Raw genomic sequence first — 144,179 nt, forward strand, 5'->3', positions numbered from 1 at the left:
AGCATCTATGTGGAGTTTGCGTGTTTTCCACAGGTCTCAAGTTGTTCCAGTTTTCCTCCCACACCTCCAAAGATGTGCATGTTCAGTTAGTTGGCATCTCTACCATGGCCCTTTAGGAGTGAGTGCGGATATGTGCCTGAGTGGGCCTTACAATGGGACTGCAGTTCTCTACTGAGTTGATTCCTGGTACTGATAGGATATGATCCAGCTTATGGAAACCTAAATTTCAGGAAGAAGATACAGAAAATGGATGGATTGGTAAAGTGGCATCGCTACTGTTGTACAGATGTTTCTGTAAACCACTTGTGTCAACTTTGCATACAGTGGACAAAAAGATGGAAAGGCAACAGTATTAAATAATATGATTAGTCTTTACCATTGATTGAAAATCAAATTTATATGAATCCATCACATAAAGCACAGACAACAAATTTACAATATGAAAACCCACAATATCAACTAACTATACTATGCTTAGGGTCATCCTTTCAACAGGGCAGGGAAATTTTAAATTGACATAAAATACAAAAAATAAATACATAAAAAGTACTGGAGGTCATTTAGCAAAGTTCTAGCAGTTGTAGATTCTCCTCAGTAAAGAGTTCTTTTCTATGTCCTGTGAGGAGTCAACACAAAAAATGAATATCAGTTTCAAGATGCTGTTGTCTACTCACCAGACAACAACGCAAAACCAAGTCATCTCTCCATTTTCTATTTATTCTCTTTTCTTCATAAAGGGAGGAATACCCGTCTTTCAGAGTGGAAACAGGGATAACACCTAGAAGAAGTCACTATAAAAGAAATGAGTAAAGAATGAAATTAGTTTGCCTCTTCTGTCTGCTTGCAATGTTTACATAAGCCAGTTTTGGCAAAAGGAAATCACAATCTAATCCAAGCTTACAATGTGAGATCCAGAACAGAGCAGCATATTTACCATGGCTGGCTGTAAAAAATGTTGTTTTTCACACAAACATATTTCTTCCCAAAGTGTTTTATAGTCTATTATCCCATATGTAACTATACACTCGGGTATTAATTTTGTTAGTGTGCAGACTGAATATATGAAGGGGGAACTCAAGAAGAAACCAGTTCAGACAGCTGTGCTGAGCGCAACTTAATATGGTTAAGGACTGAGGAAGGGAGTAGGTTAGTGGCAGTAAATAGCAGGCTCTTTTACCTTAGGAGGCTGAATTACTTTAAGGTGGATATTGACATCCTCCACATCTTTTATAACTCTTTGATGGCCTGTGTGATTTTTTTTATGCTGTGGTGTGTTGGGCTGGTAACATCACTTCAAGAGAGGCACACTGAATCAACAAGCTAATTGAAAGTTGTGATACACACTCGGGACCCACCTGGAGGTAGTAGCAGAGGAGAGAATTAAAACAAAATAAGTGCCAATATGAACAATGCTGCACATCCTCTCTCCGACACACCAACATTGAGGACTTTCAGCCAACAAACTACTGAGCAGAAGTGCGTCAAGAAATGCTACTGGGGCTCCTTTATACCAACAGCAATATTGAATTATGGACACACAGAAACAGTTTAGTCCAAGACAGAAATCTTCTGAAGACCATTGTTGATCAAAATGAGGAAGAAGTCTTGTTATAAAAGTACTCAAGGTCAAAGATAAACTGAGAACAACAAAGAATGGGATAGTAAAATGATATAAACAATAACACTTGGATCCATCTATGGCACCTATTTTATCAATATTTTTTGTTGTTTTTCCTCATCAAAATTAAAATTAAGGGGGGACTTTCTAGGTCTTCTGACCGTTCTGTTCTGACAGTTAAAAGTCTACTTTATATAAAAAAATTCCTAAGCCTAAAAGTGCAATTTTATGTCACTTTTTTGTCACGCTTTAAATTGGGCTTATTTTAAAACCTACATATACTGTATATGTTTGGTATCATTCTTTTCAGAATTTATCAAACTTTAATCTGATAGATGTTTAGTTTTTCAGATTCTTATTCCGTTTTTAAACTATAAACTAAAAAATATCAAGAACTAACCCACAAGATGAGACTTTGTGCCAAGAGATTTAACCATGCCGGAAATAAAAGACAAAGAGTAGGGCAGCTGCTGTTCAGGCTGTTTAAATGTTTGAAGTGCCCCGCAAGATGCAGATCACACGGCACGGCAGCAGAGGAAGCCAGCAGCTGATCGAGCAAAGAGGAGAAAAAAAAAAACGGTATTTGTTCCACATTGTATCACCGTTTAATACAATACAATACAATTTATTTTTTTGTATAGCCCAAAATCACACAAGAAGTGCCGCAATGGGCTTAAACTGGCGATGCCTCTTGACAGCCCCCCAGCCTTGACTTTCTAAGAAGACAAGAATTAACTCCCCAAAAAAACCCCAGTAGGGAAAAAATAGAAGAAACCTTGAGAAAGGCAGTACAAAGAGAGACTCCCTTCCAGGTAGGTTGGGTGTGCAGTGGGTGCCAAAAAGAAGGGGGTCAATACAATACAGTACAATACACAGAACAGAACAAATCCTTAATACAGTATAAAAATAAAAATTTAGTACGGAGTATAGAGAAAAGCCAAGCAAAATGACACCTTTTATTGGCTAACTTAAAAGATTACAATATGCAAGCTTTCGAGGCAACTTAGGCCCCTACGACACCCTAGTACTACAAGTACGGAGTAGAATTTAACAGTAGATGATATCACATAATATGATTTGGATTTGTTTAGAGTGCTGGATACCTCATTCATCAAGCTGCCTCCCCCATTTGGCCATTCCACAGCTGAAATAGCGCTAATCCGAGGAAAGGACCCCACTTTCCCACAATTCCTGCGATCCTCCATCAGGAATGACTTTACTTTAGGCAGGCAAAACACCTTGGCAGGTGGGCCGTTGCACCAAGTGCCACATTTGAGTACCAAGAAGAGAAACAGAATAGGTGAGGATTAGTAACAAATTCTAACTATCATGTTACTTATGTTTTAGTGCTAATGACTAACAACAGAGATGCAGTCTGTACAGTTAATCAGCAGCTCTAATCAGGATATGCTAAACTGAAGTAGTGAGTCTTCAGCCAGGATTTAAAAGCTGAGACTGAAGGGGCATCTCTTATAGTAGCAGGAAGAGCAAGGGGGTTTCGGAGGAGCTTCCGCATCTCCTTTGGGTGCGTTCAGCCCCCCTCTTCACAACACATCTTGATGTGTAAAATAAATAATATCACATTTAAAAAACATACTAAGTACTACCACAGGGTTGTTATACTACAAGGCAAGAGAAAATGAGAGTGACTGGAAGAAAAGATGTAGAGTAAAATAATGTAAATGAAGCAAAGGTCAGAACCAGGAAAACAAAAACCACAAGAACAGAACCAGAACAAAAAGAATGGCTCAGTTCAGAACCAGCAAGTAATCAAACACTAATTAATGAAATCTAAGCACAGAAGGTTTTTGGAATCCGAGAAGTTGGATAAGGTAGTGAACCTTGAATGATCTTTTTATCCTGATGAGTAATAACTGACAAGATCACAACCTCTGAAGCCACACCCCTTGCTGGGTAAAGCCTGGCAATCTAGCGCAGCTGAAGAAAAAGACAAAATGGCAGCAGAAAAAGGCCCAAATCAAAAATGAACTTTAAAATGAAGGATTGAATCGGCAAACTAACGATACCTCAGTATTGAACAATATGCAGCTCTATACTAGAGCCAGAAAATAACCTGTCAAAAATTTACAAACAGTCCCAGAACCCTAATAGTTGTGAATGAGAAACATAGAATATAACTGATCTTACTGACATAGTTTAGATTACATGCAGCTAACAAGGCTTTAAGGCAGGGGTCCCCAACTCCCAACCCCCGTCTGAAAACTGGGCCGCGAGAGAACTGCTGGCAAAGGAGATTCACTCAGTGAAGGGCTACAGCAAAAAGGCTGTCCCCTTCACTGAGGACACTTTTCAGAATGCTAGGTGGGTGAGGCTTTGCAGCGGTGCAGAGAGAGGAGAGAGACCGAGGTGAGAGAGTATTACAATTAAGTATTTTTATGGTCCTGACAGTTTCCCCATATGACAAGAGTCTATAGAGATCTCATTACTATGAAATACATTAAGCAGATGCTTTCATTACAACGAAGTGACTTTGAAGTGATTGAATGAATCATACACAGAGTAGTTAGTTTGAATCATCCACACAGCAGTTAGTTCTGTGGTCGCCACTCAGTTGTGCACATTTGCACAACGATCCCCAAACAGAAACATTGTTAAAAAAACATTCTTTCTTCAAACTTTCCTTGTACTGTTTTTTTGCTGTTTTTGTTTTCTGTGGTTTTCAGTGATACCTTTTGCTTATTGCTCGTCAACATTTGAAAAACATCCATTGGAATTTAACTCATTGTCGCCCTCCTATAGAAATGGCAGACACGAAAAAACTATAACAACGTTAATGTTTGTGATGTGCAATCTGTTGGAATGACAAATGCAATGTTTCTTTGTTATATGCAAAAAAAGAAGGTTGCAAACGTATGTGAACTGCTGCATTTGAAGATGCCGAAAAAGCAGTTTTTATGTGGTTCAGTGATGCTCGTTCAAGAAACATTCTTATTAATGCGGCACTTATTCGAGAAAATGTGAGGTTTTTAAACTCTCTTGGGACCTCTGTCAACACGCTGTGTGCCTGCTGTTTCCCTGCCCTGGCAATGGACAAACAATCTTACACAGATGCGGCAATCGCGCTTCGGGACGCACTTCAGAGTGACGTTCCCGTTGGATTTGGTGGATCCCAAAAGTGGTTAGAAACCTCACAATATGAAGAAGAAGAAAAGGAAGATTCAGCTTCTGATTGAAAACTGTGCTGCCCAGAACATGCTTCCGCATTTAGATAATGTTCACGTTGAATTCCTCCCACCCAATTGCACAGCAGTGCTTCAGCCATTGGGTTTGGGCATCATTTGGGCATCAAAGTGTATTATCGCAAGCAAATACTGAGAAAAATTCACATCAGCATAACTTGTAGACAGGAGAAGATTAAAATAACGCAAAAGAAGCTATTGAAGCTGCTTCCATTTCCAACATCCTATCTTTGTGATGCATGTTTTCTGCAGTGACAGCAAACAAAACGAGATTACGGAGTAGACTGAACATAAGCAACACACTTCGCGTGTCGCTGTCTTCCATCGTCCCCAGATGGGATCGTTTGGTTGCAGGAAAACAAGCTCAGGGCTCCCACTGATTCTGCATTATGGTAAGCTGTATAATTTCTATTACGATATTATAACTTAATAATAATTGAAATGTAAATTGTGTGTAAAACTGCCCTACGAACCCGCCCCTAATCCTCCACCACCACCCTGGTCCCTGGAAAGATTTGCTTCTAGTAAAGCAGTCCTTTGGTGTCAAAACGTTTGGGGACCACTGCCTTAAGGAACAATATTTCTTGCTTTCTACCCCAATAGCACTCTTTTTAGTAAGTTTTACATTTTGCAATTACAAAACTGCATGTGAAACAAATTATAGAACCAATGTTGTGAAATTGTATTGTATGTGATACAAAACTGTAAAAGTCTTTGGTTCCTTAATGTTAAAGAAACATAATGGACTGAATGGGCTCCACTCATTTCAAAAAATGTCTTATGACAAAAGAAAGCTTTCTGAATGACTTATGGCGCTTTTCCACTGCATAGTACGGCACAGCACGGTTCAGTAAGAGCTCACCTTGGTTCGGCTCAGTTCGGCTCGGTTTGCGTTTCGACTGAAGTTTAGTACCGCTTTAGAGTGGGCGGAATTATTCATGTGTCATTATAGTTGCGCCGCCTCTACTGCCGTGACATCATCGTAAACGCGCCACAAGCGACCTCCTGAAAAACTTTTTCATTCCGCGTCGCCCCATCCAGCTATCGCTGGATCCGCTCCTCGGCTACCAATGAGAGGAACATCTGTACTTCCTCAATAGACCACGAAACAGCCATTTTTGGTTAAAACAAAATGGTGCGTCCGAACCTTCGCTGGCTGTGCTAAAAATCTAGCGGGTCTGTTGTGTCTCGTGTTGCAAGTTCAGTGACGCAGTAATGACGATTTTCTCCGGCCAAACAGTGACCAGCAGAGTTTACACGTCACGTTTTAGTAACGGTTCGGCGCACTTGGAACCTCGGCTGAGGTGGTACTAAAAAAAGGACCAGGTACCAGGTACTGTTCCCAGTGGAAAACCCCCCAAAAGTGAGCTGAACTGAACCGTGTCGTGCCATACTATGCAGTGGAAAAGCACCATTATTTATATAACTTCCAGGTATCCATCCATTTCTTCAGCCTGCCTAATCCAGTTTTACATTGTGGAGCAACTTGCCTACCCTGCCAACAGTAAAAAGTCCATTACAGTGAATCCACCAATACACCGACAGTCATTCAATCACAATTTAAAATGACCAATCAATGCAGCCTGATTGCTTGTTGTTATTGTGGGAAACATGACTGCAAGATAACCTTAAGGCTCATTTGCCTTGACTAGAATTATGTTGTGTTTACTCTGATTCAATATTTATTTATTTATTTCAAAAGGGTGATGATATTAAAAATGGCACTGTAATAAAAGTGTATAATTACTTGATTTAAATAACATTTTATTTTTTAAGTAAAGTGCATTTTATTTAAAGAATAAAACACAACAACAAAACACAATCTAATAAAACAAAGCAAATATAACAATATATTCCAGGGAAAATCCATCAAACTCAACACACACACTTCCATCTGATTTAGAGAGCCACATGGTAATACAGCTGCATCTAGGATAGTTCTTCATATAAAATAAAACAACAGATAAATTAAAATTCTGAACAGATTCTCACATACAAAATTGGATTTTTTTCCAATTTGAGATATAGAACATCATTTTCGCACTGAGTTATGGAAGATGGATTAGGATTCTTCCAGTTGAACAAAATAAGTCTTCATGCAAGCAGGGTAATATAGGATCCCAGAATAGTTTTTTTCACAGCACAAGGTCATCCCTTCTGGTTTTATTCTAATCCCAGTCCTGGCAACGAAGAGCAGAGTAGACAACAGTGACATTGAATGTTGAAAGGCAGTGGGGCCGCATCAGTGGCTCAATAGCATGGTCACTGGAAAACAGTGCTGAAAATCATAATATGATGATGAAAAACAAAGAAAAAAAATCACTAAATTATCCCTCCATGAGACATACATACTGTACATGTTTGCTACATTCTAGTATACTTGAGCAAACCAAGTTTTGAAATTCCTGGTGTCAAGCCTTTCATTATTTTGTGTTATTGGCCATGGTGTCTACTTCATTCATTGTTAACTGTCATTATTAATATATAAGTAAAAGAGCAAGTATCTTGCAAAAAGTTGACTGAAAAATGAAAGTTACTTAAAACTTTACTTAAAACTTTCTTATGTAACTGTAGCGCTGCTCTTTTCTAAGTGCAGAATAAGTAAAGACAAAAAGGCCAGCTAATTAAAAAAAGTCAGGTTGAGTTTACATAACTCACTAATTATGAAACTGGTGGGAACAAAAACTTACAGCCACAAGGGTCACCAGGATTGGGTTTAGTATTGGAAACCACTTTGTGTAATCATTAGTAGTGATAATAAATCTAATGCTATCTAAGAGATGTTGGTCTAAAAATGGTTTGAGCATAGAGGACTCACAAAGTATGACCTAATGACACGGGTGCTTGATGGCATCTCCCATAGGTTGAATCTTACTCGTACATTTTAGACAATTTTAGACAAGGCATGTGTAAATGATGAACAATTTCTAGTTGAAGCATGACATGCTATAGAAGGATATAGCTCAATGTTCTTTACTGGATGTCATACAATACTTACAAGCAAAGAAAAAACAAATTAAAAATTAATAAGAATAAAGAAAAGTAGAGCCCTTAAATATAGAAAAGAAATATGGTGCAGTTTTTAGTCTCTAAATGTGAGTTTATTGATAAGGTCAGGTTGTCAAGATGGACAAAACAAAACTCAAGATTGAGAAAAAAACAAAATCTGCAGGGGTTCCAAGGCCAAAAGACCACCCAGCTTCCACTTGGCATTCTACCTAATATGAATGTTCGTAATTAGTTTTTTATTGCTTTATTTTTAGGCTTCATCTTAGAGGATTCGATGCAGTGGGGCTCATGGGATATTGGGGTATCCGCTTTCATTCAAACATCACAGGCAGCTGCACGGGACTTTGATCAGGTGAAACAGAGAAAATATTAATCATAATTACAGATTCATTGAAGAGATGATAATTCTATGCATATCTAATTTACTAAGGGTAGAACTAAAATGTAGCTACGAAAAATCTAAATTAAAAAAGTGGGTTTTTCAGAGTTTTTTAAAATGATCCACAGTATTAGCCTGGCATATTTTTTATTGGTAACCTATTTCAGATTTTTAATACATAACAGCAGAAGTCTACCTCACAACTTCTTTTATGCTTGGCTCTTGAAATAATAAGCAGACCACTATTAGAAAATCTAAGGTTGCATCCTCGGAATGTAGGGGTGCAGGCACTCCAAAATATATGAAGGCATGAGATTATTTAAGGCTTTATATGCTTATTTAAAGTTAATTCTAAAGGACACAGGTAACCAATGTAGTTACATTAAACCTGGTGAGATGCTCAGAATTTCTTTTTCTGGCTAGGATTCTTGCTGCTGCACTCTGCACTAAACGCAAGTAATTGAAATAATGTTCAATTTTATGACCAGTCCAACCTTATTTTTAATAGCATTTGGTTTTCAGGTCAATGTGTTGGTGTATCGATCAGAACAGCTAACCTTAATGCTTGAGGTTTGATTCCTGGTTGTGGCTTTGACTTCTCAAGTGCAATACAAAACAAATGACTACAACAAAATCAAAAAGAGTTGGGGAATTACCCCGTATAATGTCCGGTGGACTTGATGAAAAGTAATCGAGAATTTGATCAAAAAACCAAAGCATTTGATAATATACAACACTGAGATGGAGATATTTATACAAAATGGTGACAAGATGTGATATGGCAGGAAATTACATCGAAACTGTAGGATGGAAGTGACATCATCATGGCGGAACCAGAAGTGATACCATATTGAAGGAGCTGGAAGGGACATCATCAGTGTGGGACCAGAAGTGGTGGAACTGAGGTTGAACGGCCATTTTGAGAACCCGGAAATGGTGGAGGTAAGTGAATGATATTTTTATTTTTCTTCTTTGGGTCTGGTGAAAGAGAGAGAGAGAGGCATTAGTAGCCTAAAAATATCTTGCGATAGATCAGTCACCTTTGGGCTTGTTGACTTTCTTCTAAGTGCACGTGTGTGACACAAGTTAGTGCAGGTTGTATTCAAATTCTCCAGTTTCCATCTACATGTGAAACATGTGTAAGTTAGGGTAGGCTGACTTCTCACTCTAAATTGTTCCAGTAGAAGCCATGGGTGGGTGAGTGAGTGGGGATTTCAGAGATTTCTTTCTCTTCTGCATCCAGTGCTCTGATGATCAACTCTCCGTTACCCTCTATGACAGGTAACATGGAGTCAGAGAACAGATGGACATTTGCTTTACTATTATAGCAATTTTTAACTGGCATATTCTTCAAATATACTGTAGGTATCTACTGTAGCAGGAAGGCATTCATGTTACCTGAACATTTATAAGCACTGTTTTTGTGAGCTACACAATCTATTTGTTTACATGCAATAAATAAAATTTAGTGAGAAACACTGCCTTGTTAAATTGAAATCTACAGTGTCTTCCATGGTGTTTGGGATAAAGACACAATTCTCCTTGATTTACCCATCTGTCAGAGGGAGAACATTTTTGTACACTGGATGGTTTTCTTTTTGATAAAGAATGTAAATATTAAATTTAAAAGCTAGTAGATGAAGGGGCAATAGGCATAAGTGAAAAGGCAAATTTCCTGAGTAATTGTGTTACAGGTTATTGTTAATGGCTGTCTACAGGATGTACACGTAGATATTTAACTGCTTTAATTCTGTTGTTTAAACAATGAAAATATGTTGTCACAAACTCGACAAAAACCATGGAAAGGTTTGGGGCAGCCACCTGCATATTATTTCCTGGCTGCAAAATTAAATGCATAATTGTACAGAAGTGTACAGGTTGGAGTCCAGAAGAGAACTGATTTACTTTCAAAAAGATGGCGGTTTTAAGGGAGAGTTGAGGAAGTGAAGTCATCAGTAGGGCCGGAACCAGAAGAAGTGTCATGGGGGCTGCGTCTGAAAGTGATGGCATCAGTAGGCCTGGAACAGGAAGTTATGTCATTGGGCAATGGACCGGAAGTGACGTAATCCATGGAGCCGGAACTGGAAGTGGTGTCATTTGGGCCAGGCAGGATTTCCTGTAACTGGTCTGCAGAAAAGTGAGAGAAAGGGTTGATGCACTCTGCCATCCCCTGGTCTATCATGGAATTACTTTCATTCAGGCCCTTTAGCTGCCTCCCATGCACACGTGTGTGACAATGTTTACACTACTGCTGATCTAAGCCAATTGGCATATACCTTTGTTTTATAAATTGTCATGGTAATGTAGACAGGGACTGAAGAAGATATATACTCTTTGGAAGTGGGTGGTGTAGTGAGGGAGAGTCCACTGAGAACAATGTCACTACCACTCACACAGAGCACAAGGGCTTGCAAGCAGACAGAGGTACATGGCTGGCAAGGCACATGGCACATGACACCACCAGAGAGACAGCGTTTGTGGATCCAGCAAGACAGGAAAGACTCAAGAAAGGATCGCGTGAAGCTGGCGGATGAGAAGCGAGGCGTGCCTAGGTTGATGCAGCAACAAAGAACTCTCACTCCATGTGGAAGAAATGCTGACAGGGATTCAACAATTTAACAAAACGTCTGTTGGGAAACAAGCATCCAGTGAACAGAGTGTTTCCTTGGACAGTTGGTATACAGGGTGCAAACTCAATAAAACTAGGTGGACTAGTCGGATATTTTACCTGGGTCTGGGTCAGATTATCTATAAGTGTGAGCAGACACCTGACACACCATCTAGAAAGAGAGTGTTGTCATTTCTATATGGTGTGACCAAAATGCATGCAAATACCTTCAAATGTAAGTGTGCAATGCACACTTTAATCACTTCTGAATTGTTTGATCTGTAATTTTAAACTGTGGAGCAGAGGTGTAAATGAAGGAAAAATATGTCTTCATCCCACACATCAAGGAGGGCACTGTATATGTTAAATATATTAAGGCAGACTGTAACATTTTTAATTTGATTTTGACAATACTGCATATGAAATAAACTGTCTGTGAAGATGAAAGAAATGTAGTGGTTTAAATCACTGTTAAATATACAGTATCTGAAGAACAACATCATAAATTCTTGGCAAACAAATGTACATTTTCCTATCATTTATTCAGATTCAATGATCCTTGATGGAAGGAACTGTTAAATATTTTACTGTACAGAATGCAATATGATTCTGTGTTTTTCAAAGAATAGATAAATTTTTATGGAACACATTGGCCATAACATTTTAAAGACGAACCCTAATCATTTTAAATAACGTTTTACTGAAGACTTGATATCTTGGTGTAATATGTATTGAGCACAAGGCTTATTAGAGTACCACTACCATTTATTACACAGTAAAACAAATGAACCTGCATTAGATTAAAAATTCAAATATTATTCATTGATAGTTCCTTTATAATTTATGAATATCGTCTTGCTTTTCCCCATAGATTTCTAGACTCATCACACTATGTTCATTTGTAGGCTGAACATATCCGATAATATTTTTCTAAGGGTTAGACACAGTGACTGTACATGAGGACCGAGCATGGAGGTACAGTGTTAGATTTTGCTCATCAAACCACACCCAGTATTTTCAGGTTCAATGAAGAGAAGCATTATCTTCTTAGGAGAATCCATTCCCTGCTGAGCAGTAGTGCCATAGACAGGAAATTATTCTCTATATAGCACAATCGGCAGAAATGTTCCGGGTAAAATTTATGTTTTTCAATTCACCTTCAGTAGATTAAACAGACTCACCAGTTAAAAGGAGGTTATAAATTCTCCATAAATACCAAGCACAGCAGTATTTTTACACCAGTTTTGTCCTCCTTTTTTGTTAGATTAAGATTCCCATTAAAAGGTGGCTTCACCTAACCATCACATCTCTTTACATTTTTACAGCATGATGTTCTTAACTGTTTACAAGGCTATCCATGAGAACAGATCATGTGAATTTTTAGATGTCATACATTTTCGTATCTTGGAAAATATTTTATTGATAAGCATACTATGAATTTTTATTGTGCTTGGCAATTTTTTTCTGTGATATTTACCCTGAAAACCTTCTTATTATACTGTTTGCTGAACAAATCTGTCTGTATGGTATTGTTTTATAATTTTGTAAAGTGTACTTTAGCTTTATTGACCATATATTTAGTTTAAAATGGATCTAACATTGTAAATGATTGCATGGGGAATTCATCCATTTTAAGTGCTTCTAATGCAAAATAAAATTATTCAGGCTAAATTAATTTTAGCGACAAGAGTAGCCTGAACAGCACTAATAATTGCTTAGACAAATTTGTTAATATTGCTCTTTTTTAAAAGTGTTTTTCATCTTTAGTGTGATTAAAAAGGCCATTATAATTTTGATCTTTAGTAATCTTTAATAAATGAATACTTTAAGCACCCTAATGCATTGGGAAATAGCAATTGTTTCAAAACTGCTGCCACAATCCAAAGTTATGTGAACATAAGCACCACTTAAACACTTTCCAGTTTTGTACACACAGCTTGGTAATATCCAGATTTGCCTGCTGTGAGGGTATTTAGTTTGTGAAAAGGGACTATATAGGATGATGATAGGTAACAAAGATGCATCAATTGCTCATTTACTATTAAGTAACAAGACCTTAACAAACAGTTCTTTGGACTGTCATAACACTTACAAAGTATCAGTGAAGTGTTTTGTCATCTCGACCTACTAACAAAACTTCACACTGGAAGTGTGAGGTGGCTTAACTGAGACACATTTCTCTTGATATTGCAAATTTAGTATAAGACTTGTGAATTCTTCACATTAACAAGTAACTTTACCATCACGTCAACATGCCACACTTCACAGAGCTGAATAACCTATCAACCGATGCTTTATAAGTGTTATGAAGACAAACAGAAGCCTTTGTTAAGATCTCATTACATAAGATTCCATGAGTAATGGATGCATTACCTAAATAAAAGTGTTACTGGACGATTCTTTGCGTATATTGCCAAGCTACTAAGCCAGTTCCCAACTACAATGTGACTATCCATCCATCCTTTATCACATTTCACTTAAACCAATATAAGGAATGAAGGAAGCTGCAGTCGGTACTGTCAGGAGCTATAGCAGGAGTTATCCAACACACGGAAGATCACACTCACTCATTTGAGTGCTTTTTAGGTGTGTTGGACAGAAAATTAGAATATTACAAGAAAAAGAAAAATGTCATATATGGAGACACTGACAATGATGGGACCTGGGTTTGGACATTTAATTAGTAGTTCAAAAGGAATCTGTTCTCATATTTATAAACACTACAAACACATTTTACAAAAAATTATTGTCATAAAAAAGACCAACAAATCTGTTTTGATTAGATTACAATGTTTGAATTGTATTCTGTAATTATTTTTTTATGACAATAATTTTTCACTTTCTAATGTAATATGGAAATGGCTACATGAAATCCCAAGATTAAATCATTCGGTGACTTTGCTGTAATTTTTAAAGATTAGATACTAATTTGGACCCTGGGACTGGATTAAGCTACTTAGATAAGGGATGGGTGACTATGTCTATGATGGTGGAGAGTTATTTTTAAATAATAATCTATACTAGTTTGTGATACTTGTGAAAGGAAGAGTAAAAACAAAGAAAATGGTTTGGAACTCCAGAGGATACCTCATTTAATGTTCAGCTTGTAGAAATAATAAGTATGTAAAATTACAGCTCCTCAAGCTGTCTGAAATGCATATTTAGTAAAGAGCTGTGTCTCTGTTAGAAGCTACCTCCTAATGAACAGGGACTTCCTGTTTATTCAGAGCATTTATAGTTGACAAAGTGGAAGGAGCGGAGCTGATCTCGCAAGTGGATATGACATCACAAGTCTTGCTGGGTGTTCTCCTCCACTCTAAAGGAAACAGAAATAGTGTTAGTGATGGTGTCACACTCAAAACCTTCCCTGTATTTTTAGACACTGACACGCCCCAGTTGGATATGTGACACCTTTGACATTCTGCTTCCTAATAATTAACAAGCACATTTGTTAAAAATAAACAAAAACATTTTTAGAAAATATATTTTAAAAATACTCTTAAATATAATCAATGCACTGTAGTGTACAAATGGAACAAGTGTACTGAGCGCAGTGTTCAACTCTTAAAAAGACCCACACTTTTTTCACTGTGCAAACTCCAAGAGCCTTTAATAAAATTGGTATCGTGCATTCTGTTTGATTGAGAAGAATTTTATTTTTTAAATAAGAAATAATTTAAACTTCTTACATACTGTGACAATTCTTTGTCATTATATCGTATAGTCCAATGAAAATTATTTGTTGCAAATACTGCTGTTTTAGAAACATTGTAACTGTAACTATATATGTTGTAACCTTTAATGTATGCCTTGTATGTTAATGTCTTATATGTTACAACAACATGATGCAGCAAACACACATCATAACAATACATATGCAACAATGTCAAGTTAAAAGTATAAATATCAGGTGCACATGTGAAGAGACAACCCGACAATGTAAACTACTAAGCTATGGAATGGACGATAACTTTAAATTAAGAGTGCAAACTATTAGCTAATATACCGTACATGCTTACATAATGGAGTTTCAGATACTGGTTGAGTAGACAATTGTGCGCAACCATTTATTGAACCGAGATTTAAGTTGGCTGGTGTCTTGTAGGATATAATTCCAAATATTGCAGAGGAGAAACTGCTTACAACTACACACCATTTTACTACTGTGCCATTTCTATTGCATTTTGATTTTTAAATTGTTAACTTTTAACATCACATTGTACACCATTACCAAATGACCAAGTAGTGTGATTGAGAGTGGAGTGGAATTTCAAGTACCTTCAAAACAGAGCTTAAAGTTATTTTGAAGAAATCGGGCGAATAGAATTAGTGGGCTTGTTGGGCTGAATGGTCTGTCCTCAAAGCACTGACCTAATGTTTTATAATTTCACACTCTGTCCATCACAAAAAGTCTTGAAAAATATGGGAGTTCTTAATACTCTGAAGTAATAAATCATTGTCCTTGGTATACTTTGACTCTGGCAACTTCTGAACTCCACTCACAAAGCTGAAGAGCTGATGATTCATATTTCCTGATGCATATTGCGGAATTCCTAACTTCCTTAATATGGTGCAAGTCAACAACAACAACAACAACAACATTTATTTATATAGCACATTTTCATACAAACAGTAGCTCAAAGTGCTTTACATATTAAAGAATAGAAAAATGAAAGACACAATTATAAAACAAAAATAAAATCAACATTAATTAACATCGAATAAGAGTAAGGTTCAATGGCCAGGGGGGACAGAAAAACAAAAACTCCAGATGGCTGGAGAAAAAATAAAATCTGTAGGGATTCCAGACCATGAGACCGCCCAGTCCCCTCTGGGCATTCTACCTAACATAAATGAAACAGTCCTCTTTGGATTTAGGATTCTCACGGAAGGGCTTGATGATGATGATGGTCACGTAGACTTCTGCCTTTTAATCCGTCCATCATTGTTGGAGCATCATGAAGCTTTGAGTAGGTGGTGGTGGCACAGGCCACCACCACAAAAAACGGAAAAAGAAACAGAAAGAGAGTAGGGGTCAGTACGGATTTTAGAGCCACTATGAATAGTTATTTTGAGGAAATTGAACATATAGAGTATCAGGATTAAGTTAAATTAAGATTAAAATGAAGTTATAAAAAGGCCATGTTAAAGTAATGTGTTTTCAGCAGTGTTTTAAAGTGCTCTACTGTATCAGCCTGGCGAATTCCTATTGGCAGGCTATTCCAGATTTTAGGTGCATAGCAGCAGAAGGCCGCCTCACCACTTCTTTTAAGTTTTGTTCTTGGAATTCTAAGGAGACACTCATTTGAGGATCTGAGGTTACGATTTGGAATATAAGGTGTCAGACATTCCGATATATAAGATGGGGCGAGATTATTTAAGGCTTTATAAACCATAAGCAGAATTTTAAAGTCAATTCTGAATGACACAGGTAACCAGTGTAGTGACATTAAAACTGGAGAAATGTGTCGATTTTCTTTTCCTAGTTAGGATTCTAGCAGCTGCATTCTGCACTAGTTGCAAACGATTTATATCTTTTTTGGGTAGTCCTGAGAGGAGTGCGTTACAGTAATCTAGTCGACTGAAAACAAACGCGTGAACTAATTTCTCAGCATCTTTCAGTGATATAAGAGGTCTAACTTTACTTATGTTTCTTAAGTGAAAAAATGCTGTCCTAATGATTACAGTCAACAATCACCCCTAAGCTTTTTACCTCCGTCTTGACTTTTAATCCTAATGTATCCAGTTTATTTCTAATAGCCTCATTGTATCCATTATTGCTGATCACTAAGATTTCAGTTTTCTCTTTATTTAACTTGAGAAAATTACTATTCATCCATTCTGAGATACAAGTCAGACATTGTGTTAGTGAATCAATAGAATCAGGGTCATCAGGTGCTATTGATAAGTACAGCTGTGTGTCATCAGCATAGCTGTGGTAGCTCACGTTGTGCCCTGAGATAATCTGACCTAACGGAAGCATGTAGATTGAGAATAACAGCGGACCCAGGATAGAGCCTTGTGGAACACCATATGGATATCATGTGTCTTGAGTTGTAATTCCCACAACTAACAAAAATTTTCTCCCTGTCAGGTAGGATTCAAACCAATTTAAGACACTGCCAGAGAGGCCCACCCATTGACTAAGGCGATTTCTAAGAATGTTGTGATCAATGGTGTCAAATGCAGCACTCAGATCTAAGAGGATGAGAACAGATAAATGGCCTCTGTCTGCATTTACCCAAAGTCATTTACTACTTTAGAGTGCAGTTTCTGTGCTGTGATTTGTTCTAAAACCGACTGAAATTTATCAAGAATAGCATGTTTATTTAGGTGGTCATTTAACTGCATAATGACTGCCTTCTCCAGAACTTTACTTAAGAAAGGCAGGTTAGAGATGGGTCTAAAATTTTCAAGAGCTGAGGGGTCAAGATTATGTTTCTTAAGTAGGGGTTTAACTACAGCAGTCTTAAGACAGTCTGGGAAGACCCCGTATCTAGTGACAATTTACTATGTCAGAACATTATCAATTAGCACGCCTGATACTTCTTTGAAAAACCTTGTTGGTATCGGGTCAAGGGCGCAGGTGGAGGTTTTAATTGAGAGATTATTTTCTTTAAATCAGGTAAATCTATCCTAGTGAAAGAGTTTAATTTGTTTATAACAGGATGCTGGGGTTTAGGAGGATCCTTAGTGTTGGAGGGATATACTATGTTATTTCTAATATCATTAATTTTTTGATTGAAAATACAGCGACAGCCTCACAGGTTTCACTGGAAGCACTTAGGAGGCATTCCTTTGAGCTACCTGGGTTTAGTAGGCGATCAATTGTAGAAAATAAGACTCTGGGATTACTAGCATTGTTATTTATAATCTTGGAGAAATAGCAGCGTCTCTCAAGACGGACAGTGTTATTGTATTCTGTTATTTTGACTTTTAATATTTCGTGGTGGATAGTAAGTTTAGTCTTCCTCCATTGACGCTCAGCTCTCTTTAAATCCGACACTCTTTGGGTCTTCCATGGTATAACAATGCTAGAAGATTTTTTCACTGTCTTTTCAGGTGCAACTATGTCAACAGCAGCTCTCACTTTAGTATTAAATCTTTCCACCTTACTATTTACATTATCCTCGCTATTATAGCTGGCACTATAAACGGACTGATTGCTTAAAATGTTTGTAAGTTTTAAAGCTGCTGCAGAGTCAAAGAAGCGTTTTTAACAATATGCTTCTCATGAGTGTTTTTATCATTATTTCTATATTAAAAGTAGAAGAAAATGGTCTGATAGACCAATATCAATGATCTGTTTTATATCAACTTTCAGTCCTTTAGTAATCACTAAGTCTAACGTATGACCTGCTTTATGTGTAGGCTGATTTATGAGTTGTCTCAAATCAAAAGAATCCAGGAGGTTCATAAATTCTTTTACTTTTAGATCACACTGATTATCTATATGAAAATTAAAGTCGCCAACTATTAGGAGTGTGTCATAGTTAGTAATTAAAATTGACATTAAGTCAGAGAATTCCTCAAAAAGCGCGTTATATTTAGGAGGTCTATACACGGATAGTACTAGAACTTGAGAATCTCCATGATAACAACGGAGATACTCAAAGGACTTGAACTTACCAAAACTGACATCTTTACATTTTAATCGGCTCGAGTAAATGTTAGCCAATCCGCCCCCCCTTTTTCCCTGGCGGTCTGCACGAGTAAAACTGTAATCCGGAGGTGCAGATTCGATTAAAACTGCCGCGCTGTCTGAACTAAGCCATGTTTCATTTAGTGCAATAAGATCTATTTTTTTATCACTAATAAGATCGTTGATAAAAAACGTTTTGTTAGTTAAAGCTCTAACATTCAATAGTGCCATATTTAATGTTTCGGAGGTGCAGAGATGAGTACTATGTGCATTATTAATATATAATAATATAATATAATATAATATTATAATAATATAATAAGTCCTTTATTTAATGTACTTAAAATGAACTTAAGTCTAAAATAAAATATCCTGGGTAAGTGTGAAATCATTTGAAGAGCAGTGGAGCAGGTTTAAAAGCATTTTATGTTCAATGAAGGACAAGGTCATCTCGATATTTAGAAACATGAAAAAGAACTTCACTGTGGATGAATATAGAACCTAGAGAATCTGAAAAAAAATAAAATAAAACAGTTACAGCACAGATAATGTAGAGATGCTATATTGACTGTACTTGCCATCCCATTTGATCTCTTTAACGGTGTAAAGTATCAATTACCAGATGTACTCAGAGCTTGGTTCACACAGCACGTAGAACCTGACACCAAATCGTATCCACAACAGCCTTCCCATGTAACCCATGAGAACTTCATCCTGGGTGTACTGGGTGATTGGCTTCATCATAGTCATTGTTATTAGTGACGTGCAGATATTTCAAGTGAGGAAAAAATAACATTCATTCATAACTTCTCTGAAAATAGGTGTCTGCAACAACTTGTTTGTGGACCAGAACCATCTCTGAACTGGTTTACCCACTATGTCAATATCAGGAGACTGAAAAACACCCATGTTGTTTAAAGTGGCAGGCTGCCAGTGATTACAACAGCAAATGGTTTAATTCGTTTTTCTGACACTTCTCAGTATATTTTTTCATTTCAAAAACTACTTTCTTCACAAAATGATATAGTCCAGATAATTACGATCAAAAGACATCTTTAGACTGGGGTTACCCATAAATGGGCGACAAGGAGGTGCAGGATTGTCAGCTGAGGTATGAAGCCAACACCAAACACGTACATTTGTCAGTTGTCAGTTTCACTGCCTGTGTCAACCTGGGATGACCAATTCACATCATCATCATCAGTATTGTTTGAATTTAGCAATAGTTCAGTTTCAGTTTGTTATGAAACAGGCTTACAGCTTTCTTCGTTTCCAGTTTTTCCAGTGTTTTTGGTTAAAGGCTCTGCCCAGTACCGATGAGTTACTATGAAATTGACATAAAGTTGCAGAATGCATAGAAAAGTTTATCATTTTTGCAGCATGTTTTTTCATCCACTAGATAGCAGTAAAATACGGTCTTAAGAATTATTCAAGCTCAACACGGTAAAGCAGATTGTTACATGTCACTCCAAGTCTGACACAAGCTTAACCATATTTACATTGAATTCCAAGCCCGAGTCAAACTTTGGGTTGACGCCAAGGAGGTCAATCAATGATCTGCCATTGGCCGAATGCTTATTATGAAGCAGTCTCTTTTGCTATACCATGCATGAACACCTCCTCAGGGTAACCAGTGTGTCTTGGGCCTAAAACCGTGCAGTGTCCAGAGCCACTAAAACCTAATATCCTGACAATTCTTCCTCTGAATTGCACTCTTTAGTACCTGCCTACTGACTTATAACAGCTTTGACTTAACAAATAATATGATGTTGTCTCTGATTGACTATTGATCATTTAATGTGAGTATTGTAGGTTTCTGTGTGAGACAGCACGTTGTTTTTCCTCTCATGTAAGATTTAAAAGAAATACATTTAAAACAAATCTTCTGTGACTCAAATACTTTCTTTAGAAACACAACAAAACTCACAAGAGCCACTTTACTCTAAGGCACCCCCCCCCCACATGACCTATTTACTCTGCAGCAAACTCCCACTTCCCTTACTGAGATCTCTAGCCAAGTCCAGAAACAGAAAGGTCATTTTTAGAAAGAAAAATTCTCTTATCTTTTTCAGACATAACAGAATGAACAGAGATTACAGAGAACTCTGTCTTCAAAGTTTATTTGCTGGGTTTAACTAAGGAAAATCACATATGGTAATTAATGATTTTCTTACATCAGTGTTACAGTTGCTGTAAATCTTTAAAGTAATATAACATTCCGAAACTTTTTACTCCAGCAGCACTGAGCACAAGGTAGGTAAGGCAGGAAACAGCTCACTCATGCCAGTTTAGACTTGCCATTTATCCTAAATGCATATCTTTGGAGCTGTTGGGGAACACCAGAATATTCAGAGGGAAAAAAAAAATAAGACACAAGCAAATTGTGTAAAGTCCACATTGACAATGACAGGTCAGAGTGGACCTATGAGGCGACAGCACTAACCACTGCACCCGCACAATCCTTAACGTGTAAACATACATTTATTTTAGCACATGCTACAATACATAAAAAGTACCAGCAATGATTTCTTAGGATAATTAGCTTGTTAATTGAAAGTAACATTACAGCTACAAGGTTATCCCCATGACCCAGAATTGGACATGCATTTAGGAAAATGATAAGTTTAATCAATATACTGTTAACTATTAACTACCTTTATGCAAACACAAAAAGTATGTTTATGCATTGTTGAAGCAGAATTACAACAATTACAAATAAGGGGCATTACATTCCAAACAATCACAGATTGTATGTTTTTCTTGAGTACAGTTTAGTTTAGTTTAAGTTATTGATAAAGCACATTTAAAACAACCAACATTGACCAAAGTGCTGTACAATAGAATAAATAAGGTGAGAAGAGCTACATTCTACGACAGGATAAAGTTAAGCAAAAAACATGAAACAGTAAAAATATTAATAAGCAACCAATTCTAATTTAAAGCCCCAGAGAAAAAGAGGCATTTTCAACCTGGATTAGTCACAATTATACCATACCTGACATAAACACGAATTTTGCTCCAAAGCCTACAGCGGTTGCTGCCTAAGCACGTTCACCTTTTAAGTTCTAGATGTGCCCTTGGCACTACTAAGAGCATCTGATCAGACAACCTAAGTTGAAGAGATGGAATATACAGGTGTAAAAGGGCAGAGAGATAGGAAAGCGCTAATCTATTTAGGCCCTTAAAAACAAACAATAGCACCTTAAAATCAACCCTGTAATGGACTGGAAGCCAATGAAGGGAGGCTAAAACAAGAGACTTATGGTCATGCTTACACGTGCCTGCCTAAAGTCTATCTGTAGTGTTTTGGACCAGATGTATCCGAGAAAGGGATTACTGGGTAACTTTAATATATAATGAGTTACAGTAGATCAAGCAGGAAGAAATAAAAGCATGAGTCGCCTTTTTAAGAACAACAACAGACAAAAAGGGCTTGATCTTAGCTTATTCCTGTAATTTGAAAATAAAAAAACAGGCTTTAACCACATAATGTAAATGTGTATCCAACTTGAGGTTACAATCAAATATCACACCTAGGTTCCTAGAACAGGGTTTAATGTATTGTGTTAGTGGACCAAGATTACAATCGTAGGCACTATGGAGGTCAGAAGGTCCAAACATCACAATCTCAGTTTTCTTTACATTAAAATCAAGAAAATTTAACAACATCCAAGAGCTGATGTCTTCTACACAATTCAATAAGGATTCCAGGGAGTGATCTCATTTCAGAGATACAGTAAATAGATTTGTGTGTCATCAGCATAACAGTGGAAAGAGATACCATATTTTTAAAAGCTAGACAATAACGGGAGCCTGTACGTTGATAATAACATGGGTCTCAGAATGGACCCTCGGGGGATTCCACAAGTGAGAGAGGCAGAAGAGGAGAAGCAATGTCCTAGGCATACAGAAAAACTTCTGCCTGTCAGATATTACCTTAACCAAGGAAGAGCAGTAACTCGAATACCAACACCTTGCCCAATAGGGGTAAAAAGGATGTCATGGGCTACAGAGGCGTAGCTAGGGTTTTCAGCACCTGGGGACAACTGAAGATTTCACGCCTGTTTGCTAAAATGCAATGGGGAAGGGAAAGAAAATTTTTAAAAATGTACTTAAAATAATAGTATTTTAAGAAAAAAATGTCATATAAGTCTCCGAAAATGATAACGCCGTCTCATGTTCTTTAAAATTTAAATCCGTCGTTAGATTTTGTAAGAAAAAAATTGGTTTACGCATTTAAAAATGATTTTAAAGAAAGTACAGTAATCCCTCCTCGATCGCGGGGGTTGCGTTCCAGAACCCCCCACGATAGATGAAAACCGGCGAAGTGGAAACCATATGTTTGTATGGTTATTTTTATATATTTTAAGCCCTTATAAACTCTCCCACACTGTTAACATTATTAGAGCCCTCTAGACATGAAATAACACCCTTTAGTCAAAAGTTTAAACTGTGCTCCATGACAAGACAGAGATGACAGTTCTTTCTCACAATTAAAAGAATGCAAACATATCTTCTCTTCAAAGGAATGCGTGTCAGGAGCAGAGAATGTCAGAGAGAGAGAGAGAGAGAGAGAGAGAAAAGCAAACAATCAAAAAATCAATATGCGCTTTTGGGCTTTTAAGTATGCCGAAGCACCGCGATAAAGCAGCATTTTTTAGAGGAGAGTCCCTATCCTCTAGGCAAACAGCCTCTGTGCAAACAGCCCCTCTGCTCACACCCCCACCGTCAGACGCAGAGAATGTCAGAGAGAGTAAGAGAGACAGAGAAAAGCAAACAATCAAGCACCGCGCGGGAAGCATATCGTATATCATTGAGGAGTTTTAGTTAATCGTAATACATGCTCTGATTGGGTAGCTTCTAAGCCACCCGCCAATAGCGTCCCTTGTATGAAATCAACTGGACGAACAAACTGAGGAAACATGTACCATAAATTAAAAGACCCATTGTGCGCAGAAATTCGTGAACCAGCGAAAAATCCGTGATATATATTTAGATATGCTTACATTTAAAATCCGTGATGGAGTGAAGCCGCGAAAGTCGAAGCGCGATATAGCGAGGGATCACTTTATATGGCAAATTATAAAGCAAAATAATTATATATTTATAAAAACTGCATTACTTACAATTTATTCATATGAAAATATGATGGGGAAACGTCTAGACTTTTGCAGCCATCTACTAGAATATTTCACCACAGCCCAATCAATTTTCTATCAAACACATAAACACAAATCACTTGTCACACAGAAATGGCGTTTGCAACAACTTAGACAATGATACACTAATGCCTCATGTCAGTCGCGCGACCTGTTTAATAACGTCAAAAATGTTTCTGGGTGGGAGTCAAGCATGTTAGAGTAGTGGAGGGGATAAATTATTGTCTGTTGGGTATATAGAACTAATACGTGCTTCGAAATCAGAAAGAGACAAAAAACATAGGAAAAAGATATCCTCATACTGTTGGATTGATGGACTGAGTATGCAAATGTTTTTTATTTACTTTTTAGTGCATTTAAGAATAGAAAACATTTCATTCTAAAATTTTGTAACATCAATTTGGAGCCCCCTGGATGCTGTGCCTGGGGACAGATGTCCCCCCTTGCCCTCCCCTAGCTACGCCACTGATGGGCTACTGTTCAAAAGCTGTAGTAAGGTCTAAGAGCATGAGGAGTGCAGAATCTCCCGAATCAAATATTACTGAGAGATCATTAAAGACCATTAAGAAAGCAGATTCAGTGCTATGGTGAACTTTAGAGCCAGACTGGACTATTTCACAAATACCAATGAGTACAGGAACAGGAATATCCTACCATTCCCACAACACAAAAGGGGAGAACTCCGTGGAGGCTTGTGTGACTTCCCGATAGGCAAAAGGACGAGGGGAGGATCTGATCCCAGTTCCTTCCATCCTCGCTGACCACCTTATGCAGCATTTGTTTGAGAGTTTAATTGAACCTCTCTACCAAACCGTTTGTTTGAGGATGATATACCGCGGTCTTTAAATGCTTTATTTTAAGTAACTTGGCAGTCTCCTTGAACGTCTCCGAGGTTAAAGGCATCCCCTGGTCTGTCAAGACTTCCTTGGGGATGCCAACGCACGCAAAGACCCCTAGTAATTCCCGTGTGATGGCTTTGGAAGTGGCTGAATACAACGAAACAGCTTTGGCGTATTTGGTAGCATAATCCATGAGGACTAAAATGTACTTGTGTCCTCAGGCTGAGGGCTCTAGAGGTCCGACTAAATCGACCCCAATTCTGTGGAAGGGAACATCAATCAGGTTAATAGGAGCAAGAGGAGCACGGTCCTTTCTAGGAATTTGTCGCAATTGACACTCTGGGCAGGAAGTGCAAAAGCGACGAACCTCCTCATTGACTCCCGGCCAGTAACAGCGGAGCTTGATCCGCTCCAGGGTTTTCTTGGTGCCCAAATGGCTACCTATGAAGTGGGCATGTGCTAACTCATAGACCTGCCACCGGAAGGTCCACGGGATTAGAAGTAGTCGTCTCTCCTGCCCGTCATGCTCAGCTACGTGACACAGAAGGTCATTTTCTAACACAAAGTGAGGACCCTGTGGCATCAACTAGTTAGTGCGCTGGCCGTTGACTAGGACCACTGCATTTTTGGCAGACTTCAGGAAATCGTCATTCCACTGCTCCATTTTAAAAGAAGCCGCCGTCTCTCTAAATTGAAACCACAAAAGGGAGAGAGAGTCTGGGCTGACCTCAAGGGGCGTGGTTTCTTCCCATTCCGTCTCAGCTGGAGGATGATGTATCGGCACGCAGCGGTCCAGGAATTGCCACATCACTCAGGGGGGCCACTTCGTCTCTCTCTGCTGGCTGGTTACACGGCATGGAGGCAGCTTTAGACGGCTCGTCCCCATCTATAACTAGGCCCAATTTATCCCAGGAGGGGTATGTGTCTCACCGCTTTTAATTTTAGACCAGTAACGCCCTAGTATCACTGGGTGTGGAGGATCTGGGAGGACCGCCACTGTTAATTTCTGAAGCAATCCTCCATAACTGATTACACAACAGGCAGACCTGTACCAGCGGATTTAAGACCAGTTTATACTGGTCTTAAATTTTAACCACTGTCACGGTAGCACAAATTGGCGGGCAACAATGGAAATGTTGCTGCCGGAATCGAAAAAAGCAGTAGTTTTGTACCCGTTTATAATCACCACGCCTATGTGTGGGACTGCCAATGGGTTAGTCAGAACACACCAACCCCTCCTTCCCCTCCACCTGCATTCCTCCTCGCTCCCAAGTGGTTTGTGTGCCCGCGATTTCGGGGACGTCGGCACAAGCTCTGGGTTGTACGGGAGGTGGGGGGGTGGGGTTTGTGTGGGGGACAATGTTTTGGGATGTACTCCGGTTTGACTAAGGGACAGTTCAGCTACCCCAGATTGTGAGGTTGTCCTTTGTGTCTCTAAGAGCTCTATGAGCTCTGCCATATTTTGGAATTGTTTACCCCAGACTGGCTGGGTGAAGCCATGGGGTAGTGTTTTCAGGAACAGGTAGCAGGCCACCTGCTCTATTACGTGGGAGGGCTTGTTCTCCTGTGGCCGTAGCCACTGCCCTACCTTTGCCCATAAGGACCAGGCTTGTTAAATGGTTGGCCACTCTGCGTTGAACCTCCAGTTTCTCACTCTAGTCACCTGCCAGTCTGGGGCATCCCTAGGTGGTAATCGGGGCTCTGGCTTCAAAGGGAGGTGGGTACTCTCCTCCAAGAGAGCATAATAAGCCCCTTTTGCCTCCCCCCTCTGAAGCAGCCCAATTATGTGAGGCCCTCCCACACATTCCCTGGCTTGCCTAGGTTGCCTAGTGAAGCGTGCCGGGCGCAGAGCTCATACCAGGTCACTCTGAACCATGGGACACCCTACTCGCCTGAAAACTCAGTACTCTCCCACTTGGGTGTATTGCAGGTCCTGTCCCCTTCTCTTCCAGGACTTCTCTATCCTGCCGACTATGCCAATGTCACAAACTTGACTCCAACTCATAGAAAGGTTTGGGGCAGCCACCTGTATAATTGATTTCCTGACTGCAAAGTTGCTCAAATGAATACAGCACTGATGTGCATAAAACCGAGTCCAAAAAAGAACTGAGGGAATAGGGAAAAAGTGGAGGCTTTTAAATAGGGAGACAGGAAGTGAGATCAAAGGGGCTGGGCTCAGGAAGGTCTTCAGCCATAGGTTCGAGCCTGGACGTGACATCACAGGGGCTGGAGCCAGCAAGGTCTCCTTTCATAGTGACGTCAAGAGGGTCAGTTGGGATCGGCCGTGAATGGTCTACAGAAAAGGGAGAAAAAGAGTCAGTGCACTCTGCCACATCCCAGTATGACTCGGAATTGCCCTTACTTGAGCTGTTTAGCTGCCTCCCATTCGCATGTTTGTGACAAGATTTATATATATAAACTGCTCAAAAAAATTAAAGGAACACTTTGAAAACACATCAGATCTCAATGGGAAAAAGAAATCCTCCTGGATATCTATACTGATATAGACTGGGTAATGTGTTAGGAACGAAAGGATGCCACATCGTTTGATGGAAATGAAAATGATCAACCTACAGAGCCCTGAATTCAAAGATGCCCCAAAAATCAGAGTGAAAAATGATGTGGCAGGCTAGTCCATTTTGCCAAAATTTAATTGCAGCAACTCAAAATTGTACGCAGCACTTTGTATGGCCTCTGTGTTCTTGTATACATGCCTGACAACATCGGTGCATGCTTCTAATGAGATGACAGATGGTGTTGTGGGGGATCTCCTCCCAGATCTGGACCAGGGCATCACTGAGCTCCTGGACAGTCTGAGGTGCAACCTGGTGGCATTGGATAGACCAAAACATAACGTCCCAGAGATGTTCTATTGGATTTAGGTCAGGAAAGTGTGGTGGCCAGTCAATGGTATCAATTCCTTCATCCTCCAGGAACTGCCTACATACTCTCACCACATGAGGCCAGGAATTGTCGTGCACCAGGAGCCACTGTACCAGCATAGGGTCTGACAATGGGTCCAAGGATTTCATCCTGATACCTAATGGCAGCCAAGGTGCCTTTGTCAAGCCTGTAGCGGCCTGTGTGACCCTCCATGGATATGCCTACCCAGACAATCATTAACCCACCACCAAACTGCTCATGCTGAATGATGTTACAGGCAGCATAATGTTCTCCATGGCTTCTCCAGACCCTTTCACTTCTGTCACGTGCTCAGGGTGAACCTGCTCTCATCTGTAAAAAGCACAGGGCACCAGTGGTGCATCTGCCAATTCTGGTATTCTATGGCGAATGCCAATCGAGCTGCATGCTGCTGGGCAGTGAGCTCAGGGCCCATTAGAGGACACGGGGCCCTTGGGTCACCCTCATGAAGTCTTTCTGGTTGTTTGGTCAGAGACGTTCACACCAGTGGCCTGCTGGAGGTCATTTTGTAGGGCTCTGGCAGTGATCATCCTGTTCCTCCTTGCCCAAAGGAGCAGATACCAGTCCTGCTGATGGGTTATGGACCTTCTATGGCCCTCTCCAGCTCTCCTAGAGTAACTGCTTGTCTCCTAGAATCTCCTCCATGCCCTTGAGACTGTGCAGGAGACACAGCAAACCTTCTGGCAATGACACGTATTGATGTGCCATCCTGGAGAAGTTGGACTACCTGTGCAACCTCTGTAGGGTCCAGGTATCGCCTCATGCTACCAGTAGTGACACTGACTGTAGCCAAATGCAAAACTAGTGAAGAAACAGTCAGAAAAGATGAGGAGGGAAAAATGTCAGTGGCCTCCACCTGTTAAACCATTCCTGTTTTGGGGGTCATCTCATTGTTGCCCCTCTAGTGCATCTGTTGTTAATTTCATTAACACCACAGCAGCTGAAACTGATTAACAACCCTCTCTGCTACTTAAATGACCAGATTAATATCCCATAAGTTTCATTGACTTTATGCTATACTCTGATTAAAAAGTGTTCCTTTAATTCTTTTGAGCAGTATATATATATATATATATATATATATACACAGTAGTGTATATTGTAGCAGACGGGAACAGAAGGGGGCGCTAGTGCCTTCTTGAACCCTCAGGTACCACGCCAAACACCTGGTAAAAGTGCCACAATTATTCTTTTTATTATAATAATAACGTGCACCAAGCACCCTCCACTCCACACTACTCATAAATTAATCACAATACCACAATAATAAATCAATAATCACAATCCTCCACTCCCAGACGCGTTGCCCTCCTACCACCCAGCTCAGCTCAGTGTCTGGACTGGCCCATAGTCCTTTTATAGCTCCTGACCCGGAAGTGTTCCTGTCCAATCTCCACAGTTCCTTATTCCTTCCGGGTTAGGGTAAACAGTCCTTTTCTTCAACCTGGGAGCACGTCGTTTCTTCCTGTCACGTGACCGTGACGCACTCCCGGGTCATAGGGCACATATGAGCTTACGAGCCCCCCTACAGCGACGCCTGGTGGCCCCAAGGTATCCAGCAGGGCTGTGTATAAACACTACATAGTCCACGATGCCCTGCTGGGGGCATGATCATGCTGTCGGGAGAGCTCCTCCTGGTGGCCTGGGGGTGAGGGCTGGAGTAAAATGCCTGCAATCTACCACAATATATATATATATATATATAGTAGTGTATATATACAGTATATATATATATATGTATAACATTCTTTATTCAATCTGATTATTTAGGTGGTTACCTACCTGGTAACACTTATGGTTGGTCAGCCAGTCCGCAAACATCCACCACGTCCTCTCAGTTACGAAAAGTAGCTCATAGATATGTGCAAAATAATACACAAAGTATACAACAAGGCGGCACAGTGGCTGTTTAAAGAACGACATCACCAGAAGTTGGCATTCATTTTTGGACTACAGACTGAAGAGAACAGAGCACTACAGCACAGATTGAGACTTTAGTCTGAGAAAGAAGCACTGACAGATGACCCAGCATTCACACTAATCATTCATTCAATGTTGTTTTGCAAATCATTTCTCTCTTCGTTGTCTTTCTATTATCTGTTGTCATTTTTGTTTACAAAGGAAACCAGTAAAAAGATTATTAGACTTAATGGAATAGGTTTTTTGCTTATTTGCACAGAGATTCTATATTGCCATTTTAAGTGAATTTTATTAAAAATCTTGTTTAATGAAATGATTTTATTTCAAATGGTATATTGTAACATAATCTAAAAATGGCTATTAACATTATTTTCCAAAATGTTTGCTATAGAATTGAAAGAACCCATATATTTTCCTGATTGCATGTAAACAAAATTTTGTAAATGATATATTTTTCACTCACACACTGCGTTATGAATGTCACAGTTTATTAAAAATAAAGCTGTGGAATGGGTTTCTGTCTTTATTGCAATATGTTTCTCTGAGCAGTAGAGCATAACTTTTTGAATTTCCCAGTTATCCAGCATTTTCCATTTAGATGAATCATAAATCATTAATACAGACCTAATGGCAAGAAATATCAACTTACTCCAAATACATAATGACATGCAAATATATATGGGTACCTGAAATTAATGCAAGATCAATTCTGATGCTGATGCTGTGCCTATTTTGAATCATATAAGTCTCTGTATGAAGTACATCTTTGGCAGAATTGAATTGGTTTAGACATAAGTGATGTGTATTTGTTTATATTAAACAAAACACACAAAAAAATTCATTTTCTTAGTAAAACTTTTATTTTAATTTTCTTCATATTTTTTAACTATACTTTTTATTTGTATTCATTTATAAGTTTTTTTTCTGGTGAACATTCATCTTCTCTCTTATGGTCAAAGGGAATGTGGATAACTGGTTAACAATATCAGTCCTCATCTACAGGGTGGTCCAGATCCAATTATACAGATCCAGATCGTCTGGATGACTTTGATTTGTGCGGGGACGATTCCAGTTCGGTGCGAAGGCGATTCTTCATGTTGTCAGTTCGCACACTTCTCAATGGTCCAGGATTTTTTGGGTGATTGTCTATGTAATAAACTTAATAAGTTATAGCGTAATGAAAATTGCATAATTAGATCTGGACCACCCTATACTCTATCCAGAAGCTTGAGTAATAATAGTAGGTTGCTGAAGGTTTATGGTTAATTGTAGTTCATACTTCTTAACCACAGAATTTCTGATTGAAATACCCAATGGAAAGTTAAAATCTATGCTGAAATCACTGCTGCGTCACATGGCTAATTGCATGCACAATTAGCCAAGCGGTGTAGCAAACTTCAAGGGAACCCTCAGACTTCCAGAGTCAGAAAACACATTAGACCCTCTATTTATTGATTTATTGCTTTTTACAAAACATTTCTATCTTCTTGATGGAAGAAAAAAGCATGAAGCATCTCCATAGCTGGATTGGAAACAAAAAAGTCATGCTAGCTACGGAACTACAAAAAATGGGACAAGCCAGTCCCATACTTCATTGAATGCATTTCACTGAGCACAAATAGGAGTATTTCTATAATATCACCGAAGTAATGGCAAAGCAAACTCGGTGGGGTTCGCTCATTCCTAAACAAGTGTAAGAAAGGGAAGGAAATTCATTAAAAAGAAAGAGCTGTTGTGGGGGCTGTTGAGGGGAGAAAAGAGATCTGAACACCAAAGGATATGAAGAAGACACACAAGAACGTTTTCCCTTTTTTTTCAAAGGTATGCTTTCCTCGAAATAAGTATTTGCCTAGATTAATTTGTATCCCTTCTTCATTTATTTAACTCCTGATGTTTAAAAATTGCACTTAAATTAGATCATAATTTTTTTTACTGTTTTTGAAAAATCTAATATTATATCATTATATTAGTCAATTATTTACTTAGTTATCACACATTTCAAGTACACAGATTTTCGGTAAGCTCAAGATTAAACTAGAAGCTCTTTTATAAGTTACTACTCTCTTTTATTTTCCTGCACTGGTCATTAACTGTTCAACCTCTGACTGTTTTCTGAATTCAGACATAATCCAACTGCAGACATTTCAGATGTGCACAGCTCTTCATTGATTTTTTTTTGTCAAGTTATCTAAAAATTAAATGCTTCTATGATGTACAGAAACATTTACAGAAATCCAGTAAGCAAGTTTATGATTTTACTGTCAAAATGACTTGAATGATGTTTATTGAAATTCTTTCAGGACTTTGAACTTTAAAAAGGTGTTTTATTCAAAACAAAATAAAAGTATTCACGAGCTGTTTGATCTGCTGGTACCTTCTCATCATTGCCTCTTGGCTATTCTTATTTTATTGGATTCCAAATGGGAAAAAAAAAAAAAAATTTCACAGCATTAAATAAATAAGGACACACTCATTTGTATTCTGCAGTCTCATTTGGGAGTTGCGAAGAAATGATGGTAGTAAAAGGCACAATTCCTCAACATGAAATATAAATGTATATCTTCCTGCTCAATGATTTTATGAACAAGCTTCTTATTGAGATGTGAACAACAATTATTAAAGTAATAAACTTTAGAGGAAATATGGAGAAAGAGAAAATGAGAGAGCAAGGAAATAATCCCATTTGAATTGCCAGTAATTGGCAAACTGAGTAAATCGCCTGCAGCCTCTTAATGTTTGCTTAAAAATGTGCTGGGAGAAAAGAATTTGACAGATGGACCAGCCATTCACCCATCTTTAAACCAACTAATCCAGTCAAATTTTACAGTGACTAGATTCATGTCTGCCTTTGTAGTGACACTTTAGTTCATGTTTGTTTTGGTGTGTTTACATGCATAGCTTTATGTCTGTAATTTGTGTTACATGTAGACATTTTGCGGTGCTGTGTGAGGTGTTTTGCTACTACAATGTCTAATTTTGATGGCATCCTTGGCAATTACTATTCTGAAGATACACTAGAGACAGAGAAGATGTTGAGAACATACGTTAACTAAGAATGTGCACATAAATTTGATGAAATGTTCACATAAATTAATTTTACATTATTGTTTTAAGAGTGCTGCCTACTTTGTTGGCTTGTACAAAAGAGAGGACAGTTCTAATATCAGAAAACAACACGGATTCACAGCCCTGGACTAAATACTCCTAACCTCAATGGAGCTCAGGAGTGTGCATGTGCTCAGCCTGATCTGTAGGAAGCAAGAAGAAGGAAAGGGGAGTTACTAGCGAACATGGTGTGGTTTGTAGCTGAAAAGTATGTGAAATGTGCATATCTACAATCTTTTTAAAAATGCACTAAACTCAACAGTGAGTATGAATGGTGGACAATATATTTATTTATAGCAAGCTGCACCTCCTGCCATTCTCTTGTCTCTGTGTGTTCCTTGTGTGATGCTCCTGCCATCATAGGATTCTCCTGAAGTCCCCAAAAATCTGTAAACTTTGTGTTTCCCTGTGTAACAGAATATTTAACAGGGTGTCTTGAGTCAGTACATACCAATGGTGGCTTATAGCTAAACTGACATTAAAAAGGGAGAATTTATCTGACGATGTTTGAGGTGATAAAGTATCTTTCTAGTGATTCTGAAAAGAGTTAACTTTATAATAATGACCGCAATAGCCATATACTTAAAAATAGTAAACGTTTTTTTGTTTCCATGCAAGCTTATTTCACACATGAAACATTACATAAAGAGAAAAGCAAAAAGGCAAACATATTGTCAATAAAGCAATAATTATCATTCAAAACAGTAAATAGACTTCTGAGGTATATCACTGCCAGTGTAAACACTGTGTACGGTTTAGGTAAGCTAAGACAAATCAATTTTCCTTTACAATGAGTGCACCACTCCCAGTTCAATAATCAAATTCTTCACTTACGCATCCATCTCTTGTACTCCAACAATATTGAGTACTTACTGTACAGCACACTACATAATTGCCAAATAGTTTCTGTTCAGAAAACAAAATGTGCAGAGCCTACACCACTGGCTGGGCTGCTAGAACAATTAGCTCCAGGTGTAAGACCGGCTAGTCGGATCGCTTCTGCTCCTCTAGGAACCTATGTAGCAGGTATTCGCAGCATATCCACAGGCGTTTGCACTCACAATTTTTTTCTGTGCTTGTAAAAGGCCATAAACTATCATTTGGTTTTACTATATTTGGCTTTGACTGCTCCATTGTGTTATGATTTTTGATGTTTCATTTTTATTTCACCCTTGTGGTCTTTATTAATCTTTTGCATCTAATGTATGTAAGGGGTTTTCATCATTGAGGCAGTATAATTATTGGATGCACTTCCAGGCTGTCAAAGATTTATCGTTAAACACATACCTCATTATGTTTGTTTTTGTGTTTACTTCTCTAGTTATCAAATTTCTTGCAGCTTCTTTTTGACTATGAAAATTGTCTGTCATTTAGGTTCTGCTGCTTTATGTATTTTTGATGACTGGGTACAACTTTTTGTCTTGTTTTTTTTGAGAAATATTTAATCTCCTAGTGTTTTTGGGAACTATAAATTGTTCTATACTGTAGGGAACCTCTCTGAAAGTATTAAAAAGCAGAATATCCTAAAAAACAGAGAAAATGAATTTAATATGCACCCATGCCTGACAAATGGATGTGACCAGTCCTTAAATGTATATCACATCAGCTAGTTATACACAATGGTACAGGACCCCAATGCAGGTCTGTCACTTCTAATTAACAAAATACTGTAGAAGTGTTGTTGCCAATCAGTAAAATGACAGTCAGACTTAAAGCCAAACAACATGTGAAGACAGGAGCCATGGATGGGGACCTGGCCATGCGTGACAGATACAGTGCTAAATGCAAAGTCCAAAAAGGTCATTAAGTTGAAATTACAGAACACAGCAAAGGGTTCAACTTGGAGAAAAATGTTATGTTAAATTCTGTGAGAGATCCATCAGAGCTGGAGTACGTGTCATTGTGTACATTGACTGAATTGCCTTTTAAATGTCAGTGAATGAAATGAACTGATTTAGATTCAGAATGTAACTTATCAAAAATGTATTCAACAAATGGAAATAAGTTAATGCAAATTACATAAGGTGGAAAAAAGGGCTAAAAATGTTCTTGCACTTCCTGCTGGTCTACTGCAGAACATCTAGAGCGCATATAAATAGCAGTAATTAAATTGGGAGCAGCTGACTGATGTTGATGAAACACAAGTTTCCGTGCTCTTTATTTTAACATTTCTAGATTAGATTTTCTGCTTGTACAGTTGATAGAGGATTATATTCTCATTAGAGTGTTAAGTATTTTATGTAATTTGGAGGAGCAGTATGCTAGTGTCTGCCCATCTCTAAAATGAAATCTGATATATCACACTATATAACTTCAGCTTATTAGTTTGAGCTGAATATGAATTTGCCTTTTGAAATACACATGCTCAGACTTCTGGAACAGACATTTGCTTAAGAACAGCTTTGCTTCTTTTTTAAAAATAATTTAAAATTCACTCTCTGACAAAGCAGTAAACAGCTAGCCGAATATGATAACCATTAAGGAAAAGGTCAGCGCAACTGAGACATGTTAAGACATAATATTGCTATCATATGAGTGATATGTAAATGAGAGAAATTAGCTTGTCTATTTAAAAAGTAAGTGTATGTGTGTGTGTATATATATATATATATATATATATATATATATATATATATATATATATATATATATATATACTGTATATATATGTATGTATGTATGTGTGTGTGTATGTGTTGTGGTGGACACCCGGCTGGGACGCCTCTATAATAGAAGGACTGGAAGAGAGAGCATATTAGGGGCAATAGATTGTATGCCCCCTGGGTTGCTATGATGCTTTAGACTTCCACAGGACTCCTTGGGATTTGGATTTTGGAGCAGCCCTGTTGGGTTCCGTGGCCATTGCAGGAATGGTTGAGCTATTTGGTGCAGCACCTCTGCCACACCCGGAAATACTGCCGAAAGAAGATCAACGGATGTGTGGATCACTTCTGGGTGCCCTATAAAAGGATCCAGCTGCCACTACTCCTGAAGCCAGAGTTGGGAGGAGGCAGACAAAGCTTGCTGGAGGAGGCAACGAGAGAGAGAGAGCTGAAAGGAAGAAGAAAAATAGAAAATAAAGGACTGGGTATTTTTATGCTTGTGCACTGTATTGTGCTGCTGTGGGGAAAAAAATAAAATGTCTCCCCATGTGTAATAAACATAAAGAACTTGTGTCTATGTCTGTCTGTGTCAGGTTTAGGCAGCTGGATTGCCCTCTGCAGGCCACAGTGTACTATATATGCCATAGTAGAAATAGGAAAAATGGAAAAACACTTTGTGAGAGTTCAGGATTAAACAATATGAGTAAATTTAGGAGAATGAGTACACATTTGAGGCTGACTGATCCTAATTTAACACAGTTGGCATCTTCAGAAATAAAGCTGTTATAATGTTAGGTAACATTGGCACATGTACAGTTATCATACTGTATAAAATTAGAGTATCAAGAATATATATTATTATGTTGGAATTGGCCATGTGAAGATGGATAAATTGTGGCCAGAACTAATAATAATGTACATTGTCAGCATCAATACTGAGATAGGCTGAGACATTCAAATAAGGACTGATTTGTTATAATGGGCCCAAAATGTACCAGGAAGACATTCCCCATGCCATTCCACCTCCACCATCAGGCTGGAGTGTTGACACAAGGCAAATTGAGTGCATAGACTACGAAATTGATGTTGGCATTAAATTCTGACCCTACTGTGTAGCTCAAAAGAAATTAATCAAACCAAGCTAGGTTTGTTTCCAGTCTGGAAGTGTCCAGCTTTGGTGTACCTGTGCTTTCTGTTCTTGGCTGACATTAGTGGAACCTGTCAAAAATGTAGAACTGTCTAGCTCACCATATTCTCTCAAGTAATACTCATTAGTATTTGACTCCCTCCAGAGCCTGCCATGAGATAATACAGTATATAAGTTGCCCCACACTACAATTTTGGAATCAAAATTTAAAACTCATCTTGAGGTTAGAAAAGAGAAAATAACCTTTCTATGGCAGAAGTCACTTGGTTTATATTGTTTGATTCATCATATGGTTAAAATCTAGAACCCCTGCCAAATTTCTCCCTGGGAACTAATAAAGTTCTATCTATCTATCTATCTATCTATCTATCTATCTATCTATCTATCTATCTATCTATCTATTAACATAATTTTCCCTAGATTGCATTTTGTATTACAGTCATCTTAATATTAATCATTCATTATTTATTCTATATATATAAATTATGTGCTTTGAGGTGCAGATGAAAGGGTTATATAGTTTTTTTTTAAATATTATAAAGTGAAAAATGTTACTTTATAATATTCAGCACATGTTGACTACTTGCTTTTTAAATAGTGTTAAAACAAATTTAGTAAAGAAACTAAGTACCTACAATCATAGTAAGTAAAGCAGTCAGATACAAAGATACCCAAATAAGCAACAAAACTAATGCATACACTTTGCTAAAGGCAGATGTTTTAGGAGTGAAACATTTGGAGAAACAATACAATACTAAGACAAATAATCTGTTATTAATATTGTCGATGCTGACATTTCAAGGATTTTTCCTTTAAGCAAATACATTTATTCTGAAAACAACAAAATTATCCATATAGAGAAAATAAGCCAATTATGAACGACATAAAGAGTAAGAGTAAATATTTATCAGGAAGCTAAAGTGATCACTGAAATGTGTTCAAACAGTCCTCCAGGGAAAAGGGCAAAAGATAATGTAAAATGTATTACACACACATCATTTAAGGAAAAATCAGTGACAGTCACCAGGAAACAGCTAATGAAGTAGATTTACAGTAGTCTAACAGAACGCCTGAGGCGTAATTAAGAATAACCCTCTTGGTAAAATAATTTTAAAATAGAACATGGTGCTGGCACTAGGTACCTTAAAGACAAACAAACCCCCTGGGCCTAATAGAACTGTGTTAGTACTACTGAAGGAAATGAAGAATATTATTAAAAACTAGTTAGCCAAGCTGTTACATCTGTAACTGAAGATTGAAGGAGCTGCTTTTTGGAAAGGTGCCAAATCAAATTCCAATCCATAAAATAAGAAAATGAAAAGGATCTTTGTAATTACAGATTTTTAAAACCTATGACTTGTAAAAGGCTATAGTGAAATAAAATATAAGGCTTTTTAGAACATAAACACGCATTGAATAGGTCAGAAAAGCTGTGGGTTAAACCTGGCCATATTTTCAAGATTATGTGTAGCCCCTTGTAATACACATAAGACTGACAGTGGGCTAAAAAGCAAGATCAAGAAGTACAGAAACTGTAACAAAGCTGGAGCTGGAGTGTTTTATCTTGATAGAGTAATATATATATATTGCTGTACTTTCCCCTATTGTATTATTAATATGTAGCCTTAGAATGCCTAATCTCACAGATTTACCACTGTTTATAAGGTATTATTGTATATAACTTATCCCCACCTTCCCTTCTACGTATATCTATAACCTCAGGCAATTAGATGTAGTAAAAAGACAAGTAGGAGTTAAGTTAAACATAAAATAATGTATTACTGATAATATTCATAAATAATAACAAAATGCAAAGTACATTTGAATATTGGCAACCATACAACCTGATAAAATGCTGATGTGTAACTCAGGTGGCACACGGACTTGTAGTTACTTAAAATGTCTCTAGTTAAGGCATCATTGGTGCTCAGCTTTCTTCAGAACAGCCCTCAAGCCTGTCTCAATATGGCTGAAGCTGTGCTCTTCATTGTGCTGTTCTTGTCAGTTCATGATGTGATGGTCTTCATCAGTTGTTAACAAGAGAAAGATACTTCTACATCATCACAGGTTAGCAAGAGAGAGTGGTTGAGCAAGCAAATTTATACATTTTCTGTCCAGCCCCTACAGCCAATAGGACATCATAGTACTTAAAGGCCTCTGAGACAAGCCAATTCCAAACAGCCATACCTCAGACCAATGGGGGAAATAGAACATCTTAACACCTGCCTCCAAACCATATGTTAAATTACACCTTAGCCTACTTGCAGGGATAAAAAGACTTTAGCAAAGAAATACTCGCCAAACTGGTTTAAGACACATCCCCCAAATCCTGTCGTAAAATTACAAATAGACTCAGTCGTAAAAAGGGGGTTGGTAAACACTAAATTACATTCCTTTGCCTAAATTACAAATAAAGATGTACAAAATATTTATCAAGTTAAATGCAAAATCTCACATCACAACATGAACACTATTACAGAAGTCTGCTCATTTAATACAATTAATTTATGAACTGTCCATACATCCACATGATTTTAAGGAAAATGAATAAACATTTTTAATAATTTTATATTGACACAGACTAGAGCTGTTTATTCTGGATGCATTCAATGTGAAATAGTCCTAATTAGTGTTTATCGGCAAAATTTGCCAAAGCAATTTTCACAGCACATATGCTGTGTTCGCTGGAGACCTTGTTTACTGAATATTCTCCTGGAAATTCATCATGTGGCTCACTTATGCAAACATTATTTTCCAAGCACCCCATGATGGTCTGTGAAGCCAACGTGACATCAGTGATCTGTAGCAGCCAACTTTCACGAATACCCTACTGTAAGAACATTGTGACCATCACTTGAGAGACTTGCAGTCTCTAACTGCACTCGTTTCTTGAACTCACAGTCACTTCAACCCCCAGGCTCTTCAATTAGCTGCATGTTGGTCATCAGTGAACCTAAAAAGGTAAACATTGGTCTTGAAGCAAGTGTTAATAAAAACAAACCGCAAACTTGCAGTATTATAAGCACTACCATGGGCTATATAATAGTGATCCTTGTGCACTGGCAGCACCGCATGGCTAAATATGCATGCAGATTAGCCATGTGTCGAGCAACGATTTTAAAATAAGCATTAAAGGAGCCCATTCCTTTATGCTTTCTTCATCAGAAAACACTGAGTACATTGTGAAATAGTAAAAACAAATGATTTTTTACAATTACCAGGCATTTCTTGAAAACGAAAGTGTGAAGCATCTGCACAGATACTGTGAAACAAAAAGGCATTCCTACTGTGCTTGGAGCAACAACTTCAAACATAGGAACAAGCCAGTCCCATGCTCAACAGCCAATGTGGGCCCAAGATTGGAACTTTGTGAGCACTATGATCTATATTTTATTTACTTTGTCAAGTTTGGGTCACACGAGAGACAGGAAGGTGAGGACGGGTTACCAAGGAAAAACAGCTTTATTGTTTGTCAGGCAGGAACAGTTTCAAGGCTTTATTCAAAATAGGAGCTTTTACTTCAGCACATGAGATACAAGCAGCGGTGACGGCAATCATAGTATTTTAGCTCCCTTCTTAAGATTAAAAGAACGCAAAGTCTTCTTCCACAAGCAGATTTAACAGCTGATAAATACTGGCTGGGGCAAACGCAATCTAGAGAAGAGGGGAAAGAAGAAAGAAAAAGGGAAGGTAAGAGCTCAGTTTTAAATGTTCTAAAAATTGTGCGTGAAGCACGTTACACAGTAAGCATGCAGTTAATCTTGTTGAGGGCAAATTAGGAGTGTGCTTGTTTCCTATGAAATACTGTCTACAAGGGGAGTTTTCAAAGAGCACTTGTGTTAGTTTGCTGTTGGGTTGTTGTTTAGCAGAGTGTCAGCATGGGAGGAATACGCAGCAGACCAGCTACCGAGCTGTCTTCACACAGCTGCCCCTGTTAGAGTCAGCGTCAGCGGTCACAATTTATTAACTATAGCTTGTCGTTGTCTGCTGCATTTTCTTTGTACTATTCATTCCATCTTCATCCATCTATTCTGTCTTTATTGTTTGAGATGCAGTGGTTAGAACTGCTGCCTAACAGCTCATATCACTTATTTAGCCACGATAATCAGTCCAGTATAGTTGGCAGACTTTTCCCTAGCCCTGAGGGATGATTAAAAAAAGTACACTATTATAATACAGCCAAAACTAGTTCTGTTCCTCCTTCCCCATTGACTTTAGTGCATGTCATGGAGTTCAGTGAAGTTCGAAGGCAAGCAAATTTAACCGGGTTTGCGTTTTACTGACAAAACTAAAGGAATATTCACAACCAATTTCTTTTAGTAATCTAATAATTAAAAATAATTTTACAGTAGTTTTAAACAATAAATGGTACACTGAAGGGTTTATGCTTGGAATCACATCCCACAAAATGAATGCCTCTAACAAAAAAGGTTTTAGCCTGATTAAGAACCTCATAAGCGGACATCAATGGTGTCACTGAGTGCAATGGTAAATTATTTTGTAATAATGAAACACAGAATGAAAATCGTAATGATCAGCAAGTATTCTTAGTTAAAACTGAACTTTACCTTGAAATCTCTGGAATCTTCTATTCCCAAATGGCACTTTACAAAGTGAACTAATGGTCAAAACTTAACACATTTCAGTTACAAAAAGTTCTTATGTACTGAACTTCAAATCAAGGTTACAGCAAAACGGACTTGAATTTATACCACTAAACATACCATCAAACCATGATGCCCTTTTTCTGATTTCACTGGTTCTGTTGTTGATTATGCAGAACTTGAGTTTGTGCCTCCTAGATGCCAATTTTTCTTAATCCAAACTATTATAAGCACTAAAGGAAATATGTGGATCTAATCTAACAGCCATATTTATAATTATTAGTTGCAAATGTAATATCCTACAACTCCTTAGGTCAGATGGTAAAAAAATCCTCAGGACTTTAAAGTTTAAATTATGATTACAGGTTTTTGATGTCTGTAGATTTTTGCAGCATGCTCCACTGAGAACACGTGCATCATTAAACTCACTTTAAACTCAAATGGGTAATCAAAGCTGTAAGAGAGATATTACATAATATACAATTTTTTGTGAACATTATCACAATGGCAATTACTTCCTTCAGCGACTCTTGAAGGCAAGCCTACCTCCCCCTATTCTCACCAAATTCCACAGGGACACCATTGAGAGCGTTCTGACTGGCTGCATCACCATCTGGTTTGGGAACTGCAGTTTCTCTGAGCACAAAGTCCTTCAGCAGATAGTGCACACAGCAGAAAAGATCCATGGGACCCTCCATTAAAGACAACTTCATTAACCCTACAGCATTGTGGAGGACCATTCTCACCCTCCCGACGCTCTCTTTGTCCCACTTTCATCTGGCAGAAAGTCCTATTGCATATGAATCAGTTCTGCCAGGTTCTGTAATCACTTCTGCCCTTTGACTGCCCTAACCCTGAATTGTGTGTTGCCCCATCTTCCCGCTCATCTACTCCTAGTAGTTTAGTTATATGCTGTACATTTGACACTACTGTTGTTTCATTATTATTTATTTCCTATTATTTGTATTACTATTATTTATTTATTCATCTATTATAGTATAGCAGAGTATGATATAGTTCTTTATTTGGCTTACACTTGTCCTATGTTTATTTATATGTTGCACATGCAGAATGTTATTTCATGATAATGTATGCTTCAATACTCTGCATGAATAGTAATGATAATAAAGCAACTTGACTTGACTTGGGGGGAAAAAAAAACTATAGGTGTTGCAGGGCAGGTGTGGTGTGACACAGTTTAGTAATAAAATTGCCAGGTAAACCCACCCTAATGGAAACTCACTGTATGTGCTGATTTACTCACTGTATGTTCCAGTTATGTAAAAGGCAACATTCACCCTGGAGACAAATATCTATCTATCTATCTATCTATCTATCTATCTATCTATTTGGAGGAAGTATATACAGTGTGAAGATACAGAAATAGAGGTTTAGTTTTAATGTTCTGTTATTAAGTCGACTGACTTTATGGGATCAATGCACCATATTAAAATGTCTTTAATATGCTTTTGATGAACAGCCTAATACTGAGGTAGTCTCTTTATGGCAAAAGAAACACCAGTGAGTACAAGGCGCTATTTCAGAATGTTTTTACAGTCCACATTCCAGCAAATGACACATCTTTGTGCCTTCAAAGCACAAACTAGCTGCTGTTTTGTGCAAAATTCTATGAATTTTAAATGAAAGAATGTACATCACATGTATAAAATGTCTGGTAAACCAAATACTGTGCCTGATAAATTATATTTCTGAAAATATTCTATTCCTACTGAACACTGCCTCCAGCCATTTCAGATAATAAACCCTTTGTCTAACATACTGCATTTAAATGATTCTTGATGAAACATGTTTTCTGTTCCTTTTTTCTAAATTTTAATGTAAAATGTAAAATGCTACATATTTGATGTTATATAACAGATCTGTTGATTACATCTATATTAATCGGTCAATTACAAGTATTTAACTATGCTCAAGAGGTACTAGAGTGAAACATCACTCCGAAGACTGCACTATTGCTGCTTTGTTGGGAACTAAGAAGTAGCTACCTAAAACAATAAATTAATTTCAAGTACAATCATAGCTGCCATGTGGAGGTGTGTGCAGGACTCATTTTTCACATAAGCTCTAAATACTGTAAATTGAATCCCATGCAACAGATGTACAAGTTGTCAAACATAAACTTTTAAATCTTAAAACAAATTGTAAAAAGCATTTTGTTTGGTCCCATAATTTTCTTTAACCTGAACAATACTGACAATGCTGATCTATCTTCTGAACATCAGATACATGTTTGATTCTTTCAGGATCTATTAGATTTTAGTTGCATACAATCCCACCCACCATAGTGACACCACCATTGCCACTGTACAGTCCTCTTATAGCACATATTTTACCATTTTCACACATGTTAATGTTACCTAGACATCTTTGAAGTGTTAAGTGTGTCAGTCTCCAAATGTTTTGCATTATTTGGCAAATTTTTGGTGCCTGTCAAGCTTCTATTTCTCTTGGGTATCTAAGAAAATTCAGAATTTGTGGCATGGTTGCATGGCCACAGGAGATTCCATGTAATGACATGGAAGCCAAACAAACTTTAAAATCAACCTCCTTTCTAAAATGTACTCAATTTTTCAAATCACTTTATCTCTACTCCTCTGTGCTGTTTTTATCTTTGTGAGTTTTGCTTGCTCATGAGGAGCTAGTTTATTTGGGGAAAGCACATAGCAACAAGAAAACAAAGCAAATTCTTACATATTAGATTCAAATTCCATTCGATTTGCGTCTTTTTTAGGTTAGTATTGGGGCTTTCTTGATTTTCTTGCACTAATGCTATTTGCTTTACTTTGGTCTCATTGGCACGTCTGAGCCATAAGAACATTTATTGCCTACCTCAGAAAAAAAAAAAAAAAAAAAAAAAAGACATTAAATAATCTGGGTGTAAAAGCTAATATTCTTTCCAGAATATGTTTGACTAATTGCTGTGCCATAGTGTTTAGATTGCTTTATTTTCTCTTGTGTTACTGATTTTTTATCATTTTTTCAAATACCGTCAGTAAAATGATGTTATTGTTTCCTACATGCCCATTTTTTGTGGCTGTTGGCATGAGCAGTGCAGTTTTCTGTATCTGGTTGCCATGATGCTGTATAGTGGCCAGGCAGTTGACCTGTCAAATCATGTAACCAAAATATAAAAAATATACATGACTCTCTGTGCAACAGGCATATGTAGGAAATGTGGTGAAGGCTCTGGACTTTAGGTTGTGGATTCAAATCCTGTTACCGACACTGTGTGACTATCAGCAAGTCACTTGACCTGAATGTGGTCCAAATGAATGACCAAAAGAAATGTAACTAATTGTATCATAAATGTTGTAAACTGCATGGATGAAGACATTAGCCAAATAAGTAAATGTAAATGCAAAGACTATTGCAGCAGTCTGAAAATCCTCCTTTTTTTAAACTCTTAAATGTTTCATTCTGACATCTGTGATTGTCATATATTAAAATTCTTTTTCAGTTGGACTTCCAATCTACCCATATGAACAGGAGATATTAGATATAATTACTCATATACTGTAGTTTTCTCAGTTTTTCATTGCATTGTTTTATTTTTGGTGTAGATAAAATGTCGCATAACTTTAATAAATTGGTTCATTTATACCAAAATGTGTAGATCAATAAATAAATAAAGTAGGGGATATTTCTTCTTAAAATAGTATTACTTTATTTCTTATTTATTCTATGATTTAAAGAGTCATTTATATATTTTTATTTAAAACTTCTGTTTCAAAAATAACTCAATATTTACATTTATGTTACAATATTTAAATGTTTAAGAAAATAACAATGCATGTTTCCTTTGTTATTATTTTTGAGAAAAACATGAATTTATTAATCGTATGCTACTTGTTAGGACCAGGTTTAATTCCTTGTTCTGCAACCATCACTATTTGGGAAATATTAGCCCCCTTAGTATTATGTTCCGCCCGATGAACAATGAGCCAATAATGAGCAATTTTTTTCAACAAGAAAAAGTGTTATTAGGTGTTACAGAAACATGTAAATACCAAAATGTCGACATACATACAGTAGAAAAGATATGTCTTCTGTCTACTGCTATAGTGATGCAGATTTAGTACACGTGCTTCGTGTGAATGTTTCCAAACCGTCACCAATGCAAAACCCAACATCGCAACTGGGACAGTACAAGTGTTTTTCTTTATGCACCTTTCTTGTAATGTTTATTCTGCTGCTTAAGTAGAATAGGGTAAAATTCCACTGCCTGATGGACATGACCGTTGTGTTATTATAGACTACCACAACACGGGGCTTAGTGACTTCCATATTTCCTCTAACCCTATCATTGACAGTTGATGCATTATGAGCAGTGCTTATGGGGATAACTTCTCTTTTTGTCCTACTATTTGATGACAATTATTTTGTTTTTTGGCGCCTAGATAATGCACCCCACCACAGTTTTATGTGACTGAAGTCAATAGTCATACCATAGTAATTTGGTATTACAGTGCCGTATCGAGAGGAGTCAGATGAGGTAGCTCGGGCATCTGATCAGGATGCCTCCTGTACGCCTCCCTGGTGAGGTGTTCCGGGCACGTCCAACCGGGAGGAGGCCCTGGGGAAGACCCAGGACACGCTGGAGGGACTATGTCTCCCGGCTTGCCTGGGAATGCCTTGGGATTCTCCTGGAAGAGCTAGAAGAAGTGGCTGGGGAGAGGGAAGTCTGGGCCTCTCTGCTTAAGCTGCTGCCCCCGCGACCCGACCCCAGATAAGCGGAAGAGGATGGATGGATGGATGAGTGCCGTATGCATCAGTTCCACTACCCATATCAATTTCTGATGATCAGTTCACAATGCCATCAATATCGCTTAATTTGCTCATTCTGTATCAGGCAAATTTGTGTTTTGGTTGAACGCCCCCTTAATAAATCTAATGAATAATTGTCATCACAACTTGGCAAAACACATAGAAAAATTCATAACTTTTTTCCGCATTTTGTCCACTAGATGGCAACATAATACTGTCCCAAGTGTTAAATTGAATCATAACATCTTAACCCAAGAGACACTCGGGCTTGACCATTTTACATAGAATTCCGAGCCCGCGAAATGCTTGGGGTTAATGCCAAGGAGATTAATTAATGTGCTGGTTTGTTTTATTTATGTTTTTATGTTATATTTATGGTTATTTGTTTTCTTCATGAACTTTATCAGTTTATTTGCCATGTTTTCTATGGGTGCCACCACTTTTATGATGTTTTGTATGGTTGCTGCAATATAGTTTCTGAGAAAGATGTCCATTTCTGATTAGTTAACATTTTTTGGTGCCAATAAAAAAAAAATGTAACTCAGTAATTTTCCTAAACTGTTGGTCTTTTAAAGGAAAGACTTCACAGATGACTAATTGTGGCACTTCTTAATAGTCAAAGTAATATTAGAGTTTTGTAGGTAATGATTACATTTAGGTTGTAACTGTGAAGTTTGGTGATTCTCTTAGGTAATAGTGTCATCAGTTTCAAATGGTACGAAAACCTCACTTGCCTTCGGGCTATTCTTTTTTCAATTTAGAAAATGCAACCTAATCATTGCCCCCTAACTAGCCTCAGTCCAAGACATTTTTATCCAGTGATAACTCTCAAGTAAACTCATCTCAGACAGGTTAGAAGAGTGGCAGATATCTTTTGTTAGTTGTTCTTTTAGGGGTTTCTCAGGAGTATCATCATCATCTCTCAACTGCAAATATGGTGTGCTTGTAGATCTCCACAATCTTTTTACACTTTTCTCAACGGGTAGACACTTCCCTTTTCTCACTGACAGCTGGTGGCATATTGCATTTTACTAGTTTGCCAATGTTAGTTGTTGTTTGACAGATGTGTTCTGCCTCTGCTTCTCTTTCTGTAGTTCGCAGGTGGCTCCTAAAGAACATATTTGTGAAAAATCTCGGTTGTTGGTTTCCTGAGGTAGTGTCTAATGAATTTGAGTTGCCTTTGTTGTATAATTTAAACCAATGGTTCAACTTGAATTTTTACTCGAGTGAAGTGTTTGATGTTAAGCACAATCCTGCAACAGTTAGTGATGATACTGTTCAAGCTTTTTGGTGATGATCCAACTCTTGCTTCCATAAAGAATTATGGATAGGCATGCTGCTCTAAATATACATTTCTTGATGTTGATTGAGATGACTCGAGAGCAGAATATGTTTTTCATTTGCCAGAAGGCAATCTAGGCTTGAAGAGAAAGAGGAAAGACACCACTTTACCACCTTGAGGAACACCAGGAGCAATGGTGAATTCTTTTCAGAGTTTACCCTCCACCATAACAGGGCCTTTGGAGTCTTTGTAGATGATCTGAATAGTCCTGATGGTTTTGGCTGGTATCCCATAGTGTTTGAGGATTTTAAACATAATAGGTCTCTTGACTGAGTTGAACACTTTCTTGAAGTGAACAGCAAAAATGTAGAATGGTATATTCTTTTCATTGGTAATTTCAGTTAATCAGAAGTATCAAGATATTGCAGAGTTAAGTACACTAAGAATTTAGATCGATTAAAGAATTTAATGAAATGCATAGGGCTACACTAAACTCAAAATAGAAAACAAAGCTTGTTGCTTGGCAACAACTTAAAAATGCAAATACTTTATTTTCACAAAATTAAGGCATTTTGTTAATGTGGAGTCATAGGTGATGTGTTACATCACATAACAAACAACCACTTGGCATTATAGCAATCAGACACACAAAATGGCAGCGCCCATACTGACAAATGTACCCAATGGAGACAACTTCTGAAAAAGTTAATATTGTCTGCACTGTTTTTTAAGATTACTGTGTTCCTGATGACATCACTTGTTTCACCCAAGTTACACTGCATTGTCATGATTAGGCTTTTGTTTTTGTGACAAAATCAACAGGAAATTTGAGGCCTGTAATGTATCCAGATCAAGATTGCATTGTGCACTTCTTAATTTTCCTTGACTGAATTCAACACAAACCTAAAAAACTAGTATTCTTTTGTTGTTTTGAAATATATCTGGTTAATTAAGGTAAACATTTTTTATTTTTATTACTGACACTCAAAACTCACCTACAAGGTAATTAATTTTTTATTACTTTTTCTACCAATCAATCAATTCAATTTAAAAGCAAAATAAATTTAAACTTATTAGTAAACTTTATCCTAGCTTCTGATGAAATAAGAAATGCATCATAATTCAAGATAAATACTAACTAATTTAAGAACTGATCAGTTTAATTAAACATTTTGAGAAATAGTGAAAAAAAAGTTATAGCATTGTCCGTGACCGATGACCTGTCACTTACTCTCAGCTGCAGTTACAGCCTCATCTGCTTTACCGAGTCTCACATGGCAGCCTGCTGATGTGCTCTGTTCATTTAAACCACTGTCGTGTTTTGTTGAGTGGACATCAGTGAAGTTGCCTGCAGCTTTATTTGCTACTCACACCTCCATGGTAGCTCTACACAGAGTACTTTTTTCTTTCCATTTGTTGTGTTAAGAATGAGCTCACAGTATTTATTTTTCAATTTGTCTTTACATTAATGCTTTTGCTGGTACATGTTTTGTCCTTTGGTTATGGTGTTCATTCATAAAGCCACTTTGCCATACTAGAAAATCATGCAGCCAGTAAGGGTGTATTTTATTGTACACCTGCAGAAGCTGGTAGACATAGACAAAACTGTCCACAGACATCTGAGAATGCATAGTCATTGATCAGTTATCAGTGATAGGTGCTCCAAAAAATGTAAATCTGCTGACCCGCTCTGTAGAGTACAGATGAAGAGTGTGGTCTGCCTCCTGCTTGCTGAAGTCTATTTCTGCTATAATCTATTGGGTTCTCATAACTGCAATGTTGCTTCCATCATCTAAGCCTCAAGGCTCCTGTGACGCCTAGACACAAAACTTGTCTGACCCTAATATCAAAAGGCAAGTTTTTGGCCTGCACAGATCTAATAGATAATGGGGAAGGCTTTCCAGATACAAAAAGTCATAAAGAGGGAGGGTAAGTGTAAAACCCCTGATCCAAATAACAAAATGGTCCTTGTTATAATAATAATGTTTCTTCTTCTTCTTCTTGGAGCTGAGTTAAACTCCCCTGCATGTTTTTCTCTGAACAAACCTCATAGCATTTTCTAGCAATGTGTGCATCAAGTAATCTGTGTCTAAGTTCAAAACATCTACTAGCATTGCATACAATTATTTTTTTTGTAATAATTATTTCCAGTCTGTGTAACGAGTAATACAAAATTGCAGACAATCTTAAGAAATGTATAAATCCTGGCTGGACTGATATTTTAGGCATCTAAGTGAAGGACATTTGGTCTCACTAGGTTAATGAATTGCAGCTCAATGTTTTGTGTTTATTGATTTTGGAATTTTTGCCATCTCTACCAGACTATGACTTTTGTTACACTTATTGCACCTTAGTTATTTTTTTCTCAATTTCCTGGTTGCGACTCCCTGCTTATTAATTTGGATACAATTCATCTTTTAAACTAAATTCTAGTAATGTTCCATGCAGTCAGCACACACACAATATAAAGTATAAAAGTGCTCTTCACTGATGAGTCACGGTTTTGTCTCACCAGGGGTGATGGACGGATTCGTGTTTATCGTCGAAGGAATGAGCGTTACACCGAGGCCTGTACCCTGGAGCGGGATCGATTTGGATCGATGGCTAGGGCCATTCCCCCCAGAAATGTCCAGAAATTTGCAGGTGCCTTGGTGGAAGAGTGGGGTAACATCTCACAGCAAGAACTGACAAATCTGGTCCAGTCCATGAGGAGGAGATGCACTGCAGTACTTCAAGCAGCTGGTGGCCACACCAGATACTGACTGGTACTTTTGATTTTGAGCCTCCCTTCATTCAGGGACACATTGTGAAACATTTTTAGTTTATTTCTTAGAGTGTTGACTCTTTTAGTGTTCATACAAATATTTACACATTAAGTTTACTGAAAGTAAAAACAGTTGAAAGTCAGAGGACGTTTCTTTTTTTGCTGAGTATGAATGTATGATTGAAAATGAAACAGGGGCACAGCAGATTCTATGTAAACAATAGCTTTATACTGTACTTGAACAGCACCTTTGTTCTGTGTTTATTAGAGAATGATTATATGAAATATGTTTAAGAGGTTGGCTCTTGCAGCTGAGAGGAATCTTACACTTATAAACAGTATACAGTATTTGAAATTGAGGGTCACATCAAAAAAATTGCATTTACTGTATGTGGTACATCAAACCAATGCACAGTAAACCTTTATTTGCAATGAAACACTGTGCCCATTTATCCTAGTTATAATTACATAATGGTAAGACTTTCCAAATAATATTCCCCCCTCTATTCTAGTATATGGTGTAAAATGGAAAACAATTAGGGTAATTAATGTATTAGCCAAACACAGTTACTGTCATCAATGTCAAATATTCAGAATAGAGGTTGAAGACATAAATCACTATTGTTCAGTCTGAGTTAGCGTTTTTGTAAAGAATATCCTTGCAGTCCTTGTGTAATTTAGCCATTATTGTCTATCTCTGGCATGATGCCGCATCACTGAATATAAAGATGAGGCAGTTGTCTGACAGTGTGTCTACAACATGCGATGCCAAACAAGAGGCCTGTTGTTTTTTTTGCCTCCTCTGGGATACAAAAATTGCAAAGTGTCAACTAACAGCACAACATACTTGATATTTTTAAAATTATGAACAGTACACAGGTAAAAGTAAAGCACACAAAATTAAATGTTAGATGTTAACAGATAATAATGCATTAGGGAATAATTATACTGTATATTGTAATTTGTTGCTTCATTTTTAAGGTAAAAAGCCTTTATTTTTTCTTTAGCTGTAAGCTTTGGAGGAATCTTTAAGTGTACCTTGGGACGGTTATCTATGGTTGAATGAAAACCCATCTTATACAAGTAGTCCAGTACTTTAAATTTTAATATGTTGTTTCAGTCTTAGTCTTTTGACTTTGAAAGCTGTTTGTGGAATCTGCTCGTCTTTGATGGAAGGGACACAATGTAATGCTTATTAGGAAATAGCTGCTGTGGAATATACAATAGTCTTTTTTATTTTTGCAGAAAAAGGTTTTACCTAAAGGTCAGGTAACCATTTACAGAAAGAAAATGAAAAAGCCGTACCCAGTACTTACCTTTAAATACTGTTGCACAAGTATACTTTGCCTGGGTTGGAGGATTTAATTAAAAAGCTGAAAAGTAAAGGAAATGAAGTAGAAATGTATCTCCCAGTGAGGCACAGATTACTGGAAGTAGTTTATTAAAGTGAAACACTTTATAGAAAAATAAAAATAACAGTAATGTATGGGCTAAGAAAATTAAGAGGAAATGATGCACATTCACAAATTCCACATTAATGTAATATATCTGAAATTTACAGTAATTTTAATAAAAGAGAAGTGCTTGTTATTATTTTTTTACAAGATACAATAAATTCCATATATAATAATTGTCATTTATCATTCAGTTTGGTTGTTGGTTGTAAACAGTACAATGTGGTACATGTTTCTTAAAGCCTGGGACCAGTAATGTAATACAATGGACTTTTAATACAACACTGTACAATTAACACTAAATCAGAATGAGGTATGCTCATTCAGTAGACGGTACATGTGGCAGTTGAGTAGCCTTATGAGTGGAGGACTAAATCTGTCCCTAAATTTATTTGTACTAGTATTAATGTTCATGCACCATTTGTCAGAAAGGAAGAGGGAGAAGAGTGACAATGCCAGTGGACATGGATCTTTACTAATGCTGCAGTGTGTGTTGTATTTGTCCTGAATTGAAAAGAGTTGTATGCCAGTAATACTCTGAGGTGACTATACCACCCTCTGCAGTGCTCTGTTGGCCTGAGATTAAGGGGTGCCACACTAGGAAATCATGCAGCCAGTATGGGTGCATTTTATTGGACACCTTCAGAAGCTGGTAGACATAGATAAAACTCTCCACAGACATCTGTCGTTGATCAGTTATCAGTGATAGATTCTCCAAAAAATGTAAGTCTGCTGACCCTCTCTGCAGAGTACAGATGAAGAGTGTGGTCTGCCTCCTGCTTGCTAAAGTCTATGGCTGCTATAATCTATTGGGTTCTCATAACTGCAGTGTTGTTTCCATCATCTAAGCCTCAAGGCTCCAGTGACGCCTAGACACAAAACTTGTCTGACCCTAATATCAAAAGGCACGTTTTTGGCTGGCACAGATCTAATAGATAATGGGGAAGGCTTTCCAGATACAAAAAGTCATAAAGAGGGAGGGTAAGTGTAAAACCCCCGATCCAAATAACAAAATGGTCCTTTTTATAATAATAATAATAATGTTTCTTCTTCTTCTTCCATATTTTTATGGGGTTGCTATTTTTTTGACTAGACCGTTCTGATAGAGGTTTTGGCTTGATTTCTATAGCCACATACTTTTCCATGCCATATTCCAAGCTTCCTTAATAATGAACAGGGTTGCGGAGGGCCAGAGCTTATCCTAGCAAGTACAGCATGCAAGGAGGGAACAATCCCAGACCAGGATGACACTCCATCGCAGGATGAACACTCTCACTCACCACAAACTGAAGCCAGTTTAACAATGTCAGATCCACATATCCCGTATGTCTATGGACTGTGGGAGGAAACCAGAGAACCCGGAAGAAACCCATGCAGACTTGGAGAAAACATGAAAACTCCACTCCACTGGAGGTCCCAGGATGCAGCAGTGCTACCACTGTGCCACCATGCCACCCAATAATAATATTAATGATTTAATTAAAAGCAAGTATGTTAAACCCAGTCAAAAGACATTTCAAAAAGAGCAAATACAAAATACTGTTTGAGAAATAATTGAAAATCTAAATTCTAAACCAGAGCAAATAGTCCACAGAAATCAGAAACAAGAATTTACAGTAATCTAGAGCATAACCAAAATCCAAAAATGGGAACTGAAGAAAAAAAGTTGAAAATGTCTGCCTCAGCGGCCATGTTAAAGACAGATCTTTAAACAGGGGGGCAGACATCCCTTTGGGGGTTCCCTCCTCCTTAATATCAACATAGAACTTAAATTAAAACACATAAACATAATTGACTTAATAATAATGGCATAATATTTCTTACAATAAAGTAAACTAATTAATAAACAAAATAATATCCAAAATAACATAAAATGTAGTCCATAACAAATTAATATTTAAAAAACAAGAAAAAGACTAAATGAAAAGAAAAGTCACCTGAGCCAGGGAGGAAATCTTGGGTACTCCATGTAGTTTTACTGACATTAAGGGAGAGATTATAGTCCTGGCATCATTACTAGTGACCAGGCCTGCCATGGTGGTGCCATTAACAAGTATATTGGTGGAGTTGGTGCTGAGTTTGGCCATTTAGTTTGATGAACTAGGCATAAAAACTACAACTGGGAGCTCAGCACACTAACATGTTGGTTACCTGTGCTGATGGGGTTCATAATGGCAGAAGTACCAATAATGGTATCTTGCAGTTAGGAGGCCCAAAATCCAATTAGGTGGCACAAAGCCCATACTGAAGGAGCCTGGCAATCAATGTAATGGAACAATAGTGTAAATAGTGTGATCTGCAGCCTATAAAGAGTACCCTGTTGCAGCTGTTTTTTACTATACCAGTATGTCGAGATACAGTTCTTACACTAGTGTTACTCTTTAACAATTGCTTTCATTCAATATTTTTTCAGTGTTAATTTGCCATCTTGATTTTGTATGATCTTCAGCACAATACCACTACAGAGGTGTGACACAGCCCCAAGTAAGAGATGCATGTCAGATATGACATCTGGTAGAGCTGTGCAGGTATGCAATGGTCCATAGAATGACTCTGAGATGAAAAGAGAAAAAACAAAAACTGTTGTGTTCTTTGGATGACAGTAACCACCTTACAGTAACCCTTGATTTTGTGCATTTTTATTTTAACATATTAATGTCATAGCCATAAATTTCTTCTTTAAGGTGCATAGTACTAGGGTCTTGTACCATGTTAGCCATTATGAATGTAGAGAAAAGCCAAGCAAAATGACACCTTCTATTGGTAGAAGGTGTCATTTTGCTTGGCTTTTCTCTACATTCTTTACGGTGCAAAAGAGATCCATTTTGGTTGATTTAATATAGTCAAAGAGCTCAGTGTTATAGAACTGTAATCGAAGAGTCTGCTCAAGTGATTGTCCAGTCACTATAGACCCTACCAGTGCCTTTAGTACGGAAATCATCTTTCAAGAGCTTTACTTGTGAATATCATATACAGTATAAGTAAGACATATGTAACTGGAGAGCTGCTTACGTTCCCATGGAATCACTAGACCACTTTCTAAAACTGAAGGGCTCTTTATTTTCACTGACTTGGAGGTGGTACAGGAACAAACACACAAATTAAAGATTTTAGCAGGTTTCTGTAGACCTAATAGATGTTAGGATCCTAACTACAGTAAATGCAGAATATTTGGCCTAGTTTCAATGCCTCAATATTAAACTTATATTACCCAGTTCCATTTATTCTGGCAATGATTGTCAAATTCAAACACATTACATACCATTCAGGAATGTGAAGTTAATACAAGAGCATACATTGCAAATTAATAAATGTTGAAGGCAGGAGACTATGGGGTCGTGGTTAATGCAGCTACTTTTGTGAACTTTATAGTTTGCATATTTTTATCATTTTAAAATATATTCCCCAGGTCATAAACTCTGGATGACAAAAATTTGAGAGGAAATAAAAAGAAAGATAAAATAAAGAAAATAATAATAAAACATTTGGGGAAATATGAATGATTTGTGTTGTACGGTCTTTAGCATTTTATTAAATGTGATTTTGGCATCTTTTCACAATGTCACAATGGCTAATGCTGCGCTATGATACACTTAGTGCACCAAAGGGCATTTGATGCCATGTAAGCCATTAAGGATTAAAGCTCTGTGGCAGGTATCATACTCTCGCTGGTGTTTTGTTTCAGAAAGCCATGAAATATTTCTGCAAAAAACGAATTTATAAAATAAATAAATAAATCCAGATTTTTTTTTTTGATTAAGAAAACTTTAAAATCACAATAAAAAGAAAAAAATACCTAACAAATAAACAGGAAAAATATTCTGCACTTAGAATTGCTGATATTTAGGCCCTCCTTATCTTCTATACTAATACTGACTGACCTCACTGACTTACTGACTCACTAACTCACTTACTCACTCACTAACTCACTCACTACACTCACTCACTCACTCACTCACTCACTCACTCACTCACTCACTCAGCACTAATTCTCCAACTTCCCGTGTAGGTAGAAGGCTGAAATTTGGCAGGCTTATTCCTTACAGTTTACTTACAAAAGTTAAGCAGGTTTCATTTCAAAATTCTACACCTAACAGTCATAACGGTCGATAACGGTCGACAACGTCCGCCATGTTGAACTTTCTTATTTATGACCCAATCTTCACGAAATTTGGTGAGCGGCTTCCCTGCGCTATCCGAAACCGACGTACATACTTATTTCGATGGTATGATGCCACTGTCGGCCGCCATATTGAACTTTCCAACGTCACTAATTCTCCAACTTCCCGTGTAGGTAGAAGGCTGACCCCATCTTCACGAAATTTGGTAGGTGGCTTCCCTGCGCTAACCAAAACTGATGTGCGTACTTATTTCGGTTCTATGACACCGCTGTCGGCCGCCATATTGAACTTTCCAACGTCACTAATTCTCCAATTTCCCATGTAGGTAGAAGGCTGAAATTTTGCAGGCTCATTCCTTACAGCTTACTTACAAAAGTTAAGCAGGTTTCATTTCGAAATTATACACATAATGGTCATAACGGTCGACAACATCCGCCATGTTGAATTTTCTTATTTATGGCCCCATCTTCACAAAATTTGATAGACGGCTTCCCTGCGCTAACCGAAACCAATGTACGTACTTATTTCGGTGGTATGACGTCACTGTCAGCCGCTATATTGAACTTTCCAACGTCACTAATTCTCCAACTTCCCGTGTAGGTAGAAGGCTGAAATTTGGCAGGCTCATTCCTTACAGCTTACTTACAGAAGTTAAGCAGGTTTCATTTCGAAATTCTACGCGTAATGGTCATAACGGTTGACAACGTCCGCCATGTTGAACTTTCTTATTTATGGCCCCATCTTCACGAAATTTGGTAGGCGGCTTCCCTGTGCTATTATTTCAGTGGTATGATGCCACTGTCGGCCGCCATATTGAACTTTTCAACGGTCTTTGTTACTTATGGGCCCATCTTCAAGAAATTTGGTACGTGGGTTCCCAACGCTAACTGATTCCTACTTACGTACATATATACGTCCATAGCCTGCAGCTCGGTCGCCGTGTGAGGCGGCGTTGGGTCCTCATCCCAATGCCTCCCACGTTGTTGGCTGCCTGCCTATATAAGGCTATCCATCGCTCCAGTTTCCACATTCCCTTCCTTGCTTCGCCATGGGATTCACGTCTCCCTGCTGATAACTACAGCCTTTTTATTTAATCCATGGCTTCTCCGCTGTTTTATTGTTTGTTTATTACGATTATAGTTATTGTGTAGGTATTTTTGACTTACTTTACATTGTTCATGTACCCATTTCCTTTATCATTCCAACCATACCCCCATTAACATGTCTATCGAGGTGATCACCATCGATCAAAGAACTGTCACTTACCGAGTGGTTTCCATGCCCAGAGATGGCACCTACCTTTTCCATTCTCTTTGTTACATATTGCACGGCCATATCAGGCTCACTATTGATATCCGGAGGAACATTGTGTCTTATTTATTGAATGACTGGGACAGATTCAAGGTGTGGATTGATGACGGTACAGGAGATAATTATACTACACAGGAGCACTATAAGAGTGAAATGCTTAAGCCCTTCACATATGGTTCTGCATGTGAGTTGATGGCTGCTGCTGAATTATTCGGTTGTCGCTTTCAAGTGTACCGAAATGGCCAAATATTTTACACCTTTCGACAACCGCCAATGCCTCTTAAACATCTTAGATTGACAGGTGACGATTTCAGTAGTGGACACTTTGATGTTTATGAATGTTTAAACTCTCAAAAGCTGGATGTGAAGTTATCGATGAAACCGGTTGTATACTTAAAACACTTGACAGATGCCGAATGTCTCTTCAACACAAGTCCTACAAATACTGCCGTAATTGAAACAAACCATGAAACTCAAACCGATTATGACAGCAGCAATCCAAGCTGTGAGATTTGAAACAAGATTACTTTTCACATGGCCAACTGTACATTGCATGCTCAAGAGTAAGCTCAGTGCACAACTTGGTCATATTACAACCGGAGGGCCGAACTCGCAATGTGGTATACAAAGAGATCCATAACAAATAATTATTGGTATATTTTCCCTCAGTTTAAAAAGGTTTAATTTTCTTCTTAATAAAAATTTTAAGGCAGTACTTCGCCGCTGCGAAGCGCGGGTATTTTGCTAGTCTATTCATAAAGTGCAAACTGACTTTTTATAATAATTTTAGTTGGAAGAAAGGAGTGCTAAATGAGCAGGTAAAGTCAAAAGCAAGAAGATGAAAACATTTTCTAAATTAATTCCTAAATTGATCCTCATTTTGATTTGGTCTGACTTGTAGGCCTTTCCTTTGTGGAAAAAAAAGCAAAAAAAAACTTCCGTTGATAAGATGTCTTACTCCCAGCTTGATTTAACACAGTCGCTCGCCAAATACCACTGATGGCATTATCATGTGTGAAACCTCAGTAGACAAACAAGATAAAAGGAAGAAGTCAAAAAGTCATAAAAGGATAAAATAATAGAAACAAAAACTACAACGTTTAAGCCATTACTAATTAAATTTTGATATTGGTTGTGCCCTTGATACTTCATAGCTATCGTAGTTTCCTGCAATTAAAAATAAATAATAAGAAAAACACAGAAACATCTTAAAACCACAAAAACCATGTAAAGGCATCTTTAACTGGCTACAGAACCTAACAGTACTGTGTGTTGTCTGATGCCTGTCATTTATTCTGTGAATGTACAAATTTAGGTAGTGAAAGTAGCAGTGGAATCAAGAAGAGAAAGTGGAGGGAAATGCAATATTAACAGCTCTTTTGTCCAGAGAACCACAATAAATAAGTTTAAATGTAAGACACCAGAAAATTGACAATCCAGGGGCCTCATGTATAAACGGTGTGTACGCACAGAAATGTTGCGTAAGAACTTTTCCACGTTCAAATCGCGATGTATAAAACCTACACTTGGCATAAAGCCACACACTTTTCCACGGTACCTCATACCTTGTCGTACGCAAGTTCTCCGCTCGGTTTTGCAGACTGGCGGCACCCAGCGTCAAAACAGTGCTACTGTTCCTGTGTGGTTACACCTTATTTTCCTGACGCGGCTTTATAAATACACTGAAACTAACCGCATATTGTTTATTAGTGTAACGCATCTGATTGTAATTAACTTGTAGCAATATAATGGTCCAGGGAATAGCCATAGTATTCCAAATACCATAACTGCTTTAGCGTTGTTACTCTCACTTCTTCTTCTTCTTCTTCTTCTTCTTCTTCTTCTTCTTCTTCTTTCAGCTCCTCCCGTTAGGAGTTGCCACAGCGGATCATCTTTTTCCATATTACTCTCACTGAACGACTCGGAGTATTTATATCACTGTATCTGAGTGGGAATCACAGCAGCAGCTGATCGGAAAGAGAATTATCAGTATACAGCTTCAAGGACACGCTGTCTGAGCCACTGCAAAATGTTTTAAAGCCTCACCTGTACGGACCTCGCGGTTCAGAAACAGTTTCATCCCAAGAACTTTAAACGCACTCAATCAATTGCTCCTTGTAGAACTGTTAGTACTTATAAGTACAATCACCCCACTATAAACTTGCACTACAGTTATAATATTGCATAACTTGCACCACTTTATTAAGAGCATATTTACATATGATGATGATATCATTTTTAAGATGAAATGCAGCAAAATATGTTTATTAAATTATACAGATAAAACTTTAACTTCATTTAAATAATCTATATTTTTCACTGGGAGTGTCATGAAGGATAGAGTAATTAAACATGTACTACGAAGATATTTTAATGTTCCTTAAACGTTTTGAAGAATTGGCGCTAAGCTTACAGATGGCTTAACTTCTATTACAGAGCTGATTGTGTGGCGATCGGTTACTTGGGGAAAGAAAAGCAAGAACTGCAGTGGCGGCTATGCCAATATATATTGAATATAAAACAGAAAGAGAAAATAACAACACAGCTAAAAATGCAGCGACAAATTTCGGCAAAAGTTAAATGCTTGTGTCATGAGCACGAGGCGGCTATGCAGTGTCTGCAATGGACGTGGCCATGCACCGTGCATAAGCTACCTTACTGACATTGGCGGGCGAAGGAGCCACTGATTCTTCCTCTGCCCAGTGCCACCACAAGCCTAGAGCCGCCCCTGAGTACTGCTGCAATAAATTATTTCATCGAAGTGAAACCCATGTTTAATAACGTGCTTTAATATTTTAGTTATTCAGAGAGCTGTAATATCACGAATGTAATGGATTCTGTGTCCAGTTGGAGGAAGAGAGCCGGTTTAAGAAGCAAGTAGTGATTCACACACATAGAGCACCTAGAAGATCAAATACAAAACAAAGCATTTAACTTTAATTACGATGTGATTTGAGAAACTGGTTAATTAAACGATTTTAAGATGAAGTTTATGATGTTCTACTTTAATGACAAAATAAACTACGTGATTAAAGTGGAAATTTCGAGATTGAAGTTGACATTTCGTGCTTTTTCCCCACCGTGTGCCTTTTTTCTCTGTACCCTAATAAACTTTCATATGTCACTCAGACACTGGGCTACAACTCGCCTTTTCACGGCGACTTTGATATGTGACTTCTTTTTTATTTCCGGTACTGTGCAATTTTGTGAACGTGAGCTTTCAAGTTTCTCCAACACGCTATGTCACTCGATCAACTTCCTTTTGTTGATTATACCACGGTTTATTTGAACAAATAGTATGTTTTTCCTTTGCCGCTACTTGGTATTCGCTGAAATTCTTATATTTTCCCCCGTGCTTTTCTCATTGTCTTTTCACAGAAGGCTGAGTTTAAGGGCGATTTATATTCATTTGCATATTCAAAGAGGTGTAATTCTGGGAGGAGTTGGGGCGTTACATAACATAGCGTTACATAAAGCGTTACTTTTCACGCTGATCGGGATTTATGTAGCGGAAGAACGTGGAAGTTGGAGTACGCACAGATTCCTGCATCTGGATTTTTCTGTGCGTAAGCACATTTCGGCTTTTGTGCTTATGCCATGTTATAGTGCGAGTACATGAGTCCCCAGAAGAATTAATAATTACTACTATGATTAAAAGAAAAAAAAAATCACCCTTTTTTCAATGGTGTATCCTTTTCCTCAATGGGCAGTCTGTGTTTGAGTTTGAAGGGTTACACCTTGTGATTTCTGCTTATGCTTTGGTATTTAAAGATGAACTATGCTCTGAATGTTACAGGGAAACAAGCATACCACAATATCGTGTCAGAGGTTTGGGTTGAGGAACTATTAAGTTAATTTCAGTATTGAGAGCTGGTGTGGTGGGCTGGCGCCCTGCCCAGGGTTTGTTTCCTGCCTTGCGCCCGGTGTTGGCTGGGATAGGCTCCAGCAGACCCCGTGACCCTGTAGATCGGATATAGCAGGTTGGATAATGGATGGATGGATGGATGGATGGATGGATTTAGTGCTGGAGCTATCTGTTCATTTACACAAGAGTTTTATTGGTTGGTAAGTAGGTATGTCTAGTACCTACATATCAGTCAGATTCTACAGAACATACAGAGTGCTAGCTCATTACCACTTGGTGTGCATTATTCATTTTACATCTTACATCATGCCACAATGTATGTTTTTATGTGCATGCATTGAAGTGAACACCAGTGTGTAAAAATGTATTTGCATTAAGTCTACTTGGGTGCCCCCACAGGCCGTAAGCACAGCTCTTAACATTTATCGTATATGCTCACATATAAGTCGGGTCTTGAAACCCAAAAAATTGATCATAAAGTCAGACCCCAACTTATACAACCGTTCAAAAATGTGAGACTCAATTTTTTTTTTTTTACCTCTTCTTACCTCCTCCAATCTCGCATCAGTTTCTCTGACACATCGAATTTTGTTGCAGCAGCACAGTTACCAATTTCATGCGCTACTTCAACAACGTTTAATTTAAAACCAGCTTCATATTTTCTTTCTTCATAGATAAGGGATGCTCTTACAATAAAGGTGTATGAGGGTGTGAGATACAAAAAACACAAATCAGTGCAAACGTTGCTTTGGAATAGTTTGGGTATTACCGTGTGGTCATGTAGGCACAATAGAGAGAGAGAGAGGGAGGTTAGGAGCACCCGCTGAAAAAATGCATTGCCACACCCACGTAGATAAAAAGGCAGTGTTCTCCCTGGTTACTCTCTCAGGTAAGCGTTAGCATATCATAATCCCTTGTACCAATAGCTTCAGTTTTTCACATTCGACTTATATGACTGTCATTATAAAATACCAGAAATTATACTGTAAAATCAAGTCCTGACTTATCCATGGGAGAACATATCTGCGAGTATATACAGTAGTTGCTAATTAGTGCTAATCACATCACAACAATAACTTCTCAAAGATGCAACAGGCTTTCCAAAATAAAACCTCCAATGCTTTTCAAACTGAAAAAAGTATTTCATTGTGAATGATTGATTATTCCTCTGCAATTGCATTTCATTTTCTACTTTCATTTATTTAATGTACTGTATAGTAGCATACAGTATGGTACATTCAGTTGCTTGCTCGCACACCAGTCATCGTTTATTTTAGTATTATCATTTTCACAGTTTCATTTACTGTATTTAGGCAATAGTGCAAAGTAGAAAATAGATGTTTTTACTCAGAACGTAGTTTACTGGCACATATTTGGTTATTCCCAAAACTAAAAAAACAGCAATGGCAAAGAATCATATACTGCTAATCTGTGTCTCCTACCCTGGGTAATTATTTGGAATTAGCTGATGCCTCTACAATACATGACTCTTGAATCATTATGCATTATGCATACTATGGGTTACTACCTTGTTATTACAATTTTTTCATTATGGTTTCGATCCATTTACTGAGCAAGCAAGCTAACTAAGCAAACATTAATTACTTAGCCACACTTATTCCAGATGTTTTTGTTCTACCAAAGACGATTTGGGCAAGTATCACAAAGTAACTGAGGGAATTAATAGATACCTCTTAGCTTGCTCTGTACCATTAGAACAATCTGGACAAGAACAGGCCATTTAGCCCAGCCAGTCCTAGCCACTTAATTCTTCCAAAATAATCAAGTTGAATTTTGAAAGTTCCTAAAGTCCTGCTGTCCACCACATTCATAATTGTAAACACTTCAATCATGTCTCCTCTTAATTTCATTTTAATCTTTTCTCATAATTCATCTCCTGTAGCCCTGGAATGGGCCTAGTCGCTCATCTCTGGACTGTTTCTAGCGCTGCTATGTTCTTTTGGTAGCCTGGAGACCAAAACTGCACACAGTACTCCAGGCGATACTCTAACCAGTGTTTTATAAAGCTTGAGCATAACCTCTTTGGACTTGTACTCTACACATTGTGCTATATAACCTAACATTCTGTTAGCCTTCTTAAAGGCTTCAGAACACTGTCTAGCAGTTGATAGTGACAATTAATAATTCTTCTCATAAGGTGTACTTTCAATTTTCAGACGTCCCATTATGCATTCAAACCTAACATTTTTACTTCCTATGTGTAATACCAGACTGTCCCTGTTCATTGTTCAATAACCTATACTGTCTTTGTACCTCTTCCGTCCTTTGGTTTTTCAGGGTTTTACGATTAACCATTTTCTTAGCATTGACTCTACCACCTAAGGTTTCTTCACTGTTCTTTTCTTTTCCCTTCTACTGTTTTCTTGTGCACTTTCCTGGACTGCTTGCACATCTCTTGCACATTTTTTATATTCCTATCGTCTTTTAGTAGTATTTTTGATTCAGTTTATTTTTGTCACTCTAACTTATTCTATTTTTTAATAAGAAAAAGAAGAAACTTTTATAAAACAACACACTCAAAGAAGAAGCCAAAAGAAGAAATCAGACTTTAGTTTGTTTTTTTTTTGCTTCATTGTTAGTATGGACTTGGAGCTCTGGCACAAAAAAAAAAAAAAAAAATTGAAACCATCACCATCAGAAACCAAGACAAAGTAGTTTTGGTTTCTCTGCTGCTGTATTGTGTATGAGAACCATTAAGGCTGTCACTAGTTCTGATTCCTGGTTCTTTCAAGTCTAAATATTTGGTGTGAAGATGCAAATTTTTTGATCTTATCTGCAATCCAAATGAAATATATTGCGATTTACCAACCAAAGCAAACATACACATATTTGTATTTAATAATTTACTAGACATAATAATAATAAATGTAAAAAATAATAAACATTTACTAATAAAATACATAATGCTGATTGAGCACCATTAACAACATAACCAATGAGCTTACATGCACACACATAACCAGATTAAAGCAAAAACCTGGGTTCTTAAAAATTTTCATTTACATCGGCAAGTCAAAATTCTCTAACATCAAAATTGCATAAAAGAGCCCAACGTCACCAACGGCCCCTGTGAATCTGAAAAATAAGCATGACGCATGTGATAATTTCCTTGTGTTTTATAAATATATTTATTCAAATTGACACTTTAATTATAGGTCTCTATTACCGTGATGCCCGGAGAAGCACACTCTTTTCTGCTTGGCTTTGTGATTGAGCTCTGCAAAGGATACACTACATGTGCTTCTCGCCTGGAATAATAATACTGATTTGTGAAATATAGATACAGATTATTTCAGCCAGCAGAAGGAATAATGCGATTGCCTGAACATTACCTCTGGAAATTTTTTTCCCGACTGCTACTGTGGCTGCTTAAAGCGTGTACGAAGCAAGCATGTGTGCAGTCTGCCAGAGTGCAACAGACATCTATAAACTACAAAATCCTTAACAGTAACCTGGTTAAGGGTTTACATGGCCGCATAATCAGATTATCAACAGGGAAATCTACCCTGTTAGTCAGGTTTCTCAGAGGCCAACAACCAAGTCTCTCTATCCAGAATAATGGTTTACATGGCATTTTAGAAATCATCTTTCTGTGAATAAGCGGCTTGTTGAGGCACATGTAAATGTGTTGTCGCAACTGACACAGGCATGACTGTCAGTGTCAAAGCCAAATAGACAAAAAAAAAAACACTACTAAAAATACTCAGAAACTATTAGAAATGAGCTACAAGATGTAAATCCATTGAAAGACATTTGATACACAAAGGACTTGCTCTGACAAAGTACATTTCAGCTTTGTGTTTTAGAGCCCAATTAGAAGTATTAAAAGAGGAGCAACTATTCCTGAGATGACTGACAATTTGGAGACCAAGGCGGACATATTAATTAAGTCCTACTGAATCCTGGATCTGTCTTCAGAAACTGATTCTTTCGGGTTAAATTGTAATAAGTACAAATTAACAGTAAAAGGTATTAGACTGAAATCTAAATTCTAATTGTTTTAAATATTCCACAGAAACAACAGTCACTCACAGCATTACCATCCCAATTTTGGCATATTTCTAAAAAAAAAAAGACATTGGGAAAATGAGTGTCAAAGTGTTGAATGATGCTTCATAATTTAACCTTTTGTACTCTTTTCCTTTTGTGCTTTATAGGTTTTGGGTTCTGAATAAAGAAGAATATGACTTCAAAATTCATATTTAATATTGATAAATGATGTTTGTACTGTTTTAGATGGCAATTAGGTTTTTTATGGGTGCTACTATTTTTAAGTTTTGTTTACCTGTTGCCTTGGAAATTAACTGAATATTCGTGGCTCGTGGCATCACTTTTAAAATGTCACCTCCTAACGCCTTGCGAACTTTGTGTAACTGTATCCTTCTGGTTTAGAATTTTATAGGCATGTCTCTTTGACTTTGTTTTCTGTTTAGTTTATTGGGTTTTGGAGTCTTTCTTGTCTACTTTCCGGTCTTTATTTTATTTTATCTTCAATGTCTTATCTCCTGATCCCTTTAACTTGCCACTACTATTTTTCATCATAGCAGTACATAAAGGAAGCACAATACATTCTGCGTACATTTAGTTTAACAAAACTTAATTCTTTAAAGTATTTTTTGCTGTTTGGAAAAAAAAGGGACTATTAAATGAACATCTGTCCCTGTTTTTGCCTGAGAAGTGACCTTGGCCCTTCCTATCAGTGTCTGTTCTCTAGACACTTTTATTAGGATGTGATAGGATAGAGATAGACTAAGGAGTTGGGCAAAGGCAGTTCACTGTGGAGTTGTAAATAAAAGGAACAACAATTATTTATTAACATCATGGCTGTCCTGCTGTTAGTTTATCTTGGTCTGCCTTTAAACATAGGGTTGTGCTGCCAGATGTGCATTGCAAGTTGTCATAACAAGCTTCTGTATTCTAGGTCAGCTTTTCCCGTGCAGATGCCAGCGCTGAGGGGGTTGTACTGTGCAAGGTCCTGCTTCATGTGACTTTAAATACAGATAGTGTTCACTCATTCTCTTTATAACCTTGGTTGAGGATTCAGTGACTGAAAAAAGTACACTTATATTTTACTGAAAAATATGGCTGAATATCAATTGGATAAGGTGTTTTATTATTGTTTCTTTGAGTGATCGTCCATAAAGGTAAAATTTCAAACCTCTGAATTCTGTAATACACTGCTTTACAGCCAGATCACTGTCTGCTCTGCCTGTAAATCAGCAACATTACACTGAACTACTAAATCTTCTGTGGGAAAGTATCAGGATAAAAACATTAAGTCCAGTGACGCACCCAAATCTGCATTTTGCACCCTGAGAACACACCTGCATACATTGCTGTACCATGGGAGCTCACCTGCACATGCCGCAATGTCAGTCAAAGAGTTTTTAACCAAAAACAATTTGGTTGCTGCTTTGCACCCACCAAATTCATCAGATTTCACTCGCTGTGATTTATCTTTGTTCCTGAAATTAAAATTGAGACTGATGGGAAGAAGATTTGGATATTGGAAGAAATACAAGAGACTCCAGACACAATAACACAAGATGAGTACAGGGAATGTTTCCAGGAATGGTAAAAGTGTACTGCAATTCAAGGAAAGTATTAGGTAGGTGACTGAAAGGGAATTATTTTTTTTTTACAATTCCAAGAATTTTTGGGTTCCCAGCATATGCTCTGCTTTTTAGCATTCATAACATATATTCCATGTTCCTTGACTTTGCAAAAGGTCAGGGGCTGCGAGTCATTGGATCCTGGTTCCAGCTCCCTGAACTGCATCGTTGGACTTGGTACACCAATGCTGGTGGTACGGTGAAGGAGATCGATCACATCCTCGTGGGCAGACACTGGAGGCTCTTGCAATACTGCAGGGTCTACAGAAGTGCCCAGTTTATGAATTCTGACCACAGACTTGTTGTTGCTACTCTTAGGATCCAGCTTAGTTCCAGTAGGTTACCACCTACAAGGAAAATGAGCCTGGACTTGGCCAGACTCCAAGACCAGGCTGTTTCTAACAGTTTGTGTGAGGAACTTTCAGATTTGGATATGACTGCCGATCCTAATATGATGTGGGAGACCTGTTGTGACAAGACCCTGAAGATTGTTGAGGGTTGTGTTAGTGTTACCACTGTTCCCAGAACGAGGTGTTTCATCTTGCAGGGCATCCTGGATATCATTGAGAGGAGTCGCAGCTCAAGGCTCAATGGCAACTCTGGTTTGTACTGGGAACTGAGGATGGCTGCGAGGGCTCTGAGGGCAGATAAAGAGGCGTTTGTTAGACGAATCTGTGAGCAAGTGACACACCATCTGTGGTCTAGTGACCCACATCCTGCTTACAGAGGAATCAAAGCATTATGCACATCTAATTCTGTTCCTCGGAGAGTCGTAGTCAGGGTGGCTGATGGAACAGTCCTTACGGATGACACTGCAGTTGTGACCCGCTGGGCTGGCTACTTTGAGCAGTTGTTCAAAGCTGATCCTCTGGCTAGGACATTGGATCTCTGGGTTCATGGTTCTTGAGGCTGATCCTCCGATTATCTGTGAACCACCCAGTCTCACTGAGATTGCACAGGTGGTGAACCAGCTGAGGGGGGGAAAGGCTGCAGGTATCTGTGGTATTTGGGGTGAACTTCTCCAGGCTGGTGGTAAGGCTGTCCTCCTGGCATTGCAAGCAATTTTTGCTTCCATTTTGGAGACTGGCATCATCCCAACTTACTGGAAAACGGGACTTGCTATCCCTATCTGGAAAGGGAAGGGTGATCACCTGGATTGCAGCAACTACAGGGGGATAACACTGCTCTCGGTGCCAGGTAAGGTCCTTGCTAGGATCATCCTCAATAGGATACGTGATGACTTGCTCACCTACCAGCAAACAGAACAGTCTGGTTTTACACCTAAGAAGTCTACCATCAACCGCATCCTGGCACTGAGGGTTGTAATGGATTGTAAACACGAATATCAGCTGAGTTTCTTTGTATCCTTTGTTGATTTTCACAAAGTTGATTGAGCTGCCCTGTGGGACATCCTGAAGGTTCGCGGGATCCCCTCGAGGTTGCTGAATATCATGTCTGGCCTGTACACTGGTAATGTGAGTGCTGTGCAGAGTGGAGGCAGGACATCTGCGTTTTTCCCAGTTGATTCTGGGGTTCATCAGGTGTGTGTTCTTGCTCCTATTCTGTTCAATACTTGTATGGACTAGATATTGGGCAAGGTCATGGGATCCAGCGGCTGTGGGACATCTGTTGGTGAAGAAAGATTCACAGATCTTGACTTTGATGACAATGCTGTGATCTTTGCAGAGTCAATGGAGGCTCTGATCGTGGCTCTCGACAGACTAAATGAGGAGTCTGAGTGTCTGGGCTTGCGAGTGTCCTGGATAAAAACCAAGATCCAGGCCTTTAATGACCTCTTGGGCACAGACATCAGCAGTCTGTCTGTTTGCGGAGAGAGTGTTGACCTTGTTGAGAGGTTTACTTACCTTGGCAGTGACATTCATGTCTCTGGTGACTCTTCCCATGAAGTCAGTAGATGGATTGAGAGAGCATGGGGGGGTCATGAGGTCGCTGGAAAGGGGTGTGTGGCGCTCCCGATATCTATGCAAAAGGACGAAGGTCCAAGTCTTTAGAGTCCTGGTGCTTCCTGTCTTGCTATATGGTTGCGAGACATGGACTCGATCCAGTGACCTCAGACAAAGACTGGACTCCTTTGGTACTGTGTCTCTCCAGAAAATCCTTGGGTCCGTTGGTTTGACTTTGTGTCGAATGAGCGGTTGCTCATGGAGTCCTGAATGAGGCACATGACCAGCATTGTGAGGGAGCGTCAGTTACAGCACTACGGCCATGTGGGGCGTTTCTCCGAGGGTGATCCGGCTCGTAAGATCCTTATTGTTGGGGACCCGAGTGGCTGGACCAGGCCAAGAGGTCGCCTACGTAACACCTGCCTGCGGTAGATAGAGGGTCATTTCCAGAGGGTGGGACTGGACCGTGTGTCTGCCTGGGGGGTTGCAAACCGGGATCCCGAGTTGTTTCGTCGTGTAGTGGGTGCGGCAACTCACTGTACCAGTGCCTGCTCCCTGACTTGACTTGACTTGACTTACCATATATTACTTATATTGTAGTTAATTATAAACAGATATACATTATTCCTTACAATATCAAAAACCAAGAAGTGCTGTTGCTACTGCTGTTTAGTTTTTAGCTTTGCATTAACTTGCAAAAGCTAATCAAAGGTAATTAAATTGTGATATAAAATGATTTCATACACATGTGATAGAGTCACATTTTAATATTAATATCACAAGTGATAATTAGACAATGCTTTGGAACTTTCACAGCCCTACAGTCTCAAACAGTGCAAAGAAAAAAAAATCTTACTGGGGGTGTCTGTTTTCATTTTCATGTGTGTAATGAAGTCACCCATCAAAACTAATTTATCATAAGTGATAACAATATGGACGGCATGGTGGTGCAGTGGGTAGCGCTGCTGCCTCGCATTTAGGAGACCCAGGTTCACTTCCCGGGTCTTCCCTGCGTGGAGTTTGAATGTTCTTTCTGTGTCTGTGTGGGTTTCCTCCGGGTGCTCCGGTTTCCTCCCACAGTCCAAAGACAATGCAGGTTAGGCGCATTGCTGATTCTAAATTGTCCCTAGTGGGTGTGTGCCCTGCGGTGGGCTGGCACCCTACCTGGGGTTTATTTCCTGCCTTGCGCCCTGTGTTAGCTGTGATTGGCTCCAGCAGACCCCCGTAACCCTGTAGTTAGAATATAGCAGGTTGGATAATGGATGGATGGATAACAATATGACAGAGTGGGATACTCAACTCAGCAAAGAATGGTTAGTCTGGTCCAGGTAACTTGAAAATGAATAATTATGCTTGATACTGTTTTAATATGTTACATGTGTATAGGGGCTTCCTAGACAGGAAAGGGTAGTTCAAGACAGGTACTGGATCAAGCAGGGCTCCAGGAAAGAGGAAACCTCATTCTAGTACACCATTGCAAAGTGGAATTCATTATAAGTGGACTGGATGCCCTTCTATGGAAATAAACAGGATCACCGAAAAAGGAGAGAGTGAGAATGCATTGTAACCTTGGAAGAAACTTACCACATTTTTTTTACATAGTGTTGAAGTGAACATGATTCAGCAATTGACCTTGTTTTAGATTTTGGTTTGAATAACGTCTGAAATGGCCTTCCAATTCACATGTCTTTCCAATAAGTTTAAGTGAATTATGCATTTTGGCATTTAAATCTGTCTATTATTTTGATCAAAGATCAAATATCTTGTATGAATCACAAATCACGCCCATATACCTGATGTCACCATCTGACCTTTGCCCATGCCCGTGACCCCAATTCTTAAAGTTATGTCCCTGTATTTTTTGCTTAAGCTTTGCATAAACATTGTCAATAACGACCACTTAGTTTTACCTACTTAAGCCTCTTAAGTCAGCCCTAATTGGAGCTCAGCTGAAGAGGAGTTGTCTTCTAGCCTCACCCAGTTGGCTACAGTTACAGTTGAAGAGGTTTATGGTTTAAGAGGAGAGCTTGTCTTCTAAAACTGGGAACAGTGTTTCAACTCATCGGGCCTTGCTGCCATTGTCTTCTGTTAAAGTGGTGGAATTTCAGATTACTTGTGTTTTGTTGCTGACTTTTATAATTAGCATTCATGCGGGAGCCTGTTGGCTTGATTTTCTGTTTAAGCAGTAGCTTTGTTTCAAGCAAGTTTCAGCCTTTTTTTTTGAGTTTAGGCAGTGGTTGCTTTTTGTTTCATTCTTACAGAGTCTATTTATAACCTCCTCCTTCTTCCTTTCTTTATAGAATAACCTGGTTCAGCATTTTGGGGTTTCGTACTTTAAATTACAATCTTTGCAATTTCTTGATACATAGATTTGTATTTCAAGAAGTGTTTAGTTCTATTAACTAAATATTTGTTTTAGGGTAGTCCCTAGATCTTTATGGTCTCCTTGTTTAATTCTCAATCAGGATTATCTTCACATATGCTATCTTGGTTTTCTTTTAATTGTTTATCAGAAAGCCACATAATCTTAGCACCCTGGCTTTGTTTAATTTTTTGGAAATCTGAAAAAAAAATATTTATTTTTTGAGTGAACATGCCTTTTTAATTGTAGCTTGTCTGGTTGCTAGATGCAGTTGTTTAAGAAAGCATTTGGACCTGTTCACTTTGCGCACATTATACTGTGTCGTAGATTTAATTAAAAAAAATAAATTTACCATTTTAACCTTCAATCTACACTCAATGACCCATAATAGCAAAGTGAAATCTCTCATCCCTATAAGTATTTAATGTAGTGGTTTGTAGAAGACCCTTTGGTGTCAATTACAGCTAAGCATCTTCTTGGGTAAGTCTCTACAGGCTTTGCACACCTGGAGTACAGTAGTTTATCCCATTCTTTCTGGGAGATCCTCTCAATCTCCATTAGATTAGGCAGGAAACATCTGTAAACTTTCACCGTCAGATCCTTCCACACATATTCTTTGGGGTTTAGGTTTGGTCTTTCAGTCAGAGATTTGTTCCAGTGCCACTCCAGTGCTGTCTTGGCTGTATGTTTTGGGTAATTACCATGCCCCAATCTGGGGTTGCCTGCTATCTGGAGCAGGTTTTCTTCATGGACACCTCTGTATTTTGACTGCATTCACACTTCTCTTAATTCTGATCAGACTCCCTGTCGCTGAGAAGCAGCCCCATAGCAGGATGCTGCCACCAGCATGCTTCACATAATGCTTGAAGTTCTGCCTAAACAGTTCATTTTTTGTCTCATCAGGCCAGAGGATGTCTTTCTTCATTCTGTCAGAGTCAACGCGGGCTGTCATATACCTTTTATTCAAGCCTGGTTTCCATCTGGCCACTGGCCATAAAGCCTGATTGTTGGAGTGCTTTTGGGATTGTCTTCTTGTTGACAGGTTTCCCAATTTGAGCAGATGACTGCTGAAGTTTTGTTAAAGTGACCACTGGGTGCTTGACAAGGCCCTTCTTCCACTTCACAATTATTGAGGCTATTGCACTTCTCTGAACACTGAACCACAGTTTGATCATAGAGGTCTAAAGAGAGACATGCAGTGTGATTTGTGGGACTTTAAATACACATGTGTGTGCCTTTCTAAACATCCATCCATTATCCAACCCGCTATATCCACGGGGGTATGTTGGGTGCAAGGCAGGAAACAAACCCCAGGCAGGGCGCCAGCCCACCACAGGGTACGCACACACACACACACTAGCGACAATTTAGAATCACCAATGCACCTAACCTGCATGTCTTTGGACTGTGGGAGGAAACCCACACAGACACGGAGAGAACATGGAAACTCCACGCAGGGAGGACCCGGGAAGCAAACCCATGAGGTCTCCTAACTGCGAGGCAGCAGCGCTACCCACTGCGCCACTGTGATGCCCGCTTTCTAAACATTGTCCATTCAATTCAGTTTGCGACAGATGGATTTCAAAAAAGTTCTAGACACTTTTCAAAGAACCTGACTACGATTTGGAGCGTCAGAGCAAAGGGTATAACTACTTATACAAATGAGAGATTACAGTGTTTGATTTTTAATACATTTTTTCTGAAAATGTGTTTTTAGTTTGTCATTTTAGGTTATCGAATGTAGATTGATGGACAAAAACAGCAAGTGTATACATTTAAAATTAAATATCCAACATAATTAAAATATGCACAAAGTGAATGGGTGTAAATACTTCCTGAATCCACTGTATACATATTAACAAGTTACTGCTCCAAAAATGAGACTGGCTGGTCGTTTAAAATGCAGACCCACCGTTTGTTGGTTATATTATATGGCTTTCACAACACCGGATGAATTCTGAAAGCGTGAACATTCAGTAATTGATTTTGAGATTTTGTGCCACCACCCACAATATATGGTGGCTAAAGGCTTCCTCTTGCTTACATCCTTTATATTGTTCATTTTGTTTTCACCCTCTGTATTGTTCTTTGTGTGGCGAGTCACTGGGGCTGCGACCCGGCCGGGACGCCTGGAAGGACCGGGAGGTGGCATGTACGTCCTCCGGGCCACGAGGGGGCAACCGCCCTGGATTAGAGGAGGACCAAGGGAGAAGAACAAGGAGGCTCACGCCTATTGGGACCCGTGGCCACCGCCAGGGGGAGCCCTGAGTCTCACAGGGCCCGGGACTGATTTACTTCCGCCACATCCGGGAAGATGGAGGAGGATCCCTCCAGGGATGACCAGAGTGCTTCCGAGTACTCTCCTGACACTTCCGCCACACCAGGAAGTGTCGACAGATGGAGCACCTGGAGCACATCCGGGTGAGAATAAAAGGGTCCGCCTTCCTACAGTCTGAGAGCTAGAGTCGGGAGTGGGAGCAAGACGAGGCTTCCGTGGAGAGAGGAAAGGCAAGAGAGAAGCTCAAAGAAGTGGTGATTGGTGTGAGGAGCACAGTGTGCTGTGCAGGACTGTGTCATTTGATGGAGGAAAATAAAACATGCTTTTATATAAAGATGCGGTGTGTGTTTGGTGGTGTTCGGTCATGTCTCACATTAGCTAAAAAGGTTGTTGCCACTTATCTATGTTCCATTTCATCACATAAATATATTGTAAACAGCTCATTCACAGAGATGGTACATTTCTAGAATTGTCTTTATATGCATTTTGTCATTTCTAGTAAACATTCATGTTATAATGCAATAGAAAATGTGAATGCATTTCACAAAATGAAATACTTAATAGATATATGAAAGTGAAGCTAATATATTTTCCACTGCAATCTTAAAACTCAATATATAGGTTCACAAAATACATATTTAAATGTAAACTAGTTCCAAGGATAATTTTATATTATAAACTGAGGTCTGGTTTTATCTTGAGTTTTCTTCAAGAAAGCATGAAAGCAAAAAGTAAAAAAAAACGTAGTTGATGCATTTGATAATTAATAATGGGAAAGCAAAGGGGGAGTACCACTGTTTAGCCTGAGAACTGAAAGTAGATGAAAGCAAGTTGTTTGAAATCACTATGATCTGGAAATGAATCAGTGAAGAAAAAGGTCAGAATTGTGGTCAATGTAGCCTGAACCACTTTTGAAATGTATAAGGTTAAAGATGATGTGAACATTTAAAAAAATGGTGCATGCATGGCAAGCAAATATAAAAGTGTTACAGTAAAGAACAGAAATTCAAATGGCTGAAGATTCCAAAAGAGACAAACTGTGAAGACCTAGAAAAGCTTGTTCTCTGTGGTACCACCCCATACTTATTATTATTATGAAATGTTTTTAAAAGTACAAGTAATTGTTATGTGGATTTTTACATAAGCATTTCATGAAAATCAAAACTTGTAAAGGGACAAATAATGACCAGTTTTAACAGGATAACACTAAAAACATTCTGGCTTTGCTTCATAATGTATTAGTTTCATTGACATTTTTTAATGTTGGGATGGTGATCAATGACCAGCTGTCCTTCACTGACACTGTTGCAACTGTCTGTCTTTTCATATTCTCTCTATGCAACCACTGCAAAATTAGACTGTATCTAACAGAGTGTGAAGCACAACTCCTGGTCCAGGCTTTGGTCAGGTCATGTCTGGACTACTGTAACTCTCTGCTGGAAGGAGTACTGGCATTTGTTGCCAAGCTGCTGTGGATTATTGAAAATCTGGCTTTTAATGAACCAAGGTGGGCACATGTCACTTCTCTTTTCAGATGACTTTATTGACTCTCTTTAGTAACAGGTACAGAGTAGTCAGCACCTATGAACAAAGAGACACTCAAGATGTCCTATGCTGCTTCTCGTTCACTCAGGTCTGCTGAGGAACAGCATGTGGAGATGCCACCTCTACGTGACATCAAATCTCAATCCATTTATGACTGTAGCTCAAGAAGACAATGCAAATTAATTCTAATGATCCACGCCTAAAGCTCTGTTTTGTCGTGAAGTGCCACTTGCAAGTCTCGCTGTGTTACTCCTGGTTCCTAAGCATCACATTTTAGCAAAATTTCCTGACTCTTGCGTAACGTTATAAAGGTGTAAATGATCAAGAATTCAAAATCAGAATAGTTGCTAATGCATTAATTCTGGATTGAGAGCCACATTGGTAATTTGTTTAACCATTTCAAGAGAAAGCAATAACCCTTCAAATTAAAATATACTGTATATATACACCGATCAGCCACAACTTTAAAAACCCTCTGCATAATATCGTGTAGGACTCCCTCATGCCTCCAAAATAGCTCTGACCCATTGAGGCATGGACTACACAAGACCCCTGAAAGTGTTATCTTGCACCAAGACATTAGCAACAGATCTTTTAAATCCTGTAAGTTGCGAGTGGGGGCTCAAAGGATTGGACTTGTTTTTCCAGCACATCCCATAAATGCTTGATTATACTGAGACTTGGAGAATTTGAAGACCAGTGCTAGAGACAATACCTTCTTCTTTGTCATGGTGATCAATACCATCCTGAAAATTTTTTGCAGTGTGGCAGGGTGCATTATCCTTCTGAAAGAAGCCACTGCCATCAGGGACTACCATTGCCATGAAGAGGTGTACATGATCTACAACTATCTTTAGGTAAGTGGTACATATCAAACTAATATCCACATTAATACCAGGGCCCAAGGTTTCCTGGCAAAACATTCACCCACTGCCTTCACCGGCTTACCTTCTCCTCATAGTCATCCACATGATCTGAAAGAAAACGTGATTCATCAGACCAGGTCACCTTCTTCCATTGTTCCGTGGTCCAGTTATGGTGCTCACGTGCACATTGTAGGCACTTTGGGCAGTGGATAGGGGTGAGCATAGGCATTCTGACCGGTCTGTGGCAAACTGTGAAGCACTGTGTTCTGACACCTTTCTCTCATGACTAACAGTAAGTTTTTCTGCAATTTATACTATAGTATCTCTTCTGTGGGATCAGACCAGATGAGCTAACTTTCAGTCCCCCTGTACGTCAGTGAGCCTTGGGTGTCCATGACCCAAACACTTTTGGTAGGTACTAATCACTGCATACCAGGAACACCCTACAAGACCTGCCGTTTTTGAGATACCCTGACCCTAGCCATCACAATTTGGCCCTTGTCAAAGTCACTCAGCGCATTATGCTTGCCCATTTGTCCTGCTTACAACACATTACCTTCAATAACTGCCTGTTCACTTGCTGCCTAACATATCCCACCCCTTAATAGGTGCCATTGTAATAAGATAATCAATTTTATTCACTTCACCTATCTGTGGTTTTAATGTTGTGGCCAATCATTGCATATATTATACAGTCACAGAAAGGGTGCACCACCAGTCTTCATGAGCCAGCCATGACTCTAAGATGTTTGAAACTGATATGATTTGAAGAAATTTCTCTACAGATGAAAGAAAGAAAAGTTTAATGAACTGCCTGTGAAAGGTTAATACAAAACAGCCAAGAGAGATAGGTGATGTTTTGTAGCAAAATAAGGAAATCAGGGAGTCACATCAACCAAAGACACAACTTCATTGGTTTTTTTCAGATGTTTGGAATTTCAGAGCTTCAACAGTTTTGTTGCATTAGGGACTTCTGTTTCAACTTGGTCTTTATAATAGCAAAAAAAAAGTTGTAATTGAATATTGGATGGTTGAGTAGGGTTAAAGTATGTTCTATATTTCCCAGGGCAGTCACATATTTCTTGCCCAGGATTTTTTGGTGTCCTAATTTATTTTTTAAAAATCCTCTTTTGTCTTGTATCTTAAACATGACTTACTTCTCAGTTCAACAACAGAGCAGTGTGCAAGTTGTTGTAGAAAAATCACTTTGGAGAGTACATCCTTTAATATATTAAAATATCACCAATCATATCAATACTCTTCAAAACAGGAAATACCAGACTAGTCAAATATTCTGTATTTATGCGAGTATGAAATCAAGGAGCTAAGTTCTGAGATGGCTTGTACTTAATCCCTAAATATGACTTTATGTGTTTATGGATGATTAACAAAGAACTTCAGAGACAGTTTAAATTTCTGAAAAAACATTTTTGAAGAATCACAAACTGATATGTTATAAGAACATAAGAAATTTGACAATTAAGAAGAGACCATTCAGCCCATCAAGCCCGTTAGTTTAACTAATAGCTTAGCTGCCCCCACATCTCATCCAGATTCTTTTTAAAGGTTCTCAAGGCTTCTTCTTCAATTATGTCTTGTTCCAGAATCCCACAACTCTCTGTGTAAAGAAGTGCTTCCTGGCTTCAGTTTTAAATGCACTTTCCCTTAATTTCCACTGATGTCTTGGACTATGCGATTTAACCATAAGCTGAAAGAATATTTCTGGATCTACTTTATCAGGTAGGCCAGGACTTGAAGCAGACACAAGTTATGCAACTGGTGGGCTGTTTGCATATCATTCAGCAGCATAAATCAAATATGATCTGAGTGACAGTATGGGACTTTCTAATTGTTTGTGTAAGCAGTGTCAAATAGCATTGTAACATAGCAATACATCCCCAGCACGTAAATATTGTGTTGTTTAAAGTACACAAGTTATAAAGTACCTTATTATATGAGTCTCTTTTAAGGCTGGATTTGTTTGGTTTTATGTTTTAGAGTCATTGTGTATATAAGCACTGTAAACATGTTTGTATACAGCATTGTAAAACCGCAATACCCCCAGTCACTGCTCCCCAATAAACCCTAGCTACCCCAGTAGGGCTGCCCCGTATTCTTTTAGGGAAAATATGGTTGCTCTAGGATTAAGGATCAGAGTGAAGTCAGAGGAGAAAGGAAGAGTATAAAGATGGTGGTTGCTGGAAACATTAAAAGGCTAATATTCTGTTTAGGTTAACTGTAGGCAGCAATCTGACAAGATCTACAGCAGTTATCCTGTGATGCAGGATATGTCTTTTGTGTAGCTGTCATGGAAAGAAATTATAGTTTGAATAATCAAAAAGCATAAGAAATAGAATCTTCAGAAAAAGGCTGTATTTTATATTTTATGGTTTATGTGGGCCACTAGGACATAAGAATGTATTTTTTGTTCTCCCTTCCACCACTTATGTTTTTATACAAATGCACAAAAAGTATCTTGTTCTCATCCAGTATCAAGTATGCGTTTGTGAAAATTAAATTAAACGGCAGAAAGATTAGTGCCATTATTATTCTGTATATGTAAAATATAACCTACGCTAGCAGTTACATTTACTGTACAGAATGCTTGTTATAGCGGTGTCAGGCTGTATAGAGCTGTGCAGTATCGCACTTGTCTATACTGTGATTGCACAGTATACGCTGTGTATTTTAAACAAGAAGGAATTCATCTGTTCTGGGCTCTCTGCCATGGTAACGAGTGTGTTTGTGCCATATTGATTTACACATTAATATAAGAACATGAAAAAACGCTTTGTAAGATAAACATGGAAAGGTTTGGCCCAGCTTGAGGTAGTGTTTAAAAGTTACTAATTTGCAGATTCAATCAGTTTGCTTTTTTATTCACCTCAGAATTTGAAATTCAATCATTCACTGAAATATGTAATTACATATCCCTCCTTCCAAGAAAACCACCATACAAAAATGTCTTTCCTGATTACAATAGCCTTTATTTAACTCTAATCATGCATTGCATCAACAAATTATTTCCCAAGTATTTTCAAATCAGCATGGTTTCTATATTTTTATTAGTTTATTATTTTAGATATCTACAATTAATTACATTTTACTTTTTGTATCAGAAGTAGTTACATTACTTCTAGACATTTGTCAATAGCTATGAGGGCAAAACCACTCCAAAACCATGATTATAACTTAAACAATGATGTTGTTAAACGCATACAGCACTTATAATGTATGTGTTTTTAATTTTGCTGTCCTTGTGAGTGGTGAGTACTAATATTGTTTCCATTTACAGTACTGTCAAAACTATGACTGATTGCTTTATACACTTTAAGTAAAAGCAGTTGATGTAAACCATAAGAAGCAAGTCTATTTCACACATTACAGCTATTTGTGTATGGTTATTTTAATTACATTTACTTTCAATTGACTAGGTCCATGGCAGAAGACCATCTGGCATCTAAGAAAAATGCATCCAAAATGCCAGTAAGATTTATTATTACCAAATGTGCTTTCCATCAAAGTGCATGTAAAGCAGCCACAGGGCATTTACCCTTTAATATTTTTTCTGTCATCATATTAAAAGTCTGACTTTTGCCACTTATTCATTCCTAAAGTACACATCCTCAACAATTGGTCTTCCCAGCCAAAACACTTCTTAATTACAGCTACGTTCACAGTGTAGATAAAAGTGACTTAATTTTGATTTTTGGCTTCTATCTGATTTTGTTTATGTGACAATTCAAGCAAGCCAAACCCAGTGTGATTGTATTGATCCTGAATGTGGCCTGCATGTGCAATATGAATTAAACAAATGCATCAGACAGATGTGACCTAATAGATTGCCATGATTTCCAACAGTGTGGTTGCCTGCACCTCACTCCTCTCCCAGTGCATGAGTATGGAGGGCAAATGGCAGACGTGTGTGAGGTCAGCCAGCACATAATCTGTGTTTTTATTAAGCGGCAGAGGATGAAACAAATGTGAATGAAGTGCTCTGAATAGCTACGGAAAGGTAGCTCTCACATTACACATCATGAAGATCTTTGAGGAGCTGGTCCTGAAACAATTATGACCATGGGTTACAGGCAGCCTTTATCTCCTTTAGTTCATCAGCTAGGTACATATACCAGTAGAAGATGGTCTGATTTAAATTCTCCAAAGAACATATGTACTATGGTCATATTTTTTTAACTTCTTTGTTTCCTTTAAGATTATTTATTTTTTTGTAGAATAAGCTTATGGTGATGTACTGTAGATATATGCCGACTAAGAAGCTTAAGGTGATGTGGTTATATGCCCCCTGTGGTATCCTGCATCATAAACTGTCTAACTGTTGTAAAGAGCAGACAAAACAACATCAAAGTGTTGGGGCTTCACCCTGGTGACCCCATGTAACTGAAGTAAGACAACAATGAAAAACATGCAACAACATCCTTTCAGATGGGAGCCCAGAATTGAACTGACTCAAAATGGCTGAACTTCCAGTCATACGGTTTCCATGCAGGAAGTGGTGGATCCAAGACGGTGGATAATAGAAGTGACATTAGTGGTGGAATGGCCGTCAATCTTCCATTATGCATAGGGAGGAAGAGCGAAGGCATTAGAACACAGTGTTAGTTCTTGGCTCAGCTGGTAATTACTGTTACCTTAAGCTGTCTCCTGGGCTCGTAATATTGTAAAGTATCACTTTGTGAATCTCCTAGACTGTGTGTTATAGATGTTGGTCAGCAAAATGGAGGCATCCCAGAGAACTGTCTAACTTTATCTTCCCCAACTACACAATAGATTTTAACTGTTTCTAATGAGTCATATCTTTGTACTATATTTTGTAAATCTGGGTGTGGTCCCAAAATATCCACATAGAATAAATTGCGTTATATTAGTCCAGAAGCCCCAGTCCATATAATTAATCTATACTACTTCAAACTAGGACATGGTATCAGACAAAGGTGTCTGTTATCACCAATGCTTCTTTAAGATTGCTGTCCATCTCCAGAAGCAGCCTGAAATGGAAAGGGGTCGTGAGAGAGGGGCTTGATCAGAAAATATCACTTTATGCTAAGGATATGGTTCTTTTAATCTCAGACCATGCTCATAATTTAATCTCAGACCATGCTCATAATTTAATCTCAGACCATGCTCATAATTTAATCTCAGACCATGTTGTATTTGCTAGGAGAAGTATATCAGCTTTTTTTTTACATCAGTCAACTAGATTACTGTAACGTAATCCTCTCAGGAATACTCAAAAAAGACATAAATTGTTTGCAACTAGTGCAGAATGCAGCTGCTAGAATCCTAACTAGGAAATGAAAATCTGAGCACATTTCTCCAGTTTTGATGTCACTACACTGGTTTCCTGTGTCATTCAGGATTGACTTTAAAATTCTGCTTATGGTTAATAAAGCCTTAAATAATCTCGGCCCATCTTATATATCGGAATGTCTGACACCTTATATTCCAAATCATAACCTCTGATCCTCAAATGAGTGTCTGATTAGAATTCCAAGAGCAAAACTTAAAAGAAGTGGTGAGGCGGCCTTCTGCTGCTATGCACCTAAAATCTGGAATAGCCTGCCAATAGGAATTCGCCAGGCTGATACAGTGGAGCACTTTAAAACACTGCTGAAAACACATTACTTTAACATGGCCTTCTCATAACTTCACTGTAATTTAATCCTGATACTCTGTATATCCAATTCATCATAATAACTATTCATGGTGACTCTAAAATCTGTACTAACCCCTACTCTCTCTTCTGTTTCTTTTTCCGGTGTCCTTTTGGTGGTGGCGCAACTACTCAAAGCATAGTGATGTTCCAAAAGTGATGAATTAAAAGTCAGACGTCTGCATGACTATCATCATCAAGTCTGTCTGTGAGAACCCTAAATACAAAGAGGACTGTTTCATTCATGTTAGGTAGAATGCCCAGAGGGGACTGGGTGGTATCGTGGCCTGGAACCCCTGCAGCTTTTAATTTTTTCTCCAGCCATCTGGAGTTTTTTTGTTTTTTGTTTTTTCTGTCCTCCCTGGCCATCGGACCTTAGTTTTATTCTATGTTAACTAATGTTGTCTCATTTTAATTTCTTATTTTGTCTTTTATTTTTCTTCATTATGTAAAGCACTTTGAGCTACTTTTTTGTATGAAAATGTGCTATATAAATGTTGTTGTTTTTGGATTCCAGTTTAATTTTAATTGAAATGTGTTTGTTCCTGTGAATTTCTTAAATGCCAGATAAAGTTACTGCAGACCACGTTTTCCTGATTGTATGCGAATGGTTTAAATAAATTGGAATTATTGTTAAACTAAAAAAGATATCTTAAAACATAATTTCAGTATGATGATGGAAAACATTAAAGAAGTTAGCTTAATATTGACAAAGTGAACATCCTCACACAGTTCATACTATATATCTTTTCAAAGTATTACTTTCTATATTAAAAATCATTCCTTAAGCAGCTGAAGGTGGCATGGCACTACCTAACTTACAATTATATTACTGGGCTGCAAATATTCATACAATGAAACACTAGAAAATGACAGAAGTCTACAAAACTACACTTACTTGGTTAACCATAGAAAGAAAATGTCGCTCAAAATCTGTTCTGTATGAATTGCTTTGTGCTCCAGTCAACATTAATTGCTGTTAATTTACCAGCAGTCAATTTCTTGACTGTTCATTAAAGATACAGAAATAATATATGACATATTTTCAGGCAGACAAGCTATCTGTTTTTTTATACACGATAATCACTTATTTTCCTTTTCTTTAACCTATGGAGTATTCAGTCCATGGCAGTCACTAGGCATCGTAACATTGAGAGATCATTAAATTGATAATGTATTTTCTACATTAAAACTGTTAGGCTTTAAATTCAACCAATGATAATCTAACCCCTTATTCCCTCTTCTTTCGCCTACATCTGTCCCTAAAGAGATACTTGCTGGTTTGAATTAAGATTCAGAAAGTATCCCTGGAGTATTTCAACATACTTTAAGGAACTTACACCATGTTGATCTTAGAGTATGATTACAAAGTCATCTTTCAATTAGAATTTTAGAAAAGTAGTGGAAATCAACCATTCACAGAATACATTCTAATTCAATATTCAGCAACTACACCATAATTACACCTAAATGCTGCTGATTGTTTATATACAATATATCCGTTAAATTGTCTAAAATATACCCAGGACAAGATATTGAATTTGGCAAGAATTCATTAATGTGCTTCTAAAGTAAGCCTGTTAGGCCTGAGTTGAACTTTGTTATTTTATTTAATGTTTTGATCTATAGGAAAACACTTTATTGTCATATAGCTGTCTGAGACAGGTGAAGGTTGAGGTTGAGAGTGTGGAAGGAGATCACTGAGGAACACAGGAATTGTTCAATCACAGATGAGTACATGAATTCTACGTTGCAAGGCAGAACAGCAAAGTTCCGCTTTTTATATTTTCTCCCTCCCCCTTCCCCTTACTTATAAAAAAGCACATTATCGTTTACCTATACATTTCATTTTAAATTGAACAAATTGGCCATCCATTTCTGCCTTGTGTACATGTCAGAGGGGCCCCAAAAAGGAAAAGGTCATCTTTTCTGTGTCTAACAGACGCGTTCCTAGAAATGGAAGTTACCCTAGGTCATCTTACTTCACCTTGTCTTATAACAGGTGCCTGTATTAATAACCTTTTACTTTGATCAGAAAAGCCAGCTCCATTACAGAAATCCCCACAGAACTCAGCAGAGACAGTGGCGTGGCAAGAAAAGGGTTATGACAAAATTGCAGGCCATAATGACTAATGTTGGACATTTTTTGGACATAATATTGTCCTAGAACACCTTTAGTCGTCAGATCTTCCCACTGTTGTGTGCAGCAGACTGTATAATGTCTCTTCACATCTCTCCTATCTCCATCCTAAGTCTTTGGAACAGGCACATTCTCATGTTGCAATATTACCTTTCACTACACTATATAATTGGTAGGTTACATGTGTAAGTCTAGGTCTTGCATTGTGTACTGGTTTGAACTTTTCCTGTTTTTCACTATGTCTGTTTATATATGCTGAAGCAAGTAGGGTCAATAATCTATGTATTGTATCTATCCAAGACAGATTGGAATGAGATTTGGTGAATGGGGTCTCTTAAAAGGACTTTTTACACAAAGCAGATAAAATATAACACCCATCCATTTTAACATCCTGTTTATTCCAATACTCTATTTTTAAATGTCTCTAGAAAAGATATTGGCACAAATTAACTGCTGGCTAACTAAATGAGTTTGATGAATTGAATGGTTTCATCAATGTCCTTAATATTGGTCTCAAAAAGACTGAAGCCTATCCTGGCAACAATGGATAGAAAGAAGTAACCAAATATTTTGTGAGGGCCATAGTCTATGCACACTTCCTCACACCAACTTATACTGGGCCAGCTGAGAGTTGCAACTGCAATTGCCAAATGGGTGTGGAGTATTGTGGGTACCCAAAGAAAACAAACACAGATACAGGACAAACTAAATACAGAATTCAAACCTGACATTGTTACCTCAAAAGATGGTAAGTGTAATTTGAAATGCAAAGTAAACTATGAATAATCTCATTTCAAAATATGACCTCAAACAAATAAAGAAGGTTAAACTGTGAAATGAGGGCAGGCCCTAAATGAGGTAAGTAATTAGTGTATGGTTTTGTTTTGTGTTAAGCATTGTTACCATTATGCAGATGTTACTTGCATTTTCACATTGTGGTTACTGTAAATTAGGTTTTCTACACACATCACATGACAAACACAGGGACACTTTATTGTGGTTGTAAATGTAGCAGTAGGAGAGTTGACATCATAATTTCCAGTGTTTAGAGTCATAACATTTAGTATTATAAATTATATGGTCAAGGTGGCATTATAGTTGGGCTGACCAGTGTTTCGACTTGCTGTTTCAGGAGTCCCATGACCCAGTGGGGTACCTTCTCACTGAAGTTTGTATTTTACTCTGTGCCTATGTGGGTTTACTTCACAGGTTTCCTTTTACAGTCAAAATGATATGCTGCCTAGTCAAATGATCGCACTAATTGTATTTCAGTGTGAGAGTTTGTGAGACGTTGTTTTCTGTACTTTTCATTAGAGTAATACAAAGTGTGGTCCTTCTTCTACCGCAGTCTATCAACATGTGCCAGGTAGTCTGTGGGCTAACCTGCTCATCTTGCTTATAACTTTCTTTCTGATAAGACCACATGGCATGTCCTGTCTGATTTTCTTACAGGCAAAAACATAATTTACTTCAGCATAACTCCTTCCTGTATTGATCATGTATGGTTGCAGTGATCATTTACTTTCTGTATTTCAACTTTTCTTTAAACTTGCAGTTTCTGTCTCTTCCAACATAACTCAATTACTGAGTGGGACTCTTTTTTAATGTCCACCTCAAACGCCAAAGCCTGGCAACAGCATTCCCTTAATTCTATGTGCACACTGATGCGCCCTGCTTTTGATGCATTCAGTCTTAAGTCTAACACCATCTGCAAGGTTCTATTAAGTCTCATTTGGGACTTTGGAATGTAAAATCAGCAAGCTCTTAATGTTAGTCTTGTAACGCAGAATTTGCTTACAAGTAGGCAGGGTCAACCACCTCGTAGGCAAGAGATTCCAAGATGGACAGTGTATGCCAACTGGACCTGAGAGGAGACATCAGGTAAGAGGCAGAGACCTACAAGTAAAACCAACATGGTAGGTTTTTTTTTTAACTGCAACATAAAATAAACTGAGGAACAGTGTATCTTTTTTAGATCTCTGTTTGTGCTGGATTTTTGTTCTCTTTTTATGGCATCATCCAAAGGCTAACAGCGGGAGAAGAATAACCACTTAAACTAATGATGTGCTTTTCAATAAACAGCCCTCTTCAGGCCAGCGAATTCACTATTTACAGTAAATCTCAGTGGAAACTGTTGCTCTTTGTACCCCAGGTCATGAAAGTATTTTATATGCGAGTACCTGTAGGAAAAAAAGGGATAACTTTAATGAGTAATTTATAGTAACAAGTGTTGTCATGCATATGCTTCTGAGGATCTCCTCACGGGCTCAATCCAGGTATGTAATGACCCACTAGGATGAGAAGGGGCACTGTCATTAACATTCTTTTTCTTTCTGTTCCGTCCAGTAAGGGCACTTAGCCCCGCCCCTTCTGATCACCAGCTGTAAGAAACCCGGCTACCTGGAAGGAGGCGTTTTTTTGCAACCAGAGCAACCCGCCAGACAGAGCTCCCGTCTGATAGACTCTAAATCTATGGATAGAGTTGAATCTGTTTGTTTGCATTCGGCCTCATGGCAAGAAGCATAAACACCGAGAGGCGTTATTGTGTGACCTGTCATTCCTGTACACAGCCACAGTGTCAATTGGACATAAGTGGTCCTCCATATCTTTAACTTTAACAAAGTGGTCCTCAGTCCAAAACACTTTGAGATTCACTAGAGTAGTGTACCAATAAACACAGCAGATATTGTTTTTTGGAATACCTTTCTCTGGATATGGTCTTGTGCACTATAAAGCAGATTTAAAGGCAGCAAGCAGATGCTCCAAAGTGCTATACAAATTCAAACAGAAAAAAAACCTGCAACATAAACACAAAATAAAACTAAACTAACAAAGACAATGCAAAATAGGTCTCCAAACCCAAAAGCATAAAATCATAATGACTCCCAAGCCAAACTATAGCAAAAACATTATTCTGTGTCTCCAAAAGCCAGAAGAAAGAGGTGAGTCTTTAAACAGGATTTGAATGTCAAGACCATGGAAGACAAATAAAGATAACTCATTCCAGAATTTTGGAGCAGACACTGAAAAAGCTCAGGCCCCCTTTCCATAGGAAGTGAGAACACGACACTGATAAAAGAGAGTGGGAACACGGTCTAAGTGTCCTGGAGGTCTGAGATTTACAGAGCAGCCAGATTATGTAGTGCTTTAAAAATTGAGAGTCAAAGTTTAAACATTATCCTGAACTTAACAGGCAGCCAAAGAAGAGAGGCCAAGATAGGAACAATATGTTTCCCCTTGTGGGAACCTGTTAACAAAACGGCAGCTGCATTTTAGACTAGCCGAAGATGAGACAGGGGAGGCCTGACTGACTCCAAGGTACAGAGAATTACAATCATCCAGATAACAGTTTCCAGGTCTTTGGCAGAAGAAAAAATCTGAACCATAGCATTTATCTGTCTGTCAAAGCAAAAATCATATTTTTTTACATATGTTTTAATATGGGTGGACAATGGGCCAAGGATATTGGCAAGGCTACTGATGGAAACAGGAGGGCCGAGGAGCAACAGCTCTGTGTTATTCTCTAACTGAAGGAAGGTGTTGGCCATCCAGCATTTCACCAGGAATTGGTTGAAGGGATTAGGATGTGGCAGATAATAAAGTGTTTCTTATCCAAAAAAATTATCATCCTAATATAAGTGAGGCAACCGGGAAAGAAAAAATATTTTGCAGCTTGATGTCAAAAATGTTGACACAGCGTAAAACTCACTGCTAGGGAGTTTTGCTACATCGACACTAAACTAGAAATCAATCTTGTGGGGTATAATATTGTTTTATGTGTGAAACTGCCTAAGCTTAACTAGAAGTAACTGTTTTAACTGTGATTAGAAAGAAAGGAATAGAGATACATTATGGTATAGGTGTCGTTTTTATAATTCTTAACTTCTTGACTGAGAATCTTCACAGACATAATTCTTAACAGTTTCTGCTTTCCATCTATCAGCAGGGTCATTTTCTATGTGTCTTCCAGACTTGCACTTTACTTTTATTGTATTTACTTGTGTTAAAGGTTAGGATAAACTTCTTATCATCTCTACAGCTTCAGCTGTATCTTTTGCCACTGTTGTTTAATACTTTGTGAGAAGTGATTTTATCTGAGTACACATTGGTAATCTCCACGTGTATTTTGTTTTTCCCAATAAGCAATGTATCAATCTGCTGATCCTCTCATGTTTATTCCATGATGTTCTAACCAAATTCCCACATCTGCACCTTTTTGTCTTTAAAAGGTCCTTATAATCCCAGTGTTAAATGTACCCTCCTTGCTATTCATTTTCTATAAAGAACACCACAAGCCTCTTTCTCTCTATTAGGGGCTCTGTACATCTCCCAGTAATTACTGCATGTGCGAGAGTACTGACTTATTGCCAATTCTCCCTACGCTTTCCAGACACCAATTTCCTTAACTGGCACCTCTTATCCAGCTGGGTATAACTAGCAAGTACAACAAGTGCCCTGAGAAAAGGCAGGTTTCTTGAGGCAGTGGAGACCTCAGTCACAGGTTCAGTTTTGACTCTTTAAAACACTTGACCTCTCATGAGTTGGCTAATCCTATACAAAGTGTGGTTTACATTTGCAAATAAGAAGCAGGTTAAAAATTTGTATAGTATAGTAATGCAAATTTTATCGCACTAAATCAAATTGTGTTTTTTGTATAGCAACATTTTTTGCTTCTCCAACCCCCAGGTCAAAGAGTACCGCTTGTACATATTTACAGATAATACATTGCTAATGTTATCACTCCTGTAGAGATTTTGATCCTAAATGCTTCTGTCTACATTTGAGTCAAACACTTTTGATTTTCACAATGTGACAGGAAGAAAACTTCAACATGAAACACCAAATTCCTAAAAATTTGTCAAATGAAAATCAGAGTAGTCTGACAGACTACAAACTAGGACTATCTCTCTCTTTCATGATAGGAGTCATTGAAGGCTGATTTCCCCACATTTTGATTTCAGACAAAATCAATGTATTATGGGAATTGTTTGTGCAGAAAACGTATTATTTTTATTGGCAGTTTTCACATATCCTGTATTCTAATTTGCCGAAATTCAGCTTTGCAAATTGCAAATTTGCCCTGAGTCTTCTGACTCAGCAGAAAAACAAATTTCTAAGTAAACCAGAAGAAAGACTCAATAAAAGAAAATAAAACTAAATTGTACTGACCGAAACCCAGATGAGAAGCAAAATCAAAGTAAAAAAAGGGCAATGAGTCAAAAAACAGCAAAACTAGAGATTAAATACATAATAGGAAGTAAGGATTATTTCACAGATCAGAGAAGTTTCATGTCCAATGCTGACCTTTTATGCCAGTTGCTGAGTAAGTCAAGGTCACAACCCTGAGACTCTGTCCCTAGAAACGAGAGTCATGACCCTGACAACAGTACACAATATGACTTCTGTTAAAGGTAAAGCATCAATTTCCAGCCTAAATCATGACACTGAGGTGCGCTAAATAATGTTTTTTTTCCATGGGTAATGTTATCAATATTTTGTAGTCAAACTGTGTTCACCACATTTTGATGATATATGAAATTTCAATAAATAATTTATTGTAAAAATACCATGTTATGAACCTCTTATATGTATGTAGCCTCTCAAGCTCTAAATACAATTTACATACCGTATATTCAAACAGTATATCTAAATGTGAAACAATCTAATCTTACTTATTGGATGACAGCCTTATTTTACAATGAGTTATGCAAATGTGTATTATGTGATTAATTATTACCAGTCTTACTCTGGGGAACACTGAAATACTAGGAATCCATTTCCACAATTAAAAAAATTAAAATTTAAGTGGGATACATTGAGTCAGTATTGTGATTGGTAATCATTTTTTTCTGCCACTGTTTTGCTCTTCTTTTTTATGCAAATATATCATTTTTGGGTTGCACAGTTCAAGTCTGATACTGTTTTCTTGCAAGCATGTTGTTTCAGATAGTTATGATTGTTTTCCTCTTTTTCTGATGCCATTTTTTCATGTGCTGTCATTTTGAGTGTTGCCACCACAACATTCCTATGCAGCATCACTCAGTGGTGTGCTCCACTAATGTCATCATCACAACAGGATAAAAAGTTGGTGCCACGCACTTTCTAGTCATTCAGATGAATTAAAATAATTATTTACATGGCTGTTTGTGCTTATTACTAGTGTTAAAAATGGTTTTCCGGCTTCAGCTTCAATTTTTTGTTAGTGATTAGATTCTGACAAAATATAGAACAGTTTCTCGGTAACAATCTTTTCTTGGGATTTTCCACTCCACTCAGTTACTTCCATAGTTCAAAGTTTCTCACAAAGTCAAGGGTTTCTCTTTTTGGTTGTAATAGAGTGACACATTTTGCTTACAAGTACAGTGGAACCTCGGGTCACGAACTTCTCGGACCACGTACAAATCGGGTTACGACCAAAAAGTTTGCCAAACTTTTGCATCTGTTCACGACCACACACTTGGGTGACGAACAAGCAAGTTTCCTTTCCGGTTCATACGCACCGATGATTTCTGCACATGTTTAGTCTCTCCCTGTGCATTCGCTGTGAACTCTTTGTGCTCTATTTCGTTTCCCTTCCAGTTCGTACGTACCGGTGATTTACATACGTGTTAAGTCTCTCCCTGTACAGTACATTGTTCTCAGTCAGACATGCATCACACAGAGGGACTTTACCTCAAAACTGTAATCTCCTCTCCACCCAGTTCCTCCTCACTTCCTTCATGCCAGAACTCGATTCATGCAAGGTTAGTTTTCTAATTGTTTATGGTTAGTTTTTGTATAAATTACAGCTTTTTCAAATGTTCATTTTTTTCCCTGTGCTTAAAACTCATTAAAAAAAGTGTTTACATCGATTGGTTCGTAAGGCTGCAGCGTGAACTCTTGCAATGTGAGTTTTCTGTGTTCAAGGTTTTCTCAGTGTTATTCAGTGTTTTTACATTTAGTTTACTATTACGCTGTGCATTCTATGGTATTATTAACTATTTTTGTGCTTAAAAATCTTTAAAAAAAATATATTTACATACAGCTCGTATGGTCCGGAACAGATTAATTGTATTTACATACAATCCTATGGGGGGTCATAACCAAATCAGGTTGCGACCAGAGTTTTGGAACGAATTACGGTGGTGACCCGAGGTTCCACTGTATATAACTTCAGTTTTACCTTCAGTCAAAAGGAAGTAAAGAAATTTATATATAATGAAGAATCATATTTCAATCAGTCATTTTCTAAGCCACTTTGTCCTAGACAGGGTCACGGGGGCTGCTGAGGCCTATCCCAGCTAGCATAGGGTGCAAGGCAGAAACAGACTCTGGGCAGGGCGCCACTCCATTGCAAGGCAAACACATACACACCCCAGGCCCACACAAGGGCCAATTTAGGATTGCCAATCCACCTAATTTGCATGTTTTTGGACTGTGGGAAGAAACTGGAGCACCCATAGGACACAAGAAGAACAGGCAGACTCCATGCAGGGAGGACCCGGGATGCAAACCTTGGTCAGCAGGGCTACCACTGCACCACCATGTTGCCCAAGAATTGTATTGCCATATTTAATATACTGCAAACCATAAAAAATAAATGACATTATGATGTTTTAACCAAACAATCAGGATATTATATTGTGGAATTACTGGACATTGTGAATCTAGTGGATGGTCTTTGTAAAAAGACTCTCTCAAGCATTTCTGTTACATATGTCTCTCGCTTACAATATCAGAAGGGGACACTGTGGTTGGATTCAAATCATATGCTGCAGCTTCAACAGTTTGCACTTTGAGCAGGCCTGGCATTTTTTCTCATGCACTACTGCCACTGCAAATTGAAGGATGTTTTTATAAAGCTTTATCTGTCTCATGAATCTCATATATACAGTGTAAACAGCTTTGGTTTAAAAAAGAAAAATGCTTTAAGTTGGAATACTACTTAAAAATCCATCCAACAAGGAGAGAAGGCTAATTAATCTAAAAAGCATGCACTGAGATTCAACAGCACTTACTGTACAGTTCTTATTGAGAATATATTGTTGCAATTAAAATAAGTAGTCCAGTCCTTGCCATTCAGGCCTTTTTTGATTAAGAAAATATAAAATATGATTTAATCTCCTTAAGATTCAGACATTCTTTAATGGGATAAACATATATCACACACGTGCACATGGGAGGCAACTGAAAGGTTCAAAAAGGGATAATTCCATACCAGACCAGGGGGTGGCAGAGTGCACTGATCCTTCTTCTTTTCAACCATGGGAAATTTCGTCTGGACTCGAGGACGTCACTTCCGTTTCCAGCCCCGATGATATCACTTCCCTTATCTGACTTATCTGTCTGTGTTGTTCTATTTTGGATTGAAGTCTGTCAAGGCCATGTCAATTTTGAACCACAACCTTCACATTTTGCAGCCGATTTCATGTATACAAGTGCTTGCCCCCAAACCTTTTCCAGTGTTGTCTGAATCCTTTCACACATGAAATTGAAAATCCTATTTACAATAGTGCCCTTTATTACAAAATAGCAAATAAAACAGCATGAAAATGATGAATAACTTTCAACCTAATTATAATACCCTCCAGAATACAAACATCTCTAAAAAAAGAGCTGTACAGAAAATATTTTGCAAATATTAGTGTTCTGAAATACTTTCTAGGTCTTGGATACACAACAATGATATGTTGTTGATTGCCAGGTTGTTTTAAGAGTATTTCTGGAATTTAGTAAAATGCTCCTTTATTTTATAAGGAGAGATGGGCACTGCCCTCTTTACCCACAGTCTCAATGGCTCTCTGCCAAAGCAAAAGACATGAGATGCACACGCAGAAGCGGCTTTATTGTAGTCTTATTATTTTTATTTATACTTTTTTCATAACTTGCAGTGTTTGAAATGAATTTTTGGTTAGTATCTATTTCATCTTAGACAGTTTGCAATTTCACTGCATACCAGCTGATTCCACTCTATATTTAGTTTATCTGTTAACTTCATGCCTCTCATCTGCAGTCTCACAATTTTCACTATGAACAATGTCTTTTTAAATAAGAATAAAATTAACTTTGAGCTAACTCCTCAAGCTCTGGTGTCTTTCAGCAAAGGTATTCTTTTCGAAATTCAGCTTGGAATTTGATGTGTTTTTTACTTTAATAACAAACAGAAATATAGGCAATTTAAATACAGTAGACAGCTATATGCACTATTTTCTGTTGCATATGAAATTATGCAATGATGACATGCAATTAAGTTTACAGTATATTTAGTCTGAGTAAGACCACAGCACTATAGACAAGTACTGGAAATGGAATCAAACAAATCATTTACAAATAGTGATAGCTCACTTGAAGTTGTCCTTTAATTAAAATAAATCTATTATAATAGAATATTACTTCACTAGTGGACAGATCATTTGGTGTTCCCATTTATATTTTCTGTTTCTTTTTTCAGTTATGTTCACAAAGACATTCTGTGTTTTGGAACTTCTTTTGCTTATCATTGTACAATTTGTATAAGTAAATTTGTTTTTTCACTTTAAATTACTTGATTGCTGTGATGATGAAGCAAATTTGTGTTTTTTTAATAGCTACTGCCATTTTCTGACATTCTTTGTATGGCAATAGTTATGTTGTTTACCGTCACAATGCCTATTTCTGGTCATGCAGCATACAGTGTCATCTTGGCTCACCTATATAAGATGACAAAAATGAAAAAACGAGTTCATCAAGAACACGAGAACACAATTGGAACCTTGTTGAGAGTAGTTTTTTTTTTACACAGAGAACCATAGACACATGGACTAAGTTAGTATGTAGTGTGGTAGACAGAAGGACTTTAGGGACCTTCAAAACTCAACTTGATTTTATTTTGGGAGAATTAAGTGGATAAGACTGGCTAGCTTTTTTGGGCTGAATGGCCTGTTCTTGTGTAAATTTTTCTAAAGTTATAATTTTCAGAACAATCAGGCACTTTTTTATTGGCAAACCGTAAAAAGAAAACAGGGGGTTCTTTTATTTTAATAACCTCTTACAAGGTAAAAAATATTTTATGTCCTAACCCGTTACATTTCATATCTTTAAAGTGATCTAAGAGACAGCCCACAGAATCAAAATGAGCATTTAAAACATTACATGTTGTGAGGTTTCTGAACTCTTTTTGTACAAAAACACGCCAAAGTGCAATTGCCACTTGTGTGGAGGGCTGCTTGTCCATCACCGAGGCAACCGCAGATTCGCAGTGCAGCCGCATAGTGCCGCAGAAACAACTTTGAGCCGATCGCAGTCGTACTGTACTTTACGTGCCTGTCACTGATGGGTGATGTAAGGAACATTATAAATGCAGGGAACAGTATAACTTGGCCACTGACCTGACCCTAACTATGCCCCATTTACTGTGTCTGTGTATAGGAGAGTGGTAGCGCCCGCTACAATAAATAACCCTGCTGTTTCTGTTTCAAGCAAATAAAGCTGGTTTTGCTGAAGTATTGTGACTCAGCCTCGGTTTTGGGGTGCAAGACAGCAGATCAGCATGTTAAAATATATTCAGTTTGTCTGTGATAGAAATGTCAAATAATACCTGTCTGGAGAAAAGAGGGAATAATGTTTTCAATTAGCAAAATTATAATCTTGTTAAATTTTCTGCAGTCTATACCAGCAAATACAACCTGTTTTATTAGAAGTGAGCTCACCTAATAATTTTCATTACTGGTGTATCACACCACGCCTGTCCTGCAACACATACAGGCTTTTTCTCCAAGTCAAGATGAGTGACTATATTATCATATCATCTATAAACAATATTCCAACATATACTGACAAAATGAAGTTCACTGCTACATATACATAAACACAGAACAAGTGAAAGATAGGGCAATACTAAATTATACTGTACTACAGTTTGTATAAATAATAGGTAAGTGAGCCGATAGTAATAATTTGAAATAGATAAATAATAACAAAAACTAATAATAAAAAAACAGTAGTAATTTGTGTAACAAATGTACTGCATATAAATAAGCTTACTAGGAGCAGATATGAGGGTGGGGTGGGCAGCAATGAGTTCAGAGTCTGGGCAATCAAAGGGTAGAAGCTGTTGTAAAACCTGGCAAAACTGGTTCGGATCGTACATTACCTTCTGCCAGATGGAAGTGGGACAAGGAGACTGTGGGCAGGGGGCAAGCATTCCTTAACAATGAGCTAGGCTTTGCTAATGCATTGCTTTATAAAGATGTCTTTAATGGGGGGCAGATACTGTAGGTCTCAATGATATTTTTTGCTGTGCGCTCTACCCATTGTAGGACCTTATGGTTGGTGTGGTTTCCATAAAAAAATGTTAGGTTTTATTGTCTTAATATTTTGCAAACATCTATGCTGTAACAATCAGAAAGATTAATGATTAGATCTGTCTGAAGTCTAAGCTATATTACTTTGTTTTGTTCATAGCTGCCCACAAACACCTGAAAAATGCACTTTAATGTATAAAAGTGCAGAGATGGGAGACATTGCCCAAATGGAAGCAACCTCCGAAAAGGATTTAGGGGTTTATGTTGACACAGCATTATCTAAGCAATGCGCAGAAATTTTTTAAAAGGCAAGGAAAATGTTAGGTTATCTCGTAAAAAAACTGAGGGATGTTATACTTGGATTATATAATGAACTGGTGAGACACCATCTGGACAATTGTGTGCCATTCTGATCACTACAAGAAAGATATTACAGCACTCGAAGCTGAGCAGAGGAGAACAACCAAGTGCATCACAGGAGATAAGGACATGTACTCGGAGATACTTGGAGAATTAAATCCTGTTCAGTCTTAAGCAGAGGAGACTGCATGGGGACCTAATCCAGGTCTTTAATATTCTCAAAGGCACTGATAAAGTAGGTCCAGCCAAGATCTTTCTATTAAACAACACATTGCATACTCAAGGGCACCTGTGGGAATTATGAGGAAATGCATTAAAGACTGATGCCAAGAAGCTTTTCTTTTTACAAAGAGTTGTGGTAATCAGCAACAAATGACCAAGTCAGGTTGGAGCAGAACCTTTGATAACCTTTAAGTAGTATCTAGATGATATATGATAACTAATGGTCTCCTCTTGTTTGACATATTTCTTATGCTCTATGTACGCCTGTAGAATATGGGGAAAAAATCCAAAGGAGAATCAACACAGACTCAGAGAGCATGTACAGTCATACAGTTGTCACACATGTGCACATGGGAGGCAGCTAAAGGACTCAAAAGAAGGTAATTCCCTGCCAGGCCAGGGGTTGGCAGAGTGCAATAATCATTTCTGTTTTAAGTCGAAGTCAAAGTGAACTTTATTGTCATCTCAACCATATACAAGTATACAGATAGACGAAATTGTGAAGCTCAGGGTCCACAGTGTAACAAAAGGATGTGCAAATAATAAATTAAAAATAGAATTAAAAAATAAAAATTAAAACACAAACAAGACAAGACATTGTGCAAAGATAGGACAAAAAAGTAGCAGCAATATTGATGTGTAAGATCTGTAATATAATAAATAAATAAATAAATAATAATAGATATAGATAATACAGAAATTATCAGTGTATGATAATAGTTGTTTAAGATGTGTGTAAACAATGACAGGTCAGAATGTTTCACAGCAGAAGGATAAAGTGACAAAATCCTTAAAGGTCAGTATGAGATTTTCAGTTCTTTTCTACATGCACACTCGTCTTTGCAGGACAGTGGTTTTCATGTATAAACGTTCTGTTTTTAAAGGTGGTTGAGGCTGTGTGGAAGGTCCCGGGGGCAGCCTGGTGTTAAGGAGTCTAACAGCTTGGGGGTAAAAACTCTCCTGCAGCCTGGCAGATTTGGCTTTGATGCTGCAATATCTTCTCTTGGATGGCAGACGTGTGAAAAGTCCATGTGAGCGGTGTAAGGGGTTCTGCACAATGCTGCAGGCCTTGCGGACACTGCGTTTGTAAAATATGTCCTGTAGTGAAGGGAGAGGCACCCCAATAATGTTCTCTGCTGTCTTCACTATCCTTTGCAGGTGCTTGCGGTCGGATATGTTGCAGTTTCCATACCAGACAGTGATGCAGCTGGTCAGGACACTCTCAATGGTGCCTCTGTAGAACATGGTGAGGATGGAAGGGGGAAAGACGTGCTCGCTTCAGCTGCCTCAGGAAGTGCTTATCCTTGCAGGCCAAATACCGGAAATTCTGCCTGGACTCGAAAATGCCATTTCCGGTTCCAGATTCAATGATGCCACTTCTAGGGCCCAATGGTGTCACTTCTGGTTCCAGGCTTGATAAAATCACTTCCCCAACCAACCTTAAAAATCCCACCATCTTCCTTCTTTTAGTCAGTTCTGTTTTGGACTCAAATCTATAAACAGCCTTGCATCTAATTACCTATTATTACCACACATCTTTTAACTTCACCTGTTTGTTGTCTGGTACAAATCTTGTAATCGATATTTAACCCACTGCCTATTGTCCCAATGACTTGAACTTTTTCACACTTACTCACTTCCAATGACAATACATGAATCAATGATCAGTTTCACTAATTGATCAATTAATCCATAAGAAATTAAATTTTCATATGAAGATTAGTTAAAGATTTCACCAATAGATGGTGCTAGTAACAGATAAAAATATTAAAGGAAGTGTTAAAATATTGATTACAAAATTATACTAAAACAAACCGAAGGCTAAAAAGTTGAAAATAATATATATAAAAAAATACTTTTTAAAAACCACACATATATTAGGTTAAAAAGTATACTAAAAAGTAAGAAATAAGTCTCCCATACATCACTCTTAAATAAAAGGTGGGCGCTTTTGCTAAGATTTTATTGATTGATGAAAAGCGCTTTTATTTTACGAGTGATGTATAACTTATTTTTTACTTTTAGTACACTTTTTAACTTAATATAAGTGTGGTTTTTAAAACGTATTTATATATACAGTATATATATATATATATATATATATATATATATATATATATATAATTTTGCAGCTTTATTTCAAGTATATGGGTGGCTACCCCAAACCTTTTTCTTGTGTCAAGGCATTTTCCTAAATTTCACAGTTTATGTCTGGGCAATGGCTTATTCAATGGACTTTACATCTGTGAGGCAACAGCACTACCCACTGCACACCATTGTGCAGTGTATTACCATATCAAACCATACCATTTTCTGAGCCCACTAACTCCAGTGCAGGGTCATGGTGGGGGCTCAAGACAGGAACAATCTTATGGACAGGTCGCCAGACCAACACAGAGGGCAGTGTATTGCAAAGTATGAAATTAATTATAATAGACTTTAGCTATATTTTTAATGTTTGGCAAGCGAAAATATAAATGTAATTTTGTGTATAATTACAACATCTGATGCTCTTCAGGTAACCAAAATTCAAAATCACCTATATACACCTACCGATGATTTGAAAAGTAATGTTAGATTGGCTGTTTTTAGAATATTATAAATATTTGTAGAGCAATAGACTGCTATAAATACTCTTTAACTGTCTGTAAAAAAGCAAAGATGTTGTACAGTCTTAGAGGTTTAAGCTAATAAAAGTAAATTTAAGAGCCTTTTTAACATGAATGGCAATACAGCAAGTTTCCATTTTCTGTCCAGTTTAAAAATATAAAACAATCAGAATGCCATTTTGATCAATTATTTTTTTAAAAACATGACTTTGATATAATAAAACCATTGTGTTTTATCTGATGAAGCCATATAAAATATCATTTTACAAAGGAAATGCCTACATTTAAATGAATCTTTAAAATCATACGCAATCTCCTTAAAAGGAAGCATTCTCACCTGGTGAAGGACATGGATTAAAAAGTGGAAGATTATATAAAGCCAGCAGCACTTTTACTCTTCCTAGTAATAACAGAAAGTGAACCAAATCAAACAATATGTTTTAAACAGAAGAGAATCTACACTAACATCCTTACCGTATCACATATTCCTACAGTTCTAACTCCCTTTGTCTTTTACACAATATTTCCAGACAACATGTCACAATGGGCTATATATACATTTCTTCTAGCAATGATGAGAAAGGAGAACTAGCCAGAGGGCAGACAGCATCATCCAATATTATGTTTTTTGCCAGCAAAATCTTACAGGCTAGAAGACAGGTTTTAATAATCTCAGACAACATTGTAGAGTTTGGATGCCAGAAAGAATTGAAATTTTCAACAAATGCCATTCCTTGGGTGTGACACCAGTCTTTTAGCCTCTAAATCACATTGTGTGGGACTCTTCAACTGAAGCAAATATGACTGGGGTGACTTTCAGTTTTCCTTTTTTTTTATTTGAACTCCGAACTTATAACATTTAAACTCCTATCTAAATCGACCTTCTCTCAAATCGGCCATTCCCTAGTGAATTATATTACATCGTATTCCAGTTTCAATGGGATGGACTACCTTTGTCTCCACAGCTCTTATAGTTTTATAATTTTCATGTACTAACATTGTGTCCCTAAATAGTTTGTTAGACCTCATGAGCCTACAGTACTTACTAAGGCCATTGCAAATGGTTATTTGTTTATTTACTTCTTAAACTATTCTTCTCTTCTCTTACATGTAACCTACTTAGGTTTAAACTCTATTTATTTGTTTCTTCCATACTGCCAGTCATCTTCTCTGAGTGCACATGTGAATTCTGGTAGAGCATTTTATGGAGGAGATTGTAAACTGTTTACTATCCGGTTTACTTTGTCATCTTCTGCAAAGTCATTTTTATTTTTTTATAAAGGACAACTTTAATTTATTTAATTATTAATTAAGTTTGGAAATATTTTGCAAGATCAGAGATTGTAAAAGTCTTTTGTTTGGTAGTAGGCACAAGAACAGTCAGTGATGTCATTACAAACAATTCGAGATCTGTCTTCATGGTACTAGGACTAAACAACAAGGATTGAATTAAAGTCAAGAAAAAAATGAACTTTCTTTCTTGAATTTTACTTTCTCTTGATGTTTTGACTGCTAGTGTCTAACAAAGTCTGTCCCTTATGTGGTCAGAATTTGGATGCTTTGATGCACACATGGCCTTCTTTTATTTTACAAGACTACGTTGCCTGGCAGCATGGCACATAGCCCAAAATAGCCCTGGCCTTTAACAAACAGGAAATAATGATAAAATAATCAAAACAACCAGAAATAAAAAAAAAATAATACCTCAAAGCAAAGGTAAATCGAATACTATAAAAGCGGATTAACCATACATTCTTGACAAAAAGCCATGCTCAGCTCTCTGAATCAGCAATAAATGATAAAGGTTCCTTCTGAACTACGGTGGGCTGGCGCCCTGCCCAGGGTTTGTTTCCTGCCTTGCTCCTAGTGTTGGCTGGGATTGGCTCCAGCAGACCCCCGTGACCCTGTAGTTAGGATATAGTGGGTTGGATGATGGATGGATGGATGGATGGATGGTTCTTCTGAACGAGGTCCATCAAGTTGGGTAAAAGCATGACGTTTCATTTGTGGATGTCAAAACATCTTGGAGTTTGAATCTGCAGCCCATTCCCTCTTTCCCATTTATGTTTAATTGGGATATCGTGCGTCCACCCAACTAATTCATTTCAATGGGAAAATGTTCCCTTAACTAAGAAAAACAGGATCCTGCATTAAAAAAAGAGTATAATCTTTGCAATTTGTAATCATGCGGACCTATATTGGATTCAAACTGATGTTGCTTGGAAGATAGTAATTTACAGTTTTATAGGTGATTCTTTGGTTCTGCAAATTACTTAAAGTCTAATCTATTTGTTCCTATTTTCCATTGCTCTGTGTACATTTGGGATTTGTACTAAACTTGTAACAAATGTGGATTATTGTTGGTGGGTAAAGGCTCCTTCACACATATCCAGCAGTTCAAAGCTAAATGACATACGTTATCGCTGATCCCCGGACACTGTAATCATAAGCATTATATTTGTCATCCACTGACAGTTGTACCGTATTAACAACTCTCATAAGCATCACCTTTGTGTCTGCCTATCAAATGTTCTTATAGCACTGTGTTTGTCGAGTTAATAACCACTGCATATATAATCAGTTCAACATGAAACAAGTCCGTACTCAGTGTTTTTGTAACTAAAGAATCCACTGACTAGCCATCTTGTAAGTTGCATTTTTCATTGACATAAAAGAGATTTTAAAGTCACATTTCACAGTCACCTGAAGCAACAGTGTGTCGCCAAATGAAATCTAAGCATGTTCTTTGTTCTATCAACCAAAGAGTAAATAAATGGTTGTCTTCCTATGTTGGAGCACAGGTCAAAACTGTTCAGATCTCCAGATCCATTGTGTCCATTTCTGAGGTTTCATAAAAGTTAAAAGGCATTGGGGTTATACTGCAAATTTTGTCTTTGGAAGAGAAATCCGTTGTTCACTCATTATGATGTGCTCACTATCCATTTCTTATTTGTTCACTTTCAATGCTGATGTTTAACTCTTTCTCTTCACTATTTAGATTATACATGGTGTCATCAGCAAAATTGAATAATACTACTTGTAATAATTTTGAATATTTTTTGGATTTTCATGTACATTTTGAACAAGTAATATTTAACCTCTATCTCAATCCCACTTATGTTACAACTGTCACAATGTTTGCAAATTAGGTTACACACTGCTCAATGAAAAACGCCCTAGTGGTCCAATTGTAGATAAATAGAATGAAATCCATTTATTAACCATGTGGGCAATCGAGTGATAGGGATGGAAGTACAGAGAAAGAGAAGGAGAGGGAGGTCAAACTGGAGGTGGATGGATAAAGTAGAAGATCTGAAGGAAGAGGACTTGACCAGTGAGGAAGTGCAGCACCAAGTTGTTTGGAGGAGGTTAATCAAGAATATTGACCCCACATAGAAGAGGGAAAGTTGAAGAGGACAAAAAAGAAGAAGAGTTCTCACGTACAAGCAATTTGTCTGTGTGGTTGCCTACATTTACACATTAATTAAATACAAAATGAGCATTCTAAGAAACCAACAGTTCTTAACAACCCATAATCTGGTGACCAGTGTAACCTGACATGCACCTTAGACGAATAATATTGCATAGCATATTTTAATATGAGGTATTACACTTTGTTGTCTTAAGTGCCTATTTACAGAACAGAATTTTTTGAAGGTTTGTGAATGAAGAATAGCAGTTGACTATAAAATCCACAGTACACAGGCTCCAGAGTGACAGTGAAGTCTACTAAATTATGTTATTCAGTTATGGAGTGTTCACACACACATCACTTCTGTGACTCTTGTTCAGTAAGGTTCGCTCCTCTCTTTCTGTTTAGAAGACCAAAGTACCCTCAGCATGTCCTTCATAGCGATGTCATTACTGGTGTAAGAGCAGGAATATAGAGTACATATGCTGACTACATCTCTTCTGCCATTTTTTTGCCTTGCAGCTGCAGAGTTGAGCATGAACTTAATTCACCCATATTGCCAAAGCCATGATTAGATTAGTCAACTGTAGGTTTTCACAATTCTATATCTCATTTTTGGAATATTTCCATATTTGGTTCTCACAATTAATAAAATCAACCTTTATGTTAACCTCATCCACAAAGTTACACTCCACTTCAATATATGTAGCATTTTTTAAAAAATAGATTGAAATTTATTGTTGACTGGAAGATGTGGTTCATGAATGGCTAGTGGATCCAGTATGATAAATAACAATAAGCCACAACTTTAAAACAACCTGTGTTATATTGCATAGGTCCCCCCTTTGTTGCCAAAACAGCTCTAAACCATTAGGACACATTGTCCTGTGGTATGTGGTACCTAGATGTTGGCAGTAGATTCTTTAAGTTACGAGTTGGGGCCTCTATTGATTGGACTTGTTTTTTCCAACACATCCCACAGATGTTTGGGGAACTCTGGGGAATTTGGCGACCAAATCAACAGCACCATACACAGCAAGCTGCGGTGCACTGTATGTTTTGGCACCTTTCTCTCATTGCCAACATTAAGTTTTAAAACAATTTGTACTACAGTATCTCTTCAGTAGGAGAAGGGCCAACCTTCATTTCCAATATGCACCAATGAGCCTTCGGCACCTATGACCCTGTCGCTGGGTCACTGGTTGTCCTTTAGTAGGTACTAAACACTGCATACTGTGAACACCCCATGAGACCTGCCATTTTGGAGATGATCTGACCCAGTCGTTTAGCCATCACAATCTGTCCCTTGATAGAGTTGCTCATATTATTATGTTTGCACAATTTTCATGCTTCCAATACATCACCTTCAAGAAGTGACTGTTCATTTGCTGCCTAATATATTCCACTCTTTTGTTAGGTGCCATGATAACAAGATAATCAATGGTATTCAGTTAAACATAATACAATACAATTTATTTTTTTGTACAGCCCAAAATCACACAAGAAGTGCCGCAATGGGCTTTAACAGGCCCTGCCTCTTGACAGCCCCCTAGCCATGACTCTCTAAGAAGACAAGGACAAACTCCCAAAAACACTCTAGTAGGGAAAAAATGGAAGAAACCTTGGGAAAGGCAGTTCAAAGAGAGACCCCTTTCCAGGTAGATTGGGCGTGCAGTGGGTGTCAAAAAGAAGGGGGTCAATGCAATATAATACATAGAACAAAACACAGGCAATCCTCAATACAGTATAATGTTACCAACCCCAGGCCTAGGGGAACCTGGGCCAGGTATAAGCCACTGTTACAAGCAGGATGTAGCCACAGTGATATGGTGAAAAACATAAAAGAAACAGGCAGCAGTCCCAAGTCTCAGACCATACTTCTCTGTTCTGCTTTATTCTCTCTTTACCAGAAATATATAAATTCTTCAGTTTCTGCATAGATCAACATGGCAATCAGTGAAACAATGGTGCAAGCCAATTTCCTCCTCTAGAACAAATAGTGTAAACACATTTACTTTGGTTCAACAATGGTATTGTGGCCAGCTATCAAAAAGTACATGATTAGAAACCAATGTTCATAGAACTCGTTAATTTTCAAAGGAAGCAGACAATTCTGTTATCACCACATTGTGTGTGGATGAGATACTTAATCAAAGCAGGTGATAGATAACCATCAACAATTACCTGTAGCAGAATGTTCTGCCTTTTCTTTAAAATGCTGGTTTATAGCCCATTAAACTAAGCAACACACAGAAATGTCATTTTCTTCAGAATACTGAATTCTAGCCCATTACAATAACAGTAAAATAAAATTATTACAAGTACAGAGCAGAATTTTACAGTAGATTGTATCACATAATGTGCTTTCGATTTGTTTAGAGTCCTGGAGACCTCAGCCATCAAGCTGCCTCCCCTAATTGACCATTCAACAGCTGAGACAGCGCTGGGCCACCCAATCTGATGAAAGGACCTCTCTACACGACGATCCCTGTAATCCTCCATCAGGGATGACTTTACCTTAGGCATGCAAAACAACTTGGCAGGTGGGCCGTGGTACCAAGTGCCCACTTGAGTACCGAGAAGAGAAACAGAATAGGTGAGGGTTAGTATATAATTAAAACTATCATGTTAATCATGTTTTAGTGCTAATGACCAACAGCAGAGATTCAGTCTGTACAGTTAATCAGCAGCTCTAGTCAGGATATGCTAAACTAAAGTATTGCGTCTTCAGCCGGGATTTAAAAGCTGAGACCAAAGGGGCTTCTCTTATAGTAGCAGGCAGACCATTCCACAGTTTAGGGGCCCTGTAACTAAAAGCTCAACCTCACACTGTTATTTTATTAATCCTTGGAATCATAAGCAGACCGGCATCTTGAGATCTTAATGTGTGCTCTGTTTTGTAAGTCATGATAAGCTGAGACAAGTAAACCGGACCTTGGCCATTTAAGGCTTTATATGTTAAAAGGAGGATTTTGAAATCTGCCCTAAACTTAACCGGGAGTCAGTGTGAGGATTTAAGAATTGGAGTTATGTGTTTGTATTTTCTTGTTCTTGTAATAATTCTTGCAGCAGCATTTTGGACTAACTGGAGGCTGTATAAAGAAAAGTTTGAACATCCAGTGAACACCGCATTGCAGTAGTCAATCCTACTAGAAATAAATGCATGAATTCATTTCTCAGAATCCTGCTTATTTAAAAAAGCGCCTTAATTTCCCAACATTTTTAAGATGGAAGAAACGTGATTTGGACAACTTTGCAGTGTTCAAATGACATGCTAAAGTCTAAGATAACTCTTAGATTATGGGATGATTCAGTAAAATTAATGGTGATTCCAACTGAGTTAAATGATGACAAAATATTGTTGTGATCAGCATCATTCCCTCCAAAAATTAACATCTTTGTTTTATCGGTTATTTAAAGACAAGTAGTTCTCATCCATCCACTCCTTTAATTCACTAACACAACTAATTAAAGACAACAAGATCTAAAAGAAAAGTATAACCGCGTGTCATCTGCATATGAGTGAAAATTAACAAGGTGTTTCCTAATGAGTGGAAGCATGTAAAGTGAAAACAGTAAAGGTCCCAGTACTGAGCCCTGAGCCCTGACTTCACCTGTCAGTAGTTTCAAAGTTGTATCTGATTGATACATTTATATTTCTTTTTAAGTCATTGTCAGTCTACTAGATATGAACATACTTGTGGATGACCCAAACTTACATCCTATATTTTATGCCTTTGCTTACAGTCTGTCCTTAGAGATAAAGTAATTGTGATGTATGTGAAACAAAGAAAGTCCTTTTCGTCAAAGATGTAATGTTTCAGCTGTTTTTATTATGCTTGATTAAGTAACTTATTTAGTTGCTTAGCACTGAATCTTGAAGGTAAAAAATACTGTATATCTACTGTCTGTCGTGCAGGTGGTACATAAGGCAGCTGTTACAACTTCCACATGCTTAGACTTGAAGCTGTTTCTGAAGAGTGGGCATTATTGAAGCTCTTCAGGACTGTTACAAACAGTGCCGTTGCTATGCTACGCAGTAGCGCATGATGTCTCTGCTGCCCTCTTGGATATAAAGCATAGAGTAAGCAGAGTTTCTTTGTCAAAGCTTTGTTGTATGAAAGCAAGAGAAAATGTTACATTTGTGCAAATATCTCTGAAAATAGAAAAAAGAAGAGTAAAGTATTTCAGAGGCAAAAGAACAAGGGAAAGTTTAGTTTTTAGGATGAAGAAAAGAAAGAAAAATCAAGTGGCCAGGTTTAAATAAAAGTAAAAAGAGAAGCAACATTTAGTGCTGTTGAGAAAGAAAAGAAAAATGGTGAAAGTTGCAATAGATTAATAAGAGGAATAAGAAAATCTGAATAGAAAACATGTTTTTGTTCATTTTGTCCATTCTTTTGCCTTATGCAGTTTCTTGTATTAGGAATTTGTTCATTTTCGCATACCCCTTGGGGTCAGAGTGCAGGGTCAGCCATTGTACAGCGCCCCTTTGCTCAAGGACCCAGCAGAGTAGGATCTATTTTGGCAGCAACGGGGATTCAAAACAGCAACCTTATGGATACCAGCGCAGATCCTTAACCTCAGTGCCACCACTCCACTTAAACATGTTCTTTGGTTTTGCTATTTTTTGTGTGTTTCTATTTCCAAATGTAATTCTAGCTAGTTTATAAGATAAAAGTCAAATCAATTTCAAAATTCTGTACTGTACCATGGATGAACAAATTAAAGGTAAGCATTTCTTTAAGTGTAGTGCAGTGCTTTTCAGGTTCAGTCTCCGGGGACCTCCATGGCTACATGATTTTATTCCAGCCATTTTCACAATGAGTGCCTCATTCTTGCGTTTAATTGCTGTCCTTTTTTATTCTAAAAAATTCTATAACATGTGTGTTTTCCTCTAGACTTTAAATGCTTAAGTTTCCTTTGCCTTTTGTTTATAATTTGCCCTTTTCTATTGAGTTTACTCTCTTAAAGTTGTATCCATATGTTGATGATTAACAAACAGCAGTGCAGACACGGGTGTAAAAAACACCCGAGTATAATTCCTTCTGTTCTCATTAATAAATGTTTCTTACAAATGAGCAGACAAGTGAATTTGACACTGAAGGTGGGGCTACCTTTAGCATTCAATGTCGTCAGCATTTGGATACAATTAATGGACCAAACTCAAAGGAAAAGAGTGAATTAAGATGAAAATGTCACGGTGAATTTAAGTGTGTAATGATATGGCAAAAATATATATACTTATTTCAGATTTTCTTACAATAAGGTAATAAGAAGGGACAACTGCAATGAAGAATGATATCATCTAAAAGGAAGACTGAAACAGTGATTGTGAAATTGGTTTTATATAAATGCTGTACCCACAGGAGTCCCCCAGGACTAAACTTGGGAACCACTGATCTAGTAGATTGCTGATGCTATTTATTCTCATATAGGATACACATGGTGGAGGTGCATGATGGTAACAGCTTGCCTATGTGCATGCGTCTTGTTTGTTTTTTGTTTCGTATGTGAGCCCTAGCTTTTAATAATTAAAATGTATGTGCTGTTCAAGGGAATCTTGAGAAATAATTATAATCAGCTTAAATTGCTTAAAATTTATAGAGAAAGCTTTGATCCCATTTTGAAAACCTTATGTAGATCAGTCCTCCATACCCAGCCTTGCCCTGATCATCTTCAAATGATGGGCTTATTGTGGACATACAAAAAACAGGAAAAGACATAGAAGGGGAGGTGCACACCATGACCTAAAAACAGACATCTGTACCTTCAGATTCCAGAGGATTGCGTGCCATCATTGACAGAGACATCAAGGTAAATCAAACAAAAGCACTAAGTTGTTGCCGATGCTTCGGGAAACTTGGGGAGAAGTGTCCATTAAATAAAGTGCACCAACGTTGGCCACATACCACTTCTCTCGTCCCCAATACAGCATGTGTTTAGATCTGCCTGACTCTGTTCCTCTGTTCACATCACCTTCTTAGTTGTCTTTGAAAGTGGTGCAGATTTTCCAGGATATTTGTTTTTGAAGGATGCTTTTGGACTCTCACTGGACAAGCTTCAAGAACTGAGCTGACACATTTGGCTTCTCGCACCAACCCAGAACATTTCATAACCTCAAGGTTTATACTGAAGGACTAATGAATGATAAAGGAGTTTAGGTTGTACTGTTGTTGAGATATGGATATTGTACCGGTTATTATGTACATTTTAAATTATGCTTGATTTTGTTTTCTGAAGGCCAGTGCAAGTAAGAGAATTCTGACATTCTATTGACATTAAACAAATAAAGCAACCAAATAACTGCAGTGAGTTTGAATGGCAGACATCAAGTGCCCAGGCAATAGACAAAACTGTCAGAAAATAAAGCTGGGACCGTAAACCATAAAGTCACACTATCAGCATCAGGGAGATGGATATTAGAAGTGAACAGGATATCTAGAATAAAGAAGATGGGTCAAGTGAGCAGACAAAGTAGAACGTCTATGAGGAGGCAACAAAAGGATACGATCAAAGTGGAGCTTATGATATTATTTATCTGGACTTTCAGAAAGCATTTGATAAGGTGCCACATGAGAGGTTGGGCATCAAGTTAAAAGAAGTGGGAATTCAGGGTGATGTTTTTAGATGTGTGCAGAATTGGCTCAGACACAGGAAGCAGAGGGTGATGGTGCGAGGAACCTCATCAGAACTGGCCGATGTTATGAGTGGTGTTCCACAGGGGTCAGTGCTAGGGCCGCTGCTATTTTTAATATATATAAATGATTTAGATAGGAATATAAGTAACAAGCTGGTTAAGTTTGCAAATGATACCAAGATAGGAGGATTAGCAGATAATTTGGAATCCGTTATATCATTACAGAAGGACTTGGATAGCATACAGGCTTGGGCAGATTTGTGGCAGATGAAATTTAATGTCAGTAAATGTAAAGTATTACACATAGGAAGTAAAAATATTAGGTTTGAATACACAATGGGCGGTCGAAAAATCGAGAGTACACCTTATGAGAAGGATTTAGGAGTCATAGTGGACTCCAAGCTATCAACTTCCAGACAGTGTTCAGAAGCCATTAAGAAGGCTAACAGAATGTTAGGTTATATAGCACGATCTGTGGAGTACAAGTCCAAGGAGGTTATGCTCAACCTTTATAATGCACTGGTGAGGCCTCATCTTGAGTACTGTGTGCAGTTTTGGTCTCCAGGCTACAAAAGGACATAGCAGCACTAGAAAAGGTCCAGAGAAGAGCGACTAGGCTGATTCCAGGTCTACAGGGGTTGAATTATGAGGAAAGATTAAAAGAGCTGGGCCTTTACAGTTTAAGCAAAAGAAGATTAAGAGGTGACATGATTGAAGTGTTTAAAATTATGAAGGGAATTAGTACAGTGGATCGAGACTTGTATTTTAAAATGAGCTCATCAAGAACACGGGACACAGTTGGAAACTTGTTAAGGGTAAATTTCGCACAAACATTAGGAAGTTTTTCTTTACACAAAGAACGATAGACACTTGGAATAAGTTACCAAGTAGTGTGGTAGACAGTAAGACGTTAGGGACTTTCAAAACTCGACTTGATGTTTTCTTGGAGGAAGCAAGTGGATAGGACTGGCGAGCTTTGTTGGGCTGAATGGCCTGTTCTCGTCTAGATTGTTCTAATTCTAACTGAAGCTCCATAAATTAGTGTAGGCAGACAATTAGGCAAGTGGTGCAGACTACACACTCAAGATGAAGAGCATGCTAGGATTAACAGTCCCACAGCCAGACATAAGGAGTTATGTAGTTTTGGATGTAAGATTTTATGGCCAATTGGGTGTGTGGGTGTGTGGTTAGTTTTCTGTATTGTTTACAAGCAATTCTTTTCATTTTCTTTCTTTTTCATTGTTTTGTGACTTCCAAAATATTCATTATGGTTTGACATCATATAATGAATATGGCCATGTACGTCAGAGAATGACACAACAAAAGCCATTTTCTTCCAAAAATAAGGCCTGCGAACACAAGGAAAGTAATCTGTTGTTCTGTTTCAATTTGGAAAACAGGACTTAATACTAAGTTGGCATTTCACTCCATTTGCTATTTAACAGCAATACTTTGCACTTTTGTACTCTGAGTATTGTCACCTTTTCAGTATATCTCTTTTGTGCCTTTTTTGTTTCCTTTTAAAGGTTTGTAGTACAACTTGTAATTGTGAGGCAATTAAGTAGAAGATTTTGTTACACACAAGCAAGCAGTCCAAAAACAACTGCTAGAAGGTCACTTGATTAGTTATGTAGGACAAAACCATTCAAAAGACTGTATACATATATATAAATGTTTATTCTTTTAGACATATAGTATTTGTAATTACAGTGCCTATACAAAAATGTTCAACCCCTTGGAAGTTTTCACATTTTTTATTACACAGCATTAAATTGAAGTGGGCATTTTAATGGCTTTGGAAAACATCTTGTATCACTCCATTCCCAAAGGTATCACGTCCTAGTGAGCTGAATGACTTCCGGCCTGTTGCTCTGACGTCACATCTGATGAAGACCATGGAGCGGCTGCTGCTTCACCACCTGAGGCCACAGGTCCGTCACGCCCTAGACCCTCTGCAGTTCGCATACCAGGAGAAGGTGGGAGTGGAGGATGCCATCATCTATATGCTTCATCGATCCCTCTCCCACCTGGACAGAGGCAGTGGTGCTGTAAGAATTATGTTTTTGGACTTCTCTAGCGCCTTCAACACCATCCAACCTCTGCTCCTTAGGGATAAGCTGACTGAGATGGGAGTAGATTCACACCTTGTGGCATGGATTGTGGACTATCTTACAGACAGACCTCAATATGTGCGTCTTGGGAACTGCAGGTCTGACATCGTGTGCAGCAATACAGGGCGCCGCAGGGGACTGTACTTTCTCCGGTCCTGTTCAGTCTATATACATCAGACTTCCAATATGACTCGGAGTCCTGCCACGTGCAAAAACTCGCTGATGACACTGCTATTGTGGGCTGCATCAGGAGTGGGCAGGAGGAGGAGTACAGAAAGTTAATCAAAGACTTTGTTAAATGGTGCGACTCAAACCACTTACACCTTAACACCAGCAAGACCAAGGAGCTGGTGGTGGATTTTAGGAGGCCCAGGCCCCTCATGGACCCTGTGATCATCAGAGGTGACTGTGTGCAGAGGGTGCAGACCTATAAATATCTGGGAGTGCAGCTGGATGGCAAATTGGACTGGACTGCCAATACTGATGCTCTATGTAAGAAAGCTCAGAGCAGAATATACTTTCTGAGAAGGTTGGCATCCTTCAACATCTGCAGTAAGATGCTGCAGATGTTCTACCAGATGGTTGTGGCGAGTGCCCTCTTCTACGCGGTGGTGTGCTGGGGTGACAGCATAAAGATGAAAGACGCCTCACGCCTGGAAGGCAGGCTCCATTGTAGGATTAAAGTTGGACAGTTTAACATCTGTGGCAGAGCGACGGGCACTAAGCAAACTCCTGTCAATCATGAAGAATCCACTGCATCCACTTAACAGTGTCATCTCCAGGCAGAGGAGTAGCTTCAGTGACAGACTTTTGTCACTGTCCTGTTCCACTGACAGACTAAAGAGATCGTTCCTCCCCCACACTATGCGACTCTTCAATTCCACCCGGGGGAGTAAATGCTATCATTAATTCTATTTTAATTCTTTTCATTTTTATTACTATTTAATTTAATATTGTTTCTTTGTATCAGTATACTGCTGCTGGATTATGTGAATTTCCCCTTGGGATTAATAAAGTATCTATCTATCTATCTATCTATCTATCTATCTATCTATCTATCTATCTATCTATCTATCTATCTATCTATCTATCTATCTATCGTCAAAGTGAAAATGGATCTCTGCGATGTTGTCTAAATTAATCACAAAATAATTAATTACACAAGCATTCACCCTTTCAAGTCACAATTTAGCAGATATGCCTTTGGCAGCCATTCCAGCCTTGAGTCTGTGCACACAGGACTCTCTCTCTCTTTCTATCACCTTTGCACATCTGCCATTTATTCACCTTCTTCTTTGCAAAACTGCTCAAGCTCTCTTAGGTTGCATGGGGATTGTGAGTTAACAGCTTTTTCCATGTCCTGTCACAAATTCCCAGTTAAGATTTAGATCTGGACTCTGATTCAACCACTCCAGGGGACTCATTTATAAATCTTTGTGTAGATTTGACCGTGCCAAAAAAACAGGAAAATACATAAAACAGATTTATAAAACCTGCCATACACACTTTCCTATGCAATTTGCTGTTTATAAATTACAATCACCTTGCAAATATGCATATGTGAATGCACCTTGAATGCCGCCCTGAAGCTTCCATGTATGGAGCATGCTAATCAACCTCATACATTTGCAATCATAACTCTGCAGAACTTCACTGGCTGGTAGGGCAGTCTCTCCCTCCTGGCATCTCGAGACATCTCTTCAAGAGTATCTGGCTTCACTCCGACAACTTTGTGCAACTTAGGAGGCAGTCGGGATTGAACCAGTGGCCCCTTGATTACAAGTCAGCAAATCTTACTGCTACGCTACGGAAGCTGTTGTAGCATCCTTGAACCTTTTGTGAAAGTGTTTATTTGATCTTTGGACTACAGACTTCACACATTCTATAGTTTATACCTACATTTTGTAACATTTACTACTAAAATATGAAAAGGTTTCTGTTTTAAAAATGTGTTTACACAGATTACTGTAGAAACGGAACACACATGAAATGCGTGTGTTCCAAATAACGATTTATTATTTCCACTCTAAAACTCCAGCAGTTCACTCACTCCCAGATAATCAAACAAGACACGAGCTGGGGGAACTTAGTGAACATTCTGCGACGATGGGGGACGGAATAGCCGGCTGCTTGCTGCTTGTCTTAATCAGCACATTTACAGGACAAAGACGCTGACGGAGAGGTGCAAACAGATTTAAGGTGGGCCGGATTTAAAAAAGATTTTCAGCTGTTCCATAGCCTTTACGTTTCTTAATGATTGATTTCACTTGATTATAAGGGATATTCCCCAGACTTGGATATTTTCTTGTCTCTGTCCCCTATCACCTTTTTACAGAGTTGCTTGGGGGGTTCTTTTGTTTTCAATGTGTAGGTTAGACCACCATACTGACTCAAGTTGGACTTTCCAGACAAGAGACAATTTTCATGCAATCAATTGAAACCCCTTTCCAATACACAGGTGATCTCCATTGACTAAATAGGGCTACTAAAACTAATTGGCTGCACCATTGATGGCTTAACACTAGAATTACCAGAGCCTACGAAAAAACTCGTAATTCCGTCCCACCTTAAATTGCTTCTTAAATCCCTTCACACCTCTCCGCCAGCGTCCTTTGTCTTCTAAATGTGCTGATAAAGAGAAGCTAGGAGCAGCCACCTATTCCATCAATTTAGAACGTGCACGAACTTCTCTCAGCTCATGCCTTGATTGAGTATCTGGGAGTGAAGTGGAGTTTTAGAGTGGAAATAATAGATCGTTGTTTGGAACACACGCATTTAATGTCTGTTCCGTTTCTACAGTAATCTGTGTCAACACATTGTTAAAACAGAAACGTTTTTTATATTCTAGTAGTAGATAACAAAATGTAGGCATAAACTATATAATGTATGAAGCCTGATGTCCAAATAGCAAAGAAACATTTTCACAAGAATAACACAATTGCGCTTTTATTCAAAAATATAACTGCAGAAACAAAAAGCCGCCTTAACATGCGACATTGACAGCCATTTCTTGTAACTTCCTCTGTGGTTCAATAGACTCAGTTCCTGCTTGGGAATCAAAAGCTCACGAGTCCGTTTTGAGAAGTAAACCACTCTTAGTCTCACTATTTTAGAATAAAAGTATACATTTGATTTCAGTCTGTAACAGCCGGTGCAATTTTTTGATCCTTGTAAAGGTTAGCTTTTTTTTAATTCACTTTTCATTCTCTCAGTCGCGTTCAGAATCAATCCATACAACCCCATCTGACACGGCTGTTTTCACATAAAGACGCGCTATAGCTCTGCAGTGTACCACGATGCATACTAACGCCCCCCAGGGTTCTGACACACAAACGCTGGCGAAGCTGCCTTCTTCGTATCTCACCGTCACTTAATTTTCTTTTTATTCAGTTTTATTGAGTGTTCCTGCCAGTCCCCGCATGTTGCTGTATGCTGTTTCTTTTGTACTCCAGGACATGCAGAGGAAAGAATGGTAAAGAGCAGTAACTTCGGCGCTATATGCAATCATCAGACACTCCCCATCTGCCCGTGTCGTTCAAACACAGGAACATATATTGGTGTAAAAGTATAACAAAAGTGCACTTTTATTCAAGTGCACTTCTTCCATCGCCTTTTCCTGTAAGAGGCAATGTACACACTTCTCTCTATGCTGTGGTTACTATTACACACCTGAAAGAAAGAGACAATACATGTGAAAATATCATCGCACTAATACAATTTTCATTTGAAAACGAACAGCGTCAGATCGAGTGTGAATTTATGCAGGAACTGGAAATTCTCTGATGCGGGACCTTCCCCCAGGGAAGAAAGTACAGTGTCAGATGCTCATTCAGTGTAATAGGAACCATAGCACAGAGTGTTGTGTACACGGCAACAAGTACACGTGTCGTAAATGTAGGAAGGACGGTCCATGGGTGTGTGGGAACTGTTAATATTTGAATGTGATGATTTTATATAGCACGGAATGAAAAGCAGCACTTCTTAGCATTGCACCATGCAAGCTGTCGTATCAATCGCCTACTGTAACTTGCTTTCTTTTTTCTTCGGTTATACAGGTAGTCTTGAATAAAAGTGCACTTGTTTTGTTTGCGAAATGAAGTGTCTGCGTGCACTTTTCGTGGCATTACACGTGTATTTTTTGAGCATGCTCAAACACAGGAATATATGTTGATGTAAAAGTATAACAAAACAACGGGTAGATGGAGAGTGTCTGATGATTGCATATAGCGCTGAAGTTACTGCTCTTTACCATTCTCTCCTCTGCATGTCCTGGAGTACAAAAGAAACATAATACAGACGCGCTATAGCTCTGCGTTGTACCACGATGCATACTAACGCACCCCCCCCCAAAGGGTTCTGACACACAGATGCTGGCGAAGCTGCCTTCTTCGTAGTGCTGATTTCCTCCTTCGTCAGGAGCAGAGAATGTCAGAGAGAGTGAGGGAGACAGAGAAAAGCAAACAATCAAATTTCAATACGTGCTGTTCGGGCTGTCAAGTATGCGAACCACCGCGCGGGAAGCATATCGTGTATCATTGAGGAATTTTATTTAATACGTAATATGTGCTCTGATTGGGTAGCTTCTCAGCCATCTGCCAATAGCATCCCTTGTATGAAATCAACTGGGCAAATTAACTGAGGAAGCATGTACCATAAATTAAAAGACTCATTGTCCGCAGAAATCCACAAACCAGCGAAAAACCTGTGATATATATGTAGATATGCTTACATTTAAAATCCGCGATGGAGTGAAGCCTCAAAAGTTGAAGCACGATATAGCAAGGGATCACTGTACATCAAAATGTTTTGTCACAGTTTGTTGGTTGGTTGAGATTTCATATGCTATCTGTATTTTGAAGACACATTTTAGTAGCCAAACGAATGTCAAATTTTACTATTAAAATAATGTCAATAACCTGAACTTCTTTAATGTTGAATAGGTTGGGAGCATGCGTTGATAGTGTGTTGCCACACCCACCACACAACATATAAGCTGGATTAGGACTCGAATGCAGCGGGTGACACCTCACCACCACACTGAACAGTGTGAGATTTTATACGGTGGCTGGAGTGCCAATCCTGCCACCAACCGCTCCATTTTCCTGTAAGTTGGAGGACCTGCTTGTAGGGCTGGACGCATATTAGTGTCATACCCAGGACAGAGCAATTGCAGGTTAAGGGCCTTGCTCAAGGCCCCAGTGGAGTAGAGTCACTTCTGTGTATATGGGATTTGAACTGGTAACCTTCTGATTGCCGACGCAGATCCCTAGCCTCAGAGCCACCACATTTTAAAACACTCTGATATAAAGAAGTCAGTTTTTATGTAATATTTTATAAATAAGCAAAATGTCAATATAGGCAGCCCCATGAAAATCCGACTCATTCAAATAGTTTATATGTTGGCTATAATTCTTTTTTATGTAGTTGATTTTCAGTCAGTAGCAAAAGTAATTTCTGAGATGCCCTTTTGCAGGGATTAGAGGTTAATGTCACAGAAATACTTTAAATTGGATAATGAATAGCCTGCAATTGGAGACTTCCTTTAAACAATCATTTAGGCAATTTTACTGTGATGTTCATGGATCACACAAAAGTCTTTCTCCAATTAGGGAATGACCAGTTTTTTACAAAGTCCAGTTTGAACCCAAATATTGCTCAAATTATTCATAAAGGCTGTATTTTCAGAGCAGTCTGGGCATCTAACTAGCAGCGGAAAACAATACAACTAAAAATAAATTACCTAAATCTTCCTTATATAACATATTTAATAGGCAAAGTCAAATTATCACAATTTCTTTTTCCTCTGACTCATGCACTCTGACATGAAGGTCCTTTTAAAAATCTATTTGCTGAAAATTAACATCATGGGTGTCGATGGGCAAATTGAGGAAAAGACCATTTCTTGCAAGATATTAGAGTTAAGCCTCAAATTCAAATATACTAATTTCCATAATCATATATTCATACAACATTCATATAAAATATGCAAAAACCAAAATAAAGTTAAAGTGAAAAAACAATTGCAGAAGGAAAAATAATTAACAACATCACTAAGTTTACTAGGCACTCTATAATAATATTGGGTAGGGCCTCCTTTTGCTCTCAAAACAGCCTCAGTTCTTTGGGGAAACATTGGAAACATTTCTTTGAAGTTCTGGTACATGCTGACATTATAAAATCCTGCAGTTTTACAGATTTGTCAGCTGCACATTCATGCTGTGACTCTCCCATTCTGCTACATTCCAAAGGTGTCCCGCTGGATTCAGATCTGGGGACTGGGAGACCACTGAAGAACGTTGGGCTCATTGTCATGTTCATGAAACCAGTTTGACTTTTGCTTTGTGACACGGTGCATTATCATGCTGGAAGTAACTATTAGGAGATAGGTAAGGGATGCATGTGGTCAGCATCCATACTCAGATAGACTAAGGCAATCGAGCGATGATAGATTAATGAGGCCCCAAGTGTACCAAGAACACATTCTGCACACCATTACACAACCACTATTAGCCTAGACTGTTGACATAAGGTAGGCTCTGTGCTGTTGATGCCAAATTCTGACCCTGCCATCTGTGTGCTTCAGCAGAAATTGGGGTTCATCGAACCAGGTTATATTTTTCCATTCTTTATCTATCCAGTTTTGGTGAGTCTGTGCCCACTGCATCCTCAGCTTTCTGTTCTTAGCTGACATTAGTGGAACTTGATGTGGTCTTCTGTTATTGTAGCCCATATTTGCCTCAGGGTTCAACATGTCATTCATTCTTAGATGGTTTTCTGCTCACCACAGTTGTACAGAGTGGTTATTTGAGTTACTGTAGCCATTCTGTCAGCTCCAACCAGTCTGACCATTCTCCTCTGATGCCATCCATCAACAAGGCATTTCCATTCACAGAACTGCCACATATGGAATGTTTTTTTGTTTTTCATACCATTCTGAGTAAACTCTGCAGAATGTTGTGTGTGAAAATTCCAAATCACAGAAACTAACCTGTCTGGCACCAACAATCATGCCACGGTCAAAATCACTGAGATCACATTTTTGCCCCATTCTCGTGTTTGATGTGAACATTAACGGAGGCCCCAGACCTGTATCTGCATGATTGTATGCATTCTGCTGCTGCTACATGATTGGTGGATGAGATAATTAGATGGACAAGGAGGTGTACAGGTGATCTTAAGGATTTGCTCAGTGACTGTATACTGTAATAAAGTAGGTAAGGGTGGTATTAAATAAAATCAACAAGACCAAATTATAAAATAATAGTTCCAGATACATCTTCAGCAAGTCAGGGTTGCAAAAGTTACATGTTTCATTAGGGGGCAACACAGATTCATTGTGATCTGACAAGAATATAATAGACTGACTCATATAAATAAAAATGGAATAAACAATGGCATAGTATTGCAGTTTTAGGAAAAATATAAAATAATGGTACAAATATAGGTTTAAAAAATGTGATCCTACAAGACATGTCGATTTGTTGTCAAATCACCTTATAGGAAATAAAAATTGCCAAATTAAAAATTGGCAAGGTCTTAATACTTCTAAATACATTAGAAAATGAAAAACATATCCTAGGTGAGCTGGTCAAAACTATGGATAATAGATGAGGGATGGATACAGAGAGAATCACTGCCACTCCACATATGGCTTACATGAGGGTTACTGGAATAAAACTTCGGGCCTACATCCTCTCCATTCTGTAATTGTGAAGTTTTGTGATGCCCAGTACATATTAACTGAGTGAAGCAAAGTAGGAAAACTAAAAACACAAAGATATGTACAATCACAGAAATGCAATTAAAGACATAATATTAGAATCTCAATATGTGTATCTAACGTATGTAATTCTATCAAACACTGCAAATGATAAATGATTAATGTTCTTAGAATTTGATTGACAGAAGAATAAACAAAACATGCTATTAGCATAATTTAAAAATTAAACTATAACAAGTTACAAAATGCAATGGTGTAACATTCAGGTGCATTTAACCACTGTGCCGGCACAGTAGCTCTCAAGAACTGAGTTCAGGAGGAAGGTTCTAGAACCTTCCCATTTCAGGGAGTCAAAGACTATCCTTCCAGGACTGGGCAAAAGGCTGAAAACAGGCCTGGATAGGCTAGTCCATCACAGGGACCACAGTCACACACACACACAACCCGAAATCCCCATACACACAGCGACAATTTGAAATTGCCAGTTAGCACAACCTAATAAAAATAAAAAATAAATCCTTTTGAAATGAATTATTTCTTTGCTTGAGCATGTCTGGTGGTTGTAATTTTTATAAAATGTGACTTGCAAAACTATTCAGTTATGACAAATGTTAGGGAATAACAGAAGTGAAAGGCAAACTTTATTACAGTGAGTGACCAATATGGATATCAGATGAATGTGGCACTATGATGGTAAATTATAGGATGACCAGAATTTCAAAGTCCCAAACCAGGATGCATGTGTAGCATGTACAGTATTCCCGCCCATAAGGCCCATCCTCATTTGTTTAATGCCTGCTTTATCTTATCATCATCAGAGAAGGATCAGGGCATGTAAAAAAAAACACATTCACAAATGAATATATAGGATTCCATACAGTGGTTGATATAGAAACAAATACATGGCCACTCTCTGTTTTTGTCTGGTTCTTGGTCCTTGTTGCGATGCTGTTTCAATGTAACGCAAGTTCTTAATCAACCTGTTCCCCTCAGGAGTTTTTAACGTGCTATTATACAAGTATATTATTTCAAAGAGAGGGTAGAGGGCCAGGAATATAAGGAGAAGCATTGTTTTATTAGATGGACAGTCTATTAAAACTGGGACATTGTGATTTTCTTCAGTTATTTTATGCACGCTTAGCCTGAAATCAGGACTGTCCCTATCACTGTGATGACTGGTCACTCTAGTAAATTAATCACAGGTTAAATTTATTCACATCTAGATAACACTTTTATAATACATTTTTATTGATTCAAGGAATTTAACATACATATAAAGAATGTCAATTGAAAAAGTGAAAAACTGTATACTCCAAACAGCTACTAGTACCTTTTTACAAAGCCATCCCATGGAACCTAACAGCACAGTTAAAATGCATAGATAAAGAGGAGGAAAATGATTAGGCAACAAAAGGATTAGGATTGAGATGTCAATGGCCATCAAATAAAAACATTTTCATTTTGAAACTGGGGGAGACCAATTTTCAATAGATTCTTAGGATACTCCATTAATCTGAGAGGTAGACCGTTACAAATGAATTAGGAAAAGAAAAAATGAGATTGATAATTGTCAAAAGAAAGCAAATAATTTTTGTTATCCTTGCTTGCATTTTATACTTTATATAGTCAGGAAGATCATTAAACTTATCTGTTACAATTTAATGTTTTAAGAGGGCAGAGGTGCACTCATTTTCTTGTGCTGGAAAGACTTCATAAAGCAGGAATAACTTACTGAAACAGACGTTTCCATGTGCGCCTTGTGGGACTTGCCAATGGAGGATAGCAGTCACGTACGCACTTAAGCATCCAGTAAAACAGCAACTTCCAACCCATGCAGTCAGTATGCTGGGACTTCAATAACTTGTACTGGAGATCTGTATGCCGTCAGTAATGGCTTTTTGAAAATGAAGAAGAGAAAAACATAATATGCAGTATATTACTGTAACTGCTGTCAAGATAAAATTGTATCTGTAAATGTTTGTTTTAAGATTGATGAATTTTCAAATTTGCCTAAGCTATTCAATGGAGAATTTTGATATTTTAAAACGGTGTAGAGCTGTGTTTCCCAACATCGGTCCTAGGAACCCCCTGTGGCTGCAGGATTTTGTTCCAACCAGCTTCTGTTTTTTATTGGACTCCTGGGCTATTTAAGTGATGTGTTATTTTCCAAGTTCTGTGTTTTGGGAGCAATATAGAAATTAGAAAACTATGTTTGGAAAAAAAAATATATATATATATATATATTAAAATGTACCAAGCAGTTATATGGGAATAATGTATTTTTTTCTTTTTAACAATATACTGTTTTCATCTTGATTATCAATCTACTTTTCTAGGTGTTCTAATTGTTTAATTAATCCATTATTTACTAATTAGTGGGTCTGATGCTAAAGTAGTTGCAGCCTTTGATTATTCAGTGTTGTTTGCCTGGCTGTCTGCTCTGCTTGTTTTTAATTGTCATTAATAAAATACAATGAAGGGAGCAAACTGCACAGAGAAAGGGTAAAATATAATGAAATCAACAAAAAAGAGTTAAGCATTTAAATCGACAGCAAAAGCAGAAATGTTTCTAAATGTCTTATAAATGTAAAAATCATGCTGCTGTACTTTTCTGAATGTAGAATAAAAGAAAAATAATACCAGCTAATTAAATGAGATCAGTGTTACCAGGCATTGTCACTGATTAGGAATCTGGTTGGAACAAAAACCTGCAGCTACAGGGGGTCCCCAGGACCGAGTTTGGGAAACACTGGTGTAGAGTGATCTGTTCAAAATATCTAAATGAAAATTAAAGTATCTCAACAAATTTCCCTGAAGAATAAGTGTGCCACATTTCAACACAATTCCTCCACAGGGGGCTGAGCTGTCTCATGCAGATAGACTGGTGGATTTGGCAGTCACAATAGATGCTTCGAGCATATTAAGTAAAAACCACCTAAAAAATGAATTCTTTATCATTTTTTTTGTAAAAATCCAAATAATAACACAGTGTTCAAAAATATTGACAGTTTGAATTTAAAAGTAATGTCGATCTATTCATAAATGCACAGAACGCTCATGACTAACACCACAGGAATCACTAAGTTGTGGTAGATGTGGTAAACCCCTGGGAATTTACCTTGTTTAAAAGGCAGAACAGAATTTGTTCCAACCCAAGATATTAGCTGATTTTTTTTACAGAGAATTTTAAAGGCAGAAAATGTGGCTGGTTGAACCAATATATTTTTTTATGTAAAAAAAGCAAATATAAGGAGTACAATGTTCGAAGCATACACTATTGTTATAATCTAGCACATATAGTATCTGTTGTTCTGCATATTGTGTTATTTAGGTCTGTGGGAACAAGTGATATTATGAGAATTGCAATATGTTAGTATTAATGACAATACATAAAACAAGAGAAACTCATTTTTATAATTATCAAATAAGCAAGTTTATGTTATACTCGCAAGTATGGTAGGTCTATGAGTCATGTTTTGTTAGTAGCTCTCTTTTCCTAAAGAAGGTATGATGATGAGTCCTTTTTATTGCAGCAACAGAAAAATGCTACAGGGTAGCTGTGTGTTCCCTGGACCACAGTGGGTAGGTAGTGTTGCCACCTCAATGTGACTGCATAAATATATGTTTACAGGTGTGAGTGTTTGCATGCTCTTCATAGAGTAGTCTAGTCACAAAATGTTCAGATGCAAATTGCTGTGGTGTGGATATGTTTGAGTGTGGAATCAATTGGAACTCCAGCTAGGACTAACTGTGAATCCAAAAATGAATAAGCTGGCCTAAAACAATTCTCGAAATTTTATTTTTTCATTTCTTTACAAATTTGTAGTATGTCTATGTCATAATGTTAGTCTGTTATTATCAGTTTGACATGTTAGAGTTCTATTAAACATTTTCAGGAAGCTGTTATGTGGTGATAAGCTTAAAGCAAAGTCGCCAGTAATTTTCAGATAATGCTGAAAAGCCATAGATACATTTCAAAGAAACCCCTCTTCTCAAATAATGCAAATGTTGCCGAAATTATAATTTTTACAAACTGACATTTTAGCTGGTAGCTAGTTATGTGATGAGAAAAACAAGAAAAGATGGAACTTCAGCTAATCATGTATTCTGTACCTTATGATACATAACATAAGGCTTAAAATATTTTTAAGTTTTTGCTGCCAAAAGAAAAAGGAGAGGGAGCAAATCTGGTGATTTCTGGACCGTGTGTTTTTAAGCCTGTTTTATTACCACTTGTCACAGAATGGGCTCATTTAATTGTTTACACTCGGCTAAATGAATTTAAATTTTACAGTGTAACATTGAACATCCCCACATGCTTACATGCCTGTAATACTATGTAATATAAAGCAGCTAAACGTGAATTTGTTAGTGCGAGAGACCCTGTCAACAACACATACATTTTGTTTTTGTGCCATTAGGGAGAATAATTCTATTTTTTAATTTAAGATTTAAATTCTGGCATAATTCCATACTTTAACTTATATATTAATATTTTACAATCCTCAAAATTACAATTTATATTAAATGATGACTAATGGGTTAAAAGCATACCCTCAGATTTTTAATTTAAAAAACTCCCATCTCCAAAATCATTTTGTTAAATATGGCAGACTACATATTTTAATGACACGTTTAGCTAATGTGGCTGCCAAAGTGTTTTGAACAGTCATGTTACTATGGACAAAAATTACCACCAGGTTTTAGGACAAAGCTACAATATATACACGATGACATGAATTTTTTTTTTTGTCTTGTATGAATTCATCAGTGACTATTTATGGTTGAGGTTATGTTAAATAGCTAGTGGATATACCTGTTTCAAGGGAAAGAAAATGATGTGATGCCAATGCATCTATCTAGCCATTTTCATCAGTCCATTATCCAACTCGCTATATCCTAACTACAGGGTCACGGGGTCTGCTGGAGCCAATCCCAGCCAACACAGGGCACAAGGCAGGAAACAAACACTGGGCAGGGCAGGGCACCAGCCCACCGCAGGGCACATACACACGCCAAGCACAATTTTAGGGGGAAAAAAGGACCGGGAAGCGAACCCAGGTCTCCTTACTGCGAGGCAGCATCACTACCACTGCGCTACTGTGCCACCCTTACAGAAACATCCATCCATTATCTAACTCGTTATATCCTAACTACAGGGTCACGGGGGTCTGCTGGAGCCAGTCCCAGGCAACACAGGGCACAAGGCAGGAAACAAACCCCGGGCAGAGCACCAGCCCACCACAGCTAGCCATTTTCTTAAAGACAGAAACATAATGTGGCTGACTTGACACACATCAAAAACTCTCCCGAGAGCTGGTGGTCAAAGAGTTACATAATATACAATTTAATTATCACTTGTCCTCTGCATCGTTGTTTTGTACAATTAAAAATTCAACTTCTACCATAAGTGGTGCTGACTTACGGCAATGTAAGATATAACATTTTCAAATGAAGCCTTTTAGTTGTTTAGGTTTGTACAGTACGGTAAAAAAACAAGTTGTTAGTGGCCACAATGAGTAACAGTGCAGGTAAGTACAACCTAAGATACGAAATACGGAAAAGCAATGGGTATGTGCCCACACTGGCACAGAGAGACTGATAATTCCTAGTTTCAAGTATTTAAAATTGATTACTTAGTAGTGACAGCATTATTGCACTGCAATAAAGGACACAATAGAACAATACACCATACTTGAATGCTTAGTATAATAATGGAGTTAGTGAAGGTTTGTGTCACCATGCATCTTCAAAGGAAAAAAAATATTTAAGTTTATTTCCATTCCACGCCTGATGAAGGCTATGCAGCTTTATTTTGGCTTCTATTAGTTTTACTTGTAATGCAAATAAATACAGTTTATGGGGGAATTTTAAAAGCCAGTGTCTCTGTCTAATTGTCACTGGAGTTACCATGAGGTGAGATTGTTCATTACTTTTGTAACAGTGGTCCTTTAAGAGCACAAATAAATGCTCTTATGAAGCCCCCTATTGGTGGTAAACTGTCTTGAAGTCAAGCAATAAGAGTAAACATTCCCCCAGTCTGGGACATGGAGGTGTCATGGGGGAAGTACACAACGTACAGGACAAACAGCGAGACAGGTCAAAGGTTACATAACTGGTTTTGACATTTTTTTCTTAACACCCATTTAGAAAAGAACCTAAAGACTTAATGGGCATGTTGTAGGCGATCTGATAACATGATAAGACAGTCATAAAAGGATAGAACACAAAAATAATAATTAATCAATCAATCAATCAACATTTATTTATATAGCACATATTCATACAAAAAATGTAGCTCAAAGTGCTTTACAAAATGAATAGAAAAATAGAAGACACAATAAAAAATAAACATAAGTCAACATTAATTAACATAGAATAAGTAAGGTCCGATGGCCAGGGTGGACAGAAAAAACAAACAAAAAAAAAAAACTCCAAAAAGCTGGAGAAAAAAAATAAAATCTGTAGGGGTTCCAGACCACGAGACCACCCAGTCCCCTCTGGGCAATCTACCTAACATAAGTCAAACAGTCCTCTTTGTATTTAAGGAATATTTCATTGCATCTTGCCTGAAGAAGGGGCCTGAGTTGCCTCAAAAGCTTGCATATCGTAATCTGTTCAGTTAGCCAATAAAAGGTGACATTTTGCTTGACTTCTCACTACGTTCATAATGGCTAACAACACCCTAGTACTAAAGGAATATTATAAAATGTAAAAACCTTCCTTTTCAGGTTTGAATATATCGGAGGGGTTGCCCCAAAAACTCTAGCACTGACCCTCTCAGTCTTCTCCTCAATCTCCTTTCTCCAACTTCAGAGTCGATCGTCTCTCAAAAAACTTCCTCCTGAGACTAATTGTGAAACAAGAATAACGTAAAATATCAGGAAAGGGAAGTTCTGGGTATAGAAAAGCCAGGCCAGAGTTAAGTGTAGAAGATGCTAGTATTCCTACACCTTTAAAAATGTGGAGACTTGAAAAGCACAATGTGCTCTGCTTACAACACAAGTCCCCTTATTCAATACCTAGTGGTCAGTAGGGAAACAAGTAAAGGAGCTTTTCTGGGTCAGGACTACAAGCCATCACATATTGGCCTGTAGATATAATGGTCTTTCTTCAAAAGATTACTCAGTTTGGTTAGAGAGTCAAGGCACTTAATTAAAGAGTACTAAATTAGCTCTCTCTTACCTTGGTGCTCATGGAGGCTTTGCTTACAAGACTGCCTGTATCACCAGGGTCTATTGCCCTAGAATGCCAATATTTTACCACCCTGGCATGTGTAGGCATGCTTTTGAATCTAGACTGGCTCTCTGTGCTTTTTTCTGCCTTCACCCTCCTGTTGTTACCCGACACCTGGTAACCATTTTCTAGCCAAGTAGCCCCTCACCATAGCTGAAGCAGCTCGCTCGGTGTCACACAGCTTCTCCCTGTTCCTGCTTACAGTACAGACAATCTTCCACTCATTTGATTTTGTACAGTAGATTTTCCCTGATCAGATCTCCTTTCTCCATTTCTACTCTAGTTGTTGCAGGAGTTTGTCAAAAGAAAATATATGTTACAGCTGAGACTATTTCAAACCAGCTTTTTTTTCAAATCTGACATTTTTCAAAGCCCCATTTCATTGCCTGGTTTAATATGTAACAGCATTTAAAAGATTAAGAATCCATTATGAAAAGGTTTTATTTAATGGTATAGAATTTGCTTGACATCATTTTGGCTTAATTGCCATTAATTTGTTTTGTTATTTTCCTCATGAGCAGGTTTTACTATAAAAAGAATTATTGTACAGGATAATAAATAAGTGGGAACATAAATTAAAACCAAGCTTGAAACAAACTACCTGTCACTCCCAGAAATTCAATTTATTTTGCAGCATGCTTGCCAAACCTTCTGGCCCACTAGATTACAAATTGGCTGCGAACAAAGCTGTTAAAAATGAACGGAACAGTCCTCCTGTCATTTAGCAGTTGTCTACCTACTATCTTTACCACAAGACTACATTAGGGAGCAGAAAAATGATATGGTATCCTTGGCAGCTTATCAAGGAGCTGGGATGTAAAAAACTCTCATTTCCACTGGGGATTTAATTGAATTGGAAAAGAAAATGGTAACTAAAACCTTTAAAGTTTCAAGCAGTGTCTGAATTAACACTTGCATAAGTTAAAATCTCCAACATTTTCTTTGTCTTAGTGTATAATCAGCCCCCCTCCCTCCATTTATTATTATTACGGCAAGTGTTAGGTCATTTATATTAAGACATTTGCTTTTGAGTCATCCTCTCCTAAAGGTTTTATTTTTGTCATCTTAGGTACATTTTGGAAATTTTTAAACACTACAAAATGTTTAATTTGCCTGTCTGACTAATTTTAAGTGGTGTATTGATTTTTGTTGTACAGTTAAAAAAGGACACTTTATTATAAAACATGAGTGTTAATATTGCAAAGATGTAACCTCTTTTGAGAGCACCGTGTTTCTAAAGTACGCAGCGTTCATAGTGTTTTCCATTAGCTCACCCAAACAGCATCTATGACAGCATCACTCTTCTGTGGCATTTGAAACAAAATCAATACCTATCATTTTTGAATGCACTTCTGAAATAAATGAAAACAAATAAATAAATAAATAAATAAAATCTTTGAATGTTAATATTGCTGTCATGAAACTCACATTTCATGGTCATGTCACTTCCAGTTACTTTTTGTTCAACTCACTGAACATTCCAAAGAAATAAAAATGCCAGTAGGCACTAGTAATCATTCATAATATAAAAGTCTAGCTGGAATCTATTCTTTAGAAGTGCAGTATATGAAAAATGTCATTATTAAATAACAAGGGAGCTACTGCTGCTGCTTGTCTACACCAATTGGTCTTTTTTCTTCAAAAAAAAAAAAAAAAAAGAAACAAAAATCTTGTGTTGTCAGTTGTAAAATTAGAATGTAGGATGTACCTGAAAAAGTATGTTTGAAATATATATTTTTTTTCTTTATTGCAGTAACATAAAGGTTACGTAACAAAGCATCACATTAATTCAGAACAAGGGCATATTTTTGCTAATCTAGGATATGATTATGTTGAAAAGAGTACTGCCTAGAAACAAGGCTGGCTTACATCTATCAAAACTATTTCTCTTCCAAGCAAAATCATCATGAAATATTATATAAATTATGATACTTTCTTTAGTACTATCTCTAATCATGTTTACAATGTTCTGTCCTTGTGTATGGAGCCTGGCTACTTCTAAATAAATAAAAAACAGGAACTGACACTTGAAGAGGTACAAGTCAGTCAAAGAACACATGCATACTCCCACCTAGCTCACATGGCTAGTTTAATGTTGCAATGCCTCAGAGCTGTCTTGGGATACTAGAATACCCACAGACACCAAACGTTTGTTCAAATGAAGACATTGGCACAGGTGGGATTTGAATCCAGGGGCTTTTCATTTCAACTAAGAGTCAAGAAATCAAGAATGTTTAAAGTATCATAAATTCTAATTAGATACCAAAACTACCAATAAACCATTCATTACTTTTGCTAAGCTTCTTCAAACAAATCAAACTAAATTCCTTTATTTAACAAAAGGAAGTAATATTTTCCATAAATGTAGTAAAACAAATATAGACAAATGTATCTACCATACATCCCTTTACTCTTTCCAAAAAAAATGCCAAGAAAACCAGACATTAAAACAAAGAGGTTTTATTAAAAAGCAAGGGAGGGTTTATGAAGGGATAGCTCAAAGCGCAATTTGTAAAACTTGCAGCAATTTAACAGCCTTTCTGCCACTTTGGGCCTTTAAAGGTGGGATGTCTGAATAATTCTTTATTATTAAGACCAACAAAACAAGTGGAAGGAGTAAGACTATGGAAGTCTTTCAAGTTAGGAAGCCAACAGGCTACTTAAAAACCTGACAGTTTAATGGCTAAGGAAGACACACACGTATGTGCAGTTGCACTAAATATCAACAGCCCATGCCACAAACCAGGAAATAATTGTGGCTTTGATCGATACAATGGCAATTAAAAGGGGGTGAAGAAAATGAAAGCTGTCTCAGGCCAGTGGACATCTGAGTCTACAGTCAAAAAGTAAGTTAGGGCAAAGATTCAACTGGTAGGAGAAAACCAGGACAGGCTAAATATAGTATTGGGAGATGAAAAGAACTTTATTTTGGTACTTTGAGAGCAATAAGTGGGCACTTTTACTTTATTTACATGAGATTTATCAATCAGGTTACATGCCACTGAAGAGTGGTGTCCTGCTGCAAGTTGGTTAGCACATGCAAGTATGAATTTTACTGCACTTTGTAAACGTAAATATAATGTCCTTATAAATCTATCAATTGATGATGAAATTTTTGAAACTATGTAAATTCTATATGGTAAACTGGATTTATATGATATGTTAAGTAGCTTACTTAACTCTTTCAGGGCTGATGTCAACTTTTGTCAAAAGGAGGAGTTCACAATGGTAATCAACTGTAATCTGTGACAAAACCAACTGTTATGTTTTAGTTGGACTCTCATTGCTAGAAGGAAAGTTATCTTCAATGCTTTGACCGAGATTTCCGGCGCTCATGTGATTAGCAAGGTGCAAACAACGGCAAAAATGTCACTGACATAATAGCGAGAGATCAAAGCGAATGGGTAAAGCAAAATACTCCATAGACAAAGTTTTGTCTATTATCTCTGAACTGGACTATGACTTGTCGGACTCCGATTTTGATACGAGTGACCGAAAACAAATGTGAGGTTCCAGCTTCAGCTTAGTGGTCCCCAGCTAATCGTGGAGCTGAACAGGTTCATGTAGCTGACACACCCGTGGCACTTGTTCGCCAGGAGGACTGCCACTTAACAATGATCAGAGGTACAAACCAGATTGCAATGCACTGCGACCGTGGTCACTGCTGCCACCACGCGAAGCCAGCCTGGCAGCAAGCCTGCCGCACATTCTTGGCAAACTGGCAGCCGCAGCATGCAGCAACAGATGTTTTACGTTGCTTTCTGTATGAAACCATTGCTTTCAGAAACTATGTGTTTTGGAAAAAAATATTCAGCCCTCAAAGAGTTAAAGTAGAGACAGAACTAAACAGTAATGCAAGTTCATTACTATTGGCTGAAATATTACAACCTCATTACTGTAGAGAAATTTCAAACGGCCTTAATCTAGTTTTTATGTCATGTTAATAAAAATATGCATGCAAACTTCATTTCAGCCATTTTCGAGTAATACATTTTTGCCCCCCCCCATTCAAAACAACTTCATTTTTTAAACATCATTTAGTCTTGATTTTAATATTGTTCACTTTTATTATACATGCAAAATTTTGTCAAGATCAACTTAGCCATTTTGGAATAATGTTGAGTTTTTTGGTTGCCTCCCCCATTAAATCCCCCTACGCGATCAAATTCTTTAAACACCGTATATTATATATTTGAAGTTGGACAAACAGACACCTGCCTTTCCAAATTTCTTGAAAATCTGGAGTTGTTTGTGCATGATTGGCAAGCAAACAAACAAAGTGTGATGGTTGAAATCAAGTGTGCAAAATTGATAAACGATGTTTCAGGTTGAGAGCATGCGCTGATTACAGCGCATTGCCAGACTCACCACATGGCAAACCACCCAGATTGAGATCTGAGTGCAATGGGTAATGGGTGACACCTTGGCACCACACTGAACAGTGTTTGGTTTTTTACAGTGGCTGGAGTGCCAATCCTGGCACCAGGCCCCAACTTTTCCCTGTAAGTTAGATGACCTGCTTGCAGGGCTGGATGCAGATTAACATCATACCCAGGACAAAGCAATTGCAGGTTAAGGGTCTTGCTCAGGGGCCCAATGGAGTAGAGTCACTTCTGCTGTTTATGGGTTTCAAACTGGCAACCTTCCAATTGCCGGCACAGATCCCTAGCCTCAGAGCCACCACTCCACCCACGCTAAACAAAGCACGAAAATTCAAACGACAGACAGAAGGTATTACATCTGCTTTAAAGCAGTGATTCAAATTAGCAGATCTGTGCATCATTTATGAAGACCCAAAAATAGAGTGAATACCTTACTCTGTGCTCTTACAAAACTCAAGCACAGTGATGACTGGTTACCCAAAGAGTACAGGTTTATTATTTTTCAGTAGTGCTTACTTTATATGATTTTTCCTTTAATTCACACTAATTTAATTTTTCACTCTAGTTTATAACTAATCAAAGTGCCTAATGTTGTTGGTATAACTAAACAGAGAAACACCTTCTTTTGAAAACTGAACAATGCTTAACACAACTCACAATGAGAGAAAAGATTCTTGGACAGAGGTTACAATCTAGCAAGACAATGAACCTGTTATTCATTTTAGTTGAGAAGAAAACGCCATTTGTACATGTGTTCTTTAAGATCATACTTTGGCCAGTAATAAACTTTGTGTATGCTGATGAGAATGCTGCGTCAATGCTGGTTTCTGTGTTGTCCCCCTCCTGTTATGACACCTCTCCATAATGTGACATGCAGCCTTATGTAGGAGCAAGGCAAATGAACATTTTTGTGAAAACCAGCTCAACTGATTCTGTGTGATGAGCAAACAAACAGACATCCAAATGGTTTATGAGTTTATTTATATATTATACTAAAAAACTCACTTCCACATAAAAGGCAAGTACTTAATATTCTGTAACACACAAAATAAAAAATACAGTCATATTAATAACAATTATACTAAAAGAACACAATCCAGTAACAAAACAGTCTCAACAAAGTCATTAACAGACAACAGTTTGTGAGGCTGAGGGACTGTATGTCAGAAATGGTGGTCTGTAATACTGAAGCACCTCAAGGAACTGCCCTGTCTCCCTTCCTGTTTACTGTCTACATATTACACTTCCGATATATATACCAGCGCTTGCCATCTGCAGAAATTTTCAAATGACACGTCCATCATAGGCTGCGTTAATAATGGAGATAAGTATAGGACTTTGTCCTGTGGGGCAGGGAGAACAACCTACAACTCAACATCAGCATGACAAAAGAGCTAGTGGTGGACTTCCGGTGTGACATGGGGCCTCTGAGACCAGTCACCATTCAGGGGGAGGATGTGGAAGTTGTGCAGAACTAACTACACATACTTAGGGGCTCACATAAACAACACACTGGACTGGTCTGACACCACAGTGGTGCTCTACAAGAAGGGCCAGAGCAGACTGGACTTGCTGAGGAGACTCCACTGTTTTGATGTATGCAGAAAGCTACTGGGAATGTTAATAATAGTCAGTGTTGTGTCCTACATTGCAGTCTCCTGGAAAAGCAGCTCGAGCTCTAAAGATGCACAATGCCTGAACAAACTTCTCAGGAAAGCCTGCTCCATCACACACTAGAAGATGTTGCGGTAAAGAGGATGGTGGCAGAACTTGGATGCATTCCTGAAAAATTCCCTCCATCCCCTCAAGGAGGTGCACTCTTGGAGCACTTTTAGTCATAGGCTTATTCCATCATGGTGTGCTAAGGAGTGCCTCTGGGGGTCTTTTCTGCCCCCTGCTATCAGGCAACTCAGTGTTTCCTCCTGATGTACTCATTAAGTTCATATTGAAATATCTACACAGTATACATTTATTTGTTTTTATCGATTGATTGATCAAAGTCTGTATCCTTGATTTTTGTTTATGCTGCTGTATGCATCTGAATTTCACCTTGGAATTGATAAAGTTTATGTAAACTATTTAATCCAATCTGTTATTTTTCAAATGCTTGAACTGCGACTCCATTATGTAAACACCTGCACGACCAATGGCATTCCACTGGTGACGCAATTTTACTGTTACATGTAAACATATATTTATATTTGATGTTAATTTTTAACTTGGAATGGTTACATGTTTATTTTTATTTGTCATTTATCACCTTTTTAATTTGTATGTGCTGTGTGATTCTACATTGTACTGTATTGGCAAATGTATTTCATTGCAATGTAAGTTTTAATGACAAAAAAATAAGATGAATAAAAAAATGTGCAATGCTTAAATAGAATTAAATGTTGCGCATACATTTACGTTAGATGTATACAAGTTAAAATTTTCAAATGACATGAAAGAAAGCATAAAATATTGTATTAGAAAAAATATTGTTTGTTTAAAACCACACACATTTTCAGGTTTTGGTATCCTGGTTCATTTTACAGGTTATGATTTTCTCGTGAAAAAATTGAGTACATAAATTTAGAGAAATAACAGACATTTAAAGCCTATTCAATTGATCTTTTCACCATTTATCAGAAACTGAAAAGATCTGTCCTCAAGAAAAAGGTGGTATACAAATTTGCTCACAAGCATGATTCAACAGGAAAGACCTATTTCTTTTTTTAGGGGCAATAGAAATAAAAACGAACAAAATGTGGCTGAGGAAATTACAAAACCACCGAAAGAAAAAAAAAAAAACTCTATAAGACAAAGGGCTCCTGAAATCATAAACGAAATTAAACGGTGCTCTTGAATCATGACATTATTTTGTACTTTGCAGTTAGTTGTGATAAACATCATACAGTATTTGATTAATTTAGTAAAAAATAAAAATGGTTCCCCTTAATAAAACACTAAGGTTAGGCTGTGCTAAGAATGATGATGATGCAACATTCTGTCTCTTTGTTTTTATTAGTATTTAATTCACAAACACTCATTTATTGATTTCTTTTTTTAAAATTTGATAATTAATGAATCCTGGATCTGCAGTGACAGGGAAGGTCTAATTAATACTGCAAGGGGTCACCATGAAGTTAACCTTTCAATCTCTAATCCTCATGAATTTGATATTCCACTTTTCTCAATTAAATTAACAAAAGTGGCTAAAAGCTGCCTGTCTCCAGGCAGCTTATCTTGTTTTCCACTAACTGATTCAGACAATCTAAACTGAATCTGGAAAGCAAGAGGGGAACTTGGCTTATTTGCAGCTTCGGTGCCATTTTATAGTGCTGTACAAAGCATTCTGTGTGACTGAGTTTTTAAAGTATGTTTTTGGATTATAATTCATTTGATTTTTATAACATAGCATATATTAACTTTGTTAAATTATACTGTATACATTTATAGTGAGGAAGTTCTTTTGTGAAAAGAGCTTACCATGGTCTTTACAACTCCTCCAGGGAGACAATTGCATTGGCAGTAGGAGAGAGACAAGATGAGACCACAGGAACCACTAGAAGGCACTACGACCTTTTCTCTTGGTTGTTGCCTGAGAAGGCGAAACAGCAGAGGCACCTTCACATACAGAGCTTTCAGAAAATACCCAGACCCCTTCACTTTTTTTTTCCATTTCGTTATGTTGCAGCCATATGTTAAAATTGTTCAAATTAGTTTTTCCGTCATCAAGCAACACTCAATAACCCAGAACGGCAACATGACAACAGGATTTAAGGAATTTTGGCAAGTTCTGTCTGTCTACTCTCTCATAAAGCCAGATTGGTGGAGTGCTGCAGTGATGGTTGTCCTCCTGAAAGTTCCTCTGTTCTCCACACTGTTTCTCGAGTACCCAGCCATAGTGACCATTGGGTTCTTGGTCACCTTTTCTTGCTACGGCCTTTCTCCCATGATTGCTCAGTTTGGCTAGGTGGTCAGACCTGCGAAGAGTTGGGGCTGTTTCAGATTTCTTCTGTTTAAGAATTAGAAAGTCATCCATGCTCTTAGAAACCTTCTCTGCTACAGAAATTTTTTTTTGTATTCTTCCCTAGATATGTGTTTAGACACAATCCTGTTTTTAAGTTGTGAAGGCAACTTCTTTGATCTCATGGCTTGGTTTTTACACTGATATACTTTCTCAGCTATGGGACTTCATATAGACAAGTGCTCCAAAGAAGATGTACAAACATATCAATGATGATCAATAGAATGGGACACACCTGAACAAAGCCCCCTAGTGTCATAGGAGAAGGTTTGAATACTTATGTCAATGTGATAACGCTGTGTTTTGTTTGTAATAAATTTTCAAAAACTTCTAAAATCCTGTTTTCGCTTTGACATTCTGGGGTATTGAGTGTTGCTTGATGTGGAAAAAAAAATAATTTAATTAATGTTTAATTAATCATGTTAATTGATTTTAGCACAAAGCTGCAATATAGCAAAAATGTGAAAAAAGTGAAGGGGGTTGAATAACACAAATCCACTGTATGTTTGTTTTTGTATATATGCTTCATTTATCCTACCACTGAAATGTCTGATATACATTCATTTAGAGAAACACATTCTTTTTAATTAATCTTACGGTTCAAACCTGGATATGTGAATTGCTGCGGCACTGGGGGTACTTTGCTGAAAGCTGCATAAAGAGCTGATTGTTTCTTCTGTGCTACTAATTAAGACATCTTGTGTGCTAAGAACGTTGGCCACCATACTGTCTGAGCTTTCTTCAGCCTCAACAGTAAATGTATAAGAAGATGTCTTGCACCTGCAGTGTTGTGTTTGTTTTGTTGTCCTCCAGTGTTTAAATTACTAAAATGTATATGCTCTCTGGTGGCCTCTGGATAATAACCCTAACCATCTAGCTTTATTTACGTACATTTATGGAGTAAGTGGTGTGGCATGCGGCTGGAGGTGGAGCTCAGCCAGGACTCCCAGGAGGACCGGAGGAGGGCTTGTGCCTCCTCCAGACCACGAGGGGGCGACCGTCCTAGTTGTGTTGGGGGCCCAACCCTGTAGGGGCCCATTGCCACCTCCAGGCGGCGCCTCGGTGCCTGAAAAACCCTGGACCTCAACACTTCCGCCACACCAGGAAGTGCTGGGGGGAATAAGACTGGGGACACCCGGAGGGCTTCCGGGTGCGCAGCTGGCACTTCCGCCACATGGGGGTGTGTCTGTGGCGGATTGCCAGGAAGCAGCTGAAGCCCATCCGGGTTGGGTTAAAAGGGGCCGCCTCCCTCCGTTCATTAGCAAGAGTCGGGTGGAAGAGGACAGAGCTCAAGGAGAGGAGTGGAGGCAGCCAGAAAGGCAATTTGTGACTGTGAGGCCTGGACTTTGGGGGATCGGTGCTGGAGGCACTGGGTTTGTGCACTGACTTCACTGTAAATATAATTGTAAATAAAGGAGTGTGTTGGGTGAAACAACGATGTCCACCTGTCTGTGTCCGGGGCCAGTTCCACAGTGGGTTTATAATAATTTTAGACTAACGATGAGAGCTTCTCGCCCTGAACATTACCAAACTCTACTATTGCTGCAGCTCTCAATGTATGCCAACTGTTGCCCTACCAGTCATAACACTTGTCAACTACAATTATGGGTTGTTATTTCAAGATGGGTCACACTTTTGAATTCAATGTTTAGGTGAACATCAACAACTGAGCTGGAGTTGTCTCATGACAGACTGTTTTCCACTCCTGGACCCTACCTAATAGTAGCATCCAGGTCAACAACACTAAAAGACTGCTGGATAATGTACATTTTGTCTTTACTGAATTGTTGTAGTGATTCTTTATATTTAAGAGATTATATATTTCCTCACAGCTCAAGTAAAAATTCTGTTGTCCTTTTGACGTACAGCAAATTAAGCAACTAAATTTTAACACTATCTGCCTGAGATCCATTTTCCTCTTCTTGGAAATCTTATTTATTTCTTGACTGGTTGTCTCTCTGGGGAACTAGGAGCTTGTTGAAGATGTCTTCATCTCTCGAGGAGCTTTAGGTTGGCAAAAGCACTTTCTAGCTTTCAGATGAAACATAATAGCAGATTCACTGATGACACTGATTTGAGTTGAGCTTTGTTCTCAAGATCATTTTGCGATATTCAGTCACTGGGTTTAGTTCCTTTGTTCCTTTGTCTTGTGGTATTCTTTAAATCTTGTCTAGCGTACAACAATATTTAACCTTAGCTTACTGACTATTATCTTGTGCTCTGCAAAAATGAGTAATGTCAGTATAAATAGACCAGACAATAATCAAAACAGAAAGGTCAACTCAGTACATGGGATCATCCTTAATGGTGAATTTCCCAGGTGTTAGGATGAAACTGGATTTTAGGGACATACCTGGAGTTGCATGGAGCCCTGGTAGCTAAGTGGTCAATCTAAAGATCGAACTGACAATATTGTGGATTGCAGTTTAATGCCTTAATCCATACACCAGCATAGATTTACAAGGGTCACAAGGTCCTGCAAAAAATAACATTTTAAATTGTTTTAATACTCTGTGTTTCGCTTATGTCTTTAACTAAAGTGACATAAGTTTAGGACACTTTACAACTGTTTACAAATATTTGTTTTATAGTTAATGTGCTGGCACATTAAGTAGTTTGGTCAGGGTCAGCAGAGAAAGGAACTAAACTGTCAATCTTTTGTTTTTAAAGTACAGAGTCTTAGTCCCTTGCTTTTAAAACATGAAATTTCGTCTCCCTGCTTTCCTTAGCAAACAGTGAATGGCCCTTCTGTGTTGTGGAATGTAAAGAGGAGTTTGGGGGGCATAGCATGAGATCTGATACACCCTGTTAGCAGCCTAGAAAAAAAAGTTGCTGCTGTTTCAAAATTCCACAGCTTCACCTTGCTTCATAAAATTTAGGCAATAAGTGTGAAATATATGCAAATAATCCCATAGTCTATGTATCTTCATTTTAAATTTTACTAAAATTTAAACTGAAAACAGTTCACGCAAAACCAAAGATAAATTGATACACAAAATACAGAAAAGGAAAAAGTTCTGGCATAGGTGTTTGTGCTTGAGGCTCACATATCTTGTTACATCTCTTTAAATTCCTATCCTACACTTACAGGACGTTTGTCGGAGCATATGCTCAGAAAACTGTATGCCACTGCTCAGTTTGAAGGCAAATCTAACTGTTCATGCTCCTATCAAAGAGTCCTGTTATTACAGATATTGCTGAAAGAGTTCTGTTACGTATTACTTTATAGGGGGTGAAAGATTATACCAATATCTAACTAAGTCTACATATTCTATTTAAATTAAGCTAAACTAAACTTTCTGGGCGGCACGGTGGCGCAGTGGTAGTGGTAGATTCACTTCCCTGGTCTTCCCTGCATGGAATTTGCATATTCTCCTCGTGTCTGTGTGGGTTTCTTCCCACAGTCGAAAGACATGCAGGTTAGGTGCATTGGCGATTCTAAATTGTGGGTGGGTGTGTGCACCCTGCAGTGGGCTGGCGCCCTGCCCAGGGTTTGTTTCCTGGTTTGGCTCCTGGGTTTGGCTCCTGTGACCCTGTACTTGCGATATAGCGGGTTGGATAATGGATGGAAGGATTTACTTTCTAAGACTGGCCCTTATAAAAGTAAGAAAAATTCTTATTTTAAAAAGTGTCTTGATGAGAAATTTGGCTCAATTAGACAATAGTTAGTAAAAAAAACTGGATGGACTGGATGGTCTCCCTTCATGAGTCAAATATCTTATACTTAATTTAATGCTTAATAAACAAAAGATAGGAAATTATACCACTATAACACCTATTAAGGTGCTCAAAGCCAATTCTTTGCTTCTAGCCAATATTATACTGATTTGTATGCTGCCAAATATGAGGCATATTGAGTTAACCTTTATGTTTACCACTACAATCAGACAACAACCCTTTTCCTAATTCACGTCCAACCCATTTTCATGGGTCAACAATGACTCTGACACCAAGAACCACATTACCTTTTTGACACAGATATTTTATGAATCCCCGTGTTCTATAGAGCAGATGAGCATTGCCAACAGTTTGACAGAGCTGTCAAGGACCAAATTAAGAGTGCTGTTAGTGGCCATAGACATTTTGTTGACATCTAATGTTTCTGCTGTTTTATCTGTCTGCTTTGGTGAGGTTTTGTTGTTCAGGCAATAAATCTTAGTCTGATGCAAATTTGTGAAATTAAATATTATTGTAGAAAAAGAACAAATATGTGTAATTGTTGTTAGACTGAATAACTGTGAATAATTACAAATAACAGGACTTGTGCTGATACCTCAAACCACTTCTACTTCTGTTGCTCTCATTTTTTAATAACTTGTAATTTTCTTTCAAAATGCCTTTGCATGGAGTGGACACGAAATACCTTAAAACGTTGTCATTAGCAGAATAAAAAATATATTGTTATGACCCTTCACAAATGTTTTTATATGTGACAATTATAAAAACACCAGTAGGTTGGATAAAGAAGCGTATTTTAGAATTGATTTTCAATGAAAGATTAAGGATCTCACTGCAGTCTCATCACTTCCAAAAAACACACATACACACACACACACAATGGAAGTTAACTTTCTTTAATGTAATGACTGATTATATAATTTAGTTAAAATTATGATAAGAAGTGTCAGAGCTTTTGTTTATAACAAAAACTATCTTTATACTATTGACATCAAACATGTCCTAGTGTACCAAGTGTTAATGAGGAGCCCAGAAAGGGTAAGCATTTCTTTTCAATATATTTGAGAATAAAATATATTAAATTGCATGTTTTATATTAAATTCTTCAAGAATCTCACTGTTTTGTTTTACTAAAATTATTTGAATTCTCCAAGATACCCCTAAGAAGAAACATAAAACAGGAGGTTAACTGCCACAGTAATTTCCAAAATCTCCATCTATTTATATTTAAAGACAGCAGTTGTTGCAAAGATTACAGACTGAAGCTCAAACACATTCTCTCTCTACACAGCTGTTGCTTTTCTACCTTATGTTAGAAATCTTTATGGGACAGAAGGGGCAAGAATACCTAGAGTGGTGTATATACTGTAGGTCTCTGAAGCAGTTATGATCCATAATTTATGGGAAGTAAGTATAATAATGGTTGGATTCATCTACTACGTTTCAGTATTTCTGCTTTTTTTTCTTATTTTCTGTATATTTTTTAGTGATGGAGGGAGACTGCCCTCACTACTTTCTGCAGAATGTGTGTGTCATAAGGGGAGGAGCTGGATATTTGAAGAGGAGTTGAAGGTTGGTGACACACCATCACAAACCATTTTCATTGGTCATTCCTTGGCACGTTTTCCTGTAGCGAATGATACACCATACACCTTTTGTACTTGATAATGCTGTTAAATAATCTATTTATTATAACTTGACATGCTTCAATATTTTGCATCCTTTCCTTCACTTACACGGTCATTCACCCACATGTAACTTCCCTGATTCAAATATTCATTCTAGAAAGCTTTTAAATCAACTTCAAATTACTATCAAAATAAATAATTGCCACAGGCAACCAATCCTTGTTAAATAAATAAATGTCATGTTGTGTTTTGATCTCTTTGAAAAAAATACATTTTGCAGATTTTCATATATTTCAAAACCGTAGGTGTCAGACAGGACAAATAAGTAATCATTACAATGGCTTATTTTTTATTTTTTCACCCCAACTGGGTTCCACACAAAACATGTAATCATTTAATTGTTTCTTTTACATTTAAAATAATAGAATAGAATAATAGAAAATAATAGAATTAACATGGTTCAAATTGAACTAATATCAAATGTACTCTATTCTGTCAGTCTAGTTTGATATTCTTTGTTGTTCTCCTTCTTTTCAAATGTTCCTCAGTAACAAGTTTACCAGTTACTTGATATTTTTTGCTTTATCCTACAAGAAATTAACAGTTTTTTTCTGCTGTCAGACATCAATATCTCTGTTAGAGTGTGATTGTAATACTTTGTACATTAATAAGAATATACAGTACATACCTTAAAAAGAATTATTCGAGTTTGCTTTCCAGTCTTTAACACTGTTACTTGATTCAATAAAAACACACAATATGTAGACAGATGTTATGTGGACAGATTGCACAAATAAAATTTTACACTTTAAACAACAGTAGCCTATTGTTTTCTACATTGAAATTACAGCAGCATTGTAAGTCGACAGCTTTGGTTTGGTTACAGCTCTGGTAACTCCATGATTATCTTTCTCAATACAGCAGGTTTTTGATTGATTAGCCATCATTTCCTATATTGGCTAGACCAGACCTGGACATAGTACAGCTCATGAGCCAAATGCAGCACGTGGTCTGGTTCTGTCTGGCCTCTGGAAGGTGCGGATGACAAGTACTTGCCTGGGTGTGCCAGCTAGATGTGACCGTGCAGACAAAGATCAGAATTGATTTGTATGGGAAATTGTGGGAGATTGCGTCAGAAAGGACAAAATATTAAACAGGGAAAAACTATGGGAGATAGAATCAGAGAAAGAGGTGATACTGAGATTGTTTATGTTATATTGAACAAAGGAAGATGACAGCTGTTGTTATTCTGCATACCGTCTGCATTTTGTGCAAAGACACAACAAAAATGAGCAATAAAAACGAAAAGTTGATGTGGAAAACAGATCATTCAAAAAATCCTGGACTCTGAAGTATTTTTCACAGAGGTTGGCAGTAAAGCAATCTGTTTGGTATGCAAAGAGCACATTGTTGCATTTAAAGACTACTACTTGAGCTGTCACTTCCAAACCAAGCACGCTGAAAAATACAGATTTTTTTTTTTTTCTGAACTGTGGAAGGTTAGGACTGCAGAGAAATTTTTAGCTAAACTGCAAAAACAGAAAAGTCTTTTTACAAAGCTTCATACTGCAAAAGAAGGAACAGTAAAATCCAGCTTACAAAATTGCCAAAAAAAAGCAAACCGGTTTCTGATGGAGAATTTGTTAGCGCGTATTGAAGTCGGCAGCAGTCCTCTGCCCTTAGAAGAAGGCTTCGTTTGAACATCTGTCCATCTCACAGCAAATGGTTACAAGACAGATTTTTGTGAAAGGAATAATGAAAGATTTTGAAATGGCAGAGAACTGGCTTCTATGCAGTCAGTGAATGGGACAACAACCGGTAAGGATTTATTTACTGAAGTCAGTACGTGAATGCAAATGTTAGGACTGCAGTGGGAAAAGATAGTTGGTGTGACAACTGATGGTTCTCCTAATATAACAGGTAAAACTGTTGGACTTTTAAAAAGGATACAAGAAAAAGTGGCTGAGATTAACCCAGCCTAAAGAGTCATTTTTACATTGTATTATTCACCAAGATGTCTTATGTAAATCAGTGCTGAATATTAATCATGTTGTTGATGTTGTAATACTGTAAATTTCATCAGGACTAGGGCATGAAATCACAGACACAAACTCCTCCCCAAACATCCAGCTCCTCCCAAAGATTCAGGCTACAATGAGGGGTATATGGACAGAAGTGCTCCTTGCATCTTTCCCACTTCATACATAAACTTTTAGTAAATAATAATAACAAATAAGAAATACTAACCTATTTTGTCTAGTTTACCTTGTCTAAATAAACTTTGAGGAAGTTAAAAACTAATAATCTTTCCAAAAAAATCCAATTGTTTTCAGCCACTTATCTACAGATGTATATAAATAAATAAATAAATAATTCCATTTCATCTATCCCCATCATTAGCGCGAGATGCTTCTAATTGTACCCTCCCAGGCATAAGCAATCAATGTCTCGTAAAATCCCATAGGCAGGGCCTTATGAATAGATAAGAGATCCATCCATCCATCCATTTTCCAACTCACTGAATCCGAACACAGGGTCACGGGGGTCTGCTGGAGCCAATCCCAGCCAACACAGGGCACAAGGCAGGAACCAATCCCGGGCAGGGTGCCAACCCACCGCAGTAGAGAAGAGATCTAGTATGCAAAATGAAAATATTTCTTCCCATCCATTACACATGTGTTGCAGTAATAGAAGTAGTAATAGCAATAGTTGTGATACTGTCACATGTACGACGTGCACTGAAATTCTTATTCTCTGGCACCATAGTAAACAAGAATACATAATTTTATTTATAATTTAAACGTCTCAGTAACAATGGATGTTGTCGAATCTCTTACCTTATGTTTGAGTGCAAACATGACATCACAGCTGCCTTCTCTAAATGACCAAGATATGAATATTTTAGCATTTGTATTTTTCAGAGGAAAAGACTTGTCAGCTCAAGACCACTAGCATTTTGAGTAATATCATTTGTTTCTGGGATTTTTCTTTTGTTTTATTCTCGGAAGGCCTCTTAAAAGCCTCTCATCACTTCTGTTGGGTAGAGTTTTAGTGCCGAATTTCATGGATTGTCTTCAGAGCCCATTATTCTATTTACTTTTTTGTTTGATTGCACTGCATTTTGTTCTTTAAAGTTAAAAAGCTTCTTACCAGTTTCAAATAAAATCATTCTGTGTTCTGTACACTAGTACAAGCGTGACAATATATTGAATCTTCTTCAGCTTTTGATTTAAAAAAGAAGTGGACAGTGGTGGCATACAGGAACACACTGCTGTCAAGAGATAACAATATCTTTGTTCATTTAGAAAAATTGGGAGTTATTCCTTCACTAATTCATTCAGCGCTGTAACCTGATTATTGCAAAACATTGACTTGGCAGACCAGAGTTGATAGTAGCGGCAAGACACAAAGCAACCTTGTCCGCCATTTGACATAGTCATTCACTTCAGGCTAATTTAAAGTCACCAATCAAACAAGTCTTATTTTTGGAATGTTGAAGAAAACTGAAAAATCCAACAAGACGTGGTAAACTATTGGTGTTTTTCTGTGTCAAATTCCTTAATTCCCCTTATGTGTAAAAGTGTTAGCTCAGGATATCACTGTGAAGAATCAAGTGCTGCATTTAATTTGACAAACAGCCCTGTGACTGGGGGCAGTGCATGCTTTAAAGTAAGGTAAACCCCCAAGTCAATGCTCTATATATTGCTTGCATACTTGCTTACTACGTGAGCTGCTTCTTTTCATCAATGGAAGACAACTGAAGGAGCTTTCCTGATAAACCCTACACTTTAGCACGTGTTACAGAGATTTATGCACTTTAGCTCTGCTGACCATCTCCTACAAAATACTGTTATCATTCTTATGCAGCCTTTCCTTTCACTATTTGTTTTGGACACAAAACACCCATTTACTTTATTACATCTGGATCACGTTTGATTCGGAACCACAGCCTGTGAAGGTTTTCATTCTTTTCAAAAAACTGCTTTGGCTCCACTGTCAAATGAATTGGCAGACAGAATGAGTCCAATCACAATTCATTGAGGGTGAACATTAAGTGGGACGGCACGGTGGCGCAGTGGGTAGCGCTGCTGCCTCGCAGTTAGGAGACCCAGGTTCACTTCCCGGGTCCTCCCTGCGTGGAGTTTGCATGTTTTCCTCCGGGTACTCTGGTTTCCTCCCACAGTCAAAAGACTTGCCGGTTAGGTGCATTGGCGATTCTAAATTGTCCCTTGTGTGTGCTTGGTGTATGTGTGTGCACACCCTGCCTGAGGTTTGTTTCCTGCCTTGCGCCCTTTGTTGGCTGGGACTGGCTGCAGCAGACCCCTGTGACCCTATAGTTAGGATATAGCGGTTTGGATAATGGATGGATGGATGAACATTAGGTGCAAGACTGCATTAACTATGTCTGATTTGTCTGTCTGTCTGTGTACAACAAGAGCAATGAGTTCTAATGGAGGTAATGAGGATTGGACTGGAACACTATAGCGTAGATTTCAGCAGACTGACAGCCAAGGGAGACACTTCTATAGAGCTTTCTCGATGGAAGAAGCTTCAGCAGTTCATGGTGATGTCCTTGTCACCTCTTACCCTCCATAGGCAGTGTTTGCAAAATCCAAATCATATTATGTGATATCATCAACTGTTAAATTCTGCTCTTTACTTATTTTACTGTTATACTGTATTAAGGATTACTTGTGTTCAGTTCTCTGTATAGTTTTGTATTTACTCCCCTCTTTTTGACACCCACTGCACACCCAAGCTACCTGGAAAAGGGGTCTCTCTTTGAACTACCTTTCCCAAGGTTTCTTTCATTTTTTCCCTACAAGAGTTTTTTTTGGGGAGTTTTTCCTTGTCTTCAAAGAGAGTCAAGGCTGGGTGGCTGTCAAGAGGCAGGGCCTGTTAAAGCCCATTGCGGCACTTCTTTTGTGATTTTGGGCTAAACAAAAATAAACTGTATTGTATTGTCTTTATATATAACTCACTACCGTGGCTGTTCGTTTGTCTGTCCAGGATTTTAAATCACCTGTAGCTTGCAAACAGTTTGAACTAGTGACCTGAAATTTGGTACACATATACTACGTGACGTCTACTATCTGCTTTCGCAGTGATGTTTGACCTTGAAGGTTATTCCTCTTTTCATTTTTTTTTTATTTTATTGTAGAATCAGCTCTCAGCGGCGGCCGTGCGGCGCATGTGTACAAGTGTTGTTCTCATCCCTACCACTTTCACTGTCACTTCCCTCTACCTCTTCATATCTTAAATCATTCTTAAGGCAGATTTATGACTCAAGTGCCAGCTTAAGTGAAAAATGAAAGAAAAGGTACTAAGTAATTGCAACACAAACACTGACTTAATCAGTTTTAAAGTGAAAAGATGCTGACGAAAGAAGAGAAGAAGCGGGCAACTAGAGTGGAGAAAAGAAGAGCTGCTCAGGAAGCAGAAGGCGCATCAGCCTCTGAGCAAACAAATGCTAAACGTACAGAGAAACAGGATGAAAACTAGGAATGCTAAAGTTAGGTGTATTCACTGCACGTTATCGTGCAGTGCGCCACTAATGTCCGATATTGGGTAGATGGACCACGGTGATGAGTTAGTTGATTTTCATCACCCATTGAAGAGGTTTTCGATTGGAGACTGAACTGTTACCATACCACAATTAGATGCAGTTCATCAGTATGCTCTCCTAGTACAGTAGTAAAAATTCAGCAAAATTTGAGGAGATGGGTGAGCTTTCTTAAGACTCCTCAGGAAGTAAAGATACCAGTGCACTTTCATAATTAGATTGGAGGTGTTCAGAACTCAAAAAGCCTTAGAGATGTGGACTAACAGATTTGTTGAAGCCTATCACATGTATGTAAGAAAAACATACAAAAAAACAAGACAATAAATAATCAAGGCTTAAGAAAAATCAGGAGGCATGGTATCCAGAATAAGATGAATTATTATTATTATTATTTATTTAGCAGATGCCATTATCCAAGGCGTGAAGATCCTGGAGTGTGTTAATCAGGGCTTGAGAACACTGAGAGTGATTACACAATACCATATGAAGCAGATCACCCTTTACACCTGGCATCCTACATTAAATTCCACACTGCTTTACAGAAATCTAATGTTACAGCAGCCTTTGAACTGCAGTAAAATATTATTTGAAGGTATTTGCCTTTTTTATTTT

The sequence above is a fragment of the Polypterus senegalus genome, chromosome 5 (genome assembly GCF_016835505.1).
Source record: "Polypterus senegalus isolate Bchr_013 chromosome 5, ASM1683550v1, whole genome shotgun sequence".
Lineage (NCBI taxonomy): Eukaryota > Metazoa > Chordata > Cladistia > Polypteriformes > Polypteridae > Polypterus > Polypterus senegalus.